Below are 144,179 nucleotides of genomic sequence, written 5' to 3' on the forward strand. Positions count from 1 at the left end.
GTCAGGGCCTTATTCAAGGCTTTTCCAATTTAGTAAACTTCGTATTTACGGGGAAAGACGAATGATGGAACTAGTCCTCGGACGTATCCTTAAGCTCATTTCCTAGGTCCGAAGATACTATTTTAATTCATTACATCACTGCTTGTGGAAAAAAATACCACTGTTCGTCGAAGTAACTGGCTTATCGTGAGTGTTCCATACACGTTAATTCCCCTTTTGTTTCCCACAGCATTGTATAGTGAGTGACTCATGTTCACAAGGTGGAGTATTTCGCTAAAATACTCTGAATCTTGGTTAGCAAGAAAAAAAGTCATACATTTAGCCTCCCAAATTCACTAAGCCAGAGAAAGCTTTACTGGGGCTTTCTCCTAAGCTCCTTGTCTTGGTCAGGGATCTCCAGAGAACAAATAGAATATAGAATATATATGTGTGCAAAAAAAATGTACACTCATATGTATACACACACACATATGGAAAGACATTTATTATGAGGAATTGGCTCATGTGATTGTGGAGGCTGACAAGTCCCAAGATCTGCCATCAACAAGCTGGAGACCCCAGGAGAGCCAGTGATTTAGTTCCAGTATGAGTGCAAAAGCCTGAGAACAGGAGTATAGTTCCAGTCCAAAAGCCCGCAGGCTTAAGACTCAGGAAGGGCCAGTGTTTTAGTTTGAATCCTAAGCAAAAAAAATAGCATCCCAGCTCAAGGTGGTCAGGCAGGGGGAAATTCCCTTTTCCTGGTGGGAGAGTCAGCCTTTTTGTTGTAGTCAGTTCTTCAACTGATTAGATGGGACCCATGCACGTTAGAGAGAGACAATCTGTTTTACTCAGTCTACCAATCCAGAACACTCTCACAGACACAGGCAGAATGGTGTTTGACTAAATGTCTGGGTACCCCATGTCCCAGTCTACTTGACACACAAAATGAACCGTCAGTCCTCCAACAAGTGCCTAGTCAAATTGAAATCGTAGGTAAAATTTTCATGGTTGTAACAAAAATGATTTTCTGGTTAAAAAGGATGTCTTACCAAAATGTGTAATATATCCAATTCACTGAGCCTTCAGGTGTTACTGTGTGCTTAGAACTTATCATTCCAGGGCATGTGAATAAAAGGGAAACCCCCTTCTCCGTGTCCCTGGGAACACATTTGCAGTGATAATGGGTCAGGAGGAGGAGGATGTTCTGTGTTGCATGGTGGTCTCTGTGACACTCTGAGGAAGGGATGTTGGTGAAAGCTTTCTGTCTTCACTCCAGAAGGTGACAGACGCGCCTTTAGGGGTATTACAGGTCATGGGGATGTTAGCACAGTTTCATGGTTGTTCTCAGCGGTGACATTTCAGTGCACACAGTTGGGAAGGAGATCATCTGCACAATTGTGATTTATCTAAAATTCAGAAATTGTCAGTGTGCTGCACTTTGATCTCATTCAGAAACCAGTAGCTTATTCTCATTTGATGGTAGACAGTTTGGCTTGCGGCATGGAGGCTGCGTGCTGCCATGGTTAAGAACTTGGAACTACCAGGGCTCCAACTGCAGGTCTACCAACACAGAAGCAAAAATGGGGAACCTTGCAGAGTTCTTAGAGCAGGCATAAAATTATAAAAACAATGGCTGAAGAAGGCTTGTGTTCATTAGCATTTGCGCTTGTATTAGCTAGAATGCATTGTATCTGCCGTTGCCAGGATAGAGATGATATCTTACATACCTGCTGTGAGGTAGGTTTTGTTATCGTCCCTCTGCTGCAGCCCAGAAACACAAGCCTGGAGAACATAAGTAACTCGTTCTAAGGTCACACAGCTACCTGCAGGCATTTGAAACTGTGGAGTCTGGCTTCAAGTCTGACTACCAAAGTAGGTGTCCAGTTGATTTCTCCTTTTACCACCCAAACAAACCCTCAGTCCCCACCGGTGACCCCACAGGGCTGCTGGGCAAGTGTTCTCCTTCTCTGCTTTCGGGCCATGCTGCTTAAGCCAGAGGCAGAGGTCTCGGGGGATAAAATGAGAGAGCAGACTTGGAAGGGTCAGAGGCTCCTCTTCCAGACTTTCACCTGCCCTGAGATTTTTTTTTTTATACCCCATCCCCTCCATCATGCAACCCGCCATCAACCACATGCCCCTTGGAATATTTTACTGTGCATTGCACTCCAGACTTGGGTTACCCTTTGAAGTTCTTGCTACTTTGGTCACAAAAAAATCTTTGTGTAGAATTTTAATTTCCACAGCCAGCTGGCCTGTCCCCAGTAAACATCACCCTTCTCTTACTTGGTCCCCATCCACATATCAAGAGGGCCTTCTCTTATAGGTATAGGCCAGGGACTGGTGATGGGGTAGTGAGCAAAGCAGACACGGTCCCTGCCACACAGAGTTTATAGTCTATTGGGGAAGACAGACATTATTCACAGATCAGTCACACATCCTAGAAAGCTGCCCTTTGACTAGTGCTGTAAAGGAAGAGTTTGCTGAGCCCAGAGTGGGGAGTTGACCTCATCAGGGAGGCCAAGGAAGCCTTCCCTAAGGTGGTGGTACCAAGTGCAGATCTGGGGAAAAGGGAGACTGTGTCACAGGATGAACCTGCTCAGAGGCCCTATACGCAGGCAGGAAAGAGTGTGGTGATTTTGAGGAACTGAAAGAAGGCCGGCGTGGCTGGAGAACAAAGGATGGGGATGTGGTAGAGGAAGAGCGAAGAGAAGCAAGCAGGGGCGAGACTGCACAGCCCGTGTTAAGGATGCTGGCCTCTACGCATAAAGTAAATTGTGCAACTCCAGCTGCTCTTCAGAATCACCGGGGGAGCATTTTAGAAATACTGATAAGAGAATCTCATTCCAGAAAATTAAATCTGAACTCCTGGAAGTGAGACCCGAGCCTAGTTTTTTTGTTTGTTTTTAAAGCTTCCAGGTGATTTTATTGGAAATCATGACCCTCCAGCTGGGGGCAACCACACAATGTTTAAAAGGGAATGGGTGTACCAAGTGTGTTGAGGGGGGAGATGAATGTCATCATCAGATTTACATTTCAGAAAGCATCCCATGGCTAGGACCCGGGAGTTAGGAAAACTAGATCTGCCCTCAGAAAGGTGACGAGACCGATTCAGTGGCTGCTGAATGGTGCAGCTTTGGGTTGGGGTAGCAGCAATGGAGATGAAAAGAGATGGGTAAATCGGAGAGATTTCTGTTCACACCTCTGGGACCGGTGGAATGATGACGTTATGGACTCGGTGTAGGGGAAAAGAGAGAGGAGGCTTAGCTGGGTTTTGCATACACAGCGGGCTGGATAACTGGGCTATTTGTTGGGATAGCAGCAAGAACTAGAACCAGACGTGGTCAGAGGGATGGCGGGGCTTCAGTTTTGGCAGGTGGAGTCTGTTTTCACTTCATCTTGTGCCTTCTCTTTTTCTCTAGGCCTTCAACGTGGCACTCACCAATCCTTGCTATTTATTATGCATTAAAACAAACAATAGCAACAACACCAGGAAACTACTAAATACTAAATTCAAGTCATTGGTTTGATTGATCTGCCTTGGATTGTAACTTAAAGCAGCTTACTGATGAGTAAATGAGCCTTCCTAGTAAATACACATCTTTTCCTAGTAAAAGTTGTTGTGGTTTCCTCTTCTTAAAGTTTTTCATGTTGTGTACTCTTTCAGATGTTTAGTGCCAAATGACAGAAACCTCACTCTAATAAGCTTAAATAAAAGGAACACCTTATTGTAAGGCTATAGAAGTCTCTCACAGAAGACAAAGATGAATCTGCAGCTAGGTTCCAAGAAAAACTCAAGTCACAAACTCATGACTTGATGGTATCTCCCGTCAGTTCTTCCAACCTGCACATCTGCATTGTCCTTCTTTCTCTCTCCTCACAAACCAGATTCCATCATTTGTTTTGTCAAATATAATAGAACTGGCAACTGATAGCTTCTGAGGCTTAAGTTTTAGAGCTCAGACTTCAGGGAAGCAAACCTGACTCCGATCACAAACTCCAGAGTCCTGAGGAAGGAACTCACTGGCTCAGTTGAGTCAGGTGTCCTCCTGTGGACCAATCACCTGTGGCTGGGAAGGAGGTGTGACCTGAGGGAAAGGTTGGGCTCAGCCCACATTGGTTCATTGACCCCGCTGAACTGTGCCTGAAATGGATGCTCCTGTGATAGTCCTCGAAAGCTATGGTAGGACTAGGGTGGCAAATCCTGGAAATGCAGGGGCTCGGGGAATAGTACAGGTTTGCCATCATATCCCAAACAAGGAAATTAACAGAAGCAAACTGCAAGATCTAACTGAAAACAATTTCAAGCAGGTTGATAATTTTACAAAATATTTCATCTCTCTAGACTGCTGTTATTATGACATCTGAAGTTTCCAAGCTTTCTAAAACTTTATATTAGGTAGTGATTAATGTCAGGAGACTTGCATTTGTATAGTATTTGGATTATGAAGTTTTGAGCTGATTCAACAAAGCAGTGTGCTAGCTCTGAAATGATACTGATTTTAAACTATCATTTGCATTTCTGTAGATGGGAAATTATGTAACAAATCCTAGCTCTTTTGATTCTCATTAGTATCTGCTTAACACTGAGACTCCCCAAAGCCTAAACAGAAGTGGAGATTTCAGTTGCATTGGGGAAAAGTATGTACTTTGTTCCCTAAGAAACAAAGCAGAACATGCTAGATGAAAAGTCATGAAGAAGTTGGTTTGGACAGTGTATTCTTTTGAAGCTCCCAGATGAAATGAGGGCTGTGCCAATTACTAGTGATGAAAATGATCATAAGTAAAGATCTTCCATGAGCTTGCTTATGAATGGGTATGGCAAACCACTAGGAAATAACCAGGCCAGTGTGTCCATTCGGACTTCCTAGGGTATGGCCCTTTTTGCAGACTCTCCACTTCATGTGTTCATGACCTTTAGAATTTCCCTCAAGAAATAGTTAGGACTAAACAAATAATACGGTTAATAACATTTATAAACTCATCTATTCTTCAGTGTCCCATAGACCATCTCCGTTAGCTGAGCAAGAAGCTAGGGGCTGGGAGCACAGGCAGGCTTGAGTGGCCCTGCCAGGACTGCCTTTGACCAGGCTGTGAAGCAGGTGCAGTTTGCCTCGGGTGCCCTTGCTCCCTTTATCTGCAAGGACTCTGTTTGCTCGCTTTTGGACTCTCCATACTTACCTTTAACTTCCATCTACTGGGTGGTACCCATAATTTCCTCCAGTTTTGTTCTCAACTCATTTTCAACCAATCACTGCTAAAGTGTTAATTGGTAATTGAGGTGTTATCTCAAATGCAGCAGAACTGTGGGGTGGGGATTCAGATTCTGGACCTGGCTCTACTGTTATCATGCATTGTCATCTAGGGCTAATTTTTTTGTCTGTCCCAGACCTCCGTTTTCTCATCTTTAAATCAGACAGGGGAGAACTAGATCAATGCTAAGCTGTCTTCCAGCTATTGTATTGTTAGTCTATATAACAACAGCTTTCAGATGTGTTTGTATCTTTAAAAAGGTGTGACATGGACAGTCCTCCTTCTTCCCCCAATGTAATTCAGAGGCAGGGTCAGCACACTTTTCTGTAAAGAGCCGGAGAGTACATATTTTAGGCTTTGTGGGCCATGTGGTCCCTGTTGCAACTAGGAATTCTGCTGTGGTAGATGTGAAAGCAGCTATAGACAGCAGGACCTGTTTATGAAACTAGGTGTGGCTGGCGTTGGCCTGCAAGGTATAGTTTTCAGACCCCTAGTTTAGAATTTGGTGTCTGGAACCAAGTTGCTTGTGTTCACAGCTCAGCGCTCCAGCTGCCTATCCTTTCCATGCCCAGGTGCCTGATCCGTAAACAGTGAGAGAGATGGTGTAGACGTCCCTCCTAGGGCGGCTGTGGGGAGTCCATGAATTCATGTGTGTAGAGCACTTGGACCCGTGCTCAATTTATAATAAGTGCTGTTAACTCTTACTGTTCTTCCTCTTTTCAGCTTCATTTTGTGTTTCTGTAGAGTGTTTTTCTGTTGCTGAGCCTGGCCCAACAACCTCTTCTGCAGGGAGGGAGGTGGTAAGAGGGCAAGAGCCGCTCACCTGTCAGGTGAAGAAAGACCTATCCTTGTAAGGAAACTTCTCTATTCGTGAACTTTCTACCGGGGGAAAGTCATAGGTAGATTTAAAGCTTCTTACCAGAGCAAAAGCGCATGAACTCAGCCCTCCGCACACTAGCAGCTCTAGCGCTCACTTGTGTGATACTGCTTTGAATCTAGACAAATGGTCTTGGTAGCCTGCTGGTGAGCCAGCTTCAGAGCGCCCTTCCGAGAAAGAACAAATAGGAAAAGGGGGGCAAAACCCTCTGTCCAAGTACTGAGCCTCATGTTAGGGAGAAGGGTGAGCTTTTCAGACTTAGTAACACTAGGTTTTTAGTACTGCACAGAGATGGGTGAGGGAACATTCCCTGAATGAGGGGGATCCTGGGATACAGTTTTAATGGGCTCCACCATGGACTGTGGCAAGGGGGTATTGGTGGGCATGGGGATGTGTGTGTGCCATCATTCACGGTCAGGTAAATGGCTTGGGAACAGACGTGTATTCTTTTCTTCCTCTTCGAATTCAGTGATTTAAAAAATAGCAGGAATTGCCAGCTCCTTTGCCAGAGAACTGTGTGGTCAAATATTTTATAGCATTTCAGGTTTAAAGAAGTTCTGCCTTAGATTGCATCATCAGCCTGCATAGTTTCTTCTGTTTTTCAAGTGGCACAGTGCCTAAGTTATGCACAAGATTAGTAATCTTTACAAGGGCATTGTTGACAGGCCTGCAAGCATGCATAAGAATCATAAATCTTTAATAACTCAACAGTGCCTTTTCTATTTGGCCACTATTTACCAGGCACTAGCTAAACCGGAATGGTATCAGTGAAGCCACAAGCTGCACCAGTGAGGCAAATGCCCGAGTCAAGGAAACTCAGGTACTTGTCATTATGTTGTCACTCAGGAGCTGGTGGCTTGGAGCATCAACTAAATTTATAGCACAGAGATAGTTACCTAACTTCTCCAGTACTCTGTTTCCTTATCTGAAAATGAAAGAGGTAAGCTAGAGGCTGAAGGCACTTGGCAGCTCCATAATTGCGGATTACCAAGAAGAGAGACCAGGGGGTCCCAGAGGTCTGAAATTCTATGATGATGGGCCCAAATCCTTTGGGATCCCTTTCAGAGTTTCTCCTTGATTGGTGGTGATGATAGATGAGTTGATAATCGCAATGGTTAGGGGGAAAGCTGCCTATCACAAATTCAGGATAAGGAGCACATTAACCAGAAAGGGGGAGGTATCACTGAACAGTGAGGCAGCAGGGACCACAGTCCTCAAGGCAGAGGGCCCAAGTGGAGATTTGCTTCTGCTGCTTACCATCAGTGGCACCTGGGTCAAATCACACAGCCTTTCTGAGTCTGTTTCTTCATCTGTAAAATGGAAATCACGATGCATGCTCTGCCTACAACCCAGGGCCAGGGTGCATCACATAAAACAATTCATGTGAAAGTCCTCTTTAAACATTGAAATCCAGCACAAAAGCCATCATAAGCACAACTCCCTTCTTAAAACAGAAAACAGAAGACATTAGTGGCTAAAGAAACTGATAACCTACAAAACATCCTAAATTATGAGTAGTCAGTCATTCCTTCAAGATGCATCATATTCATAACTGAAGAAAGGAAATCCTTGTTAACATTATGATATGGCAAGGATTTTGAGTGTTAAAATAAAAGACTCTAACCAATTTTAGAAAAATTGCTACTGTCAGAATACAGCCTTACCTGATCTAAAGTGTTTTCTTTGCATACACAGCTTGGCAGGACCCAGAGAAAAGGCTGTGTGCTTGGAGCTGGATTGGGGAGGCTGATGGTAATGTGTTTCCTTTATTCTGCGAGGCTGTCTGAATACTCGGGCTAGGTTCTGTCAGAAGCACTGACAGTTCTGGATCTCCTCCAGCGGAGGGAACAAAGGCTAGAGTTTCTTTTGAAAAATTCTTTCTGAGCACTGAGATTGTCCAACACAGTTTCCTTGATAAAGGGCTCATTATCTATCGGTATGACTTTGCCCTTAATTTTTATGCTGGCAGGGCCAACATGAGCATATTTAAGCAAATCCTTTTACCCAGACAGCTGTAACAGCACCCTAATAATTTGTGCCAACACTCAAAGCTTGGGTGTGGAATATAATCAACTATGGGTTAAATTTCCAGTCATTTGAATCACCAAAAAATACAATTTATTTGCTTGGTTCTCATTGTATTTACACTTGTCACTTTTCAAATGCAAGCTCATTTTCAAATAAGAAAAATAGTAGAATGTTTCAGAATTGCTTTCTTAGCTCAACTGACACATGCTTATGGATCTAAGTGGGTTGCTTGTGTTGGAGTAAGGTGGCTCCAGAAGGTTGGGAAAAAGTGGCAGTCTGAGAAAGAAGTCTCTGTTAACAACACATGATGTAGCATTGTGTGTGTGTGTGTGTGTGTGTGTGTGTGTCTTGTGTGTGTGACAGAGAGAGAGAGAGAGAGAGAGAGTCTGTAAATAGTGATGAAGAAAATCTTGTATCCACCAAGTCTGTTTTAGTTTTTAAGAGGCAAGCCTGGAGTGTGATGTTAGTTCAGAAAGCTGAAAACTAAGTGTCCTGTAAGCTTTGTAAAAGATTTTTAAACAAAGTGAGGTAGCTTCACAGAGCCCATACAAAGGAATGTCAGAAAGTAAGAGGGAGACAGCACCAAGGAGAATGTTCCTGAGGTGGGAGATACAAACATGCTCTTTACTAGGGAGGTATACTCCACTGGGTGCCTGGGACATTTCAAGAAGGCTTTCCAAAGCCAGGAGGAAATATCTCTCGGTTTACACTGAATGCTTCCAAGGCTCATCTACATTGTGATGTGGATCAGAGCTCCGTTCCTTTTTTTATGGCCAAATACTAGTTTATTGTGTGGATATACCACATTTGTTCATCCATTAATCAGTTGATGGACACTTCGGTTGTTTCCAGTTTTTGGCAATCGTGAATAATGCTGTTATGAACATTGGCATACAAGTTTTTTTTTTTGAGTCTCTTCTCCTTGCAGTTTTAACTTGCATTTCTCTAATAACTAAAGATGTGTAGCTTCTATACATGAGTTTATTTGCCATCCATATATCTTCTTTTGTAAAGTGTTTAAATCTTTTGTCCATTTTGAAAAAACGTGTTTGCTTTCTCATTATTGTGCTGTGAGATTTCCTAATGTACTCAATACAAGTCCTTTGTTGGATACACATTTTACAAATATTTTCTCCGAAGATGTGACTTTTTCTTTTCATAACAATGTCATTTGAAGAGCACAACATTTCAATTTTTTTTAAGATTTTATTTATTTGAGAGAGAGCGAACACAAGTGGGGGGAGGGGCAGAGGGAGAGAAAGAATCTCAATCAGACTCCACACCGAGCGTTGAGCCCAACACGGGGCTCCATCTTACAACCCTGAGATCATGACCTGAGCTGAAACCAAGAGTCAGACACCCAACTGATTGAGGCACCCCAAAACACTTCAATTTTGATGAAGCTCAGTTTATTGATTTTTTTCTTTCATAGTTGATGCTTTTTGTGTCCTAATTTTTAGGAAATCCTTTCTAAATGTATACTTTCTTTTAGGAGTTTTGTAGTCTCTGAAATTTTTAGGTCTATGATCCATTTCCAGTCAGTTTTTTATTTGGTGAGACATCAATACTGAAGTTCATTTTTCCTTGTATATGGTTTTCTAGTTGCTCCATGCCTCCTGATGTTTTAGTACCACTTGTATACTGATAGCTGGGGGACCCTGCTGCTCTGTCCCCAAATCTGGCTCTGACTTATTGGTTCTTTCTGAATCACACTTGTGTACTAGTATCTTAACAGTCACAAATATAGGAATTGGCATTGCGTTTCCTTGAGCTTTCCAGGCCTTTCTCCCTTGCTGACTGCCTGCTATGTACCAAGAAGTCTGAGCTGCTGGAGTTACACAAAAGTAAAAAGTGGCCCTTGCATTCAAGAAAATAACTGTGCAGAAATTTGTTTCTATGTTTCACATTTTATCAACTCTACTGAGATTACTGTATTGTAACTTTTTTTTTTTAAGGCCAGCTTCTTATTTCAAGGGATTTTGAGAGCAGATATGGAGTAAAATGTAACTGAAACTACCCGAAGGTGGCTCTTTCAGCTGCATCTCATACTGCTTGATTTGTTGAGTCTTCTCCCCAACAGTTTATAAGGATTCGGACACTAAAATATTAGACAGGGATGCCCAGAGAACAGTTGGTGGTCAGAGAACTTGGGGTTCAGGTGATTATGACCTGACATGTTCTCTGGGGTCCAGTCAGGAAGTTGCAACTCTTTCTAGTACTTCACCATGGTTAACAGCTCGTTCAAGCTCAGAAACAACAGAACGGGTAGTGGCCTTTTGAGTTCTCAATCTGCTCGGAAGCATTCCAGCCATTTTTTTTCATCTTTCTCTTAATATGTATTTAACCTAGTTAACTCACAATAGTGTAAGATCTTAAGCTAAGTAATACAAGGATTGACTCCCCACCCCCCGCCAAGCATTTCAGCTATCAAGGCAGGAGAGAGGAAAAATAAAAATATTAGGGCAAATTCCTTAGTGTTGGGCCCCAGCATGGCTCGGGCAGGGATCTCACTGCTACCTTCTCTCAGCTGTTGAGTGCCTGCAATGTTTGGTGCCATAGAGAACAGAAGACTGAAAATACATGGGTCTGTACACCAGCAGTTTGACGTTCCAACAAGCTAGTTGTCCTCTTGGGTGTCCTTTTTTTGTTGAGGTCCACTTAATTTTATAACATAAGGCATCGTAAAACCCTCAACTGGTGGTCATCGCCCTTATGTGGCCTAACCTAGGTTTCAAAAAATGTTGAATTAATTGCCAGCATTTAGTAATTGAGAAATTGCCCATAAAAATCTGGGTTTCCAGCTTCTCTGTGAAAATTGGAAGGTCTGGCAAATCTGGGCTCACAGTCCCTGTGTGGTAACAATCAGTTGAACGCTAGTACCAGCTGCTTCCTGTAAGACCAGCCATTTGGGCTCCATCTCTTCCAGCTGGCTTTCCTGATGGCACCTTTCCTACCTGGGTCCTCCAGGGCAGTGGTTCTTAGTCCTGGCTTCACAATGGAATCACGTGAGGATCTATAACGGTCACAGATGCCCATGTTCTGCCCACAGAGGTTTTGATATAGTCTCTCTGGGGTGCAGACCAGGCATTGGGATTTGTATAAGCTCCCCAGGCAATTATAAGCGCTGCAGCCAGAATTGAGGACCCCTGCTGAGACAGAGCATTGCAAACTTTAAATTGCACATTAGTCACCTGGGGATTTTGTTAAAATGCAGATTGTGATTCAGTAGATCTGGGATAGTGCCTGGGATGCTGCATCTCTAACTCCTAGATGGTGCCAACGCTGCTGGTGTGTGGACCTCTCTTTGAGAAGTAAAGCTCTAAGGCATTTGTTGTATTTGTTTTAGGTTTTTGAACCCTAAACTACATACTTGGGTTTTGAGTCTAAAGGAATTGTATTCTAGCACTCACATTATTACAGTAGCTGGAGTAATGGTGGCAAATGAGAGTATCCTGCCAGTGGTCTTTGGGGAGGACACTTAGCTTGCTGTGGCGGCTGAAAGCCTTTCAGGGTGCTGGGGGTCCTTGTCTCTGTTAGGTCTGACTTCCAAACCACCTTCACTGTCACCAGCTGTACATGAACATCCCTATCTTCCTTTGGGAAACTGTACACTCTCTGACATTTTGAGCTCCTTGGTGGAGCTGGCACCACCTGCCAGCCAGCAGTTTGGCTGCTACTGATGGGACAGTGGTGTTTCTGTGCCCATTTGAGCATTTCCTTGCAGTGGTTTTCAGTCTGTGTTCCCAGATGCCCTAGACCTAGAGCAAAGGCTCTCAAACCTTCTCTTGCGTGAGACTACTTGGAAGGCTTATTTAAAAAGATTGCAGGCCTCCAGCCCCAGCATTTCTGATTCAGCAAGGACAGAGAATTTACATTTCTAACACATCCGCAGGAGAGAATAACGAGGCTTGCCCAAAGACCTAGAGGTTCCCCTTGGCCTCACCAGGTGGCTTCTTATAACAGTTACTTTTTACGAGTCCAGATAAGATTTTATTTAAGAAAAAGGTTTAAAGTCTGAGTACTGCTCTTCTGTTGCTTTTTATTATTTCATAGAAATCAATGGAAAATGGAAATTTAAAAAAGCTAATGTTAGTGATATGGGGGGGGGGGGGCAGGTATCAATACAGATGAACCAGAGACTGAAATTAGTTTATCAAAAAAGAGCCCTATTGTCCTCCCATGGGATACTCTTTGGACTTAACGCTCTGTGGTCCAGTATGATGGAAAAGATGAAAGAAGATACAACATAAATTGCTGAAGACCATCTAAAAAAAGAAAGCTTCATTAAAGATTTCATGCGTTTTAAGTTTGGGGGGAATAGAACCCCATCATAACAATACATAAGTCCCTTTCCAGGAACTCATGTACAAAAGGAAGAGACGGCTGGTAAGGTTTCTTCAGACCCAAGCCTAAAGGAAATACCGTAAACATCCCACCACTTAACAGCTCAGCTTATTGGATTGGGTCAAAGTAATTCTACTACAGGGTGAGACACCTCATTTCAGTTACAAAGCTCAGGCAAACAATAGATGAGGCCCTTCATTTCATAGAGTAGGTGGAAAAAGACGTTGCTTGGGTAAACTTTTAGATTAAGTGGATTCTTAAACATGTAGGTAGCTCTCTCTCTTTCTCTTTCTCCACTTCAAGAGACGTGTTGGAATAATAGAAAGGCCAGTACCTGATACCTGAAGTGGAACTTACTTTTCTGTTAAGAGTGTGAGTCACCTTTAAAAATGATTTTATTGTCCGAGGATACTCAAGACATTTCAGGATGTTCTTTACCTCCAACACCCACGGGAATAAAGCACCAAATTCAAAGTTTGACAGAAGTTTAAATGCTTGTTTTTGTTTGTTTGTTTTTAAAGGAATATCCTTGCAAGGAAACGGGGAAAGAGCTGTAGAAAGTGCTCTAAGGTAAGCAGGCTGGGCAGGTGCAGATCTCAAAACTCCTGAAAGAGGAATCTGGCAATAGAGGTTTAAAAAAGCAGACTCTTAAAGGGCTTAAGGGTAAAGGGCAGACAGAACACAGGTTGCTCGCATTCTATGTTACCCGTCATTGGAAGGTCTGGACCAACATCAGATTGTTTTTTTTTGAGCAACTTAGTAATGATTCTTAGTGGGAGAATCTGCATTTGAAAGCGAATTTACGGGACAGTGTAATTCACGTGAGCTTCCACTCCCGACACCCGGAGCAAGAAGAGGGGCCGTGGTCCGCCTGAGCGACCTACATTTGCTACGCGAGGCAAAAACTGGTAAGGATCAGTCAGCGTGCGCCCTCCTCATCAAACTCTCTTCCCTTTTCTCGGGCCCGCCTGGCTCCCGATGGCGGCGGTGCCAGGCTGCTGGAGCTCGCGGCAGCCTGCGGGCACTAGCCCCTCCGCCTCACCCTTTCACCCTCCGTTCACCCCCGGGCTCCACGCGGGTGGCGTGGTTTTTCCGCCCACTCCCGAGGCGGTGCTGGCGAAGCCCGGAATTGCAGGGCCTCCCCGCCTTGGCGAGCCCTGGAATCTGAGTCTTCCCCGGCCCTGGCACTCCGCTAGGGCGCCGGGGGCTCGAAGGAGGCTGGGGTTCGTCTCCAGATACTCTGATTAGAGCCGCAGCCTCTAAGTCTGAACTCGTCCTCCACCTCTCCCAGCCCCACCGCCTCCGGTCTCGGAGACCCTGGCAGCTGGCTGCGCCGCGGGCCGGCGCAGACCCAGAGCGCTCCACCGCGGAGGTAGCGCGCTGCCCGGCCGCCCGGGGCATCCCCGCGGCCGGGGGCGGAAGGCCAGCCCGGCTGCAGGAAGGGTCCGCAGAGCCGGAGCTCCGCCCCTCCGGCCGCCCGGCTCGCAGGCCGGCACAGTGAGTGGCAGCGGCGGAGGGCGCGGCGCCAGCGGAGAGGGGCGGAGACGCGCCCGCTGGTTGGCGCGGGCTCGGGGGCGGGGCGCGCTGGGCCGGGCCGAAGGCGGGGCCGAGGCCGGGCACTGGCGCTGCGGGCTGACGGAGAGGAGTCGCGAGCAGCTGGAGCGGAGTTGGAGGGAGCGGCGGCGGCGACGAGGGCAGCGGGCTAGCGGGTTGGAGCCGCCGAGCTCGGATCGGGAACGGTGGGCGAGTCGGGGCCAGGTCAGAGGCGCGTCGGAGGCCGCCGCTGCAGCCTGGGCCCCGCAGAGGAAGGAAGCCGGCCGGCGGGGGAGGTAAGCGGCGGCAGCGGGTCCGGGTGTGTGTGTGTGCCCGGGAGGGGGAAGCTGTGCGTGCGCGCGCGGCTGCCGCCGTTCTCTTCCTGTCACCAGCAGCCGCTTCTGCAGAGCCGAGCCGGGGGAAAGCGGGCCGGCCGCCGGCATCGCCGGTTCTCGGCCAGCGTTCTGCGTGCTACGGCAGCTTCCGAGCTCCCGTTTCCCCGGTCCTCTAACGAGCTGGCTCTGCACGCCGCCGGACTCATTCGTTTCCCGAGTTGCAGGCGATCTCGGGCTTGTCCCCACCCCTTCGTTACCGCACACTTTTGAGGGTCCTTACTGTCGCCCTGCTGCAGTTTTCCGGGGTCCTTCACCGGAGGAGAGCGCCCAGACCGTTGCCTTTGAGTTAGCGGGAAGGAGCGGAGCCTCCCCCCGCGTCCTCTAGCTTCAACCAGGGTCGCTGCTCGAGCCGTTCCCCCGAGCGGGTGGGGCGGCGGTGGTCCCCGGAGCTCGCCACGAGCCCCCGCCCTCCGAAGTTTGCCTTCCTCCTCTTCCGGGGTGGGGGAAGTGCGCCTCGGGGCGGCTGGTCGCTGGGGCCCTAAAGGCGTCTAGTGCCGGCTGGGCCTGGACAGGTTGTTGGAGGCATATTTAATGGGGTCCTCGAACAGTCCGGAAATCCAGCTTTTCGTATCGCGGGGCGAGACTGGAGGGACCTGCCCAGCAATATGGAGCCGGCTAGGGAGAGCGGGAGTGTGGCAAGCCCCAGCTAAAATATCGTGGGTAATTGTCTGGCAACCACAGCTCTAACACTCACTTCCCAAGAGCAGAAACTGCCCCGCAGATCACAAGACAAAGAGAACTGAAGAGCTCAGGCCAGCCACTCCTGTACAAATACATACTTCGATAACCAGAATTCGAGCATGAAATAGAAGGGTGTGAGTGGAGTGGCTGTTACATGTTGAATGCAGAGCGCCTGGGAACTGGATTTGGGGAATTTCTTATGCTTCCCTGAGTGCTATTAATATCGAAAAGGGCTCACTTCCACCGTTAATCCCTGGTGGAGCTGCAGCACTGTGGTATCCGAGTATGAGTTTACTTTGTATTTGGGGCTTTTATGACTTTGGAAGCTACACTTTTTTTTTTTTTTTTCTTTTTCTGTTCTCTTCTTTTTCTCTTTGTCATTCAGTGCGAAGTACGGCTGGATAAAGCAGTTCCGGGTTTTGAGTGCAGCATAAGATTGTCATTTCAGTGTAGTGAGGTTCAAGTTTTAGTTGTTAGGCGGGACATTCACAGAGCTTACTGACCCAGGCATTTATGTTGAATTGTATTTTAATGTTTCATTAGCTTGGGTTGCGTTTCGCAACTTTAAAGATGCTGGTAGTGATTAGCTAGAAAAGATCGGAGAAGACAGGTTCATTTCTGAGACACGCTATTAGGGTAATGGATCTTCAAGGTGCAAATCATTGGGCATTTGGCGAGTTCTGCGGAGAAGGCCACAAATAGCTTTTATCTTTAAAAAAGAACCCCCCCCATACAGGTTTTTGATAGATCACATTGTCCTTGAAATAAACAGTTCAAATCAATAGAAGGTAATTTTTTCCAAACAGAAGTTGCTTAAATTTTGGGAAGCAGGTGTTTGGGTTGTTACAAAGAAAATACCCTAAAAGTAGTTTGGGGGGGGCAGTGTCCCTCTAAAGTTTGAGAAGGTGTGTTTGGTTCAGAATCAAGCTTTAAACTGGAAAGGTCAGTGGAGACTACCTTATCTGCCGTGCAGAATTGTTGGGTTATGTCATTGCTGGCCTCTTCAGCTTTTTTTATGCGTGTTGTAGATAGGTAGGTAGTAGTCCTACTTTTTTTCATAACAGTGTATAGGTTTTTGTGATTGGAAGATCTGTGTATCTCATATTGACTTTCAAAGTGTGATGTGCTTTTGCTTTTTAACTTCCATCTTGATAATGGGACCTGTTGTCAGTTGCATAACAGAACTCTAGTGTACACATGTCTATCTGCTGTTTTATCTGCTTTTCTAAAATGATGTTATCACTGTGTCCATTCACATGTGTGATGCTGAGGGTGTGAAAAAGCATTTCACTTCCCATCAATTAATTATATTGTCTTTTCTTAGCTATTTTTAGAAATTTATATTTATTAAGATCAGAAAATCCCCACAGCATAAAAAGTTAGTTTTGGGGAACAGAAGTGGTACAATAAGTTATAATTAATTATAATAATAACATGTTTTGGTTGGTGGTAGTAGTGCTGGTCGCATGCATATATCTTCTGGAATTGCCACTTGTACCTCAGCCGATTTTTGAAGGGTTTTGTATCTTAAATGCAAACATATACCACCTACCCGAACCTTGTGTTGTTAAAAGTGACCATACGTATTAATTTTTTCCATGAGTGCCTTGTAATTTTTAAGGTAGGGTGTTGGTCAGAATTTCCTTTTTTTCTTAGGTAGTTCTAAAAAGGCATCCACTCTGAAAGATTGTCCACTTGCTCATGAAAACAGGGACAATTTCAGTTCATCTTTTGTTGTGTTTGCATTTTGTGATTTCCAAACTGTGTTTTATTGACTAAGGAGATGATGGTGAATGAGCAGATTTAAAGAAAATGATTTTATGGTCAGGTAGATGATAAAAAGCTGAGATAATGGCTGCATTTGGGATTTGGCTTTTAATTCTCTCACCTGTGCGGGATACACCACGCAGAAGAAAATGGGAAGTGCTTCTTTCTGCATGTTATCCATTTTAGACAGGCTCCCCGCAGATCTGTTTTGGAGGGCACAGGGATTTGCCAATGAACTCAAGAGAATGGAGTCTCTTAGTGAAGCTCTCAGAAAATGAGGTTACTGACCAGTGGAAGAAACGGCTTATCAATTTAGTTTTTTACCTTAGAAGGCACAATATAAATGCTGTAATCGTTTTTAATCAAAAACTTAGGTTGTAAGTAATTTTTAAAATATTCATGTTATTTATTGCCTTTTTTCTCAATCCTAATGTGATTTCTTGCTGCGCTTCTGCCAACTCTCTTATTGGAATTATTTGCCTAAAAGAATGGCGATTAAAGGCCATTTCACGTGCATTATGCCAAATGAGCTGAGAAGTAGACTACGTAATTACTCATAAACTTGTCTGTTTGGCTTATGTTGGTTGTCCCCCCCCCCCAAGTGTATAATGAGCATAGCATAGTTTCTGCTGAAAAAAAAAAATCGTGCTGTAAAAATATCTTTGGAGATTGTATCTTCCCAGCATTGTTTTCCTTAAAGTAAATCGAATACATACCCACAGGCACCTGTAGTCAAAATAGTTTTCAGGTGAAGGATCACCCCAGAGAGTGCCAAAGTGTGAAGAGACTCCACCGGTGCGCAAGAGTGAGTTAATAAAGCAAGGTGCCTGGTCAGGCGTGCCTTGCCCCTCCCCTTCCTGGCTGGACCCCAGTGGTCCAGACCCTGGACTCGTCCCCCAGAGGAGCTAGGGCTGAAACCTCCGGACGCAGCTACCTTTAGTCCCTGGAGGACTCTTCTCTCTTTGAGAGCAGCTAGGCAGCCACCACCAAACCCTGTTGGAGAGGAGTCTTGGCCCCTCCCAGGTCTCCTTTGCCCAGACCTCCAAAGCCACCCCTCTCCCTCAGGCAGGGAGAGAACTAGGTGGGCAAAGTCCACATGTAGCCTTTTTGTGTCTACTTACTCTGAAAAGGAGTTAAAGGGACAGCAGAGAGTTTTATTTTGGACGAACTTGAGGATTCGTTTACAAGAGTTCCCAAGCCTTTAGAGGCAGTGCAAACAAAAACTCCTAGCAAATATTCCTGTTTCAAATAAGAATTGTATAAATGGCAGTAAGGGGTGTTGAATGCAAGTAGTAATAGTAGTAGTAATGGTACCAGTGATCACATAGCCGCAGTTTACTAGCTATGTAACGTCAAACAAATCATTTAGCTTTTCTGTGCTTGTTTTCTCATCTGTAAAATGGGGATAGTAATTGTATCTAGGATGGTTGTAAGGGTTCAGTGAGTTGATCTATGCAAAACTCTAAATGCTGTGCCTGGCCCGTAGTAAACTCTATGTTGGTGTTAAATTATATTAAGTAGTAAACTCTATGTTGGTGTTAATTATATTAAGTTCTAATTATCAAGCATGGAGCTAAGTACTTTATACATGTAATTTCATTTAATCCTCATAGTAACCCTGGGAGGTCTAAGTTTGCTTATTGTATCTGTCTCACAGATGATAAAATTGTGCCACAGAGAGATCTGAGTAACTTGCCCAAGGTTAAAAATCCAGACAGTGATGGGGACAGCTGCCTGTGTCTGAAGCTCGGTGCTTATACTAATCTTCTCGTTAAGACTTTTGCAAAATACCATTGTATTATCACGAGAGGAGGGGATTCAGATCATCTCCAGTCCTCTCGTTCCACGGCCGTTTCCTCAGGTCTCTTCCCCGTGATGGTGCAGGGACCAGAACGGTCAACCCCGTGGCCTTGCCTGTGTGGTGGGATATGTTTCTCAGGCCCCTCAGGACCCACAGCAGGAGCACCAGCATCTTTCCGCCAGCCTCCTTGTGAGCACTCCAGCTGGACCTGGGCCTCTCTTCACTGCCCCTCCTAAAGCGTTCCAGTTCTGTGTCATCACTTTGCCTTCAGGAGAGTCCTGCCTCCTTGTTGTTTCACCTGGGCCTGTCTTGTACCCCGCCCAGCCCCACTGCTCCTCCAGCCCCAGAAGGGCTGCAGGCAGGAGTCTTGCTCTAGACACCCTGCTTGCCCACAGTGTGGACTCAGCCCTGAGCATCGCAGCCAGCGACACATTCTGGTCGGTTTGGAAAATGAATGAGGATATCTGGTGACTGTTACTTTAGGCTTAATCTAACTTCGCTCTAACTTTGATTTTTATGATTTCCAGGCCATTGTATTGGACAGGTGAAGAGATTTTTAAATGTTGATTTGTCTTTTTAAAAGACAGTGAATTTAGGTTGTGGAGCTTGCCCTAGACTCACAGCTAGCCCAGGGAGGATGGAGAGATGGGATGTAGGGAAGTACAGGCTGTGGGCCCAGGAACCCTCCATCGCCTTTGCAGCCAAAGTGAAGACCCACTGTGTGCTGGGACCCAGTGCCAAACTGCTCACTGAATCACAGGACAGAATCCTAGGATTGGAGCGTATTCCTGCTTTACTTCAAGTGATTTAAAAATATCCTATATTCCTGTCTCCCCACCAAGTTTGCTAAATCCTTGTCCTTTGTAAAAGGGGAATAAGTCAGCAAAGTCAGAGGACTTTTCAGAGAATTTTGTTTGGTTCTTTGCCAGAATGCCTGCGGGTTAGAGGGTTAAACTGAAAGTTTACATTCAGGCCTTTCTACAGTAAGAAGTCATGGGTTCCTGACTGTCAGGCATCAGACACAATTTTATTTTGAGGAACAAAATCATAGCAAAGAGAGAAAATACACATTGATTAATGGTGTTGCAGGCAGGCAGTCTTTAAAAGGATTGAAAGACTGGAACACAGTAATTACCATTAAAAAAAATTTCAAACTGTTGCATGCAATATTATGTAAGAATAAGTTATTTGTTTATAAAATTTCTTTATATCTTTTGTTCCTATAACTTATGTATGGACTAGCCTGGAGCCTAGATTATAAAATTGCTTTGCTTATTTGAAAACACTGAATTATGGATGGGTAGGTATAACCCACCTATAAAGCCTTTACTGTGTTAACAATTATTTCGGAGCTAGGTGGAAATAGTTCACTGGACCGGTGAATGTAGCCAAAGAGATTGGAGACATAATCTTGTGAATCTGGGCAACATATATCCTGTCGATGTGGGTAGCTCGGGCTCCAAATTGATCCTAGAAGGGTTACATTACATAGGTGCTGCCAGTGTCTCAGGCCGCTGAGTCTTCTGCAGTCCTGGGGAGAATGTGAGGGTAAGAGAAAAAAGAACTTGCCAGTTATCTAGGTATGATAGTTCTTGTGACTATGGATTAATACCCCACATACTCCCCTAGGGAGGACCTGAGTTGTTAGAAACTGTGTACTCAGGTGCCTGGGATATTGGTAGGGGGCGTAGAGGCTGAGAGGGATACAGATGGCAGAAGCTTCAGCTTGTAGAGCATAAGTGGGCAGGATTCTAGAAGTGGGCAGCCTTCCAGACATGATGTGCCCAGTATTCTCTCATTCACTAGCTTATAGACTTCTTTGGCAAGGATGCATTTTACTGAAGTCTCTTTGAAAGAAAATTTGCCTTGTCCAAGATACTGGGTCCCGAACTTGATGGAACGGCTGCCAAGTTGTAGTGGCTTTTTTGGGCAGGTGTGTTTGTAAAAAAGCCACAAACACTATCAGTGAGGCCACTGTCACAAAGAGTAAATAAAAAGCAGACGTTCAGGGTTAAATCTGAGGGGTCAGAATGTGCCGGCAAAGAATCTGCATCACTGACCCTATGGACATACCTCGGCTGTCCTCGGTCATCAAAGCATGTTGAACTTGGGCAGTAGGTTCTAGTGGTGTCAAAAGTTGTGGCCCTGGAGCCAGACTGCTTGAATGGGAACTGTGATTCCATCTCCCAGTTGCTGAGTGTTATCATGGCCAAGGTACTCAATTCTCTGTACCTCGGTTTCCTCCTCTGCAAAGTGAGAATATTGATAAGTGCTGCCTCGGGGTTATGCTGAGGAGTGAACATGTTGATACACATATAGTTCCTAATGAACAGTAGATGGCAATGGTTGAGTGAGTTAATACACATCCAGCTCCCAGTAGGTGTTAGATGATACCCATGATGACCAAGATGACGGTGACAGTCCTCGAAATGGGTGTGGCTGTTAGGAGAAAGCATGCAGTGTGGTTGAGGCTCCTGCCCCTTCTCCCCGGCCAGGGCCGCTGTGCAGTTGCCACCCAGCTGACTAGTCAGCGCTCCCTCTTCTCTTACAGGGTTGCTCTCCAACCTCTCAGTTGGCACTGACTTCTGGCCAACCTTGAATTGTTTGGATTGATCTTCCTGGCCTTGATGTTGTGGAGTCCCAGAAGACAGGAATGGTGTGTTCTCATAATCCTAGCATCGTAGAAGATGAGGGTTTTTGTTGATTTGGGGTTTTTTTATTTTGTTTTTTTAAATCAGATGAAGGCCCAGAATTCTACACAGGATTTTTCTCACACAGAAAGTTAAGGTTCTCCTTTTAAAAACAGCGAGGGACAGGAATTAGTAGAGACATCTAAGTCTTTGGCGTCTGGGTTGGGGATTGCTACTCTCAGTCATCAGGTTCCTCAGGGTTCTTTTTCTCTTTGCACAGGTTTAGCCTCAGGTAACATAAACACAGTTTTCAGCTTGGTAAAACCCTGACCAGACATGGGGCCTCTTAGTATGGTGTCCCCTGTTTAGGAACATGCATATCTGCATGGGTGTGCTGTGATCAGCGGCCCGGTGGTGGCTGAGGGCTGTGTAGGGGAGAGTGATGAGGAGAGACAGACAGGGAGGGAGGGAGGGGTAGAGGGGGAGACGAGTGGGTAGATACAATATTCCCCATTCTGTTAAGAATCTCACCAAACTGGCCCACTGGGTTGTTGAAATAGAACAAGCCATAGGCAGCAGCTGGTGGAAAGATCTATCCAACGTACTAGTTGAGGATTTTTTTTTTTTTCCCAAAAAGACCTACATTGCCAGGAAAAGCTAACAAAAATTTCAAGGCAGATTTGGAGGAATTAAATTATTCTTAGGCATGTTGCCTGGTTTCCAGGCATTTAGGGATATGTAAATTTTCATGTTCCTTAGAGTTCTGTGTCTCATTTGTACAGAGTACATTAGTACTAAAAATGAGATTTGCCAGTCCTACATTTTTGTGTGAATTTCTGCAGTGAATATTTAATTTGATTCTGGAGCCATCAAAAGGAGAGGTTGTCTTCAAACATAGTTTATTTTTCTAATACACCCTGCTGGTTGCTTTAGTTTTCTTTTTTATCTGATGACTGAAATACAAAGTTAGAATACTATCTCAAATTAATATTCTAACTATTCAAAGGTTTCCAGTGTTTGTTTTTGCTCCTTTTAACATTAACTCTCCTAAGAGTGTTACTGTACTACCACTAAGAGGATCTAACCACGTAAAGTTGGATACTTGACGCTTCTGCATGCCAACATCACTGGCTGTTGATTAGATTCTGCATGTTAAGATGCATATACGGACGAGTTCCTATAATACCAAGCTTCTCACGTGGCCCCCTCATCAAAACACACGGAGCTTCGTTTGATATAGCACGCTGATGTTGTGTGGCTCTCGTTTATTGCTTTGCTACTCAGCCAGCTTAACTGAAACCTTTTAAGTTGCTTTTACTCTTTATAATGAAGATAGTGCTGAGAAATGACCAGAGTGCAAAGTGTGTACATGAACGCCCTGTGCTGTTGGCAGGCCACGTGCTGACTTTCTCTCCAGAGAGTCTTTAATTCCTCTGCCTCCACTGTGTTACAAGAAAAAAAAAAAGCAAAAACTTGCCCTACTCGTTTCCCCCTACACCAGGGCTATCTGTCCAGGGTAATTTCCAGCCACCATTTCTACTCCCTCTTCAGTTCCTTAACTCCTTCAATTCTAGCAACTGTCCTCAGTGTCTCTAGACTGGAGTCTGCTTTCTCAGAAGTCAATGATGATACGGTGGTGGGCAGAGCCCCGGGTTTCCTAGCCTTGCCTCACTTTCCCCTTGCTGGAGGCCCCTGCAGGATTCGGTCTTAGGGATCACCTTTTCTCACCCAAAGTGTCTTATCCATTGTTTCCCAGATACAGTGTGTCTCCAAACTTGGACTTTGCTTTTAAGGTTGCATTCAGTGAACCCCAGTGTTTGGTTCTTGGATCATTTTTTAACCTTCGATAGTTTTTCTTTGGGAGTTCCTCCATTCCATTGAGTTCAGCCTTGCCTTATTTGCAGCTGATCAAGTCTGTAGCGGGTTCCCTCTCTTGAATCACAGGCTAGGTTTGCCCCTGCCCCCTACACTAGCAGTTGTATGCCCAGCATCCCCTAAAGCCCACCGGCGTCAACCCCGGGTAGGCCTTCTGCTCCTGTTCCGTGTTCACTCTCACTCGGGCATCACCACATCCTCCGGGTAGGCCTTCTGCTCCTGTTCCGTGTTCACTCTCACTCGGGCATCACCACATCCACTCATGCTCTCTCTGCAGCGTCTGTTGCTTCATTCCTCCCCTCCGTACCTTCTGCTGCCGCCTTGGTTCCCGTCCTCAGGGCCTTTCAGCCACACCACTGTAGTACAGCTTTCATCCTCACCCATCCATCCCTGTGCCCGTCCGTCCCGTTCACCGCAGTTAGACCAAGATTCTTCAAGTGCAGCTCCCATGTTGTCGCTCCCCTTCCTCCATGCGTTTTTGGTGGCTCCCGAAATTAGACCATAGTACTCCCAAGCTCAGTGCAGGAGTGCATCGTGTCCTATAACCCCTCCCTGTCTTTCTAATCCAGTTCCAGTGCTCCCTCTTAGGCTTCCGACGCTTTGGACTGCCTGTTCTAGCTCCTCCCAGAATACGACATGTCTTAGTCACATCTGTACGTGAGATCATGCCACACATCCCTTTCTGTCTTCAGATCCCTGCAGTGAGACGTGGTCTCTCCCTCATTGGAACCCAAAAGCCTTTAGCCTCTGCCTGTCTTCCGCTGTTTACCTAGTGTTATGGTTCCTCGTGTACCGTTCTTATCTGAGAGACGTTGCCACATGCCGGCACACCTCGCACCCCTGCCTAGTGTTCTTGGAAGGCGGACTGTCTTACTCATCTTTGTTGTATATATCACGTGGAGCGGTAGCACGCTGGCCCGTGTGTGTGTGCCAAATTGATTAAATACTTGTTGAATGGAAATAGAAATTCAAATTCACACAGATGGCAAAGTGTGATGTTCATTCATAAGTCTTGTTTTTCCTTTGCTAGGTGAAGCTCGCGTGTGGAGTGACACAGTGTAATCAGACGCCAGATGGACAGTGTGACAAGAGTGTCAGAAAGGATTGGGCCGCGCTGCGAGAATCAGCCTGGAGGCCAAGTGTTGACGAGCTGCTGAAAAGGAAGCCAGTGGGAGCACTGCGGGCCGCAGAGGAAGTGGGACCCTGTCTTCAGTCGCACCATTGATGGAGGACAGATGGATAGCCGGACATCCGGTCACCTCTCCTTTTAAACCTTTGGAGAGTTGTCCCCTGTCCTCTGCTGGACACATATTAGGAATCTTAACACACTCTCTGAATTCGCTTTCCATAGAAACGTAAGATCAGACTGCAGCGTGTCACCAGACTCCTCTGTTGCATGGTCACAGACTCACCAACATGAGCGCCGAGGGCTATCAGTACCGAGCGCTGTATGATTACAAAAAGGAACGAGACGAAGATATTGACTTGCACTTGGGTGATGTCTTGACTGTGAATAAAGGGTCCTTAGTAGCTCTTGGATTCAGTGACGGACAGGAAGCCAGGCCTGAAGAAATTGGCTGGTTAAATGGTTATAATGAAACCACGGGGGAAAGAGGGGACTTTCCGGGAACTTACGTTGAATATATTGGAAGGAAAAAAATCTCGCCTCCCACACCAAAGCCCCGACCACCTCGACCCCTTCCTGTTGCACCAGGTTCTTCGAAAGCTGAAGCAGACGGTGAGCAACAGCAAGGTCAGTATTCATGAATGATTGCCTCGTGGCTTTTTTTTTTTTTTTTTTTTTTAGGAGAAGCCTGAGAGTTGTGTTGGGCTATCACCCTCGGAGAATAACTCATTTTGGCAACTTTATCTGAATTTCTGTATGGTATATAAAAGCTTGGTCAGTCATTGCAAGACTAGAAATTTGTGTTTGTGGGGTAGAGAGTTGGAAAAAGAAGGAGATGGCATATGAGAACCTGTTTCGTGAGCATCTTTAAACCCTGTTACTATCGTTACCATGGAATTAAACACTACTTCATTCTTCCTCTTGTAATTGGTATTAATATATTTAATCATTTGGGGAAAGTAGAGGGTAAGTCAGTATATTTAACATTAATTTGATGTATATGGAAAAATGTCGAGAGCAATAAAGTGACCACAGAAAGCAGAGAAGAAAGCATTGTTTTTATAACCTGGTTATCTCCCTCTTGGTTTCCTCTCCAGAAACACTGTGGCTGAAGCTGACGCCTAATCCTGTACTCACTATAGATGGAGAGGGAGTTCTCTTCCTTCACGGGCAGGGTCATTCGTAGCATTATTGCTTCTAGAGTGCTAGGCTGTCACAAGAAAAAAAAAATTACTGAATGCTTTTCTTAAATGGAAACCACCTTGATTCAAAACCCGCTCCTTGTTTATTATTGGAGATGGTCCACACTTGAGCTTTGTGCACAGCTGGTCATTTAAGGTTTTTCTGCTGTTCAGTGTCACACAGAGACAAGCCCTTTGCTCAGCTTTGCCGTTATGACCTTTGTTAAACACTCATTTCCTCGTTAGTAAATTTCAAGCTTTTTTTTTTCTTCCCATAATTGTTTCTTTTTTTCTCAGACTGAGAAAGGTTTGGAAAGGTAGGTTTAAAACAGGTGGACCCTCCCGCAGCGGTTGCATGTTAAGTCCAATGGCGTGTGGCATTACTGTGTATTTCTGGGAGGGATTCTTAGTCTCTTGTGCCTTCTTTAATGTTGGCTTATTCTGGCACATAGGAATGAGGTAACACGGGAATAAATGAGCAGAATTTAAGTGCTGCCTTTTAGCACTGAGTCATAATATGACAGGGAATATTTTGTAGAAGTCAAGTACTCCTGCCTAGAGATACCTGAAGGGATGTGCCTTCTCCTCCCCTGCCTGACCCAAAAGAGATACATGTTTGATGAACATGATACCGTACTTTATAAATAATGTCCAAATAATGTCTTTTACTATACAGTTGAAAAGCAAAAGTTAATTTTTCTTTGCAGGTAAGTCAGAAAACCTTGACTGCATACGTAGATACAGTTTTGTCAACCATTGCATTTCATTGAGCAGATAGAAAGTGTATATGTACATTATTGTGGTTTCTTTTTTCCCCCCACCCAACTACATATTTTTAATTTGGCTGTTAATTTTTTAAGTTAAAAAAAAACAAAACACTTAAAGTAGCCTGATTCAAAAGGAAAACCTATTTAATTTGTCCCAGAATATAAAAGATGACAGAATCCTCCAAGTATCTGTGTTGGATTAGAGAAGATTGAAAGGTGGGAAAAGGGGCATCTTGTCAAATTAGTGACCCAGATTTTGTAAAAATAATTTCTAAGCAAAATTGCATTTGATAACTGCTATTAGGTGTAACTTTCATTATAAGCAAAATGATTTTCTCTTTTTTAGGTCCTAAACTATTTTGCAGTGCTTTCTTTCTCATGTGATGTGACAATGGAGATTTTTCACAGCCTTTTCTTTTTTCTTTGTAACACATGAAAAGGTAGAGTAATGGAAAATTTTTAGCAGAATTTAGGAAAGAAACCCATGATAATGTGCATTCGGGTATTAGAAAGAGTGGGCCCAAATACAATGAGAAATTAAGAGTTACTGAAAGGTTGAAGAGGCAGTATGGGGAGGTTGTGAGGGGAATGTAGTACTAAACATTAGATTTTCCAGAAATGTTAGTCTTCTGTTCTCACTTAAATAGGATTTGTCTGAAATGAGAATTCAGTGGCTCCTACTAGTTGCCTGTCACATTGAAAAGGAAAGTAGTTGTAAGGACAAACATATATGTTGGAACTACGGGATTCTGGTTTGGAAGACTTTGCAGTGACAAATTGTAGGGCAGCAAGAGAGGATAGTTCTTTTCTTACTGTAATTGAATTCCTTAGCACTTTTTTCTTTTTACTCCCCCTGCCACTTGATTTAGCCTGTTTTTTGTGTTTGACTTTCTTTGTTTTACTTAGAAGGTTACCCTCGAGGCCTGAGATCACATGTAGGTCTCCTGTTGAGATAGTGTCATAAGGAGAGTTGGCACTCCCCCTGTAATGGGCAGGGGTTAGACAGAGAATGCTCATGCCTGCCTGCCTGCTAATTGTGTGGTTCTTGTCTCCTGCTCTTGCAACCTTCTCTCTCCTTAAAAGAAAGTTGTGATTGGACCCTGGCCAGAAGTACACTGTGTGAGGGATTCCTCCTTACATAATAGAACCCACTTTTCCACTTTTCCTGGAATGTTCCTGGAAATAAAGCTGTAAAGTTGAGCTCTTGAAACTCATTTGAAAATCTGCTAAACCTTCCACTGCTACATTTTGCATGTAGTCTCTTAGGAAGCCCAGTCTGTCGATGGAATTGAATTTGTTCATTGGTCCATTGTTGTATTTACTGGCTTCAGAGTCATTCAGTAAACGTGAACTGCATCCCTATTTTGTGCTGAGAAGTAGCGATGACAAATGAAGTCAAGATTCGAGAGAGAGAAATAGCATGCCTTCGGATACCGTGTCCTTTCCCCTCCCACCTCAGGGCTCTGCTTCCTTTCCTCCGCTTGGCCGGCTCTTCCTCGCACATCCCTTGGGCGACCTACTCTCCCCTCTGCTCACATCTTCTCATGGAGGCTGGCTCTGCTCACCCTGTTTCACATGGTGACCTGCCCCTCTGCTTTTGCAAACCCTTTATTATCTAACCTGCTATAGAATTTACTTCCCATGTGGATGTTTATCATCTCTTCCCTCTGCCAGATTGTAGGCTCCATGACGGCAGGAATCTTGGTTGTTCCTCCATGATCCCAAGTACCTAGAGCAGTGCAATAGGTTCTCAGTGGATAAAGGCTTGCTTTTGAGGTTCTTCATCTAAATATTTCACATCCCAGGCGGCTTGAGAGCCCTGCACTCTGTATGTCACAGGCAGGCACAGGAGGCTGCAACAGCCCATTCTGTGGTTAGAAATCACAGCTTACTTGCTTTCATATCATTCACATCTGAGGAATCTTGCAGCCTTGGCCTTGACCGTTGCATACTTTGTTCTCCAAAACTGTTATTTTCTACTCCAGTGCTTAGCAGAGGTAGTTCTGGTAGCGGGAAAGTGTGTTCAGCTGATAGAGGGTTCTGTCAGCCACTTAAGCAAAGTGATTAGAATGTGTGTCAAGATCAGCAAGGATCCTCAGGTTTTATTTCCTCTCCCCTCCTTTCATCTCCTTCCCTTTGCTTGGGGGCTAAAATTGCCAAGAGGAGTGTCACATTGCACTTTCCCACCATTTAGTGAAGCCCTCTGTGACCTACTTTGGAGAGAACCTCTTCAGTGTTTCGCACAGGTGAAGGGTATGGAAAATGGGTGTCACGTGGTCCTGAGGGGGGCCATGCTGTTGAAAGACAGTACTCCGGCTCTTTCTGCATTAGGCTCTTCAGACACTGGCATTCCATTCCCAAACATACAACCCCATTCAACCACAGTCCCTACTTCCTCTGTACACAGAGAAATGATGGAGGTGGAGATGTAGGGATAGGGGAATGAAAATGTTTTCCTTTCTTTCATAAATAGCTGTCCCGTGGGGCTATTTCTTGAGACAGTGTTTTGCGATTCTTTAAAGTCATGCTAATGCACAATATTTAGACTAGTGAGATTCTAGTGAGTGACAAACTAGAATCTAGTTTATTGTATAGACCTAGTGACCACGTTAGTTTGTATCAAACATTGGAATCTGGTAACTTGAGAGACCACTTCCGGATCTGAGTTCATACCCACCTCCGTCCCCCATCCACACCCCTTACCGGCTCCCACTTTGGACCCTGACAGTGAGTCCCAGGTCCCAGCTGGTTCCACATATAGAACACAGAGCACACATTTGGCAAGGCCTATTTTAAATTTTGATCAAAATTCTTTCTAAGCAGAAAAAGGAAAAAGCTTATAACTTGTCTTTGCTTTCAAGGTTTCCCCGGCCAAGTTATTTTTACATTTCTCACACTCAGCATTTGAGTGCCCCTCCATGGTTGTCATTCATCATCTAGAAGGCAAGGCTGTAATAAATCACACAAATTGACTACACTGTACAGAGGTCACAGAAGATAGTGGCCTGATCCCAAATCATACACCTTTGCTGAGCCTCATGGTCATAACATACTGCTGTTGCTCACCCAAAGAGTACCTGTGAAAGTAATTTGCTTTGCTTCACAAATTCCTGCCTTTATGAGTTCTGTTTCAGTAGAGATGATGCCTTGTCATAACTTCACCTTTTCTCCTACTTAGGTGAGACTTTGCTTGTGAAGTTAGAGGGTCGTCCTGTTGAGCTCCTCTGAATGGTGGGGTGAGACATCGGACTTGTGGTGCTGACTGCCCATTCTGCATTGACCATGCTGCTATTGTGAGAAAGCAGGGCTGGTTAGAGGGTATTTGAAGAAGATAAAGGCCTTAGAACCCTGCCTCTAATGACCCACTGGAAAAACTAATCAGAACACTAGAGATTTTGACCTCTGTGTTTAAATACGAAATGAAGTACATTTCCAAAAGATATCATCAATATAACTGATTAAAGAGTAGGTCTGGAGAAAACAAATGTGATAATTATTTTTGCTAAAATCAGATGAGCTTAACCACTTCTCTTAAGATCCCAGAAGGAATTACTCATGTATTAAGTGACATGTTATAATAAGTTCTCCTGCTCGAGTGCCAGCATTTCTATTCTTTTTTTTTCCATTTTGAATCTTTTTACTAAAGGCTTGATTTTTAAGATGTTTTTCCTGTAAATTTTAAATTTAATTATTTTGTCTACCCAGAAATGTGAAGAGAAAGGCAAGTAACCCTAATTAATAATTTGCATATCCATGGTTAGTTGAGAAGGAAAGTGACAAACAGAGAAAAGATTTTCACATCTTTTCTGCTTTTTAGCAGAAAAGCTCTACCCCGACCTGGCTGGCCATATTAGGAATTAAAAGCAAAGCCTAAGGGGGGATGAGTAGAGAGTTCCTCTTGGTACTCCCAAACAGAGAGGGAGACATTCCTCCTTCCTTCCTCCAGTCTGTTATTTGACCAGAAGGACTTGATTTTTTCTTTCCTGGAGCTGTGGTGACAGTTAAGTTCAAGCTTACAGATAAGACATTCCTTGAGGAGAAGATTTCTGCCATGTTACCATGATGCTTGTCATTTAGAAACACAGAGCTATGGTATGCTGGTTGTATTTTCTTAGGTGAGCTATATGTTCAGATGATTTCATTAAGGCTTCTGGCTTTAGACATTTCACTCTGCTCTTTTTTTTTTTTTTTTCCCAAAATGGCTAAAGGGTCCAAAGTCCATATCTGTACTACCTAAATAAAGCCTTCACACCTCTGATTTGAACAGGATCTCTGTTAAGTGGAGTGAGCCTATTTTGTCTCCTAGCAACCAAGCTAATGATGATGTTCTAATGAAATTTTCCTTGTCATAAAAGTAGAACTCTATATTCAAAAATATTTCTTTTTTAGTTTAGTTGTCAGTAGATTCTGTGATAACTTTGACGTCCGTCTTCCCTGGTTCCTAGGTGAATGCATCTTTGTCTAAAACAGGAGAAATTCTGATTAATAAGCGCTTCTCCAGTAAGTCAGGGTTTGAGAAAATAATTCAAATTCTTAAATTCAACAACAAATGGTGCCTTACATCTGCTAAGTAGCATCCAAAAAGGGGAGAATTTTGTACCTCTGGCAGAACAGAATACCAAATATGTGATGCCATTTACATATCCATGTTTTTCTTAGTAAAAGAAAACAGATGTTAGCAGTAGAGCCGGCTGTTGCATATACGTGTGTCTTTGTTGCGAACAGATTTCCACGAGGAATGATATAAAATTGGTTTGAAGGCTGAAGTGGGAGAAAATAACTTGGTGTGATAGCTAGAAATGAGAAGCATAGTTGCATGATGGATTATATCTAATGTTTTGAGGTCTTGGTTGATTTTATTGCATTCAGTACCAAAACAGTTCTTAGGCTTTCACTGAAACTAATCTAAATAGAGGAGGTCAGAGTGTACTGGAAGTTGGCTTTATTTTAATTCCTTGGGTATAATTTCCCTAAAATGTCAAAACTGTCAGAATAGTTTGTAAGTGTGTTATTCTTACTAATTTCTATAAGCGACCACAGTATTTTGTTTTTACTATGATAATCCCATGCACTATACATTGTTAAAATGATCTGATAAAGTAGAACTTTGCAGTTGAAAATAAAAACAAGCAGCAGATCTTTCTGTATAATTATGTATGCAGAACTTTGTCCCAGTGGCTTCATGCCATCTAACGTATGGCTGTCATTTTCAGGAATACCTTTCCTGGACACTGTCTTGCTTGGATGTGTTGGCATTCATCTCATCTGTTTCCATTTGGTAGCATGTATTATGCGGTGCCTATAGATTCTTCCGTCCTGTCACAGTTTGATGCATATTGAGGTTCTGACTGTGAATTTATTACACTGTATCGTAGGAGACTGTAATTTGGTGATCAAATTTGATATTCAAGATGGTAAAGATGTTGGTATAAGTGAAATGTAAATCTCTGTGATACATCATTTGAGTCAGAAATTCCACTCTGCTTTGCTTCCTCTAAATTCCTTAACCCCCCCTTTTTTTAAATTCCTTAATCCTTCTAATCCCAGTGTTCTCTAGTTGTAAAATTAGAAATAGATACTGTCTTTTCTGACCTTTGACTGTATTTTTGTTTTAACCTTGCTGACACTTGGCCAGTAAACATTAATCTATTCCTACTCAAAGAATTGTTGAGAAACATAATCCAGAAAACTTGAAGTTGTCACTAGTAGTGTTTCCCCAGTCCTTCAGCCCAGAAGGCAGAAGAAGGGTAAGCCCAGAAGGTGAAGGGACTTAGATAGAAAAACAAGCTAGGATGGTTGGGCAGATGTGCTTGCATGACCTCATTGCCAGATCTGATGTGGAGCTTGGGCTGTGAGATCAGATGGGATTGTTGCTAATGAAGGTGCCACAGTGGTAGCAAGTTTTGCAAAACTGCATACTGTATGATCTTAAGTTATGAGAACTTATGCTCTCCCTGTGTTGGTGGACTCTCAAGAATTGCTGACGTTTAAATGGGTTTGTGACTTACAGTTTGACACATTGCAGTTCATGAGTGTATTAGGTATTCATGGAATGCCTTCCTTACACTGTGTCTCTGTGGTGTAACTAAATTTGTTGACGCGATAGGAGCTCAAGAGTGCCTGAGGATTGGTGGTGTGGGTTTTTTGTTAAATTCTCCAAGGCAGGTAGACAGGGTGATGGTTATAACATTTGTCTATTCAGGTTATAAAGATTTACTTATTCAGAGCTCTTCAAATTTATGTGATAGAGGTATTAGAGTATTGTGCCCAAGAAGTAAAGTGTTAGCATAGGCATTGGGCAAGGCTGCTTTGTAGTAAAGTCAGCGAGATAGTTGGGGTGGTCATCCTCATCCTCCAAGCTTTACCCCGAGGAAGGAACCTGCCGCAGGGCCCTCAGACTTGGCACATACTATCATTGACACTGTTAGAGAAAGTCGGCTCCAGCTTGTTGCTGGGTCTTGAAAAATTCAGTTTTCAGAATTACTTCAGGTTGTAAATAAGATAATCTACTGTGAACCCGCATTAAACACTGCTGGGTTTATTTTTATCCCATTTTAAAAAATAATTCTTAATCTTTAAGAATGTTGCTTCTTTATCAGTGAGTGGTTGGTTTGAAATATATCTTTCTATCCATGTCCTAATTGTAGAAACATAGTTGAATGTTTGTATCATGACTTTATAATTTGGAAGTATTTCACAACATTGCAAACTTGCTTTTTTAGGTGGCGAAAAAGTAAATTTCCCATTGTTGAAGGAGAAAGATTGATTCAGAAAGGTTAGACCAAGATGACTTAATTGCTAAATAATATTGATCATCTACTGAGTACCAAGGAATGAGATTTAATGAATTTGGCTAAGATACATCAGAAGTATATAGTGTAGTCACTATACCACACTTGCCCATGGATTTATTTAAATGTTGAAAATGCCTTTTTCAAAATGTACCTTAAACTAACAAAAGAAATGTCACCAAGGCTTTAAAATTAAAAAAAAAAAGACCATAAAATTGGCAGACTTACTGTTTGCCAAGCATTCTGATAGGCATTTCATAGACATTTTTCATTTGATTGTTCTGTCCACCCTGCAAATATTGCATTGTTAAATCATTTTCCAGATTAAGAAGCTAAAGCTCAAATGATTTTGTAAATATTTAAAAAGAAGGGACTTCATAGAAGGGACATTCAGCATGCAGCTGTGTGGATCTTGTTAAGCAGTCCTTTGTGAAGTTATCGGTAACTGAAGAAACCAGATAGTTTCAGCTTTTTGGGTGGTCTTTAATTATGTTTGTTTTATCTTTTAGGTTTCATTGGCTGTTACATTCATACAACCACACAACAAATTACCTTTGTTTTACATACGACTCACAGCATTTTCTCATGTCTGTTAAATATATTAAAGGTTTGAGTTACAAAGAAACTGACGAGGCCATGAAACTAAGACAAAGTTTTGGGTATGTGTGTGTATGTGGTTTTTCTTGAGAAGAAATAAACCTTGATCAGATGCTCAGAAGTTACGTACCATTGATAAGTGATTTTCCCTCCATGTCTGTTATTTTGGAAGACGTTACTGTCTGTTTCAAATGTTTCCCTGAATTTCAAATTTTCTTCTTTCTGTCTTATAATTATATCATTTTGATTGAAATGGAGCACAGGCTGGTTATTACCTGTTTAAAAGCCAGAAAGCTGAGTATGTCCAGCATAAGAATTATGTGTTTTGGCGTGTTAGATAGTGGCTGCTTGAAATCCATAAATACAAGAAATCCCAAGCTGACTCAGATGAATCTGAAGTCTTAAACCTAAGCCTGAGTTCTGTCAGAGTTAGCAGTAAATGCCATTTTAAAGACTGGCTAAATGGCTAAATTCCTTTGAATGTCAAACTTTATTTCTCAGGAAAGTCAGTCACTGCCAAGTTTATAACATAAACATTGTGTTTCTGTTTCCAGAATTCCAAGGACAGGAGGGTGGATGAGGGCACGTGAAAGGCACAGGTGAATTTTATTTCTGGGTGTTTAAAAGGACAATGTGACATTGCACAGAGATAGTCTCTCAAAGGCGTTGAGTGCCAGCAAAACCTCTTGGATGCTTTTATTTTTGCTTATTTTTTTTTCCCTTGAAACATCTGAAAGTTTCCTCATTTAAAAAGGTCTCTGCCTGGTGGTCCTGACACAGCCTCTTGAGACTACTCACTAGAGTCCCTAAGAACGTGGAGAAAAACACTTGCATTCTCAAGAGTTACAAAAGCAAGAACTAGCAGGGAAAATGTCTACTGTAAACTAAACGGAGCCAGGTTTAAAAACATAGGCAGGGTAAGTTCTGACTACCTATAAATAGGGAGGCAGAGCCGTGTCCTCCCCGACTCTCTGCCCGTAATTCAGAAAGAGCCTAGGCAGCTGTCCCCAAAATGCCCTTCCCTTCCTCCAATCTTCCCCAGTGGTGCTTTTTTATTCCATGGAAGATTATAACTCAGAAAATAACCAAGCAGGGCTGGGGTGGAGGGACTGGGGGTATTACTGTTACGTCCTGAGAATCTTCCTCCATAAAAGGAAAGTGTTGGAGGTGAGGAAGGATTAGAAAGACCTCCGTTGACTGAGGGTTTGGGTACTGATTGAGTTCTCCATCATTCAGAGCCTCAGAAAACCAGCCAGTGAAGGCAGAAGAAGGTTTTCTTTCAGGCTAGCGAAACTACATTGAAATGAAAACCACAGTGAGAATTGGGCTGGGAACTATGCATCCTAACTGGCCAGCCAACTCTAGGTCTGAAGCCAGCACCCAATGGATCAGGGGTAGCTCAGAGCAAATGCCAGGTCTGGGTAGATTTCTCCTTGCTTAGTGGTCACTGATCAGGAAAAGTATAGCTGAGCCTGCTGAACAGTGTTGCTCCATAAAGGGAAAGGGGAGATCAAATAGAAGATTTGAAGAAAGAACAGACTTCCACCAATGATTTATTACTTCAAAATAACATGGCCCTAATGAAAGAGGGGCAGAAAGCAGTTAAATGTTTATGAGTTGAAAAAAAATGATAGGATGGGATGAAATGGGAGTGAAACCATAAAATTGTAAAGAAATTAAAATTGCAATAGCACCTTAAAATCCATGTGAGAGACAGTAAGGAGTAGAATTGATGCAGCTGAAAATTAAATTAGTGTTGTGAACAAGAAATGTAGATAAAGCTCTTCCAGAATGCAAAAAAAAAAAAGTGAGGGAGAAAGATGATAGATACATGGACTGAAGATCTAACATGAGAATTTGAAGTGCTGATAAACAGGAAATCATATCAAGTGAAAGAGAGCAACATAATAAAAATAACCTTGCATGCATGTGTGCACATTTGAATGTGCCCTCCACCACCTCGTTCATAGGAAATCAATGGAAAGCCACCTCTAGATGCGTGTTGGCAAAAAAAAAAAGTTTTAAGTATAAAAATATCATTAAAGCATCTAGTCACCATACCTACGTAAGTACCAAGGAACAGAATTCAGACTTCCTTCTCCTTTGTAGCTGTAAATGCCAAACGATAGTAGTAGAGTTTTGAGAAAAGATGGTGACTTGAGAACTTAGGGTCCGGTTTCCTTATATTTCACATGGAAAGGCAGTCGAGAGACACTCTGATACTATCAGCAGGAGCTCAGAAAGATACACTAAACTTCCCACGTCACATGGGAAAACTTTTAAACATTGCTTTCCATTGAAACTTTGCAGTGAGAAAGGCAGAGGTTGATTACCTTGAAGACTAAAACTCTAAGGTGTGTATTTTCCAAACACCTAAAAATACAATGCGTCTTCCAAAACACAAACTAGAGAAACGTGACGGTATTATGGACATGAGGAAAATCCTTGCCTTGTATGAAAATTTTACGCAAATACATATATAAACATCCACGTGTATGTGTGTCTTTGTACACAAATACAGACATGTGGCTTTATACCTGCCTATATTTGTGTGTTCAACAAATGCTAGTTCTCTGTCAGGTGCTATGCTGACATTGTACTACATGAACTTGTTACTTTTCGTAAGAATTCTGTGACATTGGCCTTATTATTATACCTGTTGTCAACCTGTTAGTTAAATGATAGCCCAGGCTCACACAGCTAGTGGAGGAGTTGGGATTGACCCCAGACCGCCTGTCCCCCCAGTGTGGTTAAGCGTCTGTGCCGTACAGCGAATGGGCCTTGGGCGGGAGTGTCCTCGCCCTATGACAATGCGATATTCCCGGACACAGCCCATGGGCCAGGAAGGCAGCCCTGAGCCAAAGGCAGTTGATCCCCTGGCTTGTCAGTGACCTCTGACGTGGCCTGATACAGTCAGTGAGTTCAACAACAAGGCTTTTCCACTTTCAGGAAGTAGACCCAAGAAAAACTAAAGAGAATGAAGCAGTTGTGTGAGTTACTCTCCTTTGCAGCAGAAGGACCTCATCAGAATAGGCTGAGAAGAGGTGATTTAAAGTCATGTTGGAATCTTTGGGGCATAAGTGATGAAAATATCAACCTTCAAGTTAGCACTCACAGGACTACCGCTTCTCAAAATGTTATGTACATATAGATGCGACATTATATCTTTATAAGATGGCATAACATCTGAATATATAAAATAGCATTCATACATATGTTGTATATAAACATGTGTGATAGCACAGTATATAAAGCAATATAGACAAGTCCTTGTTGATTTAGTGATGCAAATGTACCTTTGTAATTGAGTTTGCTAATAAGTTCACTAAAATCAGCTCTAAACGATTGAAAGCCAGTTGTAACTTGCTACTCCACTAGGCATCAGATGCTTGTAGTTACTTGTACGGTTATATTGTAACTGTCATTTGTGGTCTAATCTTCCCCATAAGGGAAACTTGAGAAACCCGGTCAGCTTTTAACATTTAGAGGAAGTTTAAACATTGGCGCATAAAATTCACAGTTGTTTAGGTTGAAACTCCGTTTCCTGTCAGACCACATCTATCCAGCGCCTATGTGATTGGAATCGTCTAGCTATGGCCTGCACTCAGGACAAGTTTCACAAGATGCACCCAGTGTTTACTCTTGTCTTTGCCTGCTTCCGGAGTCTGTGCAGTGGACCCTGAGCCCTCTGCCTGCCTGATGGCAGTGCGGTCAAATAAGGGAATTTGTCTAATCACGTAACTATTTTATTCCCTTAACTGCTGTTGGTGAATTCCAGCCTAGCTGTTACATCCTTTTAGTATTTAGTATTTTGAGTATTATTTAGCTATAAGGGTGGAAAAAAAATTTTTTTTGGTGGGGGCGGGGAGTGTTATAGTTTGGCTGTGAGGCTAGTTGCCTTTTGTATAGTCTGAAAGGGAACAATGGGGACAGTTTTACAGTGATCTTTTTACCCAGAATACAAACCCACGGTCCCTGCCACCTCTCAGTCAACCCCCACGCAATCCGTTTTCTAAAACACATTTGAAATACAACTGAGGCTTTTGCCTAAGAACCTCTTAATTCAGTGAATCACTAAAGGACCATTTTTTGCCAGCATCAGGTGCTATGTGGAGTTCACATTCTGAAATGTTTAAAATTCTCTATCCTAGCAAATGCAGTTAGTAATCTCCAAATTATGGTATCTCACATTTCGTGTATGATATGCCGAGAGAAGGAAATGAAGAAGGCCCGGGAATTAATAGTTCTGGTAATCACAGCTTAAAATGAAGCCAAAAATACTTTGCTTATAGGAGTTGAAAAGAAGAGACCATGACTGATGGGTTTAGCCTTTTCTCTGAAATCCATCTCGCAGAGTTGATATTTGATGTTTTAGGCAAAGGCGGTGTAGGCTCTGATTAATTTTGTCACCTTACTCTGGACCTTTCACTTATAGGCATGTCACTGAATGATTACATAAATTTTTTATTTGCTAAAAAGGTTGTATTACCCTTTTTAGTTCATTGCATCTGGTTGCTACCTTTTTCTTAAATACCTGTACGATGAAGTGTTTTACGTCTGGGATGAAAAGTTTGAAATGTTTTCCTCATGATTCTTAAGGTTTGCTTGGCACGCATTGAGCATTTGCTTTGTACCAGGCACTGTGCTGTGTGCACTGCTTGCATCATTTCACACATTGCAGTTTTCAGGTTGAGGCACAGCGAGAAACCTGCCCAGAAGCAAATACTAATAAAGGGTAGAGACCTGGGATTTGCATACAGACTCTGACTTCAGGGTGTGTGCTTTCCAGCATCACACTGTGTCTCACCCTCAAAATGAAACGGAGAAGAAAAGGAACCTCTAGCAGTATGAACTTCCTCAGAGGTCATGTCATGTTAGACCAATCACTGGTGCTGGAGGCAAATATTCAGTAAATATTAGGAAGAAGTGGCCTGTACGTCATAGAGTTTTAAATAGAGTCTCACATCTCTATAATCTTTGGCCTTATTCAGTTACCCTCATACTAATATAAAAATCTTAAAGATCTAGGTATTAAAAATGCTCGATTGGCCAGTATCTTGTTTCTGTCAAGATCATGTACTTGAACCATACATCAAACCAGAGACTTAGATGAGACAATTGGTAGAAAATCATCAATGTCTTTAAAAGTTTTCTTAAAAATAAAGAGGGAAGACTATATGAAATAATCTAAGTTAAAGCAATGACCTGATTCCATCCAGGTGAAAGTATTAGAACATTATCAGTGTTTGAACCTAGAGTTGGACCCGTTTGTAGCAATTACAATCTAGAAGAATGTCTTGGTTTAGTAAGACTTTAATCTTAGAGATGAGCCCCGATGGAGAGCCGGTGAGGCTGGATATGGATCAGACATCAGAACGTCTCCGTGTGACCCCATGTTGTGAGTCTTGCTCAGAGAGCACAGCAGTCACACTTTGGTTCCTGTCACACTCATGACGGATGAAGGCAGAAGAAAAGTCCTTGATGCTAGGAGATTCCGTTAAACCATCAAGGTGGATTTAAGGCAGCAGGGGGCACCCAGAAAGAGAGGTCTTCCATGGGTAGACAAGCATGCAGATGCTTTCCCAGGCCTGACCCGGGAGATAGAGGTCAACCATATTGCAGTAGTTGACCCGAAGACAAATAATTTCACCCCTCTTTGGAGTCGGGGTATCCTCTGTATTCGAGTTTGGGAAAATTCACTGCTGTGAAATGGGAGGTCTGCTGGGCCGATGGGATAGCCTAGGGTTAGCCTGCGGCTGAGCTGTGGCCAAGGATTTTTCAACCCTTGAAGCCTTGAGGCCTCCTCCTCAAGCTGGCCATTTTTCAGACTTAACCCTCAGTTTCTGGGTAAGTTGGAGTGTGTCTATAGGGAAAGCCCTGGGTTTGGGATTAGTCAAGCTTGCCAGAGAAAAATGCATCTAAGCACTAATAAAATTTGCTGACCCCCATCTCAGAGGTTAACATTTTCATTTATGTTTTACATGACTCATTTTACAGTACAGTGCTCTACAGAGAGGGAAAGAAGCCGTCCCCTTCCCAGCCTCCCCCAGACGCCACATGATGGAAAAAGCAAGAATTTTCCGCATAAGCATGGCTTTTTTTTTTTTTTTTTTTTTTAAACAAAAAGCCAGTCTCTGATGGGACTTTTTTCCTGCCAGAATTCCCACTGGTCCACTGTCACAATTTTTACAAAAGGCCGTGATGAAAGAAGGCCCATTTTGAGGCCTTTGCAAACTCTGTGTTATGTGAAACATGCTTGTGTTTCTGTTCTTGGTTATCAGCAGAATTGTTATTTTTGAACCTCTCATAGGCATGTAAGACCTGGGCTCTCTAACTGTTAAAGTATAATTTTGATTAAGAAGATTTATTGGCCGCTATGATGAGACACATAAAACTTTGAAAGGTTTTGATGTTGAGTTTCCTGTTTTAAAAAAAAGTGTCCTCTCTTACGAACTCTGACTAGATGAGAGGATTTTCCTCAGAGAAAATTCATCTCTGGGAAGAACCATCTATGTGAAGGTCATAACCTAGAACATTTTTGAAGGGAAGTTTCAGTGAATTAAAAGAGGGCAGAGTTAGGGAGCTCAGAGTTCTGTTCTACCACAGCTATCGCTGAAAAAACCCATTTCAGCCTGGATCCTGGGCAGTTCCGTAGTTGGTCACAGACTTTTCTGCAGAAGTCACTCATGTCCCTTCACAGTGGTGGAGAGGGGTAACCTGGACCCCACTGGGAGTTTGTATCAACATTCCTACCTTTCTTTCCTCCTCAGAATGTTCACTGAAGAAAACCCGTATAAACCGACTGTGACAGACACATGCATCCAGTGGCAGCCTTTCTCTGGCTGTAGAGGTGGTTCAATTTGTTAGAAAGAAGCTGCATGGGGACTGGCTCTCAGCCCAATGCTTGAAGCATAAAGCAAGTGCTCAGTTAACTTTGGTGGCTCGGGGCAGAAATGGGAGTTAGCTTCGGGATTCGGATTCTGAATAATCTTCCATTAAACAATCACGTGGACCAGAGTGACAAGGGACTATCTAATTGAGAGTACATAAAATGGTTCCTTAGGCTTCATGGACAATTGAGTAACTTCGGTTTCCTCTCTTCCTCTTGTTTACTTCCTGCTCTTCTAGAATCAAGCATTAGGTATTCTGGTCTCTTACAATGAGAAAATTAAACAGCTGTAGTTTAAATTAAAGCATTAATTTGGAGTGTTCTGTGGCTGCATTAATTATATCTTGACTAAGATTACATGCCCGTGGATTTGACAGAGGCATATAAGCCACAGTATGGCTTATCAGGAGCAAGCCAAAGTCCCGTGAATCACTGATCCGTGGTGATCTTTTATTTATACTTAAAAACCCTTTAAAACTGAAATAATTTGACTTGATTTTTTTTTTCTTCTAGTTATGTACAAGAAAAACAAAAGAATCTGAACATGAAACACAGTTGTGAGAAGTGTATTTGCATGGGTGCAGGACTGAGTGGTGGAAAATTCTGTTCTTTTACTCAGTGGGATTTAGCAGCATGTGTTCAAAGTTTCTTACCTAAATGGGTCTTAATTAAAGACTTTAGGATGTACTGCTTTTAATTAGATTATTAAGCTCACTCAGTGGTCCTTGTGAAAACTTGTCTTCTGACTGCATATTTTATATCAAGAAGTTAAATTTCATGGTACGATGAAGAGTATTTGCTGTAACCATAATTGTAGCTCATGCTGAATGTATTAATGCTGCCGTTGACTGAATAGTTGACTGCTCAGATCCATGGTAATTGTAAGTTTTCTTCTTTTGTTTTCATATAATCATTGTAAGACAGTGTAGGCTTTCGAAAAATGCACTTCTTTGACCTCAGATCTCATGTGGCAGTCAGTGGGAGTAGAGGTAAGAAATAATAGCTTCAACTGAACATCACCTAAACTTCTGTAATATTTTATTGAATAACACATCCCATGGGTTTAATAGACAGTTTCTACAGAAGTCCAAAGGAGTGTGCAGTTTGATCAACCTCCCTGCATCCCTTTGGCCCAAGGAATTATTTTTGTTATTGAAGGGACAAACCAGGGGTGAAGTGACTCACAGTTAATTGCCGGATTAAATCAGGCATCCAAGTCACTCTGCTTCGGGTGGGTTCTCTGAGACTCAGTGGCTGTCTTCAAAAGAAAGAAATACATTTCAGCATCCTAAAAGAACGTAGCGCACAATATGTGATGGGTCTTACTCTTTTTTTTTTTTCCTCTTCAAAAGAGCCTCCTGGTTTGAGGAAGACTTGAAATACTTTCGGACATGAGCAAATTCTTACTATATTTCATAATTATTTACTGCACTGTAAATGGATTTATTTAACAATCATTGCACCTGTGGGAAAGTTGAGGAATTCTGATAAATACGCTTTCTTTCTTCGTTGGTTTCAAGCTGGTTGTGTTTTGAATATGCTAAGTTTGGGCGTTTGAGGGCATTTGGAAGCTATATAGGAGATGGGGTTTGTTACTGATATAGGGTCACCAAAGCAACCATTGCGCTTTGGTTCAACGTCCTTTTTCATTGTTCTCACTTATGTTGGAACACTTATGAACAGGCTGGGCTTTGAACAATGCCCTTGTCCAACCGTTAGTCCTAATTACTGTGACTAATTTGCCATGTGTCCTAAAAGACGGTAACATACTTCACTTTGGTTTTCTCATCTGTAAAATAGAATTTAATGAAACTCTCCCAAGCCAAGGATTTTGGTGAGGCATCATGGTCATAAGCCCCTAAAAAGATACTTAGAGTACTAAAAACCAGGTGTTTGGAGAAAACCAACAACTCGTTGATACCATTCAAAAGTTTTAAAAACACGTTTGGCACACCAAAGAAGTTCTTGATCTGAAGGAAATGAGAGGGATTGAAATTGTTTAGCCACAGGAAATAAAGACCTAGAGCCGATGTAAACATCTGAAAATTGTATGCAGTGGTGTTTTATGGAGAATAATAATGAATTCTTTTATATTTTCTTTGCGGCTCTCCCAAGAAGAAATGAGGTTAATTAAATTACTGAAGTTAGCCCTGGCAGTGACATTGATCTGTTTTCTGAGGCACAATCTTGAATCTTGTCTTTACCGATCAAAGGGGCAGTGAACTCACAAAACACCTGTGTGCGAGTTGCTCTCCAACAAAAGACCACTGGCATTGTGCTTTGTTGCTTAAGGTAGTGTCTTCATTTGCACTTAAAAGTCCTGTGCCCTGGAAGATGTAGTCTCATCAACTCCTGTATTCTTTTTTTACATTGTATGTCTTCATTCCCTATACCATTTGGTGGGGAGCCATTCTACGGTCTTTAATATGCCATTTGGGTATATTCTTTATTTATTCTCTGCCTTCCTTTGTAGTAAGAACACCATCAAAGCCATGCTGGGGGCGGGGCGGAAAAAGACCTTTTGCTTTGTCCCTTGGGTGTGTTTCTTATTGAGATTGTCAGGTCTTTTTTTCTTACAAAGCCAAAATTACAGTAGCGTAATCACAACTATTTTGATTTTATGATTAATAATCATTTATCCAGTAGCTCATTAGTAAAAGAGATTCTGAGTCTTGACAGGAGGGAGGAAAAATAATCTTTCTAAACTGTTTGGCTTAAACAGTCTTAGCAATAAAGATTGCCACCTATTGGTTAAAAAAAGAAGTAAAACTGAAAGATGTTTGCCAAACAGGTAGTGGGTGTGATCAAAACAGAATTATTTAGGTGGTGCTCTTAGCCGCGGTATTTGAAAATGTGTGATTTGATGAGGAACCCTCATTCTGTGCTTTCCCGTTTTCATAGCCAGTCTCATGAACTCATAGTAAATATTGAAGGAGAGGAGGTGTGCTGCTCTCATCGTTCCTTTTAAAAGCATATTTTTGAGACTGTCAGAATTCCGTTTTAATGGAATATTAAGTTGCATACATGCACTTTTAATTAGGCAAATGTTGGAGGCTTGATTTTGAAAACATTTTTCTAACTTTATTGTTAGTTTGGGCTTTCCCTCACTCCAAGCTTTGAAATCCAGCATTTCCTGTCCAACCAAAATGAGATGGGCTTGGTCACATTAGCCTTCCATGCCTCTTGGTTCCAGAATCTGTTTTTCCAGATCATGAGCACCATACAGAGAGCACTGGCCTGAGTGATATTATCTCCCCATAGTCATTGAACATCAAGGTACGTTGATAATCCAAAAAAAAAAAGTGCATTGTTTTTGTCGAAAAGTCTCAAGTGGCTGCAAACTTGGAAAATGTTCTTTCCACAACGTTAGGATGGTTACATAAATTCAATTATTAAGAATACTTGGATTTAAATATAAAACAGTGGTGTAGCAATTTTTTTATTATTAATGCTGATCATTTAAATCCACCTCTCCTCCATGTCCCCAATATCTAAATACCTTTGAAATCTTGAGAAAATTAAAACCTACATAAATTACCGTTTTATATGCGATGGTATGTGTATGTATATTTATGTGTTGGTATAGATACTAAGAAACTTAGGAATAAAGCCACCACTCTTCCGATATTGTGTCCTTATTTTTTGCTCACATGTCTGTTCATATTTGTAATTTTAAGCCTTTTGATGTTAGATACTTCCCAAATAATAATTTGATACCCTTTGGTGGCATTGCATATTCAGTAAATTTTTTTGGCAAAGTTTATTTACCCACCAACCCTCACTCCACTTTGCATTGGGAACTTAGTCCTGGGAGATTGGGAGAACCATTTGTTATTTGCTTTAATTTTTATATAGTACACCTATATGTGTGTGAAAATATATATCTAAACTGTCATAAAGCAACATATTGGTGAATTTAAATGAGTAGGCCCAATAAAAGCAAAAACCAAACTGAAGAGTGGTTGGAGGAAGTCCATAATAAATCAAGAAATGTTTCCTGAAGAAAGTAAAATGTATTTATATTTTTCAGCAGCTTCCTGTGGCTGTCAGCAGTAGGCTCATACCTGGTGTTGCTGCATAATTTGAAAAGTTGAGGGAGAGGGGAAAAGATAGCTTTGTGAACACTGTCAGGGAACTTAAGACATGAGCATTTTATGTAGGAAAGTCAGAGTGCATTGTTATAATCAGTCTGTGTAATTTCCTTCTGTAAAGACCTGCCCATTTACCAGTAATGATACCTTCTTTCTCCGCTATTTTTGTCCCTTCCTTTAGGAAAAGGAATATATGCTTACTCACTATTTAAAATCCAGAGTCATTTTCCTGTTCTGGTTGGTTTTATTCTTAACATTAATGAAGAGTAGAATTAGGTACATGTGAAACTTGGATCTCTTTCCAGGTTCTGCTTTTTTTTTTCAACCATCCGTCTTGTATCCCCTTTTAAGTTCTCCTCTTTCAACCTTCACGTGTGTATAGTGGTATCTCTCCTTGGTCTTTTTATAGTGTGTTTCCATAAACGCAGATACACTGGGCTTTTTCACTGCTGCGCAGATTATCTACTCTAGCACTTAAGTGGTCTTGCCGCAAAATCCTGTACTTAAACACATGTGATCCAACGATTTAAGTTCAAATGTGATGTTCTAGAATATTGTGTTGGGCAGTTGGACTTCGTAACGACATGGTTCTTTCTCCAGTTGACATTGGTTAGCTCAGCAGGCCACTGCAGGGCACTGCCAGCCCAGACCGCTTCTGTGGTTGCGCTCCACCGTCATGACTGAACCTCCCATAGAGCTGCATTTCAGTAGGTGTTTATAGGCAGCACTTACCAGGCATTTCAAGTCCTCTCTGAATGGGAACTGCTGGGAAAAAGGGTTAACACGGATACTTTCTCAGTCGGGCCACTATTTGAGCATTCCACACAGAAGGCAGATGATGGACTATCTGCTGAGTAAGTGAATAAATGGGTGCATATCCATGTCATGCCAGTGACCTTAAGTTATTTCCCTGGAGATCCGGAGGTGATTCCTTGGGCACCCCTGTTCACAGTCATTTAATACGTGCTTACTGTATGCCGAGCACTGGACTGGATGCTGGGGTCACCATCATCAATAAGGTATCTTCACTGCTTCCTGTGAAGCTCAAAACCTGGTGGAGGGAAGCAGGGTGTATGAGCTGTGTGATCAATAGTGTACCTGGAAACAGGGGAGGTACCTTCCTTCACTTTTGTGTCACTGCCCTTTCTCGGGTGGCTGGGGCTGCATTGCCCCCTCCTCAGATTGTCAGAGCAGGAACAGGGTCTGAGATCTCCGTGACAGGCCCCCGTAGAGGATAGCGAGACAGACCCCCCCACCCTACCCCGCCAGTGTTGCTCTCTGCATTGCCAGACCTCCTCTGTCTCCTTCCTCCCACCCCTTGTAATTCCTGCTGCTCTGTCCGCACCCTTGCCTCTGACGTCATTTGCAAAGGGAAGTGGATTGGATTATTCCCATTGGTCTTGACATACTTAGATATAGAAATTATCGTCAAATGCGTAAGGTTTCCATAGTTATATACTAAAATTTTTATTATCCATAATGTCACTGAAATATGCCCACGTGCGGCCATCACCTGTGTAGTTATTCAAAATAACTCGGGTGAAAGAGACTTTGGTGATCAAATCTGGGTACCTGACCACCCTTTATAACATCTCTGGGGGAAGATGTGTTCCGAGTTTTGCACAACCAACTTAGAAATGAGCTTTGAAAACATCATCCCTATGTAAGTTTGAGACTTCTTGCATTGATATGTAGCCTTGCTAGGAAAGCTTTGTTAGCTCTTAGATGTCCCCAAACTTTTGTGCTGCTTGGGAATTTTGAATGGACTCTCCTGGAGTTCTTGAAGTTTACTCATTCATTTTCTTACCAGAGCCACTGAGCTAAAGGAAACCTAATTCATATCCTAAAACATCTTTTTTAAAATCAAGAGTGTGTGTTTGCCTTATATGCATATTACTAAAATTAACCTGGTGCTCCAACAGCTTGTTGCCTTGTGACTCCCCAAGGGAGAAGGGAAGTGCGGGGAAATGATTCATTTCCTGACACAATAATCAACTCTTAGCTATTAAAGATTTACCTTCAAAACCTATCAGCATACAATGGGTTACTGCTATTGCTTTCAGATAAGGATTCCATTTAAACTACCCCAGGATTTTTTTTTGGAGGGGGGAGCGTCAGGGAGCTTCTTTAAGGTGGTAGGTAATGACAGTGGTTCTGTTGGCTAACATTGCCTTTGTCATTAAGGAAGTTAGAATTCCTGGATTCTAGATTTGATTTTAAAATAGCTATTTAATGTACAGTGGAAATGTATTCTTGATAAAACCTTTGCAACACATCTGATTCCATGGTGTGCATAAGATGACTCAGATTCTTGGTTCAGAAGATGAAAGGTGTCAACTGTTTCTGGGTTGGTTTTTCAATCTACTCTGTTATATTAAAAAAAAAGTAATAATTTTAATAATGAGCAGTCTTTACGAGGCCTAATGGTCCTCCAGGTTTTCACTTGTTGGGCAGAAGTAAGGGGGCTGGACCTTTGTGAGCCACTGACTCACACTCACAGGAAGTGCATAAAAAACGTGTTGAAGTCCGTCTCCAAGTTGGCGTTGGGTTGTGCAGAAAGGGGGAGTTCCTGTAGGGCTGGATTAATCAGGCACTGATTTCTGCTGGTAGACCCAGCTGAAGAAAGGAGGAAACTTTTCTTGTGAGCTGGAACCACAGCTCCTGTCTTTCTTTCAAATCTTCCAGACTTTTTATTAGTCCATTCTTCAGACTTTATAGGTTTTAGAATCTGTCTGTGTCCACAGAAGAAAGTACCCGGTTGACAGTGTGGAGAGAGAGGGAGAAAGGAGTGAACTGTGTGTCATCCACGGAAGGACTCAGGTCAGTTCTGTAGGCCCCACCTTGGTTGGGAGTTGGTGGAGCTTTGGCTGTGTGCAGAAGGAATGGCTGACCTTGGAGATGTTCTGGTTGGATCATGAATTTGGGCTTGGAAAGCACTGCCTCAGGTTCACTAGCAGGAATGAGGCAGAATTCACGATTTGATGTCTTGAGACCTTACCATTTGCCAAGTATTGAGCAATCCTTCACATCTCCCCCATTGAACTGAAGAGCTGTGTCTCGTCTCACGGTGAGTGCAGCGCGGATGAGAAAGGTCGGGCGCTGGCGTCTCTCATCTGCTCTTGAGACTAAGACCTAGACCATCCTAGACCACTCTGGACCATTGTCTCAAACCCAGGGATCAGCAGAATTACGGGCCCAATTTCAGGCCGACTTGAGGAGTTTGTGTCTAATGATGGGCAAGTACCTACATGTGTCTTTCATTATTCCGTTGCCTGAGGAGATGCTGTTTAAGTTGGCAGATACACTTACTGAAAAAAAGCTTGTCACTGGTGAGATTACTGATTTCACCAAAAAAAAAAAAAAATCAAATGCCAAGGGAGAGGGAGGAGAGTGTATAGCATTTAAGTGTGGTGAAGCCATCAAGTTAACAAGAAAAAGTAGAATAAAATGTGGTTTCAATTTGCTGTACTGGGCTTGGGATGATAATGTTTCAATAGTAAAGGGGAGGGAGGGAGGGAGGGAGTGTGTGTATGTGTGTGTGTGTGTGTGTGTGTGTGTTCTCTGAATTTCAGAATCCTAGAAGTTTTAATTTGTTTCAATCCCCATTTCCATCCTCTGATAAAGGCGCTGGGTGATGATCAGAATGCGGGTTTGCACATTCCTAGGCCAGAGGTGCCTGGCCTTTTTTGTGGAGAGAAGCTACTTTTTATTTCCACCAAGCACCGAGTTGGTGGGGCAGGATACCCAGTGAGTGCGGTGTGAGCATCCTTGCACTGAGCAGCTTACCTGCATGACACCAGGCTGCCATCCAGTGGCAGTTGTCTATGCAGCACAGTGCCTCTGAAACCTGCCTCCTGCTTTCTGTGCCTGAGCTTTCACCTTTTTGCTGCTCCTGGTGGTGTTTTTTTCCCAGATACTGCTGTGACACAGCGTTTCATGAGAGAAATGAACTATATGTCTGGCTTAAGTCATTCAGAGTAAATGTGAATTTATTGACCTGTCCCTCCTTCCTGGCAGTACGAATTATTATCTTCAGGACTGTGTTTCTCCCTAAATTAGTAATAATATGTATGGTTTTTCCTTGAATGTTTTTTATTTTTTTGATTAAAGAATTCATGGTTAGTGGTATTTCTGCTTGTTAGAGCTCTAATTTAAAGTGGGTCTTCACTTCTGTCTTCGTGTTTATGCTTTGAACTGTGGTTTCCCAGTTTCCAAGTGTGTTTCTTGACACTTACCCTACATTTCAGATGAGGATTTATGTGTCCCATAGGCTTGGAGCTGGACTCAGAGAAAGAGCCAGCCAGCAAATGGAATAATTCTGTCTTGTGAAAGGTTCCAGCCCTTTTAAACTAGACTCGGAGAAATAGAAAACAAACATTCTTGGGAAGAAACTGGATTTGTTAGGACTTGGCTGGAAATTTTAGGAAAGGAAAGAACATTTCCTCTGGCCTCAGGAGCACATTCAATGTGAAATATTACTGTTTTTAAAAGAGCTAAACTTAAATTTATCTTGGGGTCATATATTTGACTTGAAAATAAATGGATCTAGTCCTTATCAAAAAAAAAAAAAAGGATTCAGAATCCTCTTTTTAATAAAATGATAGTCCGGAAAGTTAGGCAAGATGCTCTCCACATCAGCTATTAACTGAAAACAGCTGGGACTTAGCGAGGTGTTTGCAAATATCTACCATGAGATGGGAGATTGGCGAAATGTGGTACAAGTTAGTTCCAGCTGCATGCATTTGCCTTATTAGAGTTCTTTATGGTAAATGACATGCATGCTTCGTACATACTTCGGTGTTGTCCTGTTCTCTCAGCACTTGACTAAGCAGGTGGAAAGTTGATTTAGTCAGAGGGATTACTGAAAACAGTGAACTGTAAACCCATCGATATCCATTCCAGGCGCTATTAAATATCTACATTGTATCTTCCCATGAATCCCCCCCCTTTTTTTTTGGTTTTTGTATTTTTACAACCTTTCCAGAGTCTTGAGTGATTTTTAAATGTTTGCCATTTTGGTCATAAATGTGGGAAGTAAATGTGAGCCTGCACACTTGAGTATCATACGAATCAGTTGACCAGTCTGTGTTTGAGCAAACTTCTGAAGATAGCTCTGTGAGCTCCCTGTTCTTCTGGTGCTGTCAGCAAATTGAAAGCTAGACCAGGAGAGAGTTGTTGCTGGCAAAAAGAACGATTCTGCATCCTAGATCTAAAAGTGAACTGTGTAGATGTTTCATTGGTTTATACAGTCAAGTCCCTTCTCTTAGAGCTGGCCTGAATGGACCAAGTGTTTTTGCTAGTCGCCAATTGTAACTTATTTTTTACAACTTTAATGTGATTTAAGAGAAGCCATCCTTGGAAGTACTTAGCTATGGTTTGTATCCATAATTATGTTTCTTGTAGGTCTTAAAACTTTACATAATACAGGGGAGTAGATTGCATGAACAAAGTCTTGCTTTTTGTTGTTGTTGTTGTTTTTCAACGAGGCAAATTAAGTAATGTCTTAAATTAAATCAAGGTTTCCTGAGGTTCCGGAATCTTATTCCTAAATTTTCCACTGGGTAACCTAGAAATCCTTCTCTTGCCTTTGTCCCTAATTGACATGTATCAGGCCACGGTTCGTGCCACAAATGGATCTGATGCTACTCTGTGGCTAAACTTGCTGGGGAGAGAAATCCTTCAAGGGAAATAACTCTGGAATGACCTGCAACGTTAGTCACTGGGTTGTTCCAGAAACTTCTTAGAGCTTTAACTTCTGAGATTTTTAAGTGAGTGATAAAATTTAGCAGCATCTGACATTCTTAAAACCTAAGGAGAATCGTTCATCCCCTAATATGCAAAAAACTCATTCTTCAGTCCTTGTGGGATTTTTGTCAGATAAAGATGTTTCCATGCTACGGATGTGGAAGAAATAACCCACTTTTGCTGATAAAGGAAAGTTATGTTGTGCAGGAACAAATGGTGAATTCAGGGCTTCTCCGGGGTCTTTGGCCAATACTCATTCTTGACCAAGCTATATGCGAATAGCATCTTTATCTGGTTAGCCTCTGATTCCGCCACATCATCTACTTCAGCAAGGAGGGTGGTAAACAAATGTCACTTGTTAGCTACTTCTTCAGGAGCCTCATGGACCAAGCATTCGTTTGAAGCCATGCTCTGTGAAAAGTCCTTGGGGGAAATGTGTTAGTAATTTTATGAAGAACGGGGGAGGGGAGGGTTTGGGGAAAGCGCCTAAGCTTGCTTGGAAGTGAGCTGCATCTTTATGTTGATTGGCGGCTTCACTGCTTTCATAGTGTCATTTTAAGATCCCAGCTCTCACTGCTCTTCTTGGGAGGGAATCAGAGGGTAGAAGTAAACCCACTGGCTGTCAGTGTGAAACAGCGACACTCTCTAGAATTGGTATTTCTTGTCTTTAATTGCTTTTGTAATAGATTATAATATGCACATTCATAAATGTTCCTTTGTCATGTGGAACATTATTTATGCTTTGCACAATTCCCAAAAAGTGGTGATTGTTTGGAACTTTAGTCTGCAAGACATTTCACATTTAAAATTGCTGATAACATCTTTAAAAACCACAAAGACATGGGCTTTGCAGGCTTGATAACCAAGTGCCTTTCTGGTGTGGTTTTATTCTTTTGTTTCTGAAGCACCTGCTTGCAAGTGGGAGGGACATAGAATTTATAAGGGCGTATTCACAGAAATCTTTAAAACCAAGTATCTGTTTATTCAAAATAGCACATCGTTCAAAGCAACGTTGATGACCCCAACCACGTTTTCCTGTTCTTTAATGTAAACAGCCTGAATTTTTTTATTAACCTGTGTCTTTCTCTGCCTTGACCACCTCCTTTTCTTGCATTTCTCTTTAGTTTTCTCTCTCTCTCTTTCTAGTTTGCGGCTCAAAAAAAGTATAAAAGCATTTGTCATCTTCTAGGTGCTACAGAAATTTAAAGTCTTATTGTAATATTTGTTAATTTTACTGTTGTGGTATGAAGTTGATTGTTGTTGAAGTACAAACAGGGAGCATGGTTGGTGTCCTAAGCGATCATTTGGTCTCGGCTTTGCAAAATCTACTATTGACCAGAGCATTTTAATGATCTTAATGAGACGCATTGTAATGACTCACTCATAGCAAAGTACTAAAGAGCCATACCTATGTGGGTGCTTCAGAGAAGATTATGCCTGGAATTCTATAATTAGAAGAATGTGGCTGGAGATCCTTTTAAAATCAACCCTATACTTCTCTATGATAACACATGCAACTTCGCCAGTCGTTCCCATTTCACTGTGATCATTGATCAGACCCTTCTGTGAGAGGCTGGTTTTTGAGCCTGTGGGAGACCAGAGAGACCATGAGGCACTGAACTATCTCATGGATCAGGGAGGAGGATTAGCAAGAGAGTGAGATGAAAGAGAAAGAAGAATATCGCCAAATTGAGGGAAAGGTTTGGGAAAGGAAGATAGAGATGCTCAAGATAAGCGTTGTGTTTCTCACTTCAGCCTAGGCCTGGCTCTTTTGAAGGTCATTGCATTCACCCAGCCAGCTGTAGGTTGGTGACCCACCAGCCAGGGTAGCAGTGCCCCTCCTACGTGTCCTGTGGTTGAGAGCCTCCTCCTCAGGGCCTGGGCATACGAGGGAGTGGCAGCGTGCTTGATGGGGGCCTCTTTGGCCACTAATGTGAGACATACCACCATGGATGTAGGGTGCTACATGGGCCACAGTCTGAGGAGGGAGAACCAGAAGAACTAAAGCTACATTGCCCGGCCAGGCCTAGCTTACCTCCACTTCTTGTTACTTTACTGCTTCAGCATTTTGAATTATATGAACAGGTAAAGAGATTTCCTAACTCAATGAAATATAGACAGATGGATGATAGAAGCTGCCTCTTCATTAAGAGGAGCCACAAAGTTCCCTCTACCCACAAATTTCACCTCCTCCTGTCTACCGAAGAGCCTGGTGAAAGGCCAATGCAGGGCTAAAGCCTTCAGCAATGCTACAGGGGTCCCTGTGTGCTTGCGACTTATTGTCTGTTGAACGTCTCCGGAGGGAGTAATATAGTCATGACAGTCAGTGAGGGTGGGGAAAAAGGTGCCTACTACATTTGAAGTTACTCTGTTCTGCTGATGCTTTTTCGTGGGTCCTGCAAAACAGCGTTCTTCTTCCTTTGTGGGACAGATTAATTAACCTTTCCAAACATTGACTGTATATGGTCTGTTATTTGGGTTTTTGTCTGTTTTGGTTTTTTATTTTTTTGTTGATCAGTAATCTCTGAAGTATTCATATATTCAAGTGCTGGGCAAGGGAAGGGCTACTCCTTTTGGGTGTTAAAATCTCGATGATACATTTTCTCAGGGCTTATAATTCAGTATTATTAGCAGAAATACATAACACAGTTGTGCAATTATTTTGTTTTGTTTCTTTTTTTTTTAATTTGACACAGATGACACAAATATACATGAATAAGAAACCCACCAGAATTGATGGAAACAGTCGCCAAGTAGAATATATACCAGAATTTCAGAGTGCACAGGCGCGACAGAGGGGGGTGCAGGGGGAGGGACAGAGGGGGAGAGAGAGAATCCTTTGACGGCTCTGGTGCAGAGCCTGACTCAGCCTGACTCACGACCCTGAGATTATGATCTCAGCCAAGTCAAGAGTCCAATGCCTAACCGAATGAACCACCCAGGTGCCCCTTTACTCAATTATTTTCAGACAGCAAGTTCAATTCATAATATTCGTAGAGCACTTGAAGAGATCTTAGAAATGATAACCCAGTCCATGTAGCTTATGTCCAAGAAAACAAAGATCCAATCACTGTTCATGAAAAAACTTCCCTGGGTCAGGCACTGCACAAAGCACAAGGTGCAGTAATGAACATCCCTGCTCTAGAGGCCTGCTCTGGAGACACTTCACCACTGAGGGGAAAAGAAATGGAAGTATCATTTGAACCCAGGTCACAGTACTTCTAAAGTGATTGTTCTTTCATTTACATTAAACTTAATTAAGATTTCTTAAATAAGAATCTCACATGGGTCATAGTCTGTCATAAATCTCATCTTCAAGTTGTTCTCCTAGACCAAGAATTCTTGAACAATTTGGGAGAAATGGACTCTTTTATCAGGGCATTCAGTCAACATATATTCATTGATCACATCCTCTGCATCCTGGTAAGATGGGTTTGGGACACATTCTGTGAGGGACCGTCCAGAGCTTACGTTCTCTTGGTGATTTTGAGCCCCCTTCTGGAAACGCTGGTTTACATCTGAAATTAGTCTTTCTTTAGCTGTTCAGTGCAGACAGTGTGGACACACTCTACAGACCATACAGTTCCTCCTTAGAGCCAATTTCCTGGGTATCATCATCAGGTAGCACCTTACACCAGGGTTTGACCTGCATAGTCAAGTGCTAAAACCATTAAAATCGATACGTTGAAAGCCGTGTTAACTTGATAAACTCTCTCAAGATGCCAAGTGTCTGATAAGTGCGGGCTCTTTTAAACCTCTCCTTTGAAATTCAGGCACGGTGACCCCCACTGCCTTCAGACTCAGGCCTTCTCCCAGAAAGGGCCCAGAGATGTGAGGAGCACGCTGTAAGTCTACATTCTTGGTGCCTTGCCGAAGTAATAATATTTGATTCAGTACCTTTTAGCTTTTTATAATGTTATCCTATGATCTGAGCTGGGAACTGCTTCCCACTTCCAGTTTCTACCACTTGTAAAACATTTTACATTTGGGGAAAATGGGGTATCAGCTTTGACTTATTAAAGGAAAGAGTTTTTCTTCTGGGTCCAAAATGGAAGCAGAAATTTGAGCTGTGAAACTTTTTTTTTCCCCCCCCATAGAAACATCAGTTAGGAGCTGGGTTTAAGCTTCACATTTCATGTACTTGGAAAGAGTCAAGTTTTAGTACTGGGAGCAGGAGCACGGGCACCTGTTAGGAGAGAGATGGTATTTAACAAACGAGATGTCACTGACATTGCTCCAACCTTGTCTGCAGCCCTTTGTCATGCTGCCTTTGTAGCAGGAGTTTGAAGCCCAAAATGCACTTAATATTGTTACCAACACAGTTGAGCAAAAAGAGTGTCCAAGTTTTCATAAGAATGGATTCATTAATGGCATGTGTTGGAAAGAGGGGCATATTCAAGACCTTGAATTTGAAGGTGTGGGGCTTTAAAAATACACAGCCTTGGACCATCTTAGCAGAAAGAAAGCATCCTCAGGCTCCAAGCTCCTTCTGTCTCTAGAAAACTCAGTAGACATCACTACCCCTCCACCCCTTTTATGGTCATTTGTCTTGTAGCCAATATTGGACATGTTAATGATCACTAATTGTATAAATGACATTGAGGCTCATACTGTCAAGATGTGAACCTAAGCAGACCGTAGATTGTCTCACTCAGTAGCTGGACTGTAGCAGCCTTTCCCTGATAATGGCGCTTTTGTCAGCTGTGGTCAGCAGACTGCGCACGCTGAGCAGAGCTGAAGGCCGTGTCTCCTGGGTCTGCGCTGCCCAGTACAGATCCCCCAGTCACATGTCACGGTCACACTGCGCCGTTGAAATGTGGCTTGTCCGAATGGAGATGTGCTGGGAGGGTAAAAGAGGAAATAAAGAATGTAAACTATCCCATTGATAACTTTTGTATTGATTATATGTTGAAATGGTCATATTTTGGATAAATAGAGTTAAATGAAAGATTAAATTTTCTCCTGTTTATTTTTACCCATAATGTGGCTACTAGAAAATTTTAAATTACATGTATGGCTTATATTCGGACCCCATCATTACAGAGTATTAAAAGTCATTCTATCTCTGAAATTCTGGACGTTCTACTTGGCGACTGTTTCCATCAATTCTGGTGGGTTTCTTATTCATGTGTATCTGTGTCATTTCTTCCAAAATGAATGATCATCTGGTAGAACACAGGACTGTGGAAATGGTTGGTATCACACTGTGGTTTTCAAAGATTTGAGAGGGTGGGTTGTCACCCTGACTGGCAAGTTCTGCCCTCACTTAGCAGGCAGAGATCAGATATGCTCAACATCTTGTAGAATGTCATAGAATTGGAAAAAGACATTAACTAGAGAAATGGGCCAGTCAAGGAGCAGAGTGGCTATTCTTGAGCTCTCTACTTTCCACATCTGTTCTTGACCTAGAGAACTCTTCTTTTTCTAATTTTGTTGTCTGGCTCTAGGTGGTACTGCCAGGGTAGTGGACTGGGCTGTATCAAAAACAGATGAAGTCTTTAAGGAAACTATGTGCCCTAAAGGAACTCAGTGAGATAACACTCCATTAGTAAATAAGGATCCCTTGGAGGGGAGCAGCCTTTATGTCTAAACTAGATCACCTCTGTCAATTAAGTCCTGGCTCTGACTGGTAACAGCTGTGTGAGCCTGGACAAATCACTTACCATCTCTGACCCTCAGTTCCCTTCCATAAAATGGAGATGATGATAGAACCTGCCCCATAATGGGATAATTTCAGTAAAGCAACTTAGCACAGTACCTGGCACATAGTAAATGCATCATGAGTGTTAGCCATTATTATTAGCATCTTGGTAACGAGAGCCTCAGAGGTGAAGGGCAGCCCTTGGTGTATCACTTTCGATCTTGTTTCATACTCTGTGTTTGAGATGGTATCATCTTCCGAATGACAGAAGGCCAAGTCCCCTCAGAAAGAAATGGATAAACTTACAAAGATCTGGGTTTGTGGGGAACAGAGCCCTTTCCTCTGAGTATCATTACTTCTTACCCCTTTACCTGTTTAATCACAGACATTTGTACTCACTGACTGTGTGGATCGTGAGCCACTTTTGCACAGACCCTCCCTCCTATCTCTTAGAGCCCAGCATGTGTTGGTCAGAAACATCAATGTTAAAAGGGGCTGCATTTACAAGCAACTTAATTCGGAAACTCAGGAGGAGAGCAGGAGAAATAACTACTAGGAGAGATCAAAGGTGAAGTGGAAAGAGCAGGCCCTTAGACTCAGATGGACGTGGGTTGTTGGTGTCTGCTGTGCCAGACACTGATCAAGTGATCTTGTTGTAGTCACCTAACCTCTCAGTCTTTCCCACACACAAAATAAGACTGATGTCCTTTACAAGGCTCTTAGCGTGACTCATGGAAGTAAGCCAAGTGACTCGAGCAGTATCTAGGCCAGGGACTGCTCACCCTTCGCTCTCCCTCCTTCCTTCCCTTGGCCTGACTTTTATGTTGCTCTCAGTTTCTTGGTCTCCACCCCCATTCCTCCAAATCGTGATCTATAGAAACTGAGTAGAAATTACATTCTCTGATTTGTAGCAGTCATGACTTCGGAATACATTTAAGAACATACAGTAAGTTGTCTTCTGTTAGATCCGCATACAGACAGAAATTGGAGAAATGTTTTAGTTCTTTTGAATGTGCACCTGCCGACAAAGTGAAAGTTCATACCTCACTTGAAAAGCTGACCTCAAAAAAGCTTCTCCACCCCTCATCAGAAATTATAGGTTAAGGTAAGCCCAATGAAATATAATTAAATTTTGCCATTTTTGCTTTCTTTTGATTCATTTAATTGATTTTTTTCCCACCCACCCCTCTCTTATTTGAAGTAACTTTTTTTGCCAGCCCTCTCCTGGGTGCCTTCCTGTCATTTTTGTCAGCTATGCAGTGCAACAACATTGGTACTTACTGACTCTTTAGCCAATAATGGCTAAAGAGAATAGAATTATTTTTAAAGTAATTCATGTTGAAATGTAATTCAGTGGTTTTATGTTGGCCCTGTGATTTCCTTGACTTTTATCTTCCAATTGCAGATTTTAGGAACTAAAAGTTATTTTAGAATTACTTAGCTAAACCTTATCATATCACTGATAGGTGAAGGCCCAGAGGTATTATTTTCCTCAAAGCTCCCGACCTGTCACTGACAGAGCCATCTAGAACTCATGTCCTCACCTCTTGTCTGCCACTCTACAGTGGCTTTTCTTTCTTTCTTTCTTTCTTTTAAGATTTTATTTATTTATTTGACAGAGAAAGAGAGAGCATGTGCACAAGCAGGGAGAGAGGGAGAAGCAGGCTTCCCACTGACCAGGGAGCCCGACGCGGGGCTCGATCCTAGGACCCTGGGACCATGACCCGAGCCGAAGGCAGACACTTAACGACTGAGCCACCCAGGCGCCCCTACAGTGGCTTTTCAATTGTTTTTGGTGTCATCCAGTAACAAGCATATGTAAGGCATTTAATAGTTTTTTGTTGTTTTTTTTTTTTTTAAGAGAAGTCACAGAAAGGATGCAGTGTGTTTATAAAGTCCTTTCTAGTTTCTTCAGTAGGTTACATACAGTTGCCTCAAAAGGTATTTTAGGGAGTAAAACGAATCTGTGACTTCAGTGGAATAATGCAAAAAGTGACCAACAGGGGGAAACCTGGTACATCTTCTTGGATTAATTCACTTAACTTCTAAGCCCCTTTTAAAAAAAAATGACCCAAGCTCCTGTTGAAGCCAGCAAAAAACATCTGTTGTTTTATTTATAGCCCCAATTTCTAAGAAGTATATTCTATAGCAGATGAAAAAGAAGTTGACAGCTCATAATTCATGAAGTTACTGAGGCCTAATCTGATAGAACAAAATGTACAAAACTCCCTCCCGTGGTTCAGGCCCTATCACTTCCCTTTCACCCTAAGGCCGAAGCAGTGCAGGAGGGAGACAGAGCACAGGCTGTCCCGGTTGCTAGGACCGAGGTGGCTCTGAGACCAGAATGCGGGGAGGCACACATGCAGTCGTCAGCAATGGCTTCCCCCCTCTGAGGCATCCCCCAGGGACACTTTCTCATGAACAGCATCACAGTCAGTTCCATGATAGGCAACCCACACTGTCCTGACCATCCCCACTTACGCCGGGGAAGTTTTAGCGGTGTGAAATCTGCAAACTGGTAGAGTATTGTCTATCAAGAATCCCAAATGTTGGTTGCAATTACTGATTGAATAGTTCTTTTTCTGGGTCCAGCTTAATTTTTGACTTCACTCCTCTTCTTTGACCAGTTTGCTCTAGCTTATTTGATGTAGCCACATTTCCCCTGCTGACTTTTAAGCAATTAGAAAATACACCCACTCCTCAGATATCACCCAACTGTATGGTTTTTTTTGTTGTGTTTTTTTTTTTTAAGCTTATTTCTGAGAATCTTTGTGGGAACACGGTCAGGCTTCTTTCTGTAACTGATACGTGTTTTATATTTTGCTTTTTCTATCTGTAGGGCCTCCTGTGTATTTAAAACAAGGTAGATGGGTCTGGCAAAAGTAAGTGTCTATGGCATAGTACTATGTATGACCCTGGCTTTTTTGAGAATTTAATGACAGGGTCCAACTGCTGCCCAAATTGACCCTTCTAAAATTGGTATCCTTAAAAGGAAAATTGCAACCGGTGTTAAGTCTATGAATTTCTGTAGCTGAGAGGTGAATAATCTCCTGCTCATTTCACCAGTGATCATAGTATATTGTGAGATAGGGAAACTTAATAGTCCCCCAGAATTAATCACATCTGTCTGAGGCAGTGAAAGCATATTGCTTCATTTTTATTTTTTTATTCTGATTCCTCACAGAATTACTAAGGGTTGTATGTACTTTTATCTTAAAATTGCTGGCAATTGCTAACAATTGCTTTATTGTAAATGGATAGTTTAGTTTCATATATCAGTGATTTTTTTTAAAAAATGTTTTTTGAAAAAAATCTGACTACCCATTTTTTAATGTAATTTTTCTGCAGTTGCTGATGGGGGATTTTCTGTTCATTATTTTCTGGCCCCTTGTCTTTTTTTGCTTTCTTTTCTTTTTCTTCCCAATCCCATGGAGAGGTCACCCTTTTCCTTTCTCTCCCCCCCTGATCATGAGCGCTTTAACTGCTTTCATAAACCTATTAAGTGTATCTTATTAAGATTTCATTCTGGAATCCTTTGTAATAGAAGTCACAACATATATGCATTTGTCAATTATTGGCTGGGCTCTTTCCCCACCTGATGATTAACTAGACGAGTCCATCTGTACCTTGCTGAAAGTGATAAGCTAGCCAACTATATTTAGCTGAATAAAACCCATTACATCCTTGGGGAAGAATGTGCTTAGTTTAGCCTTATGAGAAAATATTTAATAAATGCTGTCCTCAAAATATTTAGCCTGGCTGAGCGTACTGGCAAGGGGTTCAGTCCTGATAAAGCAGAGGTGATGGCGAGAAGCTGGCCCGCCAGCCCGAGCTCACGTTGAACAAATGCACCTCTTGTCACTAAGGGTTGTCACTGGGGGGGGGGGGTCTCTTCTTGCCAAATGCTTTTCGATCTTTATCCTGTCTCATGGCTTTTGTAAGCCCCCGCCCCCCCCCCCCCCCCGGCCCCGGTGTGGAGTCCTGCGGTGCATCTGTCTGAGGAGGCACCCGAGGTTCATGGAGTGCAGTTACTGCTGGCTTTGAAGTTGGTCTGTTCTATAAAATCATTCCTTTCCCACTTACTGCTGGCACAACTTTGGCTAATGTGCTTAACTCTTCTTAGCCTCAGTTTCCTTATCTGTAAAATGGGGACAATTGGGATATGTCACAAGGCTGCCCAGATGAATGGAGATCAGGCACACGAAGCACTGAGCACGGTTCCCAGTGCTAAGTGTTTAACATGTGAGGACTGCAGCAGAAGTAGCGTCTTCATGCCAGTGGGAGTGGTGGTGGTCCTCGCAGTAGGGTAGTAGTAATATTTTCTGTTCCTCTCCTCCTAGCACAATATCAACAGCTGTGTCCTCTTGAATGTGGCCAGTTGGGAAAAGTTTTGTTGTGGATGTCAGGGGGACTGGGTGCTAGTCGTCAGCCTCAACTTAACTGTGGGACGTTAATGAGCTGTGACCCAGGGGACCCCTCTCCCCACATGCAGCAGTACACAGGTGCACGGGGCTGCAGAGCCTCTACCCCTGAGCTCTGTCTTTCGATTTCTAGCTAGGCATGATATCAGAGCTGATTAGGTTTGATAGCCTGACCCTCCAAGTCAGTCCTGTCATCTGCAGGACACATGTTTAGATGCTGGGCTCCTGGGATCTGGTGTAAGACGAGCCCCTGGAGCTCAGGGCATTTCGGCAACAAGTACGAAGCATGCTGGTTAACCATTGGGATTCTCTCTTCCCCACAGTGATCCAGATTTTCTTTCGGGGACCGGTGGGCTCGTCCTCAGCCCGTGCTACTCAGAGTGTGTTCTGAGGACCAACAGCACGGGCTTCCCCTGGGAGCTTGTTGGAAATGCAGAATCCTGTAGCCACCCCCAGATCCCAATCGGGTTATTAATATGCACATTAAAGTTTAGAAAGCACTGCCCTTGTGAATATTCTGACACACAGAGGTGTTTACTAAATCCCTGTAGAGTTGTATTTGATATTGATTTTTGTTCTAGACTTGCAGTTCCTTTGCTTTCTTTGAGTGGAGTATATGATGTTTTGGTCACCTTGGGCTGCTATGACACAATACCATAGGCTGAGTGGCTTAAACAGCAGACATTTATTTGTTCATCCCAGTTCAGGTGGCTGGACGTCCGGGGTCTGGGAGCCAGTGTGGTTGGGTTCTAGTGAGGGTTCTTTCCTGCCGTACACACAGGGTACCCTCTCTTCCTGCGCTCGTGTGGCAGAGAGAGAAAGGGGAAGGTTTCTAGAGTCTGAGAAGGACACTCATCCCATCGTGATGGCCCCACCCACATGACCTCAGTTAAACTTAGTTACCTCTCAAAAATCCTGTCTCCAAATACTGTCAAAATGGTGTAGTTTAAGCTTCATCATAGGGATGGGGGGAGAGGGTGTGCAAAGCAGTTGGGTCTGCAGCAGCCGATTTCTGCAGCCTACTTTGAAATGCATCACCAAAAGTAAGATGGATTGATGGATCCATAGGTAAAGAAACAGATAAACGTTGCTTGTAGAATCTAGGATGAGAATGTTTGGGCATTCACTGTACAACTCCTTCAACTTGTGGGTATGTTAAAATGTCAGCGAAACAGCCCTGCTCTCTCTCTACTTATTAGAATGGAATCTGGGGGTTCTGTTCTCTGATTTCCATCCAGGCTTTGTGAAGAAGCTGGGCCCGCCCAGCTGGGCGAATCTGCCTCTTTGGCAGTTCCTCCCACTTCTGGCACTTGCTCTGGGTCCTCCAGCGTCCTGCTGTCGCGCAGGTAGTGAGGGTCCAGCCAAGATCAAGATGTTTCTTGCAGGTCTCTCTCGTTGCACCAGTAATGTCTTTCCAGTTTCTCTCTCACTTCTCTGCCCTCCTGATCAGTGGATCTTTAATTCTTGAGTGACAGGGGTTTCTCGGGTTACATGGGAAGGCCCTGCTTTATTACTCTGAAACATTTTTAATGTGTTATATTTATATGTTTGTGAAATCTATTACCAGAGAGCAATGGGAGAGAGTGAGTGCCTCTGCAGGGGTTCACCTGAAGCCCTTGCCTCCCTCTTCTACGGAGGGGCTCCCCTTGCTTTCTCTTTATGGTGTTAATGATCTGCATGAGAAAAGGTTTGATCATGAGGAACTTGGTGCTGCCTTGCTTATTTGGGGGAAATGCAGAAACAAGTGTTATCAAGGTAACTTTACGTGAGCACGCCAGAAAGTACTGTGGCTGTTCACTGGTGGGATCAAGCCTCAAATATCTGTGTTATGCAACACCATTGTCATCATTCCCCTTTAAATTAGGGAGATGTGGCAGGAAATTCTGGCAAACTTCTCACAGGTTTCTTTCCTTACTGGGACTTAACTTGTCGGCTCAGGGGGAGAAAAACAGGTACAAGCCCAACTTCAGGGCACTGTTTATAAGCCTTGCGACCTTGACCAAATGACTTAATTTCTGTAAGGCTCGACTTTCTCGCCTTTTGAGTCAGGATAATAAGGATGGTAAGTCTTTGGACTGCTAGGAATAAAAAATGAAAGCAGGTCTTCGTGTGGGGGTGTGGCTCCTAGTGGATGTTCAGCAGTATTCATTCAACAAATGGTCAGGCACACACTGTGGTGTGTCCCGTGATTTTTCTCTTCTTTCCTTCCCTTTTGGGGCTTTTCGGTCATACTTCGTATGAAATCTTTCTAAGCCAACAGAGCCAAAGACCCACTTCCCTTAAAAATTGTTAGCCCCCCAAGGTCCCAGGGACTCACCTATACATTATTTCCTGGGGTGCAGAAGGGGACTCTCTTTCTTATTCACTTACCTCCTGCCCAGCATTTTAAATTTTTTTGCTGTACACTGTAAATTGTAATCTTTAGATCAGACTCCAGTTTGGATGGTAACAATCACAATTAATTAGGCTAGCCTGTCAAAGATTAAGTATAGTCTCGCACGTCAGCTATCTTTCCACTCTGAGGTTCTAGCTAAGGCCATCCGAAGCAAAGCTGTAATGTCTGCTTATGTTTAATAAGATCTTTGCCTGCTGTTTGTTTCCTATACTAGGCTGTGGTCTAGAAATAAAAGTAAATGGGCAGAGATCTCAGATCTCTTTCAGTTGTTTTTAAGCTGTGGAGCAGAAGGGATCAGTGGGGGAAGACAAAGATATTAAAGACTGATTAGTTTAGGGTGTCTGAAGAGATTTGCAAACTTCCTAGCCACGTCTGTTGACAGGTCTTTTAATTCCCTCTGACTAGTTATCTCTGAAAATCATGTAGTTACAGCTGAAGATTTTTTTCCACGTGGCCTCTACTCCTTTTTTTTTTTTGCCCATACTTTTTTCTCCTCCTTTCTCAAAAAAAAAGTCCTCGTTTCCACCAAGTTCAGTATCATTCCAATTTCATTTTTCTTTCATGTTCAGAAAACTGAAGTATAACTCAAATAGATTAGTCTTTATAAATATACCTTTATATTTTAGGTATGACTTCTGAAAAGATAATTGTGTTTATATGTTACAATGAAAGGCAAGATGGAAATATGTGCCCTCTCAAAATGCTTCTAGCGTACCACCTTAAAAAATGTATTGAGGGGCGCCTGGGTGGCTCAGTCGGTTAAGCATCTGCCTTTGGCTCAGGTCATGATCCCAGTGTCCTGGGATACAGCCCGGCATTGGGTTCTCTGCTCAGCGGGGAGTCTGCTTCTCCCTCTCCCTCTGTTTCTCCCCACCCCCCCCCCCCACCGGCTCATGCTCTCTCTCAAATAAATAAATAATGTCTAAAAAAAAGTACTGAGAATTCTTTCTGTCTGCATTATAATACTTTCTGGTCTTAAAATTTGCCGTTACAATTAAAAATCTATAATAGTGAAAAAGATTACATAAATAATTGTAAATTCATAACAGCTACCCATTAGTTTGTGCATTCTCCATACTGGGCACCATGCCTACCATGTTTATCTGTAGTATTCATTTAATCCTTATTGCATTCATAATTATTCCCATTTTACAGATGAAGAAACTGAGGTTCAAGTTAATTAACATGTCCAAGAATACACTCAGTAAGTAGCAAAACCAAGATTAAATCCCAGGTCTCTTTGGCTTTAAATGTGTGCTTTTAGTAATTGCACTACTGCTGATGGAACAGGTGTGTTCCAAAGTGTGAAGGAAGCCATCCTGGTGTTCGGCTGTTTTAGTTGTTAGCTGTACCGTCTCAGCCAGCATTTGTTGGGGTTTTGCCAGGAGAGCTCGAGACGTTTAAATGTCAGGATAATTAACCATTATGGACAGAGGTAAGAATATGCTTATACAGTTTATGTCAGACAGTTATTGGGATTTGTTAGCCTTCTGCCCACCAGAATGTACACTTTTCATTTGAAATAATGAGAGAGGTTGTTTCAGACAGAAATCAAAGTTTTGATTCAGCAACAGCTAATCAACAAACATCTTGATTTAATATTGCCCCACACCTGGCATATACACTTGCTTTTCTGTGTATTTGTATGACATTTTAAAAGGTAAGTGGCAGTTTTTCATGTACTTCCAAGCTACTTCCATCCGTAATGAAATACTTGGCTTGGGCCGTCTCTGGAGCCCCAGAATTTCGGCTTAGACTTTCCACTCGTCCCTGCCAGGCACTGACTCTGAAATACCCTTTTTTATGGAGACCGCCTCCAGAAGGTGCAGCTGTGTGCTGGTTTCATGTTGCACCTTGTAGCGGTGTTGGCACCGTTTACTGTGAGCAATCCCACCGTCTCCCACACACCACTGGTGCCCAAAGACTGTTCAGGCCTATCCGTGTTCGTGGTTTGGGAAGGGTCTCAGTTTGGAGAGAAGGCTCTCTCCCGTTCCCTGTGATTGCTGGTCACCAGGGTTAAGGTAGAAAAGTAGAACTCATGGAAAATGCAGCATCTGTTGTGTCATCGGAAATTCTGCCACCAGCGACACCGAATTCATTGATGTTCCTATCAATGTTGAAGACTCGTTCCTCTTCTGAAGCAATGTATGTCTTGGCTTCACCACTTCTAGACCCTTCTTGTCTTCTTTCTCCCTAAGTAATACTGATTTCTTTTGAGGAAAACTGATCCCATTAAGTCAGAAACAGGTGTTGGACAGGGGCACCTGGGTGGCTCAGTCGGTTAAGTGTCCAACTCTTGATTTCAGCTCAGGTCACGATCTCGGGGTCGTGGGACCAGGCCTTGGGTGGAGCTCTGGGCTTAGTGGGGAGTCTGCTTCTCTCCTTCTCCCTCTCCCTCTGTCCCTCCTCTCTCTCCCTCTCTCTTTAAAATAAATAAATTTTTTAAAAAATAACAAAACTGGTGTTGGACTATAGTCAGCAGATCTGTGTATTCATCCAAGTTCTTAAGAGTGGACTTGGCTCTCCAGACGTACACACTGGCTACAGCAGGTTTCAAAGCCAAAAAGGATTCCTCGTTCAGGTATAAAAATCTGTCTGGAAGATGAAACCCCAGTAAGAATTTATATATAAACTTCATGAGGAACATGCTGTATCATTTTGTGTTGTTTGATAACCATCATGTATGATCTGTATATCCTGTATTTTTTTTTTTACTTCCACTGTTCTAGTTTATTGAATTATATGAGATGGGTGCTTTATCATGGACCTTTCAAAGAACAACTTGCCAAATTTGGTAGCGCCTAGCAATCACAATTTCCTGTTGGAATTTCGTGAAATGGGATGTAGTGGAAAAGGAAATATTGGCCTGTGTACTTAATAAAATTAGAGGAATAGTTGATTTTAGGATTGTTGAAATAATTAATATTTTGCTTTAGAATACTTTTTAGATTTTTGATGTCGACTGATCTGTTGCCTGAAGTAGAAAATGTGAATTTTAAAGACTTCTTGCAGGGCGCCTGGGGGGCTCAGTCATTAAGCTTCTGCCTTCTGCTCAGGTCATGATCCTAGGGTCCTGGGATCGAGCCCCGCATCGGGCTCCCTGCTCCGCGAGAAGCCTGCTTCTCCCTCTCCCACTCCCTCTGCTTGTGTTCCCTCTCTCGCTGTCTCTCTGTCAAATGAATAAATAAAATCTTAAAAAAAAAAAAAACTTCTTGGGTAGGGCTTCATATTCCCTATGTTTAAATATTTGAAAGGGGAAATAGATTGGATCACAGATTTTGTACTAGAGAATAGGAACTCACTGAATTGTTATTTAAAAAATAAGGTTTCTCCTTATAAAATTTCTCTTTTAAAAAATTCCCATTGCAAAACCTTAATCAGCTGTAATGATTCAGACATTTGAGTAATACAGCTTTTATCAGTATTAAAAACTCAGTGGGAAATTCACTAGACCTGTTACAGGAAGAGTACCTTTACCCTCCCGATGTACATCTAGCTTTCTTCTTTGTATTGTGGCATGCTCTGAGAAAAGTTCCAGCGTTGCTCTAGGTACCTGATGGCTATCACAATGCTTTTCCAACACTCAGCGTAACTGTTTGTTTGTTTGTTTGTTTGTTTGTTTATTTTAGAACAGAGTGGAGGTGCACAGAGGGGGAGAGAGAGAGAGACCAAGTAGGCTCCATGCCCAGTGCAGAGCCTGAGGTGGGGCTCGATCTCACAGCCCTGAGATCAAGAGTTGGACACTTAACCAACTGAGCCACCCAGGTACCCCTTGACGTAACCGTTTTTTTAGTGAAACACATGATATTTTGTAGCTCAGGATACTGAAGGTAAACTACCATTTTTTGCCACAGAAACATTGAAAGGACTAAAGAAAGAAGGTTTTACTTTTTTTCTTTTTTATTCTTCAAGCCAAAGCGAACAAATGGAGAGATGGAAACCCTTTCTACGTAGTATTTGCCAACCCAGTCATAAAACAACTGCTGGGTGCATATTTCAGTTGCAATTAGGTGAAATCTTTCATTATCAGTTAATTTAACTTTCACATTTGCCTGCAGAAATGATGGTGTTGATAAGATTCTGGAAAGAGATAAACCTTTATTAAGTAATTCCATTTTCAGTTGCCAACTTTAAAGATTATTTTAATTTAAAAAAAAAAAAAAAAAGGCCGAGTAATTTCTGAGGGCGGGCACAGAGGAGCAGGGCATGTTAGTTGGATGAGCATTGCCATGTGGGATTGTGTATTTACTAGTTAATCTTTAGCTTTTTGTATCTTGGCATGTGCCAAGTAAGACCTGTAAGTTTGAGAAGGCTAAGGAGAAACACTGCAGTGAATTCTAATTAATATTTCTCTACACCGTTTCTCTACCCTTGTTTTCCTCTGTTACATATGCTGATAGGATGATACATATCAGCTTGTTCAGTGTAGAAGGCATTTATAGGGGAGGACATTTTTTCTGAGCTGATAATCTTCTGAGGCAAAAGGAAGTAGTTTATAGTTTATCAGAGGAAATGAAACGGTATGCCCTTTCATTTTACACTTTATCCTTTTTTATTTTACAATGCTTTTAATGAAAAGACTACACGAAACTTGCAAGACATTTTTATTGTCAGTGCTTTTCAGATATACTCATGTTTTGACATTTAGAGAATTGGGGGATGTCGTTGCTGGTGTTCTTTTTTTTTTCAGGGGGTTACCCACCTGATTTTGCTTATCATCATAGCATGTCCTAAAACTTAGTACTAACCCAAAATAGATGAGCAGCTTCATTCCTGGATTTTCTGATTCCGGGGATTTGTGGTCGTACCTGGGGATCTGTCTTCCTAGCAAGTTGTCCAGGTGCTCCATAGGCTCAGGCAGGTACGGGGAACACAGGGGAGATGGAGTTCCCACTCAGCTCTCTGCATCGTGACTGTCTAGAAAGTCAGTGGCATGTCTGTGCTTCCTTTATGAAGTCCATAGCGTGTTCCAGTGATGTTGCAGTTGGACAGAGTCACCTGGGAAGCTGTGACAGACTTTTCATGCCCTGAGCTCAAATGTCGATGAACCCGATGTCCAGAAGCTCTGTCCCCAGGGATGGCTTTATGGTGGGGTCTTAGTAGCACACAGCCAACTCAGGAATCTTCCGTTTGCTCTTGACAAAATCCATCCTCACCCAGGCTGTGGGACTGTGTGCTCCAGTACCGTGGCCACTAGCACATACCACTATTTCAGTTTAAATCAATAAACCAATTCCTTTGCTCAGCTGCAGTGGCTGCCTTTCTCCTGCTCCGTAGCCACATGTGGCTAGTTGGCCAGTCACTGCTTTTCTTGGATAGCACAGCTGATAGAGCATTTCCATCATCACAGAAAGTTCTAGTGGACAGTGCTGCTGTGCGATTTTCTTTACTCATCTAGCTCTTCTCTTATCCTGGGGACCTAAATGGCCAGTTGGGTTAGGTGGCAAGATCACATGTGTCCGTCTCTCCCAGGGCATACTGCAGTCTAAAAGGCTCTTAGACCATGGGGTTTAAGGTTTGTAAAGTGACATAAATCATACTTCATTCTCTGAGGTTGACTTTTATATCATGAATTTCTTCTTCTGTGATGACTCTTAGTATTAGGAAGGTGGGCTTCATTAGAAATCTGCTTAACATAATAAAATGCCTTGAATCATACCACTAAAATCTCACTGAAACTAAAGTATAAATATTGAATCTTTCTTAAATTCTATAAACTGTCTATTCCTAGGTAAGAGTGCACAGTAATGAACCTTAAATGGGAAAAAGTTACGTGTTGGTGGCTAATGAAAAGGTTGCACCTGTAGATATTTTCATATAGACTCTCCTTTAGGTGTATTTTGCAGTTTGAGAAAAGTGAGGTGAATATATTTAGCTCCCTCTTCTGGTGTATTATGAGATGGATATTTTTACTTAAAATGGTTTCGTGTATTTTTGGAGTGAGACAACAGTTATAAATGTACCACGGAAGGCCATTATTTGTGTGTCAGCCAATTAGTCTCTTCTTGTATCACTGCAATTGGTAAAACACGGAGAGAAAGCATGGCGAAAGTACGTTGGCGAAAGCATCACATTTCTTAAGATATTAAGTGACCAAAATGCATGTCGGCAAACGAAGACTTGCGTGGCAGGTACACAGGGGCTTAAAGTGAATGTCACGGGGCCAGTGATCATTTGCAAGCGCCCTGTGCCTAAATATTTTAAAGTTATAAATCATGTTAATGAACTGTTGAGTAAAATCTGTCCCATCCTCCTACCTGGACAGTTTTTCCTTTGTAATGAATTGAATTTAGGTTTCTTGGGTTCCAGGTTCTGGCCCAGAGTGTGGTGATGTGGGGGCGGGGTGGGGGTGGACCATTCACCCATCCTGGCTTTGCCCTGCAGGGGCTCTGCCCTGTCCTCCTCCCCCGAGCCCTGCCCACCCAGCCCCAGGCCCAGGGGCACCCCCCAAGGGATGTCTGCTCTGGGAAGGGTGGACCTGGGTGAGAGGCCCCGAGAGGCCGGTTGGGCAGGGAATTCCTGGATTCTAGTGAAGTACTTGGAATGTGTCCCAGGGGAGAAGTAGGCCTGTCCGCTGGGCTCCCAAACCTTCAGGCGCAGGAGGGGGCACAGCTGTAAGAGGGCCAGAGACCAGTCTTCTGAAGGGCAGGGCCCCGCACACGGCTCGGTCTTGCTCAGGCCCGAGTTTGCTGGTGTCCAGTAGAACTACATTGTTTTATATTTAAATTCTCTTGTCTCATGCATTTGATTACCCCAATTAAGCATAATCGTGGGATTTTGTTTATTTGCAGCTTTGGCCCTTCCAGATCTCGCCGAGCAGTTTGCCCCTCCCGACATTGCTCCGCCTCTTCTCATGAAGCTAGTGGAAGCCATTGAAAAGAAAGGTAATCAACTGGTAGAGGGGCTCCGTTACCTTGTTATATTCTTATTTCATGGGTGTTGTCTGTTGGGCATTCATTAAATACGTTTCTTGCTACTTGTGCTAGACACATAAGCTCTTTGTTGCTGTGTAGTGGGGAAATAACCTTGGTTTGATTTCTAACTCTATTAACATGTACTTACTGTATGGAAACTATTAAATTCTCCATAATTTAATAAATATAATTAACTTGCTCTTTAGTGGCCAGATGACTTTGCCAAAATTACTGACATGCCAGCTAAGATTAATAGTAGGAGTTCACTTCCAAGAATATTTGGTACACATCTAGAATAGATACGGGATGGAAACTGGAATGTCTTTCTGGCAGCAAGCTCACAGGTTCTCCAGAGAGCTGTGTTTTGCATGCTCAGTCTGTTTTGTGTCTTAGGTCTGGAATGTTCAACTCTATACAGAACACAGAGCTCCAGCAACCCAGCAGAATTACGACAGCTTCTTGATTGTGGTGAGTGTCATAGAGCTAGAAAGACAAATGGGAAACATGGTTCGTACCTTTCGGTCTCAGGTAAAACACCAAAAACTGGAACTTAACCGTGCAGTGTTCTAAGTTTGAAGGAAGCTCAGAAATCACACACAGTTCCCTCTGCCCTATTATGGTAACAGTGCAAACCCGCGCTGACCTTTGATGTTTGTCTCCTGAGTTGGGGTGTGTGTGCATGCCTGCCTGCAGGCATATGGTCTGTCCTCACAGCCAAGAGCCTCTGGGTCCTGCACGAGTTGCAGAGGAGAGAAACACCCCCTCGGGATTTTTCTGGCTCTGCCTATCGACCATCTTTCTCTGACCGTGCAGTTGGCTACCTCTGATTCATCTGGATCAGCTTAAAAAATATTTATAAGTCTATGTCATTTAACAAATGTCTCTTCTGACCTTTTCCATTTTCCTTTCCTTTTTTTATTTTTCTTGGTCTTCCTTCCTTCCTTTTATGCTTATGTGCTTTTTCATGCCATGTTTATATTAAGTAACATCATGATACTGTTATATTCAGTGGTGTGCTGGTAAACCCAACTCTCAGAGGCGGAGGAAGCCTGGTTTTTAGCATTTGCCCATTTCCATGGTGTCAGTATGCCCGCTGTGGTCAATTTCAGGCTGCCAACGTGTTATCACTAAACTCCCAACTTGGAAAGAATTGAGCACAGGTGGCCCTTTGGAGCAGACCAGCTGCAGCACACCATTGGTTAGATGACATCAATTCAACTTAGTTTGCCAAATGGAATAAAACTACAAATGTGAATAAATGTACCGGCCGTCATTCCAGCAAGTCATCTTCCGTAGCCCCTTGTAGAATCTCTCAGATTCTTCATTCCCTCTCAGAATTTTTCTTTTAGAAAAATAATTCTCTGCCTCACAGTCTTGTAATTGAATTTGGACATCTGAAACCAAAAGAATGAAACCTAGTTTGGGAAGAAGCTCTTCTAGACAGGTTACTTGTGCAAAGAAGGTAGTAAATGAAAATGTGAAGTTGAGGCAGCCCATGACAATTTCTAGAAAAGATGTTTCTGGGAAAAAAAGATTCTATATCAGTAAATAGTTTCATCTGAAATGCACCACCCAAATGTTTGAAGTTTGAAAAAAAATTTTTTTCAAACTTTCATTTTTATTTTGTGCATGGAAGCCAGCCTCCCACATGTGCAAGGCATGTGCCCTGGCAGCTGGGTCTCCTGCCTTACCCCCAGAGTAGGTCAGTAGGAGCTGACTGGCAGAAAACTCACAGTGAAACACTTGTCCTTTATTTCTCACAGCCTGACCAGAGTGGTAAGGAAACTGAGTTTTGTCCTTGGCCAGTTGAAATTGAGATACATGTTTTGGTCAGAAAATTGGTCAAACTGAACAACAGTCACAGGAAATGTTTAGACATCAGAGACTGATGAGATGAGAGTTATTTGAGAAATAGTGGTTAAGCTTTTAAATGTGACTGAATACAAATGATGCACTTTAGCTTTAGAAAAAAAATCTTCACATCACCTCTGAGATGGAATAACTAACCAGAAATAACGTCAGCAATGTATTTTGATAGACAGCTTTTCTTCGCCACTTGCTATCAAAACACACACGTAGAAGACTGGTTTCTTGTGGATTCTGTGTGATAAAAGTGAATTTTGTGAGAAGAAAAAAAGTAAACATCTAAATTTAGGAGTGGGTCCTCCAGGACTTTTCATAGCTTGAGGATTTCTCAGTCCATAAAAATATTGTAATACCTTGGAGGAAGCGCAGAGAAAAGTCACTTACACTTAAAAAAATAAAAAAAGAGAAAAGAATTCATAACTTTTAACCAACCCTGTGAATTACCAATGTCTGAGAAGGATGGATGTGGAAGACAGCATCACACTTTTATTAGCACCCTCCTAAGTTAGTTTGTTTCATCTCCATAGTACCCCTGGGATAGGAGTATCCGTCACTGCTGAAGGCAAAGCTGGGACTTACACCCAAATTTGTCTTACTCCTTTTTTTGCTGCTGTATTGACGTAAAGTGAATTAATCTTTGTTGTTCTCATTTGAATTTTCTCCTGATTTTTTTTGGTTTCTCTTAACCCAAAGCAGGCCTTTTCTTTAAAAGTTCTCATTACAAGAAAGAGAAATTCTGTAACTCTGGTGATAGATTAACTGGGACTGATGGTGGTGATCGTTTGTAACATAAACAGATATCAAATCCTGTTGTTACAATGATAGATAGGGTTATATGTCAGTTATACCTCACTTTAAAAACTGAGGCTTTAGCAGCCTCAGCACACCTGTTCTTTACTCAGTAGATGCCAGTAGCATGGTCCCCGAATTGTAAAAAAAAAAAAAAAAAAAAAAGTCCCCAGACATTGCCAGATGTCTTCTGAGAGTGGGGGTTGGGGTTGGAGTGAGGCAGTAAAATGGAAAACCCTGACTGAGAACTATTAACTTAGGTAGAGATGAGCTGGGGAGGAGACTCCATCCCTTTGGGAGGAAAGGTGACATGCTGGAGAGCTTACTAGTTTACCTGTCTTGAGAAGACTCAGTGAAAAGTTGGGGTATAGAGGGTATAAACTCCTCTATCCTAGACCTAAAGATTGTGGAGTTCTTGCCTAGCTAACCTCAGAAGTCATCACATGACAGATGTCCTTAGCTCTTGGAAGAGTTCATTAGGATAGTTTGAATGCAGAAAAGGAGACTTAGAGAACAAAAGTCAAGAGCTCCAAGGAGCTTTAGAAGCTACTTTAAAAAAAACAATATACTATGTCATCAGCACTAATGGATTTGACATAAAGTGAGCTTATCCAAAGGCTAATCCCAAGGCTTGAAGTAAGATGATTTTGTTCAAAGGCTTAAGGCTCTTGGGAACACACCTCATGTGTTAAGAGAAGGGCCTGGGTGAATTGACATTACTCTGAGGACATGCTATGGCTCAGTCCACAAACATTTCGCAAGCACTTCCTATATGCTGGGCACTGAGGGAAGCAGGAAGAGCAGGGAAGAGCCACAGTCCGTGCCCTTGAAGTACTCTCAGTCTAGTTGAGAGACAACTAATTACCATACTGTCTGGGAAGTGTGGTAGAGATGTGGCCCATCAGCACTGCTCTCGCACAGGGAAGGCAGTAGAAACCCTGCCCGAGGGAGGGGCCTGTGGAATATTGAGCATCTTAATTTTTTTTTTTTTTTACCAATCACCAAATGGTTTATCAATTTCTTTACGATGAACAAATTAGGTAATATTAATTCCCCGGGCAAAGAGACCTAGTAAATGAAGCATACAGGGCAGGAAGGGTCCGGGGGCAGGGGAGGGGAGGAGCAGCTTATCAGGCGGTCAGTGGCTGTGGCATGTTGCTCGCGTGGTGCACACACAGGTTTCATTGACAGGCACACTGGTAGTTGCCTTACTTCTCACGTGGGTCCTTTGTGCACGGACCGGGCACTGCCTCTCCCAGCCCTGTTGGAGGTGTGGCATGTGCCGTTCACTCTCTGGGGCACAGCCATGTGCCCCTCCACTGACTGAGTTTAGTAATTCTTCTCCTCCAGCTCACCTAGGCACATTCTCTACCAGATGAACTTTCCTGAGCTTTATTGGTGTTGTGTGATTCTTTCATAAGGTCTGCCTCGTTAGCGGGGCAGGTTTGGTTTATGATAACGATGTGTCCCAGGAACTTCTGTAACTTCACGTTGAACCCGGAGTGATTGATAGTATCACACTCGCTCTGTGGCCATCGAGGACGCCACCTTTTCCTCCTCCGACTCCCACACCTTGGGGGACACAGGTTCCTCCTCTCCCAGGCCACCGCCTGATCCAGTCAGTCACCACGTTATGTCAGCTCTTGATAATGCCTCACGCGTCTCTACCACTGCAGTTCAAACCACCAGAAGTGTTCCCCTCATTGCCAGCAGCGCTCTTTTCCAGCTAATCGTTAACACTAAAAAGAATAAAGCTGTTGAAAACTAGAGCATTTCATCCATCAGCTCACCTCATCTGCCCTGAGTACACAAGGCTCCAGATAATCTTCAGGTTGGCCTTCACGTCAGTGGTGCACGTCCTTCAGCAGCGGCCAGATGCCGCTCCTGTATGTAGATGCCTGTGGCCCTTCCTGCCCCAGCAGCCCCTCTTTTTGCCAGACACTGTGCCTTTTTCTACCCTGAGTCCTCAGAGCGTGGTTTGGATTAGTATCACCCCGTTATTGAATTGCCTGACCTCTTTTCCGGCTGAAGGGTTTACTAGACAGATGTGCTCCTCTTTCTTAGGAGCTAGTTCAGTGCCCACAGGTTAGACTAGTTGTATCCTAATTAGAATACCCTGTCAGAATCAGGGGGAAACATTCTAAAAATGTTAAAAATATTTTTATGGCTATTTTTGAGACCGACTGTTAAAATTCTGTATATCTTACTGTTTGTTCACTCTCTTGAGCTAAATTTGTATGAATTCTGAGATGCAGTATTCAGCAACTCAAAATTTAGGCAATATCTGGATTTGCATTTCGTGTTTTCCTGTTGAGGTTTTAGGAAGCATTTACTAAATGATTAGCCATCCCTAGACAGAGCCTTTCTCAGAGCAGAACCACCCTCCAGAAGGTATGTTCAGGGGGCTACTTTAGTGTGCTAGGGCTGACATAACAAAATTCCACAGACTGGGTGGCTTCAAACACAAATCTATTTTCTCACCGTTCTTGAGACTAGAAGTCCCAGGTCAAGGCAGGTTTGGTTTCCTGTGAGGCCTCTCTCCTTGGCTTACAGATGGCCACCGTCCCACTGAGTCCTCACGAGGCATTCCCTCCATGCTTGTGCTCCTGGTGTCTCTTTATGTGTCCACATTTCCTCTTCTTAGAAGGATACCAGCCAAGTTGGATCAGGGCCCGACCCTAATGGCCTCATTTTAGCTAAACCACCTCCTTAAAAGCCCTCTCTCGAAATACGTTCACCTTCTGAGACAGTGGGAGTTAGGGCTTCAACCTATGACTTGTGGGGGATGCAATTCAGCTTATAACGGGGGTGTGATTTTTTATTGTTGCCCCACCATCTGGGAACGTGCCCCTGGCATCATGGGCAGAAGCCATCATGGGAAATGCTTAGAACTTAGGGGACAGACTTCCACAAAGAAAAAGTGTTCTATCTGCAATGCCCGGGGCAACCCCTTTGAGAAGCACCGCTAAGAAATACTCAAGAATTTTATATTTGCCCTCCTGTTGCCTCCCTTCTTGTGTCACATTTAAGTCAAATATTCAGAAAAATGGGCCCAACCAATATATACAATGTCTGAAATACTTTTTAAAATGTTTCTGTCACAGATGCCGCCTCCATGGACTTGGAAATGATTGATGTGCAAGTTTTAGGAGACGCTTTCAAACGCTATCTTGTGGACTTACCGAATCCTGTCATTCCAGTAGCCGTTTACAATGAAATGATTTATTTAGCCCAAGGTTTGTTTTCTGTTCTGAAAACCTCAGTGACCACATATATTGAGATGTGCAGGTGCATGTAAACTCTATTAAATGCTGCATATAAAGAGCGGTGTTTTAGAAAATATTAGTCGGAATCTGCGCCCTCCCCAACACCCTCCCTCCCCATTAGCACCAATTCCCTCCCTTACCGGGGCATCCAATAGAAGACCCAGATTCTCGTTTGCTTAGGAAGACTGTCCACATGCTGAAATGGCTAATTGTTAACCTTTTATCAGCATTAACAAAGTTCACTATGTCACTGAAGGCCACAGTGTTCCAAGTGCCGTCTTTGGATTCAGGGAACCTGGGACCAGGACCCACCGACTGGGGATGTTCTTATCATTTTCCTCGAGTGGCCATTACAAAATGTGTTGAGGGAAGAGGACTTGAGTCAGGCTTAGGAGCTAATGCTCAAAGTGCTTTGGGGACAGGAAATTGTGGTTCGTAATCTTCAAAGTTAAAACGTGTGATACTTATCTGATGCTCCTCCAAATTAGCCAATCACACTCGAAGCTGCTCAGTAGAGGGCAGATCTCTGCCAGCACACCCTGATCCTCTTGTGGTTTTTTACACCAAGAGTTTCTTGCATTTCCATTTGACTTGAGATTTCTACTTTCTCACAATGTATTTTCTAACGAGGAGAACAAATGTCCTGTCGCTGCTTCTGATGACTTCATTTAAAAGGACTCGTTCTTCTGCAGCTGGAAGAACAGAAGTGTTCTAGGTGTTTAGTCACTGATATCTAGAAACAACTCTTCTTTCTTTCTTTCTTTTTTTTTTTTTTTTTTTAACTCTGTAGAAGTACAGAGCTCTGAAGAATATATCCAGCTGTTGAAGAAGCTCATTAGGGCACCTAACATACCTCATCAGTATTGGCTTACGCTTCAGTATTTGCTAAAACATTTCTTCAAGCTCTCTCAAACCTCCAGCAAGAATCTTCTGAGTGCAAGAGTACTCTCTGAACTTTTCAGCCCTCTGCTTTTCAGATTCCCAGCAGCCAGGTAAGGTGAAAGGAGAGAAGCATGTGTTTTTGGGTGATGTTGGTGGTCCTAAGCTGATGGATCATTCAACTTCTTCTGAAGATCCTCGCTCACAGATGCATGTGTACCTTTATACCAGATACATTGGCTTGAATGTGTATAAGTGAACATGAGTTTGTTGTTTTGAAAAAAAAATCTCTAATAAAACTCTCTTTTTTTGTAGCTCTGAGAATACTGAACACCTCATAAAAGTTATAGAAATTTTAATCTCAACTGAGTGGAATGAACGACAGCCTGCACCAGGTAATGCTTTTTGAACTTTTAGAATTCTCTCCTGGTTCATTTTTTAGAATGGTGGCTTTAGACCTTCTCTGAAGGAACATCAGTTTCTGGTAGAATCGCGATCCATAAAGTGTTACCTTGCGACTTACAGAAAGAATGGCTGAGTGGTAGTGTATATGGTAAATATTATCTGGATTTCAGTATATGTGGATTTTTCAGTATCTCTGGATTTCAGTATCTCTGGATGATCTTGGTTTTAGATGAGGGTTGTGGGAGCTCTCCCTTCCTCTCAACTTTGATGCTTCCGGTTGTTGCATAAATTATGGAGCTCATTTTAGTTGGCATTCTTGTTTTTCTTTCTAATACTTATAAAGTAGGGGATTTATAATCACTATATAATTTGAAGTATTTTGGAATGTGTGTTTTGGAAGCAGGTCTGCTGAGAAAGGTCTGTCCAAATAAACATTTTCAAGAATGCAAGCAGTATGAAACTAGGGTGTTCATTGCAGCAAGTTAGAGCAAGCCAGACACTTCTTTGAAAGCAGGCTGGCATTCACTTAGCCATTTAATAACAAAGCAGGAAATGTCAACCATGTTAGTAGTGGATTTAATTTAAACTGATGTATTTTTCTTCTACTGTGGAAAGTCTAAACAACCCTACTTTGCCTGTATGCTTGTTAAAAGTTAGCTAATAGAAGCTGGTCATTGAGAATAAAGATTAGGGTCCAGTCAGTGAAGTTTCAGGACCAGTAGAGATGTTGCTTGTAGTCTTAATTTCGTCTAGAATTAAAATAAAACAGGATGAATTTACTTTTTATTATCGGTAACTCATGCAGACTACCCTGTTTATCTCTGTATAAGATAATGGGGACCCCCTGTGTTCAGCAATGGGGAATTACGTCATGCTTTTGTAGGTGTTACACAGCCAGGCGTGGTGGTGTACAGCTGGATGGGGCAGACTGAGAGAGGCAGGGCTTAGGCTTAAAACCTACCTGTGTGGGTTGCAGGATGGGATAGGTAACCAACCACTCACGGTGCAGGTATTTGGAAGGGCTCACATGGACAGGCCCAGAATATGGTATCCAAAGGTAAGAGAGGCAGCAGAAACAAGTACATAAAGCAAGAGGGGTATGTTCCAAATGTTCCAAATCACGGTAGGCAGGATGTTCAGTGGGGACAGTCTGAATTGTAGGAGAATGGCATCAGAGAAATCTGTCAACAGTGGCCTAGGACTTTAGTCCAGGGGGCGGCCAAAAGGTTTCATCTCATGTGACTGCTCGGTGCATTTGTTAATGGATTTGGGAACTCTGTGTTGGTGTTCAGAGGCTGCCTTTGGGCTCAGTAGAAAAGATCCAATGGTAGGTTAAAAGTACCCTGTGATGAGGGGACAGGGGCAGGTGTGAAACATGACACTTGAGCCCTTTGTTGACTGTCCCCCACCCTAGACTAAACACGCGGGTGGGGAAGGAAGACTAGTAACAACAAAATAGGCCCCTGATCTAAAGGGCGGAGCCCTGCCTCCCACTTCCTTGTGGCGTGTGTGGTGTGGAGGTCTGTCTCAGAGACTAGGGACAGCTGAGCCCTGCTTGCAGTAAAGGGCTGAGGGTGGTCCCTGTCTTCTCAGTGCCCACCCTTCTGGAGACAGGGAGACATGGAAGCTTAAAAACCAGACAGGGTTTGATAGATAACCAACGAATTTATCATGGAGTTTTTGAGAATTTCTGCTACACACCAGGGAGAATCTGTGTTGGAGTTTAATTTGTCTGACTGGTATAAACTGGTTAAATGTCCTTATCAGTTTCAACCTAATTCCATCCAAAAAAAAAAAAAAACTGACGTTCATCCATTTTCACTATGCGCACTTAAGACCGCCTGCTAGGTCATAGACCCTGCTGCATTCTTCTTCTGAGAAACTGGTGTGCCAGTTTCAAAGGTGGGTTAGTCCTGTCAGCCATGTTGAATGGTAAACAGTGCATTGACCGTTTCCTAGACCATCCCAAGATTCATGCAGCCTCCTCAAGAACATTGAATCTGAGTCATCTCTAAATGCTAGTTTGAGCCATTTTTCCCTTTGTGTGGTATCTCTTAGCTACTCTGAAGAATGTATAGGCCCTTTGGAATAAAATAAATGCTTCAGTGTGTCTGACTTGTGGAAACGTACTAAGTACCTCAGGAAGAAGGTCCTCATCCTGAACACCTTTGTATTCAGGAATGGCTTCGTGAAATGATTGGCAGGGCACTCTTGGTTAGAGAAATGATTTCTTAGGCCTGGTTGGGATCCGACATCTTCCTAGACTCCTTCATCATTGCCGCATCATGTGCTATTACCAGAGGGCTCTGGAAGCACAACACCGGTGCATCTCCGGTGAAGTCATAAATCATTCATTTGCAATGACTTTATTGTTGTGAATAGAAATGAGTACTTGAATGCTTTGGGGGGGAGACAGAGAAGCAAGGCTATTATGGGATAGGTATCTTTCATAGTTTTTACCTGGTAGTGCTTGAAATGATAGGCAAAACTGATGTTAGAGGCAATGTGTCAATTCAAATAAGACCATTAGCACACAGTATCTGAGTACTAGGTGGGAGGGTGCTTACTGTAAATATGAAAAGAATTTTAGAGATGGTGATGGGTGACTTTGTAGGGTGATTGAGAAGACAGAAAAGGCTTAGAGAAAAAAAATGGGACTGAAATGGGCTTTGAAGAATTGGTACAGTTTGGAAAGGGGAAGAGGAATTCGAGTTTCAAAGGTTTAGTCAAAATAAATTGCAAAATACAAAAAGAATGGCTTGATACAGTAGACTTTAAGAAGTAGTAAATGTTTTAAATGACAGTATCATAAAAAGCATCATTGTAGAGTTGAAAGCATTGCCCAGCTCTTCTCTGCTCATAAGGAGACTGAAGCGCCCCCCAGAGGTTGAGAGGTCACGTGGTGCTAACCAAACTGTGTGTGCCAGAACCAGGTCACCTGGTGGAGGAGGTCACCTGCGGGAGAGACCCAGTCCCGGACTCCAGCCTGGGGCTCAGCACTGCACTTGCTTCCTGGGTTTGGGGAACCTTCATGAGGAACAGGGCTGCTTTTAAGTCCTCTGAAGTTTCCAGTATGGATCACCTATAGTAAAGAGCCCCAGTGCAATTTTTATAGCTGTGGGGGATAAAACTCAGTCACTCCATCCATCGTGCGCTGGTAAGAACAGTGAGTCTCAAATAGATCTGGGTTTAAATCAGCTCTTGGCTGCTTATTTGCCGAGTTCATACCAAGTAATTCAACCTTTCCAAACTGTTTTCTAGTCTGCGAAATGGGAACAATGCCTCTCTCCTGGGGTTGTTGTGAGATATAAATGAGGTGACAAGTACTGAAAGTCATGACCCTATAGCCTGTCTCTACCATTGCTCAACTCTGGTTTTTAAGGACCTACTGGAGGGGGCCCTCTTCTGCAGCTCCAGCTCCTCATTCCCGTCAGGCCCTTCCCCCGCCCCCCCGAGCCCACATTGCCAGCCTGCGGAGCCAGGCCTCTAGATGCCTGCTCGGGCTTCACTGCTAATCTGCAGACGACACATTCACTGGTCAGGTCCTGCTCCATGGGTGCATTGCTTGGAGGGAGGAAGGTACCTTACTTAGTATCATGCCCCTTCCCGTGTGTGCAGCTTGGTGAGTGGAGGGGGCCTGGATTTCAGTAGCACCTCCCCCTGCCACGTGCCTCTGTGTGGTGTACAAAATGCACACCTGTACATGGCAGCCCCAAACAGTGCCATCTACTTCATTTCACAGGAAGGTCTTCTCCCTCTTGGATGTGCAGTGATCAACCCATTCCATAGGCTTATGCCTTTAAGACCTTGTCCTCTTCAACTTAACTATTCCGTAGTTCTTCCTGTTACTTTCCTCTGCTCAGTTACATTCCTCAAGGACAAAGCCTTCTTCTCCTGTTGAGCTCCTCCTAGCATAGAGCTAAGCAAAGGATAAAAATCTGCATAAATTTTAAAAATTCTTAGACTAACCAACTTTCAAAGAACTTTGGCATACCCACTCATTTAGTGCATCCAGCAAACCTGTGAAGCAAGCATCTCCCCTCTTTGGAGGGAAACTAAGGTTTGAAAGGTTAAACACAGAGTCACTGAGTTCTCAGAACTTGGGTAGTCTGCTGTTCCCTTTGTTCCTAAAAGTCTTCAGAGTACCTAAAGCTGAACAGCAGGTTTTCTTGAATCATTATGGTGCTATGTTTACTCTTGATACTTAGGTATAGCTAAAGCAGATTTCTATAGGGCAACTAAGGTACAAACAGGACCATTTAACACAGGGCAGCTCTGAATGAAACCTATTATAAGTGTATTTACATATTTCAGATTTCATGGATATATTCAGAAATATTAATGCAGCATAATTGAAGTCTAATATTGCACCCTCAAGCCCAGAGTGGAAAATAAATGACTCTTTCTCCCTCCTGCCCTTCTACACCTGTCAGAGTTAATGTTTAACCACTGGCGCATTGCAAAACATTCATCCTGAAGAGCCTGATTCATAAATCTTGTTTTAAATGCTCTGGGCTTGGTTTTCAACCAAGACTAAAGCAAGCACTAAGGTAGAGGGAAATGACTTTCAAAGAGTTTTACTTTTCTCTGATTTATTTTTTATTGGGTTTAAAATGTGGTCTGACATTAGAGGGTTGTTTCAAAGGTGAGAAATGAAACCTTGAAAAAAAGGCATATATTTAGATGGGTCGGAATAAACAGAGAGGCAAGCCATACTAGGTTATAATGAAAAATAGGAAGTTTTATTTGTGCTCTGAAAAAGAAGCGTATTTCAGCGGTGCATGTATCGGTGGGGTATCGGGCAACTTTTGTTTTCATCTCGCAGACTCCTTCTCTCTCGGGACAGCATTCGAGAGGGAAGGAGTGCTTCATTCTGCCAAGCAATGGTCACACCTTTTCACATATTTTGTAGAATGTATCCTATGTAAATCTGGGCTTATTTATAAATTCAAATGGACATTCTCCTTAGTGCAGTGTCAGTAAGAGCACTGGATGTGGGGTAAAGAATTTGCAACATCCTGAAAGGCCCCTTCTGTCCTCATTTGTCTTAAGTTAAAATTATGAAGGGAGGCATTCATTTAACCCTTGAAAATTTTGGTTCACTTATTTTTTTCTTCTCACTGCATTTCTTTCTTTTTTTTTTTTTTTTTAAAGAAGCTGTGCAGGATGGAAGCTGGTTGGGGAATGCTATCTGATGGTGATTTGCACGTGTGAGATAGTGTTCCGTCTGTACCTTTCAAGCTTATTTTCACGATATTTTACTGACTATATCATGCCTGCTGAGAAAGGAAATGTGGCCTTTTTTTTTTTTTTTTGCCTCTGAAATGAGTTTTACAAAACTTTGAGGAAAGGAAAAGTAGTAAGACATACTGTTTTGAGGAATCCAGAAGGTAAAGTTAGTTTTCAAATATGTGTGTAAGTTCTCTAGTCTGGCTGGGTCTTTTGGGGTCTCGGACACATGCTGAAATTAAAATACAAAAATTTTTTTTTTTAAAGAGCTTAGCAGCCACATGAGCAACACTTCCTAAGTTGATATGATATCTGTACATTTGATTTATGAGTTATTTGCAAATGAATCCTCTGTTTAATTCGTGTGAAATTTTGGACATAGTGGGAGATGAATGAAACAACGCAGAAAGTTGAACATCTTCTCCCAAGGAGAAGTTACTGATTCTGTTCTACCAGCAGAGGGCTCCCTTTTTAAGCTAATGAAGAGCAGCGAGCGTCTTGCCCATCACTTTTCCCAAAGCCGAAAACTGAATGAGAAAAGACTAAGCTCACACTTCCAGTAATGTAATAGAACCTCTATGGTAGAGGGTTGTACATGTTGTGAGAAACTTGATGCAAAGTTCTCAAATCTAAGACTTGCTCTCTCTAAGTTGGGGGTGTACTGCTTTCTTGGACAGTGGACAGTTTTCTTCTGAGATGGAAAATAATACTGTTGGACTAGAAAACATCATCATCTTGGAAGGTTTTGACATGGAACATCATGTAAAATCAGACAGGTATGCTGAGGAGACTGATGTTTCCAAGCTCTCTAGCTTTAGAAAGACTATTTTTAAAAGTAGGGCAAGATTCTGCAGCTGAGGATGCAAGGGTGTTCGCAGAACTCACCATATGTCCCTGTGATCAGCAGGCAGGAGCTGGAAGATTCTCTTAAAGACTTTTTTCTTTCCATTGGAAAGTGGGTTTTTCGTGCTCTCTCAGTTGCACCAAAGGAAAGTTTGTGAAGTCACTTGTATCATGAGGTTAGCACACTTCCCAGATATTACCGGTGATCCTCAAGCTGGGGCCTGCCTGCGTGCACTGTATGTCAGCACCTAGATCTTCCTTTAGCTCTGCACAGGACCATGGGGTCGTCTTCCTATGCAGAGTCTGAGGGTAAATACTATAGACAGAACGGTGCTTCTTCACAGATAATTAGAAGGTCTTTTTAAATAAATAAGCTAAAAATAGAAAACAGGAAAAGTCAGTTTTGTTATACATGTGAAATTTTTCACACGTGGCCTAAAAGAAATTAACTTCAGTTTCACTTGTTAATTTTAACTTTCTCTGGCAGAAGGAAGTGAAGACCAGGACCAGTGGGTGGAGAAAAAGGAATTTAGGACCAAAAGTCTGAAGGCTAGGTTGTGGTGCTCGTGCCTTGATCCCATGGCAAACCGCTTCACCCCTCTGCCCTCTGGATCGGGGTTATGTGTGTGTAGCCTGAGGGATTTCTTGAAGTGCTCTTGAAAATTACTTTCTGGTTTTAGAGTTAGTGATTCTGTGACTTTACCTTGTTACCATTCTGGGGATATCAGTAAAGCCGTCCATCTTACGAGGACGCCAGTGAAATTTTTCTTAGGTCAAATTTTAGTCTGTTTCATTGCAACTTTCTCAGAGGACAGAAATCCTCTGGGAAGGCATACCATTCTCCAGGCCCTGTCCTTTGCGCCATTTAGCAGTCACGTGAACTTCATGCAGACACACCTTTTAATTATTAGGCAACCATATGGCCAATTAAACCTGGGTTGAAGTCGGCTCCATAAAAGTAGCTGCATAGTGGGTTTTTTCTGCCAGTCTTCACGTGGTCGTGGAGTGTAGTATCCATGCAGAATTACAGTAGTCTTCCCTGGGATCTTCCTCCCAGGAGCAGACCTTTTTCAAACCTGTACCCTGCCGAGTCCCTCCGTGGGGCTCTCCTGGTACACCTGCAGGGCGAGGTGGACTCGAGCAAGGCACGGTGTTCTGGGCCGTTCCGAGAGGCTCAGGCCTTTACAAGCAAGGCTTTGATTCTATTTTTGCTGAACTAGCTCAGCCACTTCCTGTGTTGGGCCGTGCATAGTGCCTTGCTTCACTGTGGCCACTTGAGCCCCGCGCGCTGCCGCAGCCAGTTAGAAAGACTATTTTAGGTCCCTTCACAATGGCCTTCTCATTTCCTCGGCGAAAATGAGCGAGTCGGGCTGGCAGTGGCCACTTGTTAGCCGATGACAACTTTGACTTTGACTTGGGCTCCCCTCCCCCACCCGAAATCCCTAGCTCAGCAAATATTTGAACCTGCCCAAGTTAATCATGAAGCCGTGATCTTTATCTGCGAGCCGTGCGAGCACCGGGGCTTTTTCCCTCCCGCGGACAGCACCAGCATCCAGTGGCTCTCTCCATGGGGAGCGGGCGGTGAGCGGCGCGGCTGCGGCGGTCCCGACCCGGCGTCCGTGTCGCGCCGCGCGAGCCCAAGGGTCTCACGCCGCCACCGCCACCGCCGCCGCCGCCCCTGTCCCTGCGCTCTGCCCGCGCGAGCACCGCCACGGAGCGGGGACCGCAGGGGCCGCAGGACTAGCCGGGGGCATTGTTTGCACTGTCGGATCCTGGCCTTGCCGCGGGAAACTGCAGACATGCGTAACCTGCAAAGTAAGTTGCCTTTCACTTGTGCCCCCCCTCGCTGCTTCCCTGCTCTGCTTTTTGTACTTCTGTGAAAGGTTCCCTTCTGTAGTTTGTCTTTGCGGGTGTGTGTGTGTGTGTGTGTGTGTGAGTGTGTGAGTGAGACTGATTAAGTGCTGTCTGGGGAGGGCAGATAAGAGATTAGGGAGACACTCCCCCCTTTCCTTTCCTCGAGGGACACAGTGGGAGGAAAAGATGGGGTTTAGGTTAGAAATGGGGAAGGAGGTAATTACAAAGTGCTTGGCTCGAAGTTGGTGCCGGGCCTTGGAGAGAGGTGGAAAATCACCTGTCTCCCACCCCTCCTCCCTGGGTCGGTTTGGCACAGGGGATCCAGCAGCAGGACTGGTTTGCACCAAGTGCTCCCAATGGCATGGGGTGGCCCTCTGGGCTGTTAGCCTGTCCACAGCTGCTGGCGGGACTCCTTTTGGGGGAGGAAACACATTTGTATTAAACAAAAAAATTTTTTTCTGAACCTTATCTGAGGACATATCCCACCCCCACTTTGACCGTGTGTATGTGTGTGTGTGTGTGTTTGTGTGTGTGTGTGTGTGTGTGTGTGTGTGTGTGTGTGATTTTGAGTTGAGGAATAGAAAAATGTCCCTGGGAGCCCGCTGCAGGGTATGGGTTGAGTCTGCCTTCCTCATTAATGGGGAAATGAATTCAGGTAGACAGGGTACAAGTGAACAGTCCTCAGAGAACGCCTTGCCTTTGCTCCACTATTTCCTATGATTTATATTGTAAACGTAGAGAGATGGTTTACAGTGGGAATGTACATTAGGCTCTAGTAAGGGTGGCCAGATTATATGCAGAATGGCTTTAAAGAACTAAAATTAATAGATCTGTAGGGGAATTGATTTCCTTACATTAAATATTGCTAACCAGGATTAATGGTCCCCAGAGTATGAGGCATTTGAGATAGAGGGGAAAAAAAATCCCCAAAGTGATTACATCACTCTCCCCCCTCAAGCAGTATTAAGCCCACCTTCAGACTTCTGGTGCTACTGGTGAGAAATAGTTTGCAAACATCATGCTACCTCTACTCTGCATTCTGATATATGGCCTCTTTCTTTTTGGAAGATAAAACTTACCTTGACTAGTCTTGTTAGTAACATTAAATTTCTGCTAGTAATACACACGTCTTCATTCCTATCAAGATTTTTCATTGTTAATCCCTAAGGTCTAGTTTTAACTTTACTATGTTTGGTAGAAGGAGATTTTTCTTTTAATTGTGCTTTCTCATGTGGTACATTTGTAACAGTGTTTAAGTTCTGAGTTGTCAGTGAATTCTGTAGGAATGAAATGAAATATCCACAGTTCTTAATCCCTTCTGGTTTTAACATATACAGGAGGTATTTAAGGGCTGTAAAATATACCTTAAATATACCATTTTGATGCATTTGTAAGATTTTTAAACCAAGGCATGATCAGGCTCTCCATAAACCCAGATGCGCGGGGGGGGGGGGGGGGGGGGGGGGGGGGGGGGGAGCTACGTGCTGCAGCATATCAGCTTTTGTCAACCTGCCAACAGCGGAGCGTACCATGCTGCAAGGAGTAATAAAAAAGGAATTAGAAAACTCACTGGTGGAGGAGAACAGTCAAATTAAACACCTTTTTGAAACGATGAGCATGTATACGTTGCCGCTCTAGTAAGTGTAGGTTCTCAGCGAGGTTGGGATTGTGTTAGGGCTGGATGTCGAAGAGAAATGATGAAGCAGGAGTGGTCTGGTGACATTTTTCTGACTTGATTGGCTGGGGCGTGTGATGTAATAGGTTACAGTGCAGCCCCTTATAGGTTTTAAAATGAATTCCAAGACACCATTACAAAGAAAGCCGGACTCTTTTCTTATAACTGAGCTCAGCCAAGGGAAACTCTCGCACAAATGTACAACACTGTTTGGAATATGGAAGACCTGGATTTAGAATATGCTAAGACAGATAGAAATTGTGGCACAGACTTGATGTTTTATATAGAAATGGATCCACCAGGTAATACTGCAGTATTCTTTTAGAAAGCTAGTTAATTTTGTGGCTTTTTTTTTTTTTTTGACAACTACTGTAACTGATCCTCTTTAGATTTCTATTTATTAACTTGTAATTTAATAAAAATTTGCTTGATCATAGCTTGGACATGAAATTGTATGCCTGTGGAAGCAAGCAGATCAGGCTGTATGTGGTAAATGCTTTTTCTTACTTGAACAGATAGGAATTGAATTCCAGTTTTTCACTGGTGTCTTTTGTTAATTGAGGTCTTTTGCTATTTGGGTTATACTGTTGTATATCGTTCATACTGTTCCTTTAATTAAAAGGATGCGTCCTTTGTGCTGCTTTTCTCTTTTGACAGTGGGTGAGGACAGTGTGGTACTTTGCAGTGATAACACTTGGTACTTGTAGAAAGCATGTAAAACCTAGCAGTGATTGCAACTCAGTCCTAGGTGACCTGAAACTCTTCTACATCAAACGCTGAGACTTTGCCTGTTCTTATATTAAGATACTGTACTGAGAAAAGGAGTTGGCTTCTGAATATTTATTTAGTCCTAGCCTTTATAAAATATTCTTGATAGACTCCTGAAATTTTTGCATAAAATACTAATCGTCCTTTAATTTAAAACTTGTGACTTAGAATTCAGTTACAAACGCTAGCCTTATTTTGCTTCCTAAATTCTATTCCAATATTAGCCCTGCTCCCAGTTAAGAAATTCAGAAGCACTGCAGTCTTTTATTTGTCACCAATTGGTATATGAATACTGATTTGACATTGAGGAGGAGGGGTATGGTTTTTCCTGAGTCTTGGCATATAGAGCACAATTTATCCAAAAGAATATTAACGTGAATACTAAAGAGATTTAGGTCACAGATGAGTTTCTTAAAGTGGTTTTTGGCAGAATAGTGCCTGAAATACTAAGATTAGAGAAACCCAGTTCCTCCTCTTAAAACATATTGCTGTGGATGAGTTTTATTACAGCAACAGCATTTGTGGAGGACAGAAACCAAATTTGTCTTTTATAATTAAATAAGAAGAGGAAATTAAAGCCAACCCATGTGATTCTTCCTGCTCATATGTTCACGGTTTCCTATTTTAGATGGATTTGATCAGGCCTGAAACTTTCATATAACTAGAGCCTAGAAGTAGAAAAAGCCGGGACTCTGGATTCACTCTGAAATTCATTCACAGGGCCAGCCCGGTTTATTTGTTAACCTGTAAGCTGTTCTCTCTTTTCCACTTTCTTTTCTTTTTAACAAAATGATGCTGTTTCATAGAATTGTGAATTATTGCCGTATTTCACAGTATTCTAAAGAGACTTAAATTAGACCTAAGCATTCAGCTGTAGTTGGCACTGCCAGCAACTTTCTCTTTCTCTTTCATCTGCAGCATTGCCTCCTAAACCACCAAAACCCACTACTGTAGCCAACAACGGTATGAATAACAATATGTCCTTACAAGATGCTGAATGGTACTGGGGAGATATCTCAAGGTAAGGCGATAAGCACTCTTGAGTTTTCACTAGAGAAGAGAGTCCTAGTTTTAGAGAAAGAAACGCACCACCGTGCTAAGTTCCATTTTTAGGATATCCTCCAACATAAGCATGAAGCATAGTTGGTTGTCTTCCAAAGAAGACCAAAGAAGTCCCTGAGCGCCGGGGGATTGGGGGTGCTGGATGCCACGGGAAATTAAATACTCAACAAGTTTCATTATGGACAGAAATGTCAGGAAAGCACCAGGGTGGAGGTTCACTGCTTAAAGGCAGGATTCAAAGTCACTTTCCATTAGGGAAAACTGTCAGGGTTCGTGTTACTATCGGACACCTACTTTACAAAGGCATCTTCATTCATCGCTTTTTTTTTTTTTTTTTGAAGGGGGAGTAAGGAGTCCCTTTGGGGGGATCGTGTCTTTTTGTGCTCGTTTGTCAGTGTGTCTGGTGAAAGAACAAATTAAAACTTTGTACCACAGATATACCAGTACTGAAAGTGGGTATATTTGTTTTGTTTAGCTCCCAGTCTGTAATGAGATGAGATTTATAACATTTCTACATAAACAGTACATGTAATCTATAGGGGGCGGGGGAGGGGTGAAGAGGCACTCTCTACCTACCTTGCACTTAGTGTTGCTGTGAAGTTAAAACTCTAAAAAACAAAGGCGGTTTTAGAAATGAAAACACTGAATCCTCAAAGTGAGCTTTGTCTTGTGTCGTTTTCATTTCAGGGAAGAAGTGAATGAAAAACTTCGAGACACAGCTGACGGGACCTTCTTGGTACGAGACGCATCTACGAAAATGCACGGTGATTATACTCTTACACTAAGGTGAGCCCCAGGGACATAGCCGAGATTGAGGGGTGGAAGCAGACATTAAAACGTATTTCCTTAGAGGAGACTGGAATGCCATTACTTTTATTATAATGCCATTTATTTTATTGTATCTACAGGAAAGGAGGAAATAACAAATTAATCAAAATATTTCACAGAGATGGGAAATATGGCTTCTCTGACCCACTGACCTTCAACTCCGTGGTTGAACTAATAAACCACTACCGGAACGAGTCCCTAGCTCAGTATAATCCCAAACTGGACGTGAAGTTACTTTATCCAGTATCCAAATACCAACAGGTAATCCAAACTGAAATACTCACGTTACAGTATTGAGACAAGATACTTACAAATGTTTAGAAAGCATGGTGAAGCAGATGAAGTGCACGTAGTGAGGTTTTAACAACTTTTTAGTACAGTGTGATAATGGCCAAAACATTGACTATAAATACCCCATCAACTGAAGTTCTAATTCTTCCAGGATCAAGTTGTCAAAGAAGATAATATTGAAGCTGTAGGAAAGAAGTTACATGAATATAACGCTCAATTTCAAGAAAAAAGTCGGGAATATGATAGATTATATGAAGATTATACCCGTACTTCCCAGGTGAGTTTTCTGCGAAAGTCACATTATAGTCTCAGAACTTTTTAGTTACTAGAATCTAAGATGTGTAGACCTTCTACTCAGGTAGGGGGAAACACTCTTTATTATTCATAGTTATCTCTAGACCATGGTATCTCTATAAGCTTTTCAATGAAGCTCTTACAGATTTTGGAATAATAAGTAATCATGATAATTGAAGAGGTTGCTGTGAGTTTTAAGTGGATTTGACATAAGTCCTGATTGAACAAGTCCCCCCTCCCCCACAAACTGGTGTAACCTCCAAAATGGGGATTTAACTATTACATACCCTGTCATAAGAAAGTAGAGGCTCCATTTACTGCAGTATTTTCCTAGAGGCTTAATCTTCTCTAGGCCGTGATGTATCTAGGACCACCAGAGGGAGTAGAAGGCAACGTGGATTCCTTAAATTGCTGATAAAGGGGAAGGACTTTTAAAACGATGAAAACTATAGGCAGTTGTCAGACAGTATTCTTTCACAGACTGGGAAAATTCCCAAGGGAAATGTGTGCTTCTGTGATATTATTTTAATGGGTTTTATGAATGAGAGGCCTTGCTTGCTAACCGAGTACTTACATGCTCGGTAAGTAATAGCGTCAAATGCCCTGACAGTGTCTCACAGTAACACATTACCTGTTCTATGAAAGGTATGACATTGTCTTATTAAACATTGTGTTGTAGGAAATCCAAATGAAAAGAACAGCTATTGAAGCCTTTAATGAAACCATAAAGATATTTGAAGAACAGTGCCAAAGTCAGGAACGGTACAGCAAAGAATACATAGAAAAATTTAAACGTGAAGGCAATGAGAAAGAGATACAAAGGTGGGTGAATCATGAGGGTTGTCCTTAAAGGTAACCAAAATCCTCCAGAACTGCTGAAAGATGATCTTGCTTTCTGTGCTTTGAATAATTTAAAAAAAAAAAAAAAGAACCACCACGACAGCCCTAGAAAGCATTCTTTACCTGAGGAAAAGTCCTGGGAAACCGTCATGATGAAGCAGGTAGTGACCCATGCCTTTCTCCTGCCTCTAGGATTATGCATAATTATGAGAAGTTAAAGTCCCGAATCAGTGAAATTGTGGACAGTCGAAGAAGACTGGAGGAAGACTTGAAGAAGCAGGCAGCTGAGTACCGGGAGATTGACAAACGCATGAACAGCATTAAACCAGACCTCATTCAGCTGAGAAAGACAAGAGACCAATACTTGATGTAAGTAGAAAGCCGAACCCTGAAAGCCAACAACTGATAGTTGCAAAAATTAAGGATACATTATTAATGCGTTTTCCTTTTCTGTTTTCCAGGTGGTTGACTCAGAAAGGTGTTCGGCAGAAGAAGCTGAATGAGTGGTTGGGCAATGAAAATACGGAAGAGTAAGTACTGCCTGCAGGTGGGAGGCAGCAAAGGAGGTTTTTTCATTTTAGGGAAACGCATGACTTGCTTTGTTTGCGGAAAAGTGAGCAATTTTACCGCATTTGGAACATCCTCTATAAGCTGCGTCTCTTTTTCCAGAATGTTAAAAAAGGAAAGTTCAGGGAGTGGGAGATGGCGATCTAGTTTTTCTCCGACGCCTGCTGTAAAATGACCCTGTGTCCAGAGCGAAGGCCCTGGACCCCTGAAAACTCCCCATGTGTTTCTCAAACAATCGGGAGGGGGAAAAAAAACAGACACAAAGCTTAAGTAGATGTTTTGTTTGAATTATTTGAAAACTGGCAGTCCTCCTAGTCAATACATTTCCTGATCTGAACTGGACAAACAGGATTGGTTGATACCTTCCTCTCTGCCCAGGTACCTCAATGTAGTGCCTGACTCGAAAAGAGCCAGAGTTTACCTTACCGGTGCTCTTGGTCCAGGGAGGTCACACTGAAGGCTAGGCTGCCTGAGAAAAGGCCGGCTGGGCCGTCCCCGCTGCTTCACGGACAGCCTTTCTCTCCTCCCTCTCTAGCCAATATTCGCTGGTGGAAGACGATGAGGATTTGCCGCACCACGACGAGAAGACCTGGAATGTGGGCAGCAGCAACAGAAACAAAGCTGAGAACCTACTCCGAGGGAAACGAGACGGCACCTTCCTGGTCCGGGAGAGCAGCAAACAGGGCTGCTATGCCTGCTCCGTAGTGTACGTAGCCCCGGCCGTGTCGCTTGCTTCCGTTCCTTCAGCCACCGAGCTTGGGGCAGGGATTTGAAAAAGTTCCCGTCTGGAAGAACCTCACAGTGCAATGGTGTAGAACAGGAAAGAAGACAGGCTATTTTTCAAGTCTAGGCAGAAGTGTGGAAACCTGCTGTGGAGGTCAAAGACGGGGGTTTGGGTCCTGTTTCACCAACTACTTAATCACAAGTCCAAATCTTCTCATCTTTACGATGGAACTAGCAGTACCTGCCCGCCCCCCCTTTAACCTCCCAAGGCTAATAGCATTAGAATGTGAGGTAATTCCCGCGAGAGCTCCACCCACAGGTCAGGTCCACAGCAGGAATGGGTCAGAATAGCAGGAGAAATGTCACTGCCCTTGAGAGCAAGGGCACCCAAGAGAAGACATTTCCGTCATAGGGCATCTTTTCCTTTTACTTTTCATACTATTCCCCCCTCCTATCATTTCAGAAAAGGGAGTGTCCTCTAGGAAGGAAAGTTCTAAAAATACACCGTATTCGTGATCTCCTTCCATTTAAGCAGAGAAAAAAATCCTACAAGAAAGAGGAAGGAAGAACTTTGAGCTAAGGCCAGGAGAATAGGAGAATACGGGGCGAAAGCGGAGTGAAAGGCTAGCCTGCAAGACTCCGACGAATACTGGTAGTGGGATAGCCCCTGTCGTCACACCAGCACCGCTCGGAATGGCGGGAAGCTGCTGCACTTCCCGCGCCCCGGCCCTTCTGTCAAGTCCATCGTATGCGTGATCTCACTTCTCAAAGCCACCATGTTAAATATATACCACTTTAAAGTTGCAAATACAGTGGCTCGGTGAGGCTGTTACCAGCCCACAGCACTCTCCCTGTGAGTGACAGAGCCACGAGTCGACGGCTGGCCCGGGAGGCGTCCCCTCCTGGAGAATGGCCCGCAGAGTGCACTTTTGCATGACAACGACGACTTTATGAGCAACACCTCGTGGAGTCGGGACTTGTCTAGGACTGGCTCAAAAGGCCTGTGTTCTCTCTCTCCTCTGCAGGGTGGACGGCGAAGTCAAGCACTGTGTCATCAACAAAACGGCCACTGGCTATGGCTTCGCCGAGCCCTATAACCTGTACAGTTCCCTGAAGGAACTGGTGCTCCACTACCAGCACACGTCCCTCGTGCAGCACAATGACTCGCTCAACGTCACCCTGGCCTACCCGGTGTACGCACAGCAGAGACGATGAAGCTTGGCCTCGGATCCTGCTCCTGACCTTCAGCCACCCTGAGGCCTCTGCAAAGCACAGGGCTCCTCTCCGGCCTGACCTGTCATTGAGCTGCGGAAACGAAGCCATCTGCCTTCAGATGGGACAAACGAGTAGAGGGGAAGACACGCAGCCTAGCACCGTGCGGTGACCCTACGTCTCTAGTCTGGAGCGCTTGTCCTTCCTTTTGTTTTGGGGGGGTTTTTTTGTTTGTTGGTTTTATTTTTGGGGTTTTTTTTTTTTTTTTTTTTTGGTTTAATTTAAGCCACAACAACACACAACACAAGGAGAAAAAGACATGCAAAAATCTCTGCGTGCAGGGACAAAGAGGCCTTTAACCATGGTGCTTGTTCATGCTTTCTGAAGCTTTACCAGCTCAAAGTGGGGACCTTGGAGACCAGAGGGTGGACAGGCTCCAGAGCCCTGGCCTGCGAGCACTCGCGCCAGGCTGGCTGGGCCTGGGCCTTGCTGTGCACGGTGGACCCAGACACGTGGCACTGTGGATTAGTTCCTTTTCTAACAGATGAACGATATGTAGCAGAAAGGCACTTCGGCTCACAAGAGACACTCTGGGAGAACATCGGCTCACGTATGTTCGGAGGAAATTCCGTTGTAGCAGAGTGCCAGAAAGTGTTTTGTTTAGACTTTGAAAAACAAAAAAAAGACCCCACCAACGGAAAAAACGGAGCTTGGAAAACAGGACTTTAAATGACATTCATTATATAAAATATGTACATAACAGTGGATGACTAACTATCAAATAGATTTGTATCAATACCAAATAGCTTCTGTTTTGTTTTGCTGAAGGCTAAATACAAAGTGCTATGCAATTCTTAATTGTCATTGTTATCTCAGTTTTAAATGTACCTTCAGAATAAGCTTCCCCCGCCCCATTTTCTGTTGCTTGAAAATATTGTCCCTGATTTTTTTTTGTTAATATTCGTTTGTGATTCTTTTCCTTTTTTTAAAAAAAGAAATGTACAGGATGCCAGTAAAAAAAAAAAAAAAAGGCTTCAGAACTATGAAATATTTTACAGTTTTTCTTGTACAGAGTACTTGGCTATTAGCCCAAGGTTAAAAAGTTCATAACAGATTTTTTGGACTAAATGTTTTGTTGGGCAGTGCCTGATAAGCTTCAAAGCTGCTTTATTCAATAAAAAAAAGAAAGATGATATATAAATATGACAAAGTATCGCTGAGTTCAACAATGTTTCGAGACTCTTAAAATACGGTACCTGGTAATGTTTGTTTCGTAAAGAATTGTGAACTTCTTGAATCTGGGAGCGGGGCGATGTAGCAAAGGGATGTACAGGTGGGGTGGTGGGAGGGGTGGCAAGATGGTATGCACTTTCTCATGATTATGGAGAAGTGAGTAACTTATACTTCAGTCTTTTCCCACTCTAATTTGCTACTTTACTTACTATACCTTAATGACAAGTACAGACCGACTGGGACTCTAAGGCAGTGTGGCGGCGGGTAAGATAATGTAGTTCGTAGGAAGAAAGTCAGCCTCCTGGGGCGGCGTTCACCTTTATTTGGAACACCAGACTGCACGGTATAATCGCTGCATTTAGAACATGTGTCTCTTTTTAACATGAGATTACCCGTTACAACCAATAAACATTCATTTCAGAAAAAGCCATGACCTGAAGAAAGGTTTTTATCTGCACATTTGTTATTTTCCTACCTTCCCATTCAACTGAGACCACAAGGCCAATACCCATGCTCCGAGCCGCTCCTGCGCCAGGCTGTGGAGAGCTCAGTAAAGTCACGGCCACTGCAGGGATTCCCAACAGTCCTTCTGGTTCATCCAAGTCAGTGTACAGTTTCCACTTCAGCGTGGGGGAAAGGCAGGGGTCTTAGAGCATCCTTTCCAACTTGGGGCCAGAGGGAGTCTGTCCCGGATTTACACATGCCCAGTCCGTTCTGTGTGGCAGCAAGCGTCCGTGTGTGGGGAGGGCCAAAGGATCAGTGTGACAGTCCTGACCCTGGCAGTTTCCAGTGGAGTCGCACAAGTGCAGTTTTTCCTTTGCCAGGATCTCTTCAGCGGCCACGGCTTTATTATTTCAGCTAGCTACTCCGGGGAGGGCTTTTTGTTGTGGTTTGCAATGTAATTCCTTTTAAAAACTCTTTTGAAGTAACCGGTCCAGCAGCTGACTTCATCAACTGTAGAATGTCGGTCTTACGGCCCGACTGTCAGCCCTGAGACCTGACTGCACTGACCAGACCGTCTCCCTCCCATCGCCACACGACTGAGGACTGCCCTGCTTGTAAGTGTCACCTTGAAAACTGTCCTTCCACTTCCCACGCAAGCCCGCCGCTTCTTTAAGAGTGGTTTATAAGCTAGCGTCCTGGTGGGGTCTTTTTGGTAGCACAACCATGGATGCTGTTAAGTATAATTTTCATTTCACATTTAAAATACAAGATCTGAGATGGAATGTTTCATTAAAAGACAGTTTTGTTAACGTTTTTGGTTCACCACTCTCCCAAGATGGCTTGGTCTCTAGGCACCTGCCTTAGTTTTGCATCTCACAGACATAGTGCAGTAGGGTTCTCTCTGAACGGCCAAGGCAGGCTTCCTCATTCCCTGTTTATAGTGAGTTACACTGTAGCAATGAGGTCACGCCTCTGCCAAATGCCTTTTGGATTGCGCATAGCATGCCCACCACAAGCCCACCACATTCGTCCTTCTACATGCTTGACCAGAAGAGCTCTTGGGCTTCGATTGGTCATCTCATAACACTGAGTGGCTCGTGAGTACGAATGGATACAGCAGAGGCACTCCTGAGAACATGCTTTCATGCACGCAGTGATTTCTCCCCACGCGCTGCAGCATCCAGAGGCTAAGCTAGCTGCAGCGAGGCTGTGAGGGGGCTGGGCACTGGGAGCGCGGGGACCCGATGCCACCCGCAAGAGAAAAATCCTAACCCTGTGAGAAGGCAAAAAGCATGTGTTTGCAACATCTGACAAGTTCACGGCCCTTGATAGATGTATATATGTATATGTGCATGGACTGTTTCCAGTACACCTTTCAGCCAAAACAGATCCACAGTCGTTGAGTTCAAGTACATAACAAGCACATATCTAGTACAACTCTTGTGTATGTGTATGGGTTGTTTTTTTTTTCCTTTGAAGTTGCTTTGTTTTGTCTTCTAAAGGTGAAAATTGTTGGCAAGTGAAGTGAGAAGTTCATAATTCTTTGGCTTTTCTCTGCTTTGTAAAGTTTCTCCTTTCAGTGAGCTGGTCTGGATGACTCGCTTAACTTGGAAATCCTCATTTTCAGTGTGTCAAGTCAAAATGTGTTTGTGTGAGCTGTCACTGTGGGGAACCAAGTGCTTTGTCATATAGCTGGTTATGAACTAGTAACGTGTTTGGGAGTCCTACTGATGTTCCTTAATGGGAGAAAAATTCTGCTGGTTTTAACACCTGTGCTTTTGCTATGCATGGTATCCAAGTAGTTGGAAAGCAGACCCTGAAATGAGTTCAGGCTCTTTTAAGAAAGGGGCAGTTTAAAGCACAATGCCTCACATGGGACAAAGTTCGAAAATGCCAAATTCTTATTTTTTACAAAATCCAGTTGTATAAAATACTAGTACTATGAGTAGCAAGGGAACAGAATTGGGTTCATTGGAAACACTATCCAACTTAACATTAAACTTGTCACCATGAGATAGCATTAGCTGCCCAGGATGCTGCTATTTAAAAAAAAAAAAAAGGCAAAACAAAAAAACTCATTTATATGTGTGTATTTTTTAAAGCTACGATCTGTTCAATGTTTTTACAAATCTGTTTATATGACATTGTTAAAATAAAGTTGGTCTTTTGACGAGAGGGAGGATGTCATGGTCAGTTGTAATTCTGCCTTTACAAGGCAACTGGGGTGGGGGGTGGGGGGAGTGTGCCTCCTTGACATTTTGTTCAAGCTATAGATTCAGTGGAGCTATGTCTTGTTGATTTAAGTTGCTTCGATGCATTGTATTGGGTCCTCAAACAGAATAAAGGTTGTTTTGAAACTTAAGTGTTACCGTTTGAAATTTCCATTATCACATAAGAAACACTGAACCTGAACCTGCTCTCTTCCTCTTCCAGTTAACAAATGCTGCTGCTCTTCCCGGCAGTCTCCCACCTACCTGTTTTCATCCTGTCATCACATTAGCTCATTTTTGTGAAGTGAGAAAGACACTAAGTAGTCACAAGAATGACAGGTTAGTGTTGTTGGCAAAATTCCACTACATCCTTAATGACGAAAACAAATACCTCTAGGTGATGTCATTTCAAAGCATGTTCTTGCTATATGGCCACTTTCCCTTGTCCACCATCCATCCCCAAACGTTCAGAATTGTTCTCGACAAACTATGTTCTGTTAAGGAGCGGTTTTTGTCTCTAGTCGGCACGTACTGAACGCCCACGGTACAGGGACAGCATAAGGCAGTGTTCAACAGGGCGAAGTGTGACACGGGGTGTGACATGCGGCTCAGAGAGGGAGCTAAATTACACTCCACATCGAGGTTTCTCATTGTAGCATCTAGTTAATATGTACAAACCATTCTTAATGTGAAATAACTTGCCATTTGTTTTTATTGCTGAGCAAACTTACATTGATGCTATTTTGCATGGACACGGCACTCATTTAACATGGAGGCACAGCAAGGGTCCCAGACAGGAAGGCGTGGTCCGGTAATGGAAATGAGAGGGGTGCAGAAATACAGTCATGGCAGCAAGGACTAACATACCGAGTGTGGCAATAACAAATGCACTTCCTGCTCCCTCCCGCCCCTCCCCGCTCAGTTCTGTATCGCAGAGAACTATACTTATCCCCAGGGTCTTTTGCCCTCTGGTTTCTAGGTCCTGAGTCTTGCTGTGGCACCAACTCTTGCCAGACAAACCCTCTCTCCAAGGTTTCAGCGGCCCTCTGATGCTCTGCCGCTCAGCAGAAGCCTCTGGTTTCTGAGCTATACCATCAGTGCCTGCTCCCATTTTTAGTCCAGCCCAAGGGGTGGGAGCAGCTTTCTGCTGCTACTAATCCTCTGCATTCCCTCACCAGCACCTGTTTGGTTTCTGAGCCCTTCCATCACACGAGTAACCAATTCTCTTGATTAATTCAATCCCTTCTGGATGAACAAGAATTTTTTTCCTGGTTGATCTCTGATCAATAAGCCATGTAAGTATCCATTCAACATTTCCCGTGCCTTACCTCATTTAATCCTTACACAGTTTTGAGTTTAAAGACAATATCCTCATTGGACGTTAAGTGATTTCCTCAGATCATGGAACAATTAGAGCACAGAGTCCAACACCTAAGTGGTCTGACTCAAGCCAAAGCTCTTCACCCTGTCACTGTAACAGCCTTCCAGTGGGAAATGCTAGGAGGTTCGGAGGAAAGTTCACGGGTTACACTTCCTGACGGGGATCTGACTAAGTGGTTCCCCACTGGCGGGCCCCACACAAGAGGCCAATAACGAATGGCAGGAAATGGCATAGGTTGGCTTTAGACCAGTGGGTTCCTGACTAACAGCATTAGCACCAGCACTATTTATTTGGAAACCTGTCAGAAGTGCAAATCCAAGGTCCTCTCACTGACAGCAGGACCCAGCAATCTCTTTCAGCAAGCTCTCTGATTTTAATGCATACTATAGTTTGAGGATCACTACACTTAAGATCACCTGATTATTGAAATAGTCCTGCCAGTATTTCAATTAAAAGCCACCACCATTAATGAGTGATAGAAATACCTTTTACTTTATGATACAATTTATATTCACAGCACTGAGTCTATATAGAAAATAGACTGATTTTCAGGTTAGGAGGCCTAGGCTGGTCTTAGCTCTGTTTTTAACCCACTATGGGAACCTGGCCAACTCAATTCACCTATCTAGGCCTCTAACTGCCTATCTGTAAAAATACAGTTGTGAGTCTAAATAGTCGCAGACACTGTGATATGATTTAGTGGAATGAATGAGACTACTCAATCCCCTGGTTTTCCGTTTACAATTTGGCCACAGTTATAACCCACAACATAACTGGTGACTGCAGATCACTGCAACTGATTAAGAACTGGCCCCTTGTGTCGTCAGCGACCATGGCCAAGAATGCTTTAGCAGAATTAGGGCCCATTTCGCTAGCTGACGTCTTTTTTTTTTTTTTTTTTTTATTTGAGAGAGAGAGAGAGATAGCACAAGAGGGAAGAGGGTCAGAGGGAGAAGCAGACTCCCCGCTGAGCAGGGAGTCCGACGTGGGACTCGATCCCGGGACTCCAGGATCATGACCTGAGCCAAAGGCAGTCGCTTAACCAACTGAGCCACCCAGGTGCCCGCTAGCTGACGTCTTAAGGCTACACTTGAGGTGCATCAAAGTGGGAAGTCAAGTTCTTGATAATGTGAAGAAGAGTATACTTGGAAATGACATTTTGTCTATCTATCTAAAGCATGAGGCACTGAGTCAGAGGACACGGGCTACAAAATCCTGTGGGGCATGTCAGGGGCAAGCAAGTATGGTATGTTAAGAACAGGTACTATATCAACCCATTAAAAACTTTTTTCCTCAACTTTCCCCTTAAAAAGTCTGACTAAAAATAAGAATTTTGTAAAGACTTAAATGTAAGACTAGAAACCATGAAACTCCTAGAAGAAAACATAGGAAAAAAGCTCTCGGACATGGGTCTTGGCGATCATTTTTTGGCTATGACCCCTAAAGCACAAGCAACAAAGTAAATAATAAATGTGAGACTATATCAAACTGAAGAGCCCTTCTTCACAGCAAAGGAAGCTATCAACAAAATGAAAAGGCAATCTACGAATGGGAGAAAATATTTGCAGACTATATATCAGATAAGGGGTTAATGTCCAAAATACATAGAAAACTCATTACACTCAAGGGCAAAAAGAACTCAAAGAATCCAGGTTAAAAATAGGCAGAGGACCTGAACAGAAATTGTTCCTGGGAAAACAAACGAATGGCTGAAGGTACATGAAAAGGTGGCCTATGTTAATAATCACTAGGGAAACACAAGTCAAAACCACAATGAGATAGCACTTCACACCTGTTAGAATGGTTATTAATAGCAAGTGACATAACCAAGACTGGGACATGGTTGTTCTTGTGAGGGGAAGGAAGGACCTAACAACCATTCATGAGCAAAACACCACTGAAAGAATCCTAGAACAGGCAGTGGGGTTGAAGTACCCAGTGCACCACAGGAACAGGACAGACTGCCCTGCAGGGGTGAGAGGAACAGCTACAGGCTGATCGCGTTGCCCCTCCTCCAGGCCAGGGCAACACCACGCCAGGAGATCTGCCCTGAGCCTACAGTTCCTCCAGCAGAAAAAGAGAGGCCAGGGGTAACACCCAGCCCTCACAGCACGGAGGCGGCTGGGGCGGGGGGGGGTCCGTTCCTGAGAGCCTCTCTTCTGGTTTTGTCTCAACAGAGATCACCGGGGATTCCATAGCACTCAACCACTGGCAATGGAATTGTAACACAGAAAGGAGGAGGGGTTTCTGGCAACCAACACTTGGATGTTGGCAGACCAAACTCCTACCTGTAGAGCGCAAGCAGTTGCTCCCAACCAGCAGTTTTGCTCATCTGCAGTACCATGTCAGGGGTGTTGTCTGACCAGGGTACTTGGCAGGGTGCAGGGATACCTGATTATTAGGGCCCTCAAACAAAAGGCTTCGCCAGCCCTGAAGTCTGGTCTGCCCCTGCCCATGCAGAAAGGCCGAGTCATAGTCCCATTCACTGCAGAGCATGGGCTGCAAACCCATCTGACAGGAAGGGCTGCGAACACCTAGAGGCTGTGTAAACTGCATCATTCAAGCCAGAGGACAGGCAGGCCAAGATGATCACCCTCAGAGCAAAGCCAGTGGCCCTGTCTGGCCAGGGAACCCGGGACACAGGTCTGCTTAAGTCAAGACCACAAAAAGCCTTAGTGGCCTTGGAGCTACTTCCCTCACTGCACTAGGCAGAGAAACTAATTCATATACCATCTTACTGCTGAATACAATCTTCAGCGCGCCTGACCAGGGAACCTTACCAAAACACACAGGAAGTGGCAGAGCCCATCCACTAGCCTTGCTAACAGATGGACTTGCATAGAAGAGCACAGGTCATGGCTTTCCCTGTCTGCAGAATAAAACCAGTGGCCTTGCCTGACCAGGATAGTCAGTGTACACCCTTGCCTAATTTGGGTCCCCAAACAATGAGTCAAGCAGGCCCTGGGACCCATCCAGTTGCCCTGCCAGATCAGGGAAACTAATTCACAGCCCCACGTACTGCTGAGCATAGGACCCAGTCCAGCTGTCTAGTAAGCCTGACCAGAAAATCCAGGCAACTGAGGAGCCCATCCTACAGCCTCACTTGGCCAGGGAACCACAACAGCAGTCCTATCCAGCTGTTCTCAGTCAGTGTCATACCATCCCTCCCACTCCTCCTGATGACCTCGGAGCTTGAACAGTTGCCTCAACCCAAAATAGACGCTAATACCAGGCCCCATCTGCCCAAGAACATTACCAGCAGACATGTCCTAAAACCCGAGCTGAACTGACTAATGAAAACCGGTCTCTGCCAAAGCTAACCATTGAAGTCTGGAAGAGGAAACCAATCACTCAAACGTGCAGATACCAGTGTAAGAAATCAAAGATCATGAAAGATCAGGTAAATATGACCCCACCAGAGGGAACTAATAAAACTCTACTAACTGACCCTAAAAAAATTGGAGATCTTGACACTTAACCTTGAGGCACCTGGGTGGCTCAGTCAGTTAAGCATCTGCCTTTGGCTCAGGTCATGATCTCAGGGTCCTGGGTTCGAGCCCCATGTCTGGCTCCTTGCTCAGCAGGGAGCCTGCTTCTCCCTCTGCCTGCTGCTTCCCCTGCTTGTGCTCTCTCCCCTTCTATCAAATAAATAAACAAAATCTAAAAAAAAAAAGAAATGGAGATCTATGTAGTGTCAGACAAAAAAATTCAAAATAATCCTCTTAAAGAATTTTAATGAATTACAAGAATGCACAACTAAATGAAATTAGGAAAATAACACATGAACAAAATGAGAAATTCAACAAAGAAAGAGAAATGATCAAAAAAAAAAAAAACCCCAAACAGAAATCCTACAGCAGAAAAATATAATAACTTAAGTGAAGTATTCAATAAGGAGTTTCAAAAGCAGACTAAACCATGAAGAAAGAATAATTAATTTCAAATGTCTTACATTTCAAATTGCTCAGTCAGAGAAGCAAAGAGAAAGAAGAACCAAGACGAGTGAAGAAAGCCTACAAAATTTATAAAACACAAAGAAACATTACTCTCTTTATGGGTATCCCAAAGGGACAAGACAAGGGAAAGGACAAAAGGGATATTTAAAGGAATAATGGCTGAAAACTTCCTCAAAATGGGGAGAGAAATAAACAGTCAGATCCAAGAGGCAAAAGGACCACAAAAAGGCTGAAGCCAAATAGGGCTACATTAAGATACATTATAATCAAATTATAAAAGTCAAAGACAAAGAATTTTAAAAGCAGCAAGAGAAAAGAAATTAACTACAAGTGAACCCCCGTAAGTTTATCAGCAGTTTTCTAAACACAAAGTTTCCAGGCCAGGAGATAACATGATGATATATCCAAAATATTGAGAGAAAAAAACCTGTCAACCAAGAACACTATACCTAGCAAAGCTGCCCTTCAGAAATGGAGGAGGGATAAAGACTTTCCTAAACAAACAAAGTCTGGGGGAATTCATCACCCCTAGATTTTCCTTACAAGAAATGCTGAAGGGAGTTTTTTGAGTGAAAACAAAAGGACACTATTTAACATCATAAAAAGCTAAGAAGGCACTGTAAAACTCACTAGTAATGGTAAAACCACAAAGTTGGATTCCATAAGATGGCAATGGTTGTAATTCACTTACAAATCTAGTTTAAAAAAGTTAAAAAGCAAATACAATAAAATAATCCAAGTACAGCTATCTGTTATTAGTTACACAGAATAAAAAAATATATAAACTGTAACACCAGTAATCTAAAACCTGAGGAGAAGAAGTAATAGTGTAAAGCTTAGGAATGCTGTTGAAGTTATTAGTTTAAAATTAGGCACTGTAGTTTTAAGATGTTTTATGTAAAACTCATGGTAACTTGGGAAAAACCTGAAGTAATTTCACAAGAAACTCCCAGGGAAGATGGCGGAGTAGGAAGATCCTATGCTCACCTTTTCCCAAGGATTCAGTTAGATAACATCCATATCATTGTAAATAACCTAGAAAAAACAGCAAAGACTAGCAGAACGGATTCTCCACAGCTAAATGTAGAGAAGAGGCCACATTGAAGTGGGTAGGAAGGGCAGAGACACCATCAGGAGCTAAAGAGACTTACAGGACTGTCCACAGGAGGGAAGGACATGACAGGCACAGGAAGGTGAAAGAAACAACCCTCACACCAGGCATCCTAGGCACGGGGAACGTGCATAGGGAAGACAAATCTCAGAGACATTTGAAGCTTTGAAAACTAGAGGGGCCAAAATTCAGGAGTTCTTACAATCAGCAAGCTTAACACCTAGAACTTTAAAAATCTGCAGTCTGGGCTCCTGGAGACCCAAAGGGTGAGAGGAAACTGAGTCCCTGCCCTTCAAGAGACAGCACAACAAATAGCCCTGCCGAAATACAACATAGAAGCAACAGCTCTCAGAGCGTGTGCTGGGGTTGGGGGGCAGGGATTGTTTGGACACTTCTCTAAGAACAATAGAGCTTTTTCTCCCACACTTCCTAGACTAGATACATGGACACCTAGAGGGACGAGTGCAGCACCAACACTTTCCACCTAGCTTGCTGTAACAGTGCCCTGTCCCTGCATTCTCCTGCAGCCAGGCCTTTGGTCCAGGTCCCCTCCCACAGCAGACCTGTGAATACCTTGGTAACACTGCCACCCTGCTCCTGAGTTTTCCTGCAAACTTGCCCCCTCCAATGCGCCCTTAGCAGGAGCCCATTCAAACCAATACCATAAGCCTGGCAGCACAAGCAGCCCCAACAGGGGCGAGCACCACTACAAAGTGACTCCTATCCTGGGGAGAGGGGAAGATATCCACACACACACACCAGTCCAAATGCAGCCCCAAGACTGGACTGGCGGCAGGCATCTGATCTAATCACAGGGCCTGCCCACCAATGAAAGCATCTCAAGGGCGAACACAGGGAAAATGCCCTGCAGTTCCATGCTATTCCATCTCTGGCAAAATGTCTGATCTGACACAACTCAAGTCTAGTGTGGCCCCAGACTAGCCCACTAATAACACAGGAACCAAACCCTGCCCACAACAGACAAAGTGAGCCACTGCAGATGAAGGAAAGAGTGGTTTGGCCACAATGATAGGGCACATGCAACACACACAGGAGACATCCCTGAAGCACCAGGTTCTGGTGAACAGAGACACTGCACTGTCGGGCACTATAGGAACTCTTCTTAATAAGACCACTACTTTCAAAAGTAGGTTAGACAAAATGAGGAGACAGAGGAGTATCTCCCACATGAAAGAACAGGACAAAATCACAGCAAAAGAGCTAAATGAAAGAGATATAAGTAATATGCCTGATGGAGAATTTATAATAGTGGTCATAAGGATACTCACTGGACTTGAGAATATAGAATGGAGAACCTCAGTGAGACCCTCAACAAAGACATAGAAAACATAAAGAACCAATCAGAGATGAAGAATGCAACAACTGGAATTAAAAATCCACAAGGCGGAATAAGTAGTAGACCAGAGAAAGCAGAAGAATGGATCAGTGACCTGGAGGACACAGTAATGGAGAGCAATCAACCTGAACAGGGCAGAAAAAAAAAACAATAAAAAATGAAAATAGACTAAGGGAACTCAGCAACACCATCAAGTGTAATAACATTCTCATTATAGTGATCCCCAAAGAAGAGAGACAAAAGGGAGCAGAAAAATTATCTGAAGAAATAATAGCTGAAAACTTTCCAAATTTGGAGAAGGAAACAGAAATATGGATCTAGGAGCTTAGAGAACCCATACCAAAATCAACCCAGAGAGGTCCACACCAAAATGCATAGTAATTAAAATGGCAAAAAGAGAATTTTTAAAGAGCAAGGGAAAAGAAAACAGTTACATAGAAGGGAAATTCCATAAGGCTAGCCAATGGATTTTTCAGCAGAAACTCTGCAGGTCAGAAGAGACAAAGGAGGACACTATGTATCATAAAGGGAATAGGTGGGCAAGAAGATTTAACAATTATAAATATTTATGCAACCAACATGGGAGGATCCAAATACATAAAGCAGCTAATAATAAACATAAAGGAAGTAATTGACAGTGACACAGTAATAGTAGGGGATATTAACACTTCACTTATATCAACGGATAGATTATCCAATCAGAAAATCAGCAAGGAAACGGTGACTTTGAATGACACATTGGACCAGATGGACCTAACAGATATTCAAAACATTCCATCCTAAAACAGAATACACAGTCTTTTCAAGTACACACAGAACATTCTCCAGAATAGATTACAAATTTCAAACCTCAACAAAATCGAAAAGGATGAAGTCATAGCTGGAATTTAAGAAACAAAACAGATGAACAAAGGGGAAGGGAAGGAAAAGTAAAATAAAAGAAGATGAAAATTGAGAAGGAGTCAAACCATAAGAGATTCTGAAATAGGAAACAAACTGAGGGTTGCTGGAGGGGGGGTGGGTGAGACAAAAGGATAACTGGGTGATGGGCTTTAAGGAGGGTACTTGATGTAATGAGTTCTAGGTGTTATATGAAACTGATAAATCACTAAATTCTACCTCTGAAACTTAAAAAAAAAAAAAAAAGAAGGAAGAAGAAGAAGAAAGTCAGACCATGCATCTGTTCTGACTACAAAGCCATGAATTTAGAAATCAACCACCAAAAGAAATCTGGAAAGAACAACAAATACATAGAGGTTTAAATAACATGCTACCAAACCCTAAATCGGTCAATCAAGAAATCATAGAAGACCTCAAAAAATAGATGGAGACAAATGAAACTGAAAACACAATGGTTCACAATTTTGGGGATGCACTGAAAACTGTTCTAAGATGGCAATTTATAGCAATACAGGCCTACCTCAAAAAGAAAAATCTCAACCTAACCTTACACCTAAAGAGCTAGAAGAGAACAACAAATAAAACTCAAAACCAGTAGAAGGAAATAATAAAATTAGAGCTGAAATAAACAAAATAGTAGGGCACCTGGGTGGCTCAGTCATTAAGCGTCTGCCTCCGGCTCAGGTCGCGATCCCAGGATCCCGGGATCGAGCCCCACATTGGGCTCCCTGCTCCGCGGGAAGCCTGCTTCTCCCTCCTCTCCCACTCCCCCTGCTAGTGTTCCCTCTGTGTCTCTCTCTGTCAAATAAATAAATAAAATCTTTAAAAAGAAAAAAAAAGAAAGAGATAACAAAATGGAAACTAAGGAAAAAAAAATAGATGAATGAAACCAGGAATGGTTCTCTGAAAAGATAAACAAAATTGATAAACCTTTATCCAGACTCATTAAAAGAAAAGAGTACTCAAAGTCAGAAATGAAAGAGAAATACAACTGACACCACAGAAATACAAAGGATTCTAAGAGATTAAGAAAAATTATATGCCAACAACCTAGAAGAAATGGATAAATTCCTAGAAACATACAACCTACCAAAACTGAAGCAGGAAGAAAGAGAAAATTTGAACAGACTGATTTACCAGCAACAAAATTGAATTAGTCATCAAAAAACTCCCAATAGACACAAGTCCAGGACCAAAAGTCTTCACAAGTAAATTCTACCAAATATTTAGAGAAGAGTAAATACCTATTCTTCTCAAACTATTCTAAAAAATAGAGAAGAGGAAGGAAAGTTTCCAAATTCATTCCATGAGGCCAGTATTACCCTGATACCAAAACGAGATAAAGACACCATCAAAAAAGAGTATTAGAGGCCAATATCTCTGATGAACATAGATGCAAAAATCCTCAACAAAATATTAGCAAACCAAATCCAACAATACATTAAAAAAATCATTCACCATGATCAAGTGGGATTTATTCCCAGGATTCAAGGGTGATTGGATATTCACAAATTAATCAACGTGATACATCACATCAAGAAGAGAAAGGATAAAAACCATATAATCATTTCAATAGATGCAGAGAAAGCATTTGACAAGGTACAACATCCATTCATGATAAAAATCCTCAACAAAAGAGGCTTAGAAGGAACATATCTCAACATAATAAAGGCCATATATGAAAAACCCACAGCTAACATCATACTCAATGGTGGAAAAACCAAAAGCTTTTCCCCCAAGGTCAGGAACAAGATAAGGATGTCCACTCTCATCACTTTTATTCAACATAGTCCTGGAAGGGCTAGCCACAGCAATCAGACAAAAAAAGAAAAGGCATCCAAATTGGCAAAGAAGAAGTACAACTTTCACTCTTTGCAGCTAACATGATACTTTATACATAGAAAACCCTAAAGACTCCACCAAAAACTATTAGGACTGATAAATGAATTCAGTAAGATCACAGGATACAAAATCAATAACGGAAATCCATTGCATTCCTATAAACTAATAATAAAGCAGATAAAGAAATTAAGACATCCCATTTACAACTGCACAAGAAAGAATAAAACACCAATAAATTAACTTAACCGAGGGGGTAAAAGACATGACAACTGTAAAACACCGATGAAAGGAACTGAAGATAACATAAACAGAAACATGTTACATGCACACAAACTGAATATTGTTAAAATGTCCATACCAAAGCACTCTACAGATTAAATGCAATCCCTACCAAAATACCAACAGCGTTTACCACAGAACTAGAACAAACAATCCTAACATTGTTACGGAACCATAAAGGACCCCACATAACAAAGCAACCTTGAAAAACAAGAACCAAACTGGAGATATCACGATCTCAGATTTCAAGATATACTACAAACCTGTGGTAGTCAAAACAGTATGGTACTGGCCCAAAAAGAGACACAGCTATCAATCGAACAGAATAGAGAGCCCAGATATAAACCCACGATAATAAGATCAATTAATCTTTGACAAAGAAGTCAAGAATATGCAATAGGAACAAGACAGCTTCTTCAACTATGGAGTTGGGAGAACGGGATAGCTACATGCAAAAGAATGAAACTGGACTACTTTCTAATACCATACACAAATACAATTTCAAAATGGATTAAAGACCTAAATATGAGATCTGAAACCATAAAAATCCTAGAAGAGAGCACAGGCAGTAATTTCTCTGGCATAGGTCATAACATTTTTCTAGGTATGTCTCCTGAGGCAAGGGAAACAAAAGCAAAAATAAACTATTGGGACTACATCAAATTAAAACCTTCTGCACAGCAAAGGAAACAATCAACAAAACCTACCGAAAGGAAGGAAGGTATTTGCAAATGAAATATTTAAATAAAGGATTAGCATCCAAAATATATAAAGAACTTATTCAACACAACACCAAAAAAACAAATAATCCAATTAAAAATCAGAAGACCATGTCTCTAAAGAACACATACAGATGACCAACAGATACATGAAAAGATGTTCAACTCACTCATCATCAGGGAAGTGCAAATCAAAACTATAATGAGATATTACCTCACACCTGTCAGAATGGCTAAAATAAAAATACAAGAACAAGAAGTGTTGGCAAGGATGTGGAGAAAAAGGCACCATCTCTTACACTGTTGGTGGGAATGCAAATTGGTGCAACCACTGTGGAACACGGTATGGAGGTTACTCAAAAAATTAAAAATAGAATTACTATATGTTCAGCAATTCCAGTAACTGATACGTACTCAAAGAAGGCAAAAACACTAATTCAAAAACATATATGCACCCTCTGTTTATTGCCACATTATTTACAACAGCCAAATTATGGGAGTAGCCCAAGTGTCCATAGCTAGATAGACGGACAAAAAAATGTGTTATTTATAATATATATACATAGATACAATGAAATATTAGCCATAAAAAAGAATGAAATCTTAACCATTTGTGACAACATGGATAGATCCAGACAGCACAATGCTAAGTGGAATGAGTTGGTCAGAGAAAGATAAATACTGTATGGTTTCACTCATATGTGGAATTTAAGAAACAAAACAAGCAAAGGGGAAAAAAGACTAACCAAAAAACAGACTCTTAACTACACAGAAAAAAGTGATGTTTACCAAAGGGAAGGAGGTGGGAGGGAGGATGGGTGAAATAGGTGAAGGGGTTTAAGAGTACACTTATCCTGATGAGCACTGTATAGAACTGACCGCTGGATCACTGTATCCTACACCTGAAATAATATAACATTGTATATTAACTATACTGGCACTAAAATTTTTAAAAATTAACAATTTTTTTTTTAAAAGGACTATGTTGAGTAACACATGACATCAAAACACAAAAGAGGACAGCTGGATAAGAAACAAGAAAAATTGGATTTATAAAACAATTAACAAAATGCCAATAATAAGTCCCTACTTATCAACAACTAAACATAAGAGGATTAAATTGACCAATAAAAACACATGGAACAGGTGAACAAATTAAAAAAAAAAGATCCAATAATATGCTGCCTACAGGAGACACATTTTAGCCTTAAGACACACATAAACTGACAATGACAGGATAAAAATAGGTATTTCAAGCAAATGGTAAGCAACAAAAAGCAAGGGTCGCTTGAAATAGATATTTTTATCCCTTCACTCTCAGCTCATATTCTTATTTGAAGAAAGAGCTGAAAACATCCCTGACCTGGGGAAGGAGAAAGACATCCAGATCGAGGAAGCCCAGAGAGCCCCAAGCAAGATGAAAACAAGCCAAAAATTAGAGATAAAGAGAGAATCTTAAAAGTAGCCAGAGAAAAGCTATTAGTTATTTACAAGGAAATGCCCATAAAGCTATGAGCTGATTCATCAGCAGAAACTTTGCAGGCCAGAGGGAGTGGCAAGATATATACAAAGTGCTAAAAGGAAAACAAACTACAACCATGAATACTCTACTTGGCAAGATTATCATACGGAATTGAGGGGGAGATAGAGATTTCCAGACAAACAAAAGTTAAAGGAGTTCATCACCCTAAACCAGCCTGACAAGAAACGGTAAAGGGAGAGTTCCAGTCGAAGACGGTGAGGGACGAAGACCGTGAACTCACCTCCTCCACAGACACACCAAACCTACACTGATTTATATAGAGCAATTCCTCCTGAAGAAGAACTGAGGGATGACTGAACAGTCTGCTCACTGAAAGACCATCAAAAGAATGGCAAGAGAGACAGAGGCACGGTAATGAAGGGACCTTCACCCCTGACACTGCAAACTGCAATGGTGAGGGACAGTACTAAGAGACTGTGAGCAGATTTGTCTACCCCAGGGTATAGAATAAAAGCCACTGTTTAAAAGTGGCAACTAAAATATAAAGGAACCAGGCCTAGAACTGCACCAAAAGGAGAGGTAACTGCTTGCACTTCCTCTGGCTTGGAGGAACTAGTGAGTTCCATGGTTTATATTCCCCCTCCAACTTAATAGTGCTCATGGGAGCAAGATCTGGGTGTCATAGAGGGTCTGCGCCCCCTAGCAAGCACCAGACCCCTAGCCTACACCAGCCCCAGAAGCCTGGGGACACAGGAAAAAAGCTGTAGTTTAAAAGAGCAATATAAAAGATCCAGCCTTAAAACCCTGCCAGACAGTGGGGGAGCTGCTGAAACTCTCTCTGGGTCAGTGGGGCTGGTTTATGCTCACTTTCCCCCTTAACAGCACAGACAGATGCAAGGTTCGGGCATTCTAGCCAGCCTACTTTCTCAAGGAGTCCTGGGCTCCTAGCCCATACCAGACCCAACTGTCCCACCAGGTGGCCCCAGGATGGTACACATCAGGACACCCACAGTCAGCGCTCACTACAGCTCCAGCCATCTTGCCAAGGTAACACAGGCCCAAAGCATACGGGAACACTCCAGGCCTCTACCACTTCAGCTCCAACTTGCCAAGGCACTCCCAGCATACAGCACCCCAGGATCCCACAGCCCATGCCCAATTCACCTTCAGCTGATCCACCAGGGCATCACCCTCACAAAGCACCTGGGAACCTCTGGCCTGTGCCCACTTTGGCTCCAGCTGCTCTGCCAGGGTTCCTCTAGAGTGCCCCAGAACCCCCCATCTGTGCCCACTTAAGTTTCACCTGTCCTGCCAGGTGTCCTCTGCAGTGACAACCCCAGGATCTCCCTCCAGCTTACATCCACTTAAGCTTCAGCTGTCCTGGCCAGGGCACCCTCTGCACAGAGAGCCCTTGGACCCCTAGTTTGTACCCATGTAAGCTTCAGCTGTCTTGCCAGGGTGTCCTCCAAGCAGAGAGCCCTGGGACTGCCTTGGCCCATGCTAACTTATGCTCCAGCATATCATTAGGGCAGCACCAGCACAAAGTGCACTGGGACCCCCAGTCCCTGCCAACCACAGCTCCAGCCATCCAGTCAAAGGTACACACAGGTACACACAGTCTATACAGGGATAATCATACACAAGACTATTCCTTCAAGTATAAAAGGTACACACACTCTATACAGGGATAATCATACACAAGACTATTCCTTCAAGTATAAAAGGAGTAGCTATTTCACCCAATTCATTGAAAGTAACACAGAAAGTCAAACAAAATGAGGAGAAAGGGGAATACACTCCAAATGAAACACACACACACACACACACACACACACACACACACACACACACACACACACACCCTCAGAAAAAGAACTAAACTAAATGGAGATAACCAATCTACCTGACAAAGAGTTCAAAGCAATGGTCATAAAGATGCTCACTGGCATGGAGAGAAGAGTGAATGAACTCTTTGAGAACTTCAAGAAAGACACAGAAAATATTTAAAAGAATCAGAGTTGAAGACCACAATAACTGAAATGGAAACTACACTAGAGGGAATCAATAGATTAGAAGATGCAGAAAAATGGATCGACAACCTCGAAGATAGTAAAGGAAAGCACCCAAGCTGAATAGAAAGAAAAAAAAGTTAATGAGAATAGCTTATAGGATTTCTTGGATAATATCAAGCAAACAAATACTTGCATTACAGGCGTCCCAGAAGGAAAAGAGAACTAAAAAGGAAAGAAAACTTATTTGAAGAAATAACAGCTACAAACTTCTCCAAGTTGGGAAAGGAAAAAGACATCTGGGTTCAGAAAGTACAGAGCATTCCAAACACGACGACCCAAGGAGGTCCACACCACGACAATGTCAAAATTTAAAGATAGAGAACTTTAAAACCCGCAGGAGAGAAGCAACTAGTTATGCACAAGGGAAACCACATAAAGTTATAAACCACATAAGATTATCAGCTAATTTTTTAGCAGAAACTGTGCAGGCCAGAAGGGAGTGGCATGATATAGTCAAGGTGCAGAAAGGAAATATCTGACAACCAGTAATATTCTACTTGGCAAGGTTATCACTCGGATTTGAAGATGAGATGGAGTTTCCAAACAAACAAAAGTTAAAGGAGTTCATCACCACTAAACCAGCCTTACAAGAAATACTAAAGAAACTTAAAGTGGAAAAGAAAAGGTCATAATTAGAAGAAACCTATGAAAGAAAACAATTTCATGAGTAAAAGCAAACATACAGGAAAAGTAGTATAGCAATCACTTATAAAGCTAGTATGAAAATTAAAAGACCAAAGTAGTAAAATAAACTGTATCTTAAAAATTAGTTAAGAGGACTCACAAAATAAAGAAAATAAGTATGACAACATATACATAAAACATGGAGAAAGGCTGAGTAAAAATGAAGTTTTTTTTAATGTATTTGATCTTCTTAAATGATCATCAACTTAATACACACCGCTATGTACTTAGGATGTTATATATGAACCTCATGGTAAACAGAAACAAACAAAAAACCACCTCTAAAAGCCATAAAAAGAACAAAAAGAGCCCAAAGTTCATAGAAGCAAAGAGAGAAAAAAGATCAGAGCAGAAATAAATGAAAAAGACTAAAAAAAAATAAAATCAATGAAACCAAGAGCTGGTTCATTGAAAAGATAAACAAAATTGATAACCTTTTTGCCAGACTCACTAAGAACAAAAGAGAGAGGACCCAAATAAATAACTGTATGTAGATGATACTATAAAGAGAAAATCCTAAATACTCCACCAAAAAATTACAACTATTTGAAGAATTTGGTCAAGTGGCAGGATACAAACCTAAAACACACAAATCTGTTCCATTTCTATAGAGTGATAACAAAGTAGCAGAAAAAGAAATTTGAGAAAACAATCCCATTCATTATCACATTAAAAAGAATAAAATACTTAGGAAAAAATTTAACCAAGGAGATAAAAGACCTGTACTTGGAAAACTGTAAGACACTGATGAAAACAACTGAACAGAACACAAATAAATGGAAAGAAACACCATGCTCATCAATCGGAAGAGTTAATATTGTTAAAGTTTCCATACTACCCAATGCTTTCTACACATTCAGCACAATCCTTATCAAATATCAATAGTATTTTCACACAGCAAGATCAAACAATACTGTTATTTGTATGGAACCACAAAAGACTCCCAAATACAAAGCAATCTTGAGAAAGAACAAAGCTGGAGGCATTACATTTATAGATTTCAAACTATACTAGAAAGCTATAGCCATAAAAATAGGACGGTACTGGCACCAAAACAGACACAGAGATGAATGGAACCAGAGCTGAGATACAAACCCACACTTATATGGTCAATCTACAACAAAGGAGGTAAGAATACACAAGGGGGAAAGGACAGGCTCTTTAAGCAATGGTGTTGGGGAAAATGGACAACTACATGCAAAGAATGAAACTAGACCACCTTCTTATACTATATATTAAAAAAAAGTTTAAAATGGATTAAAGACCAAAATTTAAGACTTTAAACCTTAGAACTCCTAAAACATAGGCAATAAACTCTTGGTCATTGGTCTTAGCAATATTTTTTTTGCATCTGCCTGCTCAGGCAAGGGAAACAAAAGTGAAAATAAACTACTGGGACTCCATCAAATTAAAAAGCTTCTGAACATTAAAGTAAATAATCTACTAAATGGAAAGGCAACCTACTGAATGGGAGAAGATATCTGCAAATGATTTATAAGGATTTAGTATCTAAAATATCTAAAGAACTCATACAACCCAGCACAAAAAAACACAAACAACTAATTAAAAAATGTGCAGAGGACCTCAACAGACATTTTTCCGAAGAAGACATACAGATGGCCAGGACACATGAAAACATGCTCAACATCATTTATCATCAGGGAATGCAAATTAAAACCACAATGAGATATCACCTCACACTTGTCAGAATGGCTAGTTCAAAAACACAAGAAATAAGTGCTGATGAGAATGTGGAGGAAGTAAACCCTCAAGCATTGTTGGGAGGAGTGTAAATTGATGCAGCCACTATGGAAAACCGTATGAAGATTCCCGAAAAATTAAAAATAGAATAACCATATGATCCAGCCATTCCACTTCTGGGTACTGATCTGAAGAAAACAAAAAGATTAATTCAAAAAGACATGGGCATCCCTGTGTTCACTGCAGCACTACTTACAATAGCTAAGATATGGAAGCAACCTAAGTGTCCATCAATAGATGAATGGATAAACAAGTGATACACACACACACACACACACACACACACACACTGGAATATTCCTCAGTCATAAAAAAGACTGAAATCTTACCATTAGCAACAACATGGATAATCCTAGAGGGTTTATGCTAACTGAGGTAAGTCATAAACACAAATACCACATGATTTCACTTATATGTGGAATCTAAAAAACAAATGAACCACCAAAACAAAAAAGATACTGGCTCATAAATACACAGAGGAGAAACTCGTGGCTGCCAGACAGAAGGGAGCTGGAAAGATGGGAAAAATATGCGAAGGCGATTAAAAGGTACAAACTTCCATTCATAAAACAAATAAGTCACAGGAATTATAATAACTTCGTATAATAATAGGTAGCAACTACACTTATGGTGATCATTTTGTTATGTTTTTGGGTGTCTGATCACTATGTTGTACACCTGAAACTAATATAATACTGTATGTCAACCATACTTTAAATAAAAATATTGGATAAAATTTTTAAAAATTAAAAAAGAAAATAGAAACACAACATGCTAGAACTAACAGGATCCAGCAAAAACAGTTTAAGAATGAAATCCTAGCAATAAAACCCTATATTTAGAAGCAAGAAAGATGCCCAATAAACAAAGTAACTCTATGCCCTAAGGAACAAGAAAAAGAAATGAGCCCAAAGTTAGAAACAGAAAAAAATTTAAAAAGATGAGAGGAGAAATAAATAAAACAGAGATTGGAAAAACAATAGAACAGATTAGCCAAACTAATAATTGGTTCTTTCAAAAGATAAACCACATTGACAAACCTATAGCTACACTAACCAAGAAAAAAAAAAAAAAGGACCCAAATCAACAAAATTATAATTAAAAAAGGAGACATTACAACTGATACCATAGAAATATAAAGGATCCTAAGAGGCTCCTATTAACAATTACATGCCAACAAACTGGACAACTTAGAAGAAATGGAAACATTCTTAGAAACATACAAACTACCTAGATTGAATCAGGAAGAAACAGGAAGTCTGCATAAACCAAATCACTAATAAGGAGATTGAGTCAGTATCTCTCAATAAAGAAAAGCCCAGGTTCAGATGATTCCACCAGCGAATATTACAAATATTTAAAGAATTAACACCAATCCTCAAACTCTCCCAAAAACCAGAAGCTCCCAAAGTCATTTTATAAAGCCACCATTAGCCTACAGCAAAGCTAGAAAGTGCACTACAAAGAAAGAAAACTACAGATCAATATCCCAGATAAATATAGACACAAAAATTCTCAAACAAAACAAAACAAAACAAAACACCTAGTAAACCAAATTCAGCAGCAATTAAAAGGATCATTCACCATGATCATTTGGGATTTATAACTAGGATGCAAGGATATTTCAACATACATATCAGTCAATGTGAAACACATATTAATAGAATGAAAACAAAATCTTATCATCTCAACAGACACAGATAAAGCAATGGACCAAATTCAACATCCATTCATGATCAACAACTCTTCACAAAGCAGGTATAGAAGGAATAGCCCTCAACATAAATAAAGACCATAAATGATAAACCCACAGCTAACAGCATATTCAATGATGAAATGTTGAAAGCTTTTCCTTTAAGATCAGGAACAAAACAAGGATGACCAGTCTCTCCACTTCCAGTCAATATAGTACTAGAAGTTCTTGCCAGAGAAAACAGGTAAAAAATAAAAACCATCCGAATTGGAAGAGAAGTACAATTGTCTATATTTGCAGATGACATGATTTTATATGTAGAAAATCCTAAAGACTTCACCAAAAAAAAAACTGTTGTATCTATTCAATGAATTCAACAAAATAGTAGGAAACAAAATTAACATACAAAAGTCAGTAGCTTTTCCATATACTGACAACAGATGGTCTTTAAAAGAATTAAAGAAACCAATTCTATTTACAATAGTATCAAAAAACAACAAACTACTTAGGAATAAACTTAACCAAGGAGATGAATAATCTCTGAAAACTACAAGTCACTGATGAAAGAATCAAAGAAGACAAAAATAAATGCAAAGGTATCAGTGTTCATGGGTTGAAAGAATTAATGCTACAAAAAGCCATATATAGATTCAATGCAATTCTCATCAAGATTCCAAAGGTATTTTCACAGGAATAGGAAAAACAAAAACAATCCTAAAATTTACATGAAACCACAAAAGACCTTGAATAGCCAAAGTACTCCTGAAAAAGAAGAACAAAGTGGGAGGTGTTGCACTTCCTAATTTCAAGTTATGCTATAAAGCTATAGTAATCAAAATAGTATGGTACCGGCACAAAAACACATAGATCAATAGAACAGAACTGAAAGCCCAGCTATAACCCCAAGGGAGCCAAGGACACTCAATGGTGAAGAGACAGTCTCTTCAATAAATGGTGTTGGGAAAATTGGCTATTCACATGTGAAAGAACGAAACTAGACCCCTATCTTACAGCACTCAAAAAATTAACTCAAGATGGATTAAAGATTTAATCCATTTAAATCCATCACTATTAAATCCATTTAATCCATTTAAACCATCGTAATTCTAGAAGAAAATGGGGGGGGGACTCCTTGATGTGATCTTGGCCATAATTTTTGCATATGACACCTAAAGCACAAGCAACAAAATCAAAAGTAAACAAGTGAACTACATCAAACTAAAAAGCTTCGGCAGAGCAAAAGAAAGTCAACAAATGAAAAAATAAGGTACAAAATGGGAAAAAATATTCACAGACTATGTATGTGATAAGCAGCTAATATCCAAATATATAAAGAACTCACACAAGTCAACAGCAAAACAATAATAATCCAATTGAAAATGTGCAAAAGACCCAAATAGACATTTTTCCAAAATATACGAATGGCTAACAGGTACATGCAAATATGTTCAACATTTCTAGTCATCAGGGAAATGTAAATCAAAACCACAAAATTACCTCACACCTGTTGGAATGGTCATTACAGAAGGGGAAGGATAATTGGATGAGATCGTCAAAAGTCACAAACTTCTAAAAGACAAAGGAGGAACTTTGAAGGCAGCCACTTGTCTTCTTTATGATTGGGCTTCCAGAGGGGAGCACAATGTCCTGCACATAATAGGTACTCCATACAGTTTGTCAAATGAATCCGTAAGCTACTGTTAGACCTCTCAGCCTCAGGAATGTAATGTACAACATGATGGCTAGAGTTAACACTATACGGTATATTTCAAAATTGTTAAAAGAGTAAATCCTAAGAATAAATCCTAAGAGTAAATCACAAGGAAAAATAATTTTTTTTTGTATTTTTGTGATACTGCTTGTTAACTAAACTGACTGTGGCAATCATTTCACAATATACGTAAGTCAAAACATTATGCTATATATCTTAAACTTATCCAGTGCCGTATGTCAATTATATCTCAATAAAACAAAACCAAAAAAGAATTCTGTTGTGATTGTTGATTGCTAAAATTTAACATTGATTGTTAACCATTTAAACTTAAGATCAAAAGTGACAGCACTCTGTTATCTCCAGCTTGATACTGATGTCCTAAATCAGTTCAAATGAAAACTGCTCAGATGCTTTGGGGGCTGGGGTGGTGGGGAAATGAGTCACCACCAATATATTTATCTGCGTTTGCTTTCCAGAAGGAAATTTAAAAATTCTCTGCTTTCTGTAGCACTCAATTACAACTGTCTGAAGCATGACCTCAGGCTTAGCTTGTTGTTAAATAAAAAATTCTAAAGTTATACCTGGCTTGACACATGTAAAGGTTTGGCCAATAGTACAAGAACAGGACAGTCAACCTCCAGCTACCTTCACTCATCACCTTAGGAGCAAACTTACAAGACTGTTCCATTCATCACCAAGACTGCTAATTAGAATTATGGTTTTGACTGGAAAATATACCATACATTCCATGACTAACCTACTGGAATCAATTTATTTATGAGCTTTCTTCAGAGTTCAATGATTTATAGTCCATACCTTTCCAAACCAAAAAAAATATGGATAATTTCATCACAATGGAGAAAATGTGCCAGTCACTTTACTTCCTATTTACTGCCATCTTATGAGAGGCCCCAAAACACATGGTCTGGGGCTTTCAATAGGTTTGCTGACAGTTGTGATGGTCTGTTTCCCTCGACCAGTGAGGCTGAGAGGTCTAACAGTAGCTTACGGATTCATTTGACAAACTGTATGGAGTACCTATTATGTGCAGGACATTGTGCTCCCCTCTGGAAGCCCAATCATAAAGAAGACAAGTGGCTGCCTTCAAAGTTCTCAGTCGGCGGTGAAGATATAGTCGAGAGGAATGAAAAGTAAGTTTGAAAAGGCCAATGAGAGGAGATGGGCAAAGGTTGAGAGAGGAAATACCTTAAAATGTTACCCAGTTTAGAAAAATGGGCTCTACTCTACTCTTGGTCGCTCCTCGTCTTAGTTCTGGCTGCCAACACAAAACACCCTTAGCTTGTAAATAAGAGAAAAAAGATAAGTATTTCTTAGCGTTCCAGATGCCGGGAAATTCAAGATCAATGTGTTAGCAAGGCAGGTTCCCTCTGAAGCCTCTTTTCTTGGCTTGTAGGCAGCTGCTCTTATGAGCTCACGTGACCTCTTGTTTGCGTCTGGCTACGTGCTTAGGTGGGCGCATGCGTGCTTAGGTGGGTGAGTTTGTGTCTGCGTGGTTGTAGGGAGCAAACACTCGGGTGTCTCTTTGTATGAGGAACACCTGAGGGTCTCCTTACTTCATCTGACCCTAATTACCTCCCAAAGGTCCCATCTCCAAACATCACATCGGGGGCTGGGGTTTCGGCGTATGAATTGGAGGGAAAACAAACATTTAGGCCTTAACACTCCTCCCCAGCCTTCATGAGAGTATTTTTGTGGCAAAGCCATTGTGTCTCAATACAATCACTTTTCAAGCGAAGTGGTTTTGTTTTTTCTTTAAGTACTGTCATAGGCATTATCTTCATTACACATTCTTCTCCAGAATTGAATGTCCCCATCTGTGGTTCCATCATCTGACCTCATACCCTCGCTCCAGGCAGGCTGCTGTCCCCCATGCACGGAGAGAGTGTGAGCGCATCACATGCCTCTGCTTGGATCGGATGTGAGCTGCATGCAGTTACACCTGTTCTCTTATTCTGAATTAGAAACTCTCAACCCCGACTTCAGGTTAAAATCACCTGGTTAGCGATTTAATAGGAAACCCAACCCACTGAATTAGAGTGTTGGGGGGGGCAGGGCGAGATTAAATAAAATAATGTTTAAAATGCACCTGGAACATAGCTGGTGTCTAATAAATGGAAGCTATTAATTATGGTTGTTGGTAAATCTTCCCCATCCAGTAAGATTAGGTTCTCAATAAACTGTATCTTCAACTTTTGATTTACTGTCATTCTTATCACATAGGGCTGGACATATGGTAGACCACTCAAAATGCATTTACTTAACTTCTAAAGTATTTATTTACACCTTTACTGACTTCCAAAAATATGTTTTTGTTTTACTTTTATTGGATTTTATGTACATAACATTGGATTACTCACAGTCCAACACACCAAAATCACCGATTTATTGACTGTTCTATTATGCAATTATTCTGAAAAAAAATAGTGTATAACATTTTATTAAACACAAGTATAACAATTAAAAGACCAACATAAAATAGACATTGAAACAAGTAGTGAAAGAGGAGGGGAAGGGAGAAGTTATTAAAAATAAAAAATCCTGTCTAAAGAAAAGTTCCAATGATTAAAGGAAAACAGAGCTTCCTATCAGCCAGGAAAAAACATAAATAAATAAAAAATAAAAAAGCACTACACGTTGGTTTCATAGTCTTAATGCTGCAATAGGAGGACCTTGTAGTTCACTGTGAGTTAAGCATTTCCTTTGTCCAGATACTTGAGAGGAATCTGCCTAAGGGGTCTTTCTAACCGATACTAGCTCTTACACAGTGTTCTTGATTTTAAAATGTCTGAGAATATTCCATATAGTGCTTTCTCATTCAAACTGTGGCAGAAGCCGAGTACTGATCTAGAAAGGAGATTCTGTGGCTTGGCTCTAAAACTCTGCTCATGGTACTTGTCCATTTTCTAGCACTCTTTGAGCAGCATCACTTCAACATGCCTGAAAGAGCTGATCTGCACGTTCTTCAAGAAGAAAGCCAACAAAATTGCAGCTCATATGCTAGACTGTTCCAGACCAGAATCTTAGTGGAAAATCTGTTTTGCCACTTAACGTTACTTTTGGCATGTGGGTAATAAAAGTTAATGCAACTTTTCAAGAGGTCCTTGTGACCTCGCTGGCAGGGCCAAATCTCAAAGCTACGGGGAACCAGACACTGCATTCTCTTATCTAGACATCAGCTTGGTCTGGTTTGGAGCCCACCTTCACATGCCACTACATTCTGTTCATCATTCTTCTGTGGGATTTCCTAGTTTCAGTTCATTTCTCTTTTTTTTTAATTTTATTTATTTATTTGACAGAGAGAGAGAGACTACAAGCAGGGGGAGCAGCAGAGAGGGAGAGGGAGAAGCAGGCTCACCAAGCAGGGAGCCCGATACAGGGCTCAATCCCAGGACCCTGGGATCATGACCCGAGCTGAAGGCAGACGCTTAATGACTGAGCCACCCAGGCACCCCCAGTTCCAGTTCATTTCTAATGTCACTTTTTTTTTTTTTAACTTCATCTCTCAAAGATAGATGTCAATGATGCATTTTAGCTAAGTAACACTCATGAATCTTTGGAAGGCCAAGGATTCTGGCCCCTCTAGCGGGGGAGGGAGGAAGAATTGCCATCAATACACAGAACTTTTGAGAAATTTCTGCAAAAATTTGTGAGGACAGGATAGGAGGGAAGGAGGTTCTGACCAGCCTATGATTAAAGGCATTAGACGGAAAGGTGTCTCTGGGAAATAAGTGACTATCAAACCTCAGTAGAACTCCACAACAGATTCCCCTCCTCCCTCCAGTTCAGAGAAACTGAGTCTAGAGGTAAGGGAGGGCCAGCAGGAGTATGATGGAAAGTTCAACCATCAGCTCTCCCGCATGTCAATGAAATGTGGAGTAGGGAAGACAGCACAGTAGCACACATCCAGATACACTACATGAAAGATACCCTCAAGAGCACATACAATAATATACAGTAAAACATTTGGGAAGTGATGAGTTAGGGTTATTTATTTGATTATAAGTTCATATAATTTAATTTTTAATGGTACATATGATAAAAATTTATTTGATTTTAAGTTGGTATCATTTAATTTTTAAGAATAGCTGTATATAACAACCAGCTTGCAAAATAACTGAAAATACAGCCAGTTGATTTTTGAGTCAGACCCAGCATACCCCTTGCAGTAGGTAAGAGCCTTTCTAATAGATACGTAGTAGCATCTCATTGTTGTTGTAATTTGCATTTCCCAGATGACATATAATGTGGAACATCTTTTCATGTGCTTATTTGCCATCTGTATATCTCCTTCGGTGAGATGTCAATAAGGTGAGATGTCTGGCTTAATTCTTAGTTGGGTTGTTTTCTTACTGTGGGGCTTTAAGAGTTCTTTGTATATTTTGGATAATCTTTTATCAAATATGTCTTTTGTAAATATTTTCTCCCAGTCTGTGGCTTATCTTTTTATTTTAATTTTAATGAAGTCAAATTGAGGGATCTTGTCTTTGGTGTTGGGTCTCTTGTCTTTTTTAATCTATTTTTCCTCAGCGAGCTTGGAATGCCTGTGAAATTTTGAAACGTAATTATTCTGAAAAAAATATTGTATAACGTTTTATTAAACATAAGTATGACAAAATTTAAAAAAAAGACCAACATAAAATAGACACAAAACAAGTAGTGAAGGAAGAGGGAAAGGGAGAAGTTATTAAAAATAAAAACAAATCCTGTCTAAGGAAAGTTCCAATAATTAAAGGAAAACAGAGCTTGCCTTTGGTGTTGTGTCTCTTGTCTTTTTTAATCTATATTTCCTCAGTGAGCTTGGAATACCTGTGGAATTTTGAAATGTTAAAAAGCAAATACCTAAGGGAGAGCAAAAGTAGCACATTTCAATTGGGAGTGTCATAAAGGCATGTAAGAAATACTGTGAATCAAGGAGAGGAAAGTTCTGAGAGGCATGCAGTTTGAAGCAGGAAGAAACGTGTGGAGGTGAGAGAAAGTATGTGCGCATGCATTTGCTCATGTTAATACCCAGAGGGCTCAATCACTTACCTGAAGAAACACCGTCTGGATAACCACAGGAGAGTTCTCAAGAATTCAAAAGCGTATTCAGATGGCAGCTTCCAAGTTTCTTCTTAACATTGTCTACTCTCAACCTGCTTATATATCCTTCATCTTTTGTTAATGGTAAAGACCATGTATGGTACAAGAAAATCTTACTACAAGAGACTGCTTCATGACCCTGAATTTTCCAGAGCATGCCTCAGTGCTCTTTAGAAACTGTTAAAATCTAAGACAGTTTACTCCAGACAATAGCAACCCTGAAACCTACACTGAAACTAAAGGTCACTGTTTAAAGTTTTGATCTTTGTCTTCTTGCCTAATTCTTATATCTTCTGCTAGGGAAGAAAAATCACATAGTGATTTTTAGCTCACAAGTCTATTTAAAGGGGTTCAAAATAAAATAGAATAATAAAAGTGCATATGTTCTTTATAGGCAAATTTGCTTCAAAGAAAAAAATTTCACAGGGACTTCCATTAATATTTAATACACCTTTGAGAGAGGACATTCCTATTTGATAGATGGAACATTTGGGTTCTAGAGGGTTAAGAAAGCATCCCTATGATGGCATGTAAAGAGGGACAACATAATTAATATCTGATCATAGTCATGGTGATAATAATTAGCACCCACTTTATTGAATGCTTTCTACTGAGTTCTGTGTGCCTTATATATGTTATCTTATTTCATTATTTTTTTTGCCCTGAGTTTACAAATGAGGAAGCTGAAGATTTAATAAGGTTACATGGAATGTTCAAAAACCATGCAGCTGGTTTGTGATAGACCTAGTACCTAAACCCAGAGCCTTTGTTCAGACACAGAAGCCTATACGACCTCTGATTATATAAAATGTCTTTAGCCATGTGTCACATCTTAGGGAACAGGGACCCACAACAACCTTGTCTTTAGAGGTGCAGATTTGGTGGCAACAATAAACGGATTCTCGGTGCATCCACTCTAGAACGCCACTCTTCACCCATGTGCTACATTTCCATCTATCCAAGCACTCCCCATTGACTCTGACTCTAACCAGCCCTCCCTTGCCTCTCCACTCCCAATGAATTCATTTCTCACTGATCTTTCAGTATATGTACATTCTAATACTCTTATTTGGTCTTAATGACCCATCTTCCATGTCAGTTAGGAATAATCTTCAAGCAAGAGAAAAGCCATCTAAAAGTGGCTTCAATAAATATTACTGGAAATCTAGAGCCAGGCAGTTGGTAGCACAACAATGCCATCCATGACCGAGGTTCCTTTCATGCTTCGCTCTGCATAGAGATTTTTGGGCCTCATCTTTCTTGCTTCAGGATCACACGATAACTGCCCTGTTTCAGCCATCATATCCACAATCAGGGCAAGAAGGAGAGGAAGGAACGAGCCCTTTTCTTACAACTGTTCCTTTTATAAGGAAAAGGAAACTTTCCCAAATGCTTCTAGCAGACTTTATATCTCCTTGGCCAGGAATAGGTTATGTGACCACCCCTAACTTCCAGCGAGGCCAGGAAAGCAAGTACCTTACTTCTGCATCTATAGTGGAAGGTGGGCAAGGAGAAGGTACTGGAATGGCTCCTGGGTCAGCCAGTCAATGGTGTCTGCCATTGTGGCATTGTAGTCCCTCTCAGCTCTTTTCTTTAATCCTCTATCCCCACACAGACAGTTAAGTTTTTTGAAGACAGAATGATTTTAATTCTCTCTTCACTGTGCCCTCCCCACTCTCACAAAGTCCTGGGACACATCATTGGTATTGTATAAACACCTGTAAAATTGAATTTATTAAGTATAAAAGACATACTTATGCATATAAGAAATGTTCTTTTTTGACATTTTATTTTTTAAGATTTTGACTGAGACACAAAAAGTGAAAGAAAATCTTTGAGAAATTCTGTCAAGATTTGATTGTATTTCACTACCATGGGGAAAAAAATGCAATGCTCAGAACAGAAGGGAGGTTGCTGAGCCTAACACTTTTCGATCTGGCCACTTTTGCTGACCATATCCATGATGGCCAACCCCTTGCAGAGTCTGAGCATGACACAGCACAGGAAGTCAAACTTGCGTTTGCCTTTTATTGGCAAAACTGATTACAGGTCTACTGGTTGGAAATTTGAAACTATTGGTTAAAGCTGAGTCTGTTACTGCATCTGTCTGAAGACAGGCACAGTGAAGCCTGACTGAGACAATACTGGCTTAGCATTCCTGAAGCTTTTCTGAGCCACTTACCCAATTCTTACTCATTGCTCTTTTTAAGTATCCATGACACCTCCTTGCCTTTTCTTTCCTATCATCTGCACTACCTCCCTACTCACCCCTGCTCTCCCAAATAGCCTTTAAAAAATTACATTTTGGAGTCATAAGTTCAGAGAACAGAAAGAGATGCTGGGCTGAGAGAATGCCTGACTGTTAGCCAAAGTCATCCCATAAGCTGGAAGTGGTTCCAACTTACAGCAATATTCTCAGTTAGAACAATAAAGCTGATGACAACTGCAACAGCCAGCTTACAAAACGGCCCCCAAGACAGCTCCACTGATTCTTGACCCCTGGTATTCATGGTCCTATATGGTCCCCTCCATACTAAATAGGGCTGACCCATGTAACCAAGGGGAGGTGTGCATGAGGGAAGTCTGCTGGATGTCATGAGAACATTCAAGCAAACAACCCTACTGAGAGGTCCATATGGTGAAGAACTAAGGCCTCCTGTCAAAAAAAAAAAAAAAAAAAAAAGCCAGCATCAACTTGACAGTCACGTGAGCACATTATCTAAGCAGCAGATCATGAAGCCCCAGTCAAACCTTTAGATGATGCAGCCCTGGCAGCTATATCAACTGTAACTTCATGAGCATTCCCAAACCTGAGCCACTCACCTTAACTTCCTCCAAATTCCTGACCTACTACAATAGATGTTTATTGTTTTGGGAAGACACTACCATTCTTATTCTCTTGGTGTTTAACCTGTTCTTCCTACCTTATAATGAATGACAAGGTAGGAAGAACAGGTATCACAATCTATACTTCACAAATGAGCGTGCACAGGCTCAGAGATGAGTGATGGAAATGCACGTGCTATCTCCAAACTAAATTACTTTTCCTTCTCCTTCCTTAGCCTCAGTCTCTCCATCTGGCCATCTTTGTTTCTGTCCGGGTTTTGAACTAATGATGGAAAGATGATGACTCAGGATACTTAGACTTAGTTCATAGTTCCCATTAGCATATGTCATTCTCCCATGGTTCAAGAGCTTCTCAGCTACTTGGAGTAAAGTTTTGGGTAAAGAAGAAATGCCCATGTTTTCTATGACTTCTCTTTCCATATACTCCCATCATAACTTCTTTCTGACACTACCTCCATTACCAGAAGATACCTGATTCCAGGAGATAGGGAATAGCACTTGGCCACTGGATCAAGCTCACACTTTATAAATCCCTGGTTAGGGGGCAGCTCTCAAGGCTTTGGATGTAGAGCATGTTTTCTCAGCTTGGACCACAGCAAAGAGAGAAGGAGCATAGAGATAAGAGCTTTAAGCATCCCTGTGTGCAGGACAAAAAAATCAGGATTTTGTTGAGCAGGGTGTTAGCAAACCATTTCAGCCACATTTTCCTTTCTGCTGTTGAGTCCTCCCCTCATGGCAGGGAATGGTCAGCCACAGCTTCTGAGCTACTCGGGGTCATATCCCCCACTGGTCCACTAGTCCACAGGAAAGCTTGGCTCCATGTTTACAAACACAAAAGGGGAGATGTCTAAGGTCAAATGGGACTTCTGCTTTTCTAAAGCTATTGCATAATTATAGCTTTTCGTAGTTGGGCATGTTCTTAGAAATAATACACCTCAACCATTGCATTTTACAGATGAAGGGACCAATACTAAAGGATAATGAGAAGCACCTGGGGTTGATGATAGGTCTTGAGCACTGTGTCTGGTGCTCCTTCCCTGCACATGGTATGGTTTTACCCATCACCTATTCACCTTCCCAACAGATAACTCAGAATAGTTCCTCTTCTGTCATCCCTCTACCTGGAGCTCATTGTTTGGGGGTTGACCACAGGAGGGTTTGGGAGTAACCTACTCTTAGGACCTCCCCAATGGGAACGAGCTACAGCATTCTGGAACGTAACACATTTACTAAAAACTCTCACTTAACCTCTCTGTGACCGCTCTGATTTCTTCATGTATAAAATGGGTACAATAATAATACCTGTTCCATACAGTGTTAGGAGAATTAAATGGAAGCAAAAAAACTGTATAAACTTAGCTCAGAGAATGCCCAGGGAATGTCAGACGTTGATAAGAAAGAATCACAAAGAGAATACATCTCTGTGGAGTAGTAAAGACTCTCCAAAAAGGAAGAGTCTTATGAAGTTCCATCCCTCAGAAGTGGAGCATTTATCAAAAGTTGTCTTGGCCATGCAACATTACAAGAGGACTCGATCAGGCCAAGGGGAGAAGAGAGGCCGTTGTTAAGGGGAGGATCCGAGGACGCAGGTGGCAGGTGAGAGAAGGAATGTAGACAAAACGAACCAGAGGGGGAAAGGAAAGGAAAAATAGGCCAATGTGTTATATTTAACTTACCTGTGCAGCTGGAAGGAAGCCTTTATCCTCCTAACCATCCTGAGAAGGTGGCCTTAGGTAAGTGCTGTGAGGAACAAGGAAGGCATGAAGGAAACACACAAGACCGATGGCGGTGAAATCCTTGGGCTACCCACCTATTAGTAGGCTTTCTGTAAAGCAGGCACAGGGCTGGGCCCACCCTCAGGCCCTCTGACTGTTGGGTTTCCCCACTCACTTTCCCTCCGCCTTAGCCTTCACCACACCCTTGTCCACAGGGCTGCCGGACAGCCTCCAGGTGCAGCTGTGGGCGCCGGCCTGGAAGAAGGCAGAAACCCATTCCTCCTTGCCCACTTCTGCCAGTCACATTCCAGGTTTGTCCACTTCCCCTTACCTCACTAGCATTTCCTCCCAGGAGGACAGTTGGAGCAAGTGAGCCTGAATGGATGGCTTATTTGTTGGAAAGGCCTAGGGGCATTTGTGAGTAGTGACCAGGTCTGAGCACCAAACTTGCTAAGTAACTTTGGGCAGGTAACTTAGCCTTAGCCGCCACATCCATAGAAGGAAGTTAATAAGACTCATGCTGCTGTTATCCCAGGGAGGAGGTTTGGATCAGGGAATTGTTCAAAGAAATTGCCTCAGGACAACAGGTAGCAGTTAATTGCAAGCCATCCTGATTTAACTAGGATTGTCTGATAGGCAAAAAAAGTAAAAGAGTAATATTCCATTGTATATATGAACCACATCTTCTTTATCCATTCGTCTGTTGAAGAGCATCTTGGCTCTTTCCACAGTTTGGTTGTTGTGGACATTGCTGCTATGAACACTGGGGTGCATATGGACCTACTTTTCACTACATTTGTGTCTTTGGGGTAAATACCCAGTAGTGCAATTGCTGGGTCATAGGGTAGCTTTTTAAATTTTTTTTTAATTTTTTGAGGAAACTCCACACTGTTTTCCAAAGTGGCTGTACCAGCTTACATTCCCAACAGTGTAAGAGGGTTCCCCTTTCTCCACAACCTCTCCAACATTTGTTTCTTGCCTTGTCAATTTTTGCCATTCTGACTGGTGTAAGGTTATATCTCAACGTGGTTTTGATTTGAATTTCCCTGATGGTTAATGATGATGAACATTTTTTCATAGCCAAACTGTGGAAAGAGCCGAGATGCCCTTCAACAGACGAATGGATAAAGATGTGGTCCACATATACAATGGAATATTACTCAGCCATCAGAAAGGATGAATCCCCAATATTTGCATCAACATGGATGGGACTGGAGGAGATCATGCTAAGTGAAATAAATCAAGCAGAGAAAGTCAATTGTCATATGGTTTCACTTATTTGTGGAACATAAGGAACAGCAGGGAGGACATTAGGAGAAGGAAGGGAGAAATGAAGGGGGGGAATTGGAGGGGGGACAGACCATGAGAGACTGTGGACTCTGAGAAACAAACTGAGGGTTCTAGAGGGGAGGGGGGTGGGGGGATGGGTTAGCCCGGTGATGGGTATTAAAGAGGGCACGTACTGCATGGAGCACTTGGTATTATACGCAAACAATGAATCATGGAACACTACATCAAAAATTAATGATGTACTGTATGGTGACTAACATAACAATAAAAATAAAATTTTAAAAAACGTAAAAGAGAGGAGAGAGAGAGAGGTAGGGCAGACAGAGAGAGGAAGGGAGGGAGGGAGGAAGGAACTTCTTAAAACACTAAGGTGATTGCACATATAAGTGGACTTCATTCCCACACTATAGCCTCAGGAGAAAGAAGACATTGGCTTTCTTCTTCCAAGAAAGCCTTCTAAAGAATGAGGGACGCTGAGAGACTTTAGACGGGAAGGTGAGTAGATTCCGCCCAAGATTCATTCTGCACATTCCTGCTCCCAGAACAATCTCCCTACCTGGCTTTGCAACTATTTTTAGGGTCACCCTGAAGAGTTTGGGGTACGTGAATCCACTTATTTGCTCAGAGGACCAACCAGCTCAGTGGAATAGATAAGCCAGGAATATGGTGTGGTTTGCCTGAAAGAAGCACTGCTTCTTCTCAATTCTTTCACGCTCTGTCACCCTACACAAGTGGTTCTCAAAATGGATTTGCCCAGGAACTTGTAAGAGAATCAAATTCTTGAACCCCACTGAGACATCGAATTAGCAATTCTGGGGATGGCACCCAGCAATCAATGTTATAACAAGCCATCTAGGTGACTCTCATGCTTGACCAAAGTTTGAGAACCACTGGTCCACACCAGTACTCTTGAAGCTTTAACCTAAATACAAAATACTTAAGACTCTGTTAATCGTTAGGATTTGATTCAGAAAGTCTAGGTGAGGCCTGAGACAACCATGGAGATTCTAGGTGTTGCTGACGCCCTGGTGTCTAGACCACACTTTGATTAGCAAAGCTCCACATTAGTGATTCACGTAAGAATTCACAGGAGAATCATCTGGGGAGACTTTTAGACTAACAGTGCTTGAGCCCACCTCCAGAAATGCTGATTCAGTTGGTGTAAAATTGTATCCCAGCATTGGTACTTCAAAAAAAAAAAAAAAAAAATCTCAGGGCACCAGCGTGGCTCAGTTGTTAGGCATCTGCCTTTGGCTCAGGTCATGATCTCAGGGTCCTGGGATCAAGCCCCACATCAGGCTCTGCACTCAGCGGGGAGTCTGCTTCTCCCTCTCCCACTCCCCCTGCTTGTGTTCCCTCTCTTGCTGTCTCTCTCTCTCTGTCAAATAAATAAATAAAATATTTTTTTTTAAAAATCTCCTCAGGTCATTCTGACCAGGGTAAAAACCACGGCCTACACTTTCAGCTTTCCTGCATTCAGTTTACAGTGCTTTATTCCTGTTCGTTTCACACTCAGGAGTGTAGGCATTTAAGCACTTGGTCATCGTAAATGCCTGTCCGGAGGTGGCTAGCTTAGCGATGTGAGGGTGAGAAGAACGCAGGCATTTCAGAAGAGCGGGGAGGCTCTAGAAGTTCTACAGTGCTGGCTGACCACGGCAGGTGCTGAGGCCACGCTATGCGTGTTTCAAGTCTTAGCCACAACTCTGTCAATTGTAGAATACGGATAGTGACACAAACCATTTCTTCCAAAGAAATGCAAATTATGGAGAGATGGACTCAATTATTGTCCTAGATTGACAATTTTCTATCAATGTATAAATGGAGTTCAGGATTCCTGAGGACCTCTGTATGTGTGTGGGTTTTTAATTCATCTTTGCCACAGCTGTGCCATGGAAGACCAGTTCCTTAATTAATTAGAGTTAAATTCCCTTAACAAAGGGAATGAGCTTCACTGTGGGATGTGGTAAGATACCAGAGATGTCTGCTCCCTCATTCCCAGGACCTCTGAATCCATTTACCTTCCTTGGTAAAAGGGACTTGATGAATGGGATTACTTTAAGGATCCTGAGATGATCCGTGACCCCGTGGATGATTTGGGGCAGAAGAACCATGTAATCACAAGGGTCCTCATAAGAGGGAGGGAGTGCAGTAGAACCACACTCAGAAGAGGAGACAGGGCAAAGCAGAGGCTTGAGAAGTAGGCAGGAGGGGTCACAAACCAAAGAGGCAGGATGTCTCTCTTACAGGAAAAGGCAAGGGAATGGGTGGGTTCTCCCCCAGGGCTTCCTGATGGAATGCCGCTTTACCTTGATGTAACCCTTGTGTGGGCCTTCCGACCTCTGGAACTGTGAGGTAACTAACTTGTGTTGTTGTTTGCTACAGCAGCAATACAGAGCCAATACCCTCGTGATCAGAAGGCTGTTTCCTGTGCCCCGACGGTGGTGAGTTATAGGGAGTGTTTGCTGTTGGCTTTGACATGTGATGGTGTGTGTGTTCGGAACCCCTGCCTCTGGATTTCTAGGGCAGAAAGGAGGAGGCCTCACTCTGGCGTGATGTCCCAGCTTCCCTCGCTGAAGCCGTAAATGCCACCCCACTTCTGACAACCCTGGAGTTAATCCCCTCCGCCTTCCACTCTCTCTCATTTGCCAAAGATGAAACTACTGAGGTTTAAGCCCTCAGTTCTCGGGGGCTCTCAGAAGCATTCCTCCACCTGATCTCAGCCTCGACAACTGCTAGTATTCTTGGAATGTTTCAATGAGGACACCGAAGGGCCATGACACTAGTGACTTGCTGAAGGCCAGCAAGCAGCCAAGCGTGACTCATCCTCCCTAGGAGTTCGGCAGCTCTGGCCTGACTCCTTACTTAACGAGGTTCTCACAGCACGCACGGCACGCTGCAAAGAGAACTGCAAAATGCCACTTGGTCCCTGAACTTGGTCTTCCTGTTCTCTTACCCTGAAGCCAGGGATTTTCTCTTCCTCTCCTAAAAGCTCTTTGAGCTTCAAAACGTTTCACTTCTCCCCACGTACAAAAGCAGCTATAGAAGTAAGAAGCACCTACCTACGGAAATGAGGTAATTGCAAAGAGACACAGTCCTCGACCCTTGGGCATTCACAATCTAAGACATGGACAAGATAGGACATGTTTAATCTAAACATTAAATGCTGAATAATTAAAAAAAAAAAAAGAATGTACCCATTTAGGTCAAGGGTAAGTGCGTGAAGAGCAAAGAGCCGGGCGGAGGAGCTGGGGTGGGGCGGGAGGGAGGAGAGACACAGCTCCAAGCCTGGCCAGGAAGAAGTGAGAAGTTATCTCTGTTCCAGTGGTCAGTACTGGGAAGAGTTTTGTGAAAGGGTGGCATGTCATGAACATCAGTGAACCTCCTTGCAGGGGGTAGTGAGTAAGGGAAGCTGTACCCCAGACACCCGCAGTGTAATGGGTCCCCAGGAGGACAGCCTCTAGGGGGGTGCTGGCCTGAAAAGCTTCAGAGCACAGTGAGTCAGCAGACACTATTTGCTCCTAATAAGAGCCCCGCAGACAGACCTCTCTCGGAGAAACAGAATCAAGTTCCAGCTGTATCAGCTATTATGGTTGATTTTCAGCCAATTGCACCTAGAGTGAGATGCAAAGGGTACCAATTAACTGTTTTGATTTAGCAGCAGTCAGGAAAACAACCCTGAGCTCAGCCTACCTCCAATCTTCATTTGTCATTTTCCCCAGCTAGACAAGTGGAGAGACAGCGCAGCATGAAAGCCCCCTGTCCCAGGCCTGTGAACTGCACATGCCCACCGCAAGCAAACAGCAGGACTGTGCCAGCACCTGAGCTAATTCATCGGAAATTGCCAGACTGTTCTCCTTCCTACCTTCTAGGGGGGAAATGTTTCTACACTTGTGAAGACTTAGGAAAGGAAGGCTAATGACAAAATATTAGTTAAACAAAACTGTTTTTAAGCCGGTACATTAACCAGGAAGCTTCATTCTCTCTCAAGCACACACATGCTCACAAGACGTGTGCGCACATACACACAAATACGCACATACATGCACACGCACACACACACGGAGTGCCTTCTTTCCTCCCTGTCAGCCCACAGGAACCACAGCCCAGCTACCCTCCTTTTCCGGCATCATGAACCAGGATGCAGCTTCCACGGTGGGGTGGATAGAAGCCTCACCCAAACTCCCTTGTCAGAAATCTCTTTGTCTTACCTGTTTCTAAAATTTTTTTTTTACTTATCAAAGTAATACATGAATGTAAGTTAAAAGGTGAAATGATAATGAATAGGATGTGTTGAACGCCAAAATCATACCAGGTATTCTACATTTAGTTTCAGCCCCCCTGAGTCACATCATCCCCGTTGTACTGATGTTAAAACTGAGGCACATGGGTCATAAGTAACTTCCTCTAGGGCACAATGCTATTTAGTAGTGGCATTAAAATTTGACCTTTGACAGTTTTTCTCCAGAATCAGTACCTATAATATTACAGTATTCTGCTTCAAGAAAGTTTATAATAAAAGTTTAGAGTTAGAGTCTTAGACAAAAGCTGCAGATTCCACACACACACACACACACACACACCCTCCTTATTGTCCAAAAGCATCTACTTTTAACTCTCTGAGGCTATGTCTTTGGATATTTACCCCTATAGTTCTAAATAATATACATATACTTCTATCTCTTGGTTTTTAACTGTGGCAAATCTATTTAATTCTTACTATGGTAGATGAGCATTTTCACTCTCATATTCCTTCGATATAATTGTAATCATAATTTTTAGTTAAATTCATATTCAATTTTCATTTTTTTGATGACTATCCACTTCTAAGCCAACAAATGTACGCTATTTACATTCCCTATGCTGTATAACTTTTTGTTTTTCCTGAAGTTAATTATTACTTATTTTTTATTTGCTTCATTGTTTTTTTTTAATCAAGGGCAAAATTTCCCATGTGTTCCTATAGCTATGTACCACGGCTTTCAATACAGTTTTTCATATCCTCAAACCCATCAGATAACTGTAAGTTTTGATATCTTTCTCTGGAGACATTCCTCCCAGAGTCCTCTGTCTTCCTGCTCCCCTTTGGGCTGCTCATTCTCTATTCTTGCTGCACAGCTGTTGTTCAGGGACTTCCCTGCGCCATAATCCAGGGAATTCCCTTCATCTCCTTCCTGTGTGGATCTCTTGTTTCCTAAAATCCTTGTCTTCCTTTTTCTTAGTTTATACCCTATTTGGTCAGGACATCCTTCAGTGGTTTCCTGGAAGAGTGGGTAGGGTAGTAATTTGGAATCCAGGGGGGTCCTGAAAAGAAGGCCAAATGGCTTTTGGTTCCCGTGAGCTGAGAGGGCAGGAGGAAGGAATTATGCGCGTATGCACGTGCACGCACGCGTGCATGTGTGTGAGAGGGAGTCAAGCTTCCTGGTTAATGTATCTATTTAAAAACAGGTTTGTTTTGCTAATAATTTGTTATTAGCCCCCTCATTTTTTTTTAGTATCCCCAACCCAATCTTTTCCCATTTTTTATAATACTTGGTGTCTGCAATTTTGATGCCTTTCCAGAGCCGTATAGGTGAATTGACTTGATTTAGTTCTTCTGCTGTGGATCCTTAGTTTTGACCTTGTACCGTTTTACTAAGTCATTTACCAAGCTTCTGTCTTCTTTTTGTCCCCATAGCTCATGTTTCAGGGTTTAATTTGGCCCCTAGTAATGTGGATGGCAGTGTTGCTGTTGCTGTTGCTTGTAATTCCTGTTATTAAAGGGATGAGTTTTGAGAGATTAGGCCATTGTTACTCGGCTATTATTAAGCCCTGCGTCCCTTGATCACTGGGTGTCCTACAGAGCTGGTATCAGGCAAGGCTGGATCATAAGATGATCAATGCTCTTTACTCAATAAATGTCCCACGGGGCCAGTTTGTTATTATCTCTCTGGTCAATTGATGTCCTAAAGGCCTAGGAATTGGGATCGTTTGTCAAACTTCAAGGCTCAGGCTTGCTTTTGCCCAGCTGTATGTCTACTTTGATCCTGGTGAGATGCCGTTTCTTAATCCTTGGATGAATGGTAACCAAACTTTCAAGTGCCTAACAATCAGCTAAGATACTTGTTTAAAAGAGAGAGAAAGAGACAGACAGAGAGAGAGAGAGAGAGAGAGACAGAGAGAGAGAAGAAAGACATTCCCATGGCTTCTGAATCTGTAGGATCTAGGAATTTGCCTTTTTAAAAGTACCCAGGCAAGAGACTTCACTTTGATCAGCACTTATGACAACCTTCACATGCAAATCAAAGGTGCTGGGCTCTCCTTGCAATGCTGTCTGTCCTCCCTTTTGTTCTACTTCCTAACTAATAAAGAAACTTCAGGTACAACCCAATGTACATAACTTATAAAAGAGTTACTTGTCAGTCTTGTTCTTTAACCATGTTACTACTTATTCTTACATATAATTATTTACAATTCCTAAGTCATGATTTGGTTCTAGTGCCTGCACCCACCCAATATCCCCAGTGAACACTTGAGAAGCTCGGGAAATAATAACAAACAAACACTGACTGAGCACTTACCCTGCCAAGCATCAATCTGAGTGCTCTATGGTTACTTAACCACACAATGCTAAGGGGGAGTTCTTACCTTCATCTTCACGTTAAAGGGGGGAAACTGATGGTGGCAGAATTGAATACCTTACCCGGATCACACAGCTAATAAACTGAAGAGCTCCAAGTGACTGAAATACAATGAGCTTCCAGCCTTTTCAACAACAATCAAGGGGCTGACGAAACACACAACCCAAGCAGACCCCAAATGCCTCAGCCATGTCCCCCACTTGGTGTCCTGACCAGCACATAGGTGTCCCTGGCAGAGGGGTCACCAGGCCTGGGAGCACTGCAGGGTGAAGCTGGTGGTCGTGGCAGTTAGAAGTGCTCACACAACACATGTAGCCCTGAATCCAGGACAGGTATGAGGGGGTGACACCACCAAGAGTGAATCCACGAATCTGCCTCAGCTAGAGCTTAAGGGTCCCCGCAGTTGAAGCTGCCCGAACATAAGGTTATTGGTCTCAAAAGAGTGGTGGAGATGGTGACAAAAATAAGGACATAACAGGTCAGAGTCTAATCTATGTGACAGCAAAGCAAATCTTTTGGAGAATGAAATAGACTCTTTCCAAAGCATCCCTTTCCCCACTTGTAAAATAAATACAATAATAGTGGACCTAGGGACACCTAGGTGGCTCAGTCGGTTGAGTGTCTGACTCTTGGTTTCAGCTTGGGTCGTGATCTCAGGGTCAAGACATTGGGCCCTGTGTCCGGCTCCGCACTCAGCGTGGAGCCTGCTTGGGATTCTCTCTCCCTCTCCCACTGGCCCTCCCCCACTCACATGCACGTGCTCTCTCTCTCTCTCAAATAAATAGATCTTTAAAAAAATAATAGTGGACCTCTTCAATAAAGTTTGGTAGGATTTATGAACTGTTATGTAAATGGTGTTGCATAGTACCCGACCCAAATCAGTGTTCAGTAAATGTTAGCTATTACTGTTAAATCTCTTTGCTCATTCAAGTCTATGAGCTAGATGGAATTCTTCATAAGAGCAAGAAGATGAGTGACATTGTTGAATTTACTTCATTTTTCTAATTTGCTCTCCACTCTAACCAAATGCAAGATTTTTTTTTTCCTCTCTAAAATTAGAAGTATCTTGGTTTATAACAAATCATCGAATCAGCCTTCTATAACTACTGTGGCTGTAAGAATCTCCTGCGACCTTCGGGAGCACACTTTATTCACATTACTCACTCGATTCTGGAACAAACAGAAGCCATGTATCTGGTCTTCTTCTGAACAAACGCCTCTCTCCAAACACCTCCTCTCCCTTCCTCTACCCTGGCTGTGAGATCCTTAGGGATCTCAGAGAACTTGTTTTGTATTACTTCTGAACAATACCCGACATTGTTTTATGATGAATGAGAATGGTTACTCTGAGGATATTCTTGTCCAGCACAAAAAGAAAATACAAGCACCAGTCATTTTATTAAGACCTCTCCTTTCTAGCGACCTAGGGTGGACTGTAACTTTTGGTCTGCCCCGAGCACCACCAGAACCTTGGGGTCAGTTAGCACAAGTTAAGCAGAAGCCTCTCCTGTCTGGCTGAATCCACACACTTATTTTTTCAGCCACCTTCCCCCATTCCAGGTCCTCACGCCTGACCCCTTGCATTGCAAAAGCCTCAGGGCAGCCTATCCCCAAGCTACAGGTCGTCTTTCCTGCAGGCAGGCAAGCCAGCCCTGCCCGATGATGCTTCCAATGGCATCAGTTGCACCAAGGCAAGAGCTTGTCCGAAAAGCCTTTTTGGCTAAAATCCAAGATTCTCCCAAACTAACCCCAAACCACATCTACCACTTGTCCTCTCGTGTCTCCCCTGCAGGAACCCTCCAGTCCAGCCAGAATGACCTACTTATTGCATCTCCTCCCTGGCACATAGTGGCACAGGGTGCAAGCAGTGACCGCACCTTGCAAGGTGCGCCCAATGACCTCCTCTCCGCCCGAACGTCCAGACTATGGTGAGACCCCATTTCTTCCTTGAGGGATCCCTCGACACTAATTCACAGAGATCTGCCCACTCTTAATTCACTGCGGTTACCATTGCATACTGATTATATGCTGCCTTCTTTCAGCACGTGTATTTTTGTCTACAGATACTTTATTTCCCCTAAATATAACGTTTGAGGGCTTGCTCAGTGCCACTTACTTTATAAATGATTCCTTTACTTTATAAATGATTAATTATAATTTACAAATGCCTGAAGCTGTTTATTTTCACAACAAACTTGCAAGGCAGGGCCTGTCATTAGCCCCACTTTGGGTTGGAGAGCAGGGGACAGAGAGAGGTAAGGCAAGTCACCGGAGCTAAGGCAGATCTAATGTCTATGTACTTAACCACTGCACTATGCCCTGCACACAATAGTCACTCAATAAATATTTGCTCATCAATTAATTGTTGATTTTCCCACCCCTCCTCTGACTCAGTCCTGCCTACACTACCTTCTTCTCAAAGAAAGCTGGCTTGGGGAAAATGATCAAACGTCTTCATTATGTTGACCTCCTTGGGAGAAAAGACTTCCAAAAATAGTTGAAACTGTTATTTTGATTCTGTATTTCATCACTATGGTTCATGATCCCACTCTGAAATTCTTTGTTGCCAGAACCCTTAGATATATAGCCTGTTGCAAAGTTGTTATTTCTGATATCAGAAGGTTGGGGATGTTTCCATTTGAAACACTGTCTATTTACATTCCTTAGCCCAAAATAGTCTGAAGTGTCAGTATTATGTCTTCATGTTTCTAATGGAATTTTATGATGTTACAGCAATAATCACAAGTCCCCATGAGGTATTTTTGCCTTCTCCAGCTTACGGGAAAGCATATTATGATAATGACTAAGGTCATGTTTATGAAGGGATGCCAGTATATCCCTCCCCAGAACGGGAGGGAGATAGAGCGGGTATGGAATTAAGTTGTTGGCAATGCATGGGAATAAGATGCCCGCATTAGAGCAATGGTTCTCACGGCTCCTGCGTTATGGTGTCATGGATCAGCCCACTCCTTCTGGTTTTATCCTGGCCCCAAAAAGAAACTCACACCTTCAAGGCCATTCCTGTGGGACTGCAGGACCCAGGACATTACACTAATGAGCTCCTTCATTTTCTCCTAACATTATTACTGAGATAAATTCTAGTTACAGGAAATAATATCAAGGACCATCCGCGGGGAGGTGGGGGAGGTCATACAAACTCAACCTTGATGGTGTGTGAAAGGGGGGAGGAGGCTTGTTGCCAATCACTGTCACACCTCACCTCTGTTTGCCTGCTATCTGCATGCTCATGATTTTACCCAAAAAAGCCAAGAAAAATGTACAGATGGATTTATTTGTTTCTGTGTTTGTTTTTAAAGCCAACACATCAGAACTTGTACATTTATATCAATGTGTTCTTAAAAGTAGTCATATTAGGAAGTTGGGCACTCAATCCTGAAATCTTGACACTGCTTACACGTTTGTGACTTATTTTTTTTGGAATTGCCTTCAGGACAGGATATCACAATTTATCACACACACTGGGGCACTTTGAGAGTGACAGTAGGTACTATTAATAATTTGGTTGGGATAACCAGCAAATATCCAGCCTTGGGCAACCAGGATGGATGGTCACTTTGCTCTAGAGTCACATCAGAAAATCTATTTTAGTCATTGTTTGACCAAAAATGTTCTTACTCAGCTGATAATTTCTTTTTACAAGACTTGACTTTGATTATCTACAGAAGTAAGCCTTTCCCCAAAAGATAAAGACTTCCCTTCTGTGATGATAGTCAAAAGAATATGCTTCTGGTTTTAATGAAAATCTAAAAGTATTTTGACTAACAGCAGTACCTTTGTAATGTAACAACTCTAAAGGGGAAAAGCTCTCTGGGTATTACCTACATATCATATATACTCACACGTTGTGCTTGAGCACCTTCCCTCAGGACCACAGTCTACTGAGCTTGCTGGTGTAGTGGATGCTGACTACACTTGGAGTGAAGAGGCTTTGGAAACTGAGAGGATATGATTGCAGAGGAGTAGAAGAGGAAAGGGCTAGTAGGAGCCTGCAATTACAATCAATCTTTTTCCCTGTATTCCTTGTCACACACAATCTGCTAGTTGGTGACCCACAAATCTCCACTGTAGTCTCAATCTTTGATTTTTTCACTTCCTTGAAACTTACTCTCTATACTTGCACATTAAATCTAAACGTAGCGTTAGGCCCTATATCAAAGGGAGGCGGGGTGTTCTCAGTAGAAGAACATTTGCAGTAACAAACTCAGACTGTCAGATGGCTAGACGTTGTATTCTGATATTTATGATACTGCTTTTAAAAAGAAAAGAATTCAAAGTTATTGAAAATTACTGCATTAGGGCACCTGGGTGGCTCAGTCGTTAAGCGTCTGCCTTTGGCTCAGGTCGTGATCCCAGGGTCCTGGGATCGAGCCCCGCATCGGGCTCCCTGCTCGGCGGGAAGCCTGCTTCTCCCTCTCCCGCTCCCCCTGCTTGTGTTCCCTCTCTCGCTGTGTCTCTCTCTGTCAAGTAAATAAGTAAATAAGATCTTAAAAAAAAAATTACTGCATTACTAGCACTTTCATTAGAATTTTTGTAATAAATGCCATTCACTTTTAGACTTATTAAAATAATCTATTTGTTTCATTGCTGTAGAATTTTGTTTGTTTGTTTTTAATGGCCTGAGAGCCTAGGAAAAAGCCAGGCCCAAAGAAATGACTTACAAGTGATCTAGGAATCTCCAGTAAACTCAACGCACTTCCCCATCCCCCTCATTCTAACCAACTGAGCTGCTGTGACCTGAAGCTCTTGGCCATTATTGTCTGAAGGATGAAATTTACAGGGTGACAGATCCACCTCATACTAGGGAAAAGCCCTTAAACCATGGCTGCTCTTTATGTGCCCACAAACCTATGTAGGAGACAATGCTCATAGAACACTTACGATGAGATGGACCCTCCTTTAAGTGCTTTTCAAAATATTTGATTTTCAAAATCATCATAGGATATAGGTGATATTATTATCCTGATTTTACAGATAAAAAAACTAAGGCGTAGAGGTTAAGAAACTTGCCCAGGGTCACATAGCTGGGTCAGGCAGTGTATTTCTAAAGCCCATACTCTTACCCATTACAATGGAATAGACTATAATTTAGTTTGTTTTCCCTCATAATTAGAGCCTGAGATAAGGGCTTGAATGCAAGCCATTTCTTTGGGAGATGATCCCAGGTAACAGAAAAGAGAGAATGGATTGGAGGAGTGAGGTGGGAAACAAGAGGAGTCGATAGAAGAGAGCATCATCCAGGGAGCTCTGAGAACTGAGCAGAAAGCACCACCCCAGTCATCCACCTGGAGGAGGGCAGGCAGTGAGAATGACCCAGGGCCCACCACCCCCTGTTTGAAGGTTGCCCCCAAGGCTGAAGCGCTCTTCTCCTTCTGGGCTGCACTGGCACGGTAGGTGGCCTGGGAGAAGGTCATGAGCAGATGTGGAAGTCTGTGGGGCACCCAGCAGAGGTGAGACTCCATCAGCCGAAAGAGAGTCTGGTCTGGGCCCCGGCTGAAATCAGAGGTGGGCCAGGGTGATGTGAGAGGGCTCCAGCAATGCTTACTACAGATTGCTTCTAGAAGCAGTGGCATGCCAGGGTGAAGTGGGGAATGTTGCAGAGAAGATTTGAGCATGTAGGCTAGATAATCCCTTCACATACGAAATTCTAAATTCTCTAAGTAAAAGTTTGCACTTCGCAACAGATAAAGGTGTTATGTTGTTAACATTATAATTATCAAGAGAAATGAGAAGTATAATTTCATAAAATACTATCAATAGCATTGGACTCCTTTCCATCCAAGTCAGGTACTATTTAGACATGATCCCAAGATGGTAATAGTTATAATGGATAAATAGATCCTCTTGAAATATGTGCTCACATATTCTGGCTCTGGTCAGCTGTGGGGAAAAGGGCCTGAAGACTCTCCATCAGAGGCCCATCAAGACTAAGAAAACAAGTTTCCCAATCTTCTAATGATAATTTCTGGGTCAGTAATACACACATATACACAGGAATTTACATATATGTTTCCTTGCTAAGTAAAAGCGATAAGGTAACGAGTTTTTTGAAAAATTGAACCTGACTTCTTGCACTCACTAAAATGCCATCCCTCCTCTAAATCTTGCTGAATTCCCGAGTACCAGAAGGACACTTGGTGAAGACTCAGTTTTACCCACTGACTCACAGCTGTGGTCAAGGTTGAAGCAATGCTGACTTTGCCGCCTCTAGGCCGCTGGCCATTTCTAAGTTAGAAGTTTCCATTTGGCCAATTCAGGATGCTTTCTGAGGAATCCTGTGTTTGGACTGGGCGGGGGGGGTTGGGGGTCAGCTCAGGTCACCTCAAAGTATGGTTCAGCCCAGCCTAGGCGGCTGGTCAGGATTTGACACTGTTGGTCAAAACATGGAGCAGAAGTCAGTTCGGTTGGTTTGACCCTTCAGTGGACCTGCTAGCTCAGTGCAATCCATGGCCACAGAGTGTAACCTCATTCCTAACAGTCACCTCCTACATGCCTCCTTCCTGGCTCCTACGGGGAACGAAAGAGAGACTGTGCATGGGTCTATGCGCATTCATCATTTCTACTGGGGGAGAACCTCAAAACCTCTAGTCACTTTCCCAAAGGCCCCGACTATCAGGAAACTTGTGAAGGCAAAACAATGCCTAGAGAAAATATTATAGTAGAATAAAAGCAACTCCATCTTCTGTCCATCGTTTTTGTAAGTTGAGATCATCAATATTCACTTTCCCTTTGTTTCATTTTTGATCACTGGTGAATTCTTCCCTTTAGGGATTTGATGATGATGTTGTCTCCCTGCTCCTATTAACACACCTTTCCTTCTCAGGAAATGGGAAAGAGGGATGTAATTATACTTCAACAGGGGACATGCGTATAGAATACAGGAGAATGATAATACTCTCTAAGGGCAGCCAATTGTGTTGAGAGCCCCACTCCGATATCCAGGAGTCTTGCTTTCTATGGGAAGGATAATTCCCTGTCGCCATGTGAGTCAGTCAGAAGAAAGGGGTTGGAAGGACTCCTGCCACTGCAAAGGACAGAAACACAATTCAAATTAGTTTAAGCAAAAAGGGAAATGTCTCTCTCACATTGCTGAGAGAGTCAAAGAGTCAAGCAGCCTTTGTGCCCAAATGTATACAAGAATTCAAAGGAGGTCGACGAGATCCTTTTTCTTCATCTCGTGGTTCTGCTTGCCTCTGGGTGGCTTCCTTTTCAGATAGGCCCTGTCTTCATGATGACAAGACGGCAGTTGGAAGTTCCCAGCTTAAGACGTCTCGAAATGCGCTGGCAGTGCTAGAGAAAGAGAGAGGCAAGACCTTTCCTGGGAGCTCTAGGCTGGTCCATCAGGCAGCAGCATGGGCTGGTTATGCTGTGGTAACAATGGATCTCAAATCTGAGGCTCAACACCCAAGTTCCTGCTCACATTACATGTCTGATGTGTGTCATTGATCCTCAGGCTCCCAGGATGTTGCACGTTCCCCCATCTTGTAGCTGCACCATCTGGAACTTAAGATTTCCTTTATTGGCTGCAGCAGAAGGAGAAAACTAGAGAATTAGCCATGGGTTTTTCACTGTTTCAGCTCAGAAGTGACCAATAATACTTCCTCTTTGGTCAGAGCTGGCCCACTGGCCCTGCCTAACTGCAAGGTGACTAGGAATATGAGGGAGAATTTAGAGTGTCTGATGAATATAGCCATCCCTACCTTGCCTGGCCTGGGTCATATGCCCATCTTTAGGTCAGGACTAGGGCCAGAGGATGACATACTGCCACTGCTGTGCCTGGGCCATTAGTCAACCCAGGGGCTGGTGGAGGAAACTCAACATGAACTTTTTCAGGGATCCAGCAGCCGCAGGCCAAGGTCAAGTGCTGACACTCTGCCTGGAACAGATCTTAGCAATCAGAAAGCATAGCTTCAGCCAAGTTTCCCCAAAGTGATATTTCCATCCAAGGTGGAGTTTGGTGAACTCCAAAGGACACAGAGCTTGTGTCAGTTGAAAGGGAGAGGATGTTGGGATTCCTGATAGTTGACTCAGACCACATGCCTGGGAAGGCTGCCAAGGGAGGTTGATCACAAACATTTACCAGTGGCCAGGAACAGACAGTTCAGTGGGCGAGACAGGCCTGCTTTTAGCAATGGTCCTGTGTATCCTCTTCTTTGTGGAAAAAAGTGACCGTGTGTGGTAGGCAGAATAATGGTCCCCAGTGGTGTCCACAATCTAATCTCCAAGACCTGTGACTATGTTAGGTCTCATGGTGAAGAGGAATGAAGGTTGCAGATGGAATTGGGTTTGCTGATCATCTGATTTTGAGATGAGGAGATAATCCAGGACGATGCAGATAGGCCCAATGTAATCACAGGAGCCCTTATAAGTGGAAAAGGAGGCCAAAGAGAGAACCAGAGAGATGGCAGTGTGAGATCTTGCTGGCTTTGAAGATGAAGGACAAAGACCATGAGCCAAACAATGAATGTAGATAGCCTATAGAAGCTTGAAAAAGCAAGGAAACAGATGCTTCTCCAGCACCCCCAAAAGGAAGGCCACTCTTTTCAACATAGATTTTAGTCCAGTGAGACCTCCATGAGACTTCTAATCTCCAGAACTATAAAATAATCAATTTGTGTTGTTTTAACCCACTAGGTTTAATTTG

General features: G+C 42.5%; 1 protein-coding gene across 3 annotated transcripts; it reads left to right on the plus strand.

The window, feature by feature from the left end:
* Nucleotides 1-14,098: 14,098 nt before the first annotated feature.
* PIK3R1 (phosphoinositide-3-kinase regulatory subunit 1) lies at nt 14,099-94,300 on the plus strand. 3 transcript variants are annotated; one of them, XM_027605171.2, is made up of 16 exons: nt 14,099-14,307; nt 24,191-24,913; nt 69,596-69,688; nt 70,112-70,186; nt 75,478-75,609; nt 76,430-76,631; nt 76,834-76,913; nt 88,211-88,313; nt 89,042-89,140; nt 89,263-89,443; nt 89,625-89,750; nt 90,447-90,589; nt 90,800-90,976; nt 91,069-91,137; nt 91,710-91,880; nt 92,923-94,300. In XM_027605171.2, exons 2-16 carry the CDS (start codon nt 24,577-24,579, stop codon nt 93,110-93,112), a joined length of 2,178 nt encoding a protein of 725 aa, XP_027460972.1. In that variant the 5' UTR covers nt 14,099-14,307; nt 24,191-24,576; the 3' UTR covers nt 93,113-94,300. The 3 variants fall into 3 exon arrangements, with proteins under 3 accessions (XP_027460972.1, XP_027460973.1, XP_027460974.1); XM_027605172.2 differs by lacking the exons at nt 14,099-14,307; nt 24,191-24,913; nt 69,596-69,688; ... (2 more) ...; nt 76,430-76,631; nt 76,834-76,913 and adding an exon at nt 84,318-84,810; XM_027605173.2 differs by lacking the exons at nt 14,099-14,307; nt 24,191-24,913; nt 69,596-69,688; ... (2 more) ...; nt 76,430-76,631; nt 76,834-76,913 and adding an exon at nt 86,522-86,826 and having other exon boundaries at nt 92,923-93,112.
* The last annotated feature ends 49,879 nt before the right edge of the window (nt 94,301-144,179 follow it).

Source organism: Zalophus californianus, chromosome 5 (assembly GCF_009762305.2).
Source record: "Zalophus californianus isolate mZalCal1 chromosome 5, mZalCal1.pri.v2, whole genome shotgun sequence".
Taxonomy (NCBI): domain Eukaryota; kingdom Metazoa; phylum Chordata; class Mammalia; order Carnivora; family Otariidae; genus Zalophus; species Zalophus californianus.

Coding starts and splice junctions, on each gene's coding strand:
- PIK3R1 (XM_027605171.2), top strand. CDS start 24,577: ATGAGCGCCGAGGGCTATCAGTACCGAGCGCTGTATGATTACAAAAAG. Junction 75,610..76,429: donor AATGATTTATTTAGCCCAAG/GTTTGTTTTCTG, acceptor TTAACTCTGTAG/AAGTACAGAGCTCTGAAGAA. Junction 90,977..91,068: donor ACAAGAGACCAATACTTGAT/GTAAGTAGAAAG, acceptor TCTGTTTTCCAG/GTGGTTGACTCAGAAAGGTG.